Source organism: Limanda limanda, chromosome 10 (genome assembly GCF_963576545.1).
Source record: "Limanda limanda chromosome 10, fLimLim1.1, whole genome shotgun sequence".
NCBI classification, from domain to species: domain Eukaryota; kingdom Metazoa; phylum Chordata; class Actinopteri; order Pleuronectiformes; family Pleuronectidae; genus Limanda; species Limanda limanda.
The window spans coordinates 19,733,470-19,877,648 of record NC_083645.1 but is presented as its reverse complement, the minus strand read 5'-3'; the positions used below and the strand labels follow the sequence as shown (position 1 = coordinate 19,877,648).

Genomic DNA, 144,179 nt, shown 5'->3' with positions numbered 1-144,179 from the left:
TGTCACAAAGTCTAAATATAGCTTGTTTTTATCCTTCCCCTTTTCTTCTTACTTTCAGTGCTCCGTCTGATTCGGTCTATGTGTCTTTATGTCTGTCAGCCACTACATCTGCCAGTCTCTTTTCATCTCTGCATATCTGTCAAATCAAAGGCAAACACATTATGTATGAACATTGGCTCTAATTGATGGAAGATGGGGTATAAACGCACACACACCATAAAGCCATAGTATTGCAGACCCACACAATAATGACATGATACACAACTCAGTGATTAATAGAAGAAAAAAAGTCTGATCAAGTCAAGCATGTGCAGGTGTATGTTTGTTATTGTTCCTGTTTTTTGAGAGTGTCTGAGGGGGCATCTGTTTCCAAATGTGTTCGCCATCTGCAAGAGCCATTATAATCTTTTTTTTAAATGATGAGGAAGTGTAAAAAGTAGATTTAGACTCTCGAGCAGTTGTCAATAAAATATACTTTTTATTTGTAGCATAAAAATAATATATTGTATCCTGTAGGTAAGGTCTAATAAACAACACAGAATTCTATTCATATTTTTAACAAACTTTGCCAATGCAATTGAACTGGCACATATGTGTCACTGTGACCATGTGGCTTTTGAGGGACAACCGCACATTTTAACAACAGTATGACTTATCATTTTTAATTGTGTAAATAATAGACATACTCCACTGTGTCGGAATCTGTTCCCCCGATGTAAAAATTAATTTTAATTATTAATATCAATCTGTAGTGTGACTAAATATTCTACCACATTGTACTCAGAGGTAATATATTAGCATATCTCCAAGCCAATACATTTGATCATTTATTGAATTTTAATTAGTTACAGATGGATTTTTTTTTTTTTAAACCTTTGGTCCCATGGTTAACATTTGATTATTTCCCAAAGCCTCTGTTGGTTTAGATGAAGTAAGAGACAGTTTAAACTAGAGCTAAAATTATTAATTTTCGGTTGACCGATTTTCTTTAATTAAGTACCAAATATAATCACTGTTTCATTAACAAAATATGTATCTGGTTCCTAATACAATAATCTTATGTTTTACTTCATTCTGAAAGGCTTTAAATGTTATGATCTTATTTATGGCACATTTGGCTCTTGGAAACGGTGACTGAACCAAATATTTAGTGCATTCAATGATAGCGAAAGTACCCCGGTATTGCAGTGCTAGTTATAAAATACAAAGAAATTACAATTTTTCAAGTGACAGCAGGGAGCAGATTAAATTCATAGACATGCGGATAATTTCATCATAAATTGTGATTTATTCAAGCAGAGAAAATGGCCTAAAAGCTACGTGTAATAGCGGGGAGAAGTTTTCAAAGTAATAAAAAGAGGAATCCTCACAATGATAGAAATGAAACAGTTTTGTCATTTCTAGAAAGCCATGGGAGAATAACATGAATTAACAAACTTCACGTCTCACGCTCCCAGTAGACTTGTACGCTAGCGTCACATTTTTCACTCTACATATCATGTAAATGTGATAGATGGCCCTGGAGAGCGAGGTGAGGGAATAAGGAGAAACAGAGACATACAGCATGTTGAAATTAAGATGAAAATTGGGACGAAACGCAGAAATGGGGTGGGTGGATTGGACATGGTGGTGATAGAATTCCACTGGGCAACCTTCTAATTAGTTCTGCTAGCCTGAGGCGGTGAATTGCCACTGGCCTTGTAGCATACAGAGTTCCTGCAAGACCTCGAACAGAATGATTGACCGCTCTGGCAAAGAAACTGATGATAGCTATCATAAGCATAGCACTTGCATTTAATTACCCGGGGGTTTACAATGCATGATAAATACCCACATGCATAAAGATCGATAATTGACATTCACAGTTTGGAATATTAACTATCAGACCTCCTTGCGAGCTTTTGTTTGATTCAGCCTCACTAGGACACGTTTTTTTTTCCTCCTGCAGCTTTGACAATGCCTCTTCTGCACGGATCACTTACTCATTTCCATCTGTATATATATCAAGAGAATTTAGTGCAATTGCTACTCTGGAAATGTATGTATGTACTACTAATGTTGTGGTCTCACAATGTCACAAAAATGGATGTTTTACTTGTATGTGGTGATTTAGCTTCATGAGCAAGTAATCATTTCATTTCACGTTGGGAAGGAAAACAGGAATGTGACAACTGACTTCCTTTGTGCTGCCCCTTAATTGGCCAGCAAGGGAAATCAGCCATTGAAATGGTGTCACAGTGAATGTGTGCTATCCCAATGAGCAAGTGATGAGGGGAACTTGTCAGGGGCCGGCATAAGCAGCATCTTTAAAAAGCGACTGTTTTTTTTTCTGCTGCAGGAACAACTATGCAATTAAATGGATAGCATTCAGAGAAAGGGTGAAAGAATATCATGCTTCACTATGCCTAACATCTAATTATCACAGGATGGGAATCGGGGATCATGATATAATGAAAATATTGGTGTGATGGGTGATGCTAATTTTGTTACTGTCACTGGTTTCTCCCTTTTCAGTCAATACCACAATAATAACATCTGAGCAGAAATGAACCAGCACAATAATTTTGATCATGAATACAATCAGAGAGGCCTAAGTGTTAGTTATCTTTAATGTGGATCTAACACACATGTTGTAAATGTCAAAGTTAGTTGGTTTAATTATCCAGATGATGTGAATATACCCAGCATCACCCCAGACTCTTCCTCTCATTTGATACGGCCTCATTAATTCAGATTATATTCACACCTCTCAGTGTTGTTTTCACACGTTCTTCTTCTCCTTTTCTCTTTTACTGACGGTCACACTATGGACAGAAAAACTTCAAGGGATTGACAGTAGAATTGTGTAAGCACAGGCTTCCTTATTTTGAAATAGGAGTTGGTTTTTCTGAGCAGTTTTTTCTTTTATGTTATTCCTGAATCCGTGTTACAATGTGGGTTTCATTAAATATGCAAATAAAAGACTTACATTACATTAATCAATTTGTTAATTTATATATTGGATACCAATGCAAAATAGGTATGTAGTGCTTTTTTGCTTTAAGGAATAAAATATTTCCCTTATATGCTTCAAAGAATTAAATCCACTTTTGACCTTGTGCTTCAACGACTGCATTCTGAAGCCAACTGGGCATGGACATACACGTTAGGTTATAAAATCACACAAATGTAATATCTGTTAATTCAGACAAATAACAGCAACGGTTTTCATAAAGTCCACTGATTTGGTCAAAATATTTTCTCCCGGATACATTGACAAAGATTCCAAGACTTGCAGAAGTAAAATAGACTCTATGCATTGGGATTAGACTGAGTAGAGTGGGACTGGTCCAGCTAAAGTCTCAGATACAGACCTGGTTCTTCCCTTATAGGTTATAGAGTTCTGATATTACAAAATATAGTCAAGCACTTCAGGACAAACATTTTCCGGTGTGACAATTTTAATCCAAGTTTAGGTTTTAAGAAGAACATTTTTGCCAACACACCCACACACCGTTTTCATTGGCACTGTGCACACACCATTCCTAATCACTTGTAGTGAGTCTGAAGTTCAGCGGCCTAATGTGTCTTTATTAAGGGTAATTAAGTTGTAGTGATAGCTGAGGTAAATGTGGGGGATCCAGACCTGATTGTCCACTAGTCTCTGTGTGAAGAGTTGATTATTTTGGGCACAGCACTGGATGAGGAGACACTGCACAAAACACACTAATCAGCTCTGCCCATATTCTCTAACTTTACTCTCATTAAAGTTGGCAAGTGACATTTAACTACACCAGGGACCTCCCAATGCAAATAAATGGCAACTTTAGCATTAGAATTATAATGGCCTTCTTATTCTACTTTTAATGACCCAATCTAGTTTTGAAAGTCACCTCCTCAGGAAGAGGTAGGCTCGCTCGCTCCCTACAAACCTTCTTATTGGATAATAGGGAGCAAACGATGTCAACTTAGCTGTAGCAGGATTCTCAGCGGCAAGTAGAGGGAGAGGCTAAAAGCTCAATCACTTACTTCAACTCCTCCACTCTTCCAAACGGGATGTTCGTGGACCCATTTGGATATTTTCAAGCTACATTTCATACCGGGGTCTTTCTAATCCCCAGGCCCCTAATGAGGAGGTAATGAAAAGTTAATCCACATAGCTCAAACTCCACCTAGCCTGTAGCTAATGCTGCTTTTAACTCTGGCTCTCATTAACTTTTAAAACATGAGCCATTAACAACAGGTTGGTAGACTAACCATCGGCTGGCCTCCGCAGCACTCTGCTATCCAACCGCTCCCTTTGCTTGAACTTTAAATCGCAATTAGGCGAGTAGGAGAAATTCTTGCTACACACCGACCCTCTAATTAAGTCTGGATTTTCTGGAGCTCAGCTGTCACTGTATTGATTCCTCCTCAGGATTCCTCTGCTCACAGAGTGGTCAGGTTGGACACTAAGCCCAAGAGGTGATGTCTGTTTTTTTTTAAATTGTTGCTGAGGATGCACCTGAGCACAGTGAAACTAAACAGTTGACTGTGAACTGTTTATTTCATAAATCATAAATTACGGTATTTTTAGAATCTGGAATTTCAAATACTTCTGTATTACCTGCAGGTTTTTTTCTACTTTTTCACAGTAGCAAAACAGATTGATTTGTTGTGTACGCACTCCATTTTCATTAAGGAAATTATGAATGATTTAAGAGGATGATTAAAAATGAATCACATTCAACACACGTCATAAGCTTTAAGGGAGGTCTGGTTGTCTGAAATAGACACTGCCACCTCCCACCTCTCCAAAGAATCCAATGTTGCCTCCAATAAGGGCTGCGGCTGTTGTCTCCCCGCCTATTTATGACAAGACTGGGTCGTAAAACATGTCTGACTGAACCAACGATAAATAGTGATTTGATTACAGACGGTTAATGCAAGGGCAAACAAGTGAGTAAATTTTGAATTCCTGGAGCTTTCTTGACAGCTCTCAACGGATTACCAATTCATCATTCTTGTGCTGTGGTGACACACAGTTCTACAGCACTGTTGCTCTGGAGAATGAGAATGAGGTTAATGAATGTGGATCAGGCTAATTCATCTGTCCTCTGCCAGGCCACAGACCTATAAAACACACACATAAACCGATCTGCATGGGTGAGATGGTTTGTTGCAAAAAGTAAATGTTCATGTTCCTCATGGGACCTTGAGCCAGAAGAAACATGATGTTGTCCAGATGTTGAAAGAGTTGTTTAATAAATGTCATGTCCAAATGTTTACTTTCATATTAACAAAGAAGGAAAGTAGAATAAATCATTCATGGTAGAAACTTTGAAAAAAGAAATGTTAATATTTCTATGTATAAAAATATAAAAATATAAAAATATAAAAATATAAAAATATAAAAATATAAAAATATAAAAATATAAAAATATAAAAATATAAAAATATAAATCCACAGAGTCCATAAACTGTCCACAACCAAGTTTTTTGGAAAATAAATTGCTGACTGTTGACACATTTATAAGGTTGTTTGTGATTCTGTCTCCTCTCATCCTGTCAGTTTTTCACTCTCTGTCCACACTAATATGGATATTTTCTTCTGTGTTTGGGCCTCTTGTCCACACATATTTGACAATTTAAGTCTTTAATACAAGGATTTGTACAAACGTCTTCCAAAGTGCTGAGTCTTTAAAAGTCTGGTTCCTGTGTATCTGTGTGTACAACAAAAAAAACAAAGACGTCACAGCTTACATTGAACATGTCCACAGTTACTTTGTGTGTTGAGCATGCACCGGAAACAACAATAGCAATGGCGGATAAATACTGCTTGATAGAATATGGTCATTAGAATAAACAAACGTTTTGATGCCGATTTTTTACAAAATGGACGGGCAAATATAAACAAGGCCAAAATGAGTCACAAACCCTGTCTTCTGAACCATTGTACCAGCCTTTCTCTGTCTCTGTTCAAACTGTTACAGCACAATTTGGAAAATGTGAAAAGTATGAAGTAAAACCTGTCCGTTGAAACATTGTGCGTTTAAGGTAGCAAAACACAGATTTATATTCTGATGTCCCCAGGCTGTTTCAGAAACCTAAATCGCTTAGTGAATCACTGAAGTTCACTTCCCTCCCATCCCCTCCCAAAAAATTAATCTTCCTCTTCCTCATCTTCTTCCTCCTCTATCTGTTGCCTCACTACAGTATTCCTGGTCCCATTACAGTGCAGACATCGGTCTGGATGTGGAGAGATGGTATTTGAAGCATTCCCTCATGATTTAAGACAGATTCAGCGACTAATTTATGGACCTGCTTTGTAATTGCACAAGCACGCTTGCGCATACAAAATCCACCAATGAGTAATAACCAGTGTGCACTGCCACGCTGCTCGTACCAGACAGTCAATTTCACATAGTTAGAAATCAATTTATGGATATCTACTTTCACTGCGTATATGGTGATGACTTGTGTGCCCGGAGGATCAATTCAATCTCTGTATCAACCCTTTCTAATGAGAATAAAACACAAACTCTGGCACCTGTTTAACCGTTTTATTTGGTTGAGCTCTACAGTTACAAATTAAGTTATTAAACAAGGGATTAATTTAATTCATTAATAATTAATTGTAACATTAATCATCACAAAATGAAACTCAATACTTATAATAAAGATTACAGCCTCGGGCCTGTTTGATATACAGTTGTCAAACAATATCAAACTTGTTCTTAATATGAACTTTGATCTCATACTTTATATGGCATTCATTTATTTTAATTCCGTGATTACTTAATCCAACACATCAAATAGCAATGATAAATGGCAAGTAGAAGCATAATGTATGAGAAGCTATCTTTCAATTGACAGCATATGGTGCAGTGGTAGCTTGTGCTAATAACTGAAGATTTATTTTACACTTTAGTCGAAGTCTTAGGGAAGAAACTTCCAGTTGGGCTGAGAATCAAGTTTCACAGAACCTCAATTTCACACGGATATCAGCCGAGTCTTGAGAGACGACACCGAGAGACATGATTCAGCAGAATCTGCCTCTGACGCTTGGGAAAGGGGTTGGACGTCGACCAAAACCATCAGCCGCATTGCAATATGTGAACCACAAGATTTGAACCGGGTCATGAATGAGAACACTATATCAGATAGAACAATAAATCATTAGGCAGCATGTGGGAACCACACGTTTACATTAATGTATGACGATAAAGTAGTGTTGGCAGAACAGCCTGAGTGGAAGGTGGCATACAAACCACCGAGGTCTTTAAAGGCTCTGAAACAGCCCTAAAGCAAACTCTCACTTTTTTCTGAGGAGGAGGAGGAGGAGGAGGAGGAGGAGGAGGAGGAGGAGGAGGAGGAGGAGGAGGAGGAGGAGGAGGAGGAGGAGGAAGAGAAGGAGGAGGAAAGCCACTCATCTGTGTGGTCCTGCAAAACAAAAGCAGTTTGCGAACACAAGCAACAGGCACGTCTTCAGATTGTTTAGGTTTGGGGCTAAATAATGTCAATGTTAGAGGTCATGCACATTTTCTAACCAGCTGTCGGTAGAGTAACCACAGTGCTGCAGAGTAAACAGCCCTCATTGGAGAGGCTCCATCTCTATGGTTAGTGTGGAGGCTGAGGGGAAGGAATTACCAAAGGGCTAATAGAACCGAGTTTGCCTCACTCTCCATGATTAATTAATTATCATTTTCTGCTTGATGGCTCTCTGAGGGCCACGGTACTTTGCTGCTGATGCACTGTCAGCATTTGAGGCTTATTACTGTGCTAACCCATGTAAACCATATAGTACACTCTCCCGGTTACTTCAAATTACAGAGTCATAATTTCATAGCGAAAATGTAATTGGCACATTCATTACACTCTATATTAAGACAATGCATGGAACATATGCAATTACAGCAGCTGTGGCCACGTTATGGTGAGACGGTTATTAAATGAGAATAGTTCTGTACTTGAGTTCTATTTGATCGTTTTCTCAGTTTTCATTGCTCGGTCTTTTCACTCTTTCCATTTGTGGATTCCATCATTTATTGTTAATGTCTTGACAGTGTCTCTCCAAAGGCAGGGCTTAGGAGTATTCCCACAACTGTGCGTCAAGTAGAGCAATTAATTTAGTGAAAAATAATTTTGAGTGAGAACAGATAAAACATCGACAGGGATTTAACTTCCAAACTGTAATTAGGAAAAGAAAAAACTAAACAATTGAGATTAAATTGTTTTGTGCTTAGCCTTAGCAGCTGGAAAACATTTGCTTTTGAATAAATAATTACTTGGTATTCTGTTGATATTATGAATAAACAGATTTAGAGACATTGACAGCTCTTGCATCACTCCTTTGATAATTTCAAAATATAGATATCAGATACAGGACAAGACGGTTTGACTGAATCAAGGCCGTTTATAGTTTTATACGATGTTTGTCGGCACACATCTTGTTGCTGCAGAGCAGTGCAATGAAGCCCTCATTGAGCCCTTGGCACATCTAACAGACCAGATGAAATATTGGGAAACTTTCTACTGACCAGATGAAAGCTGTGCATGCATTCGTTCATGCATCCCCATTGGGGGCACTTTAGCACATAAAAGCCATTCTTCTAACAACCTAATTTGGGTCGTTTCACTGGTCCAGTCATTTAAACAAACTAACAGGCCCACTGAGGTCTGGAGAGAAGAGCTTCACCGTTTCACAAGATATAAAATCCTTCCACTAACTGGAAGCCTATGCAGTCTTTATCACCAAATCTCACTGTTGTTACAGCGTCTATTTGTTTTTGATGGCGCACTGATCGTGTATCATGTTCTTGATGAGATCTACGGGTATATTGGGAAATGTGTTACTAAAACTAACCTGTAAGAGGTAGCTTTCATATATATAATTAATAAAACAGGCCTTATTGGTTTAGACAATTAGCATATCAGAAAAGAGCCCCTAAAGTTTTGTGACAAACCAACTGTTACCACTTAACTAGAAGTAAGAGAGACGCATGAGTCAGCCTCTTGTATCAAGTATTTATTTTCCAACGATTTCTTGTCATTATACGTCGAGACAAATGTGTGTTCTTCCATTACGGCAAACAAACATCCCTGAAGGAACTTAATATTACAGTAAACAATGTGCGTGAGGTGGACTACATATCAGTTATCAACAGAGGAAATTGTCTCCACAGCGCAGATAACCCTTCCTAGGAGTGCTACCTAGTGTTGCCTGTAATAAAAATTACATGCAGATGTTGTGTTGTTTTGGGTTCTGAAAAAATTAAAAGTACATAGTTCACAGTTTGAGTTGATCACATTTTTGATGTCCCTAAGGTAAATATATATCAGAACAATAATGTGCAGTATCATTTGTAATTCATATAAAACAACGGAGAACTGAGAGAAGTCTGTAATGTCTGGTCACTATAAATACACACATGTTGAAGAGTGCATATAGAGCTCCTATATCTTCCTCAGCCATTGTCCTATAGCTAGTCTTATGGTCACCACCAAATTGACACCAATTAATCTGAAAGGAGCTGACAGCTAGCTGGGGCTTCAACTGACTATCCTAAAGGTGTGAATTTTTCTATGCTAATTGTGTTAATTTAGGGCTTTCCCTTAGTTCCTGGAGGGTCCATGTTGAATTTGCAGCTGCGAGGCAGCGGGGGGTTCTCTCATCAGGGTGTAGCAATAAATGGTATATTTATCGTTTACAGTACACCTCATCCTGTTCTTTGTTGGTCCATTTGTTCTTCTTAAAGGGATAGGTCACCCAAAATCTAAATTCACTCTCTTTTTACTCACCACTATGCCAATGGGGGAGGTGGGTGAAGTGTTTGAGTCCACAAACACTCAGGGGTAAATAGTATTGTAGCCAAATAACTTCCACGTGTGATGACACAACATCCAAGTGTTTTTTTCTCGTTTTTTTTCTGTATGAAGTATTGATCCCCCATTTCTTCGATTGTATTGTATTTGGCTGAGATGGTTATTACCCCTGAAATTCCAAAAGTGTTGGACTCATCACTTCACCCACCCCTCTATCGGCAAATTGATTAGTAGTTATTGAATGGATTTAAATTTTTAAAGGTGAACTATCGCTTCAATATTTTTAGAAAGATTAAAAAATAACAACAAATGTTCCTGATCAGCAAAAATATGAGAGAATATGTCTCTATCGTCCTCTCCCCCTGTCCCTGTCGCTCTGCTGCTCATGTGAATACATTGCCTGGCTTTGCCTTACTGGTATTGATCAACATTTGCAAAAAAAACGGTTGAAATCGAATGAATATTTTGGACAATAACCCACAATAACACTGACTGTACCTTTTAAAGATTAGAACCAGGCAGTGACATTTTTAATGTGGATTTAAGACTTGCAAACAATGCAAAACGCATGATGAGAAAAAGTAAAGGTAAGAGCTGGTAGGGAGCTTCCACCTCAGAGAATCAAGGCAGCAGGTGAGGCTGTGTTAATTGACTGCTGAATGGAAAAAAAAAACACTGTAATGAGTGCAATATAATTACCTGCTGACATAAGCAAGGAGTGAGAGGGTGAAGATGCGGTTGAGGTGCGCTAAGAGCTCCAGTCTCATAGGATACCAACTATATGAAGAGGTAGGCATTTTGCACAGCTGGAGGACTATTGAAGCAGCACAGCAAGAAAAGTCTTACCCTGGTATCTTGTTATATAATTAGCAATGTGTTCAATCTGTGAAATCGTACTATGACTCTCAATGATAGAAACTACTCAACAATGGTCTAATTGTGAAATAAGGCGAAAAAAGGTATGATTATACATTCAATGTGCTTAACAGAGGCATGGAAATACAAAGATAGTCATTTAGACATGAAAATTCTATTTAACAGACATAAGTGCTATAAGAATAGAATAGAATATTTTTTATTGTCATTGCACAGTGTACAACACAGTTTTACAAATCATCAAGGTGCAATATATACATAACAAAAAATAGATAACTAGAATAAACAAAAAATAATTTAAAAAAAGTGTATATATGAGTTAGAAAAAGAAGTGAAATTGAAATATAAAAACAGTCCAGCAGATATTTGAGCTAAGATTTATTGAAAATGTACCAACTACAACTTAGTACAGATACAGGTACTTTGATAAAGTGCCTGTGAGTCTGACTTAATTCTTCCTAATATATGATAAGCAACAAATAAGAGTCCCTGTATTTCTCTCATCTCCATTACTTGGGGTAATACTGATAATAATCCAGATATCAGCTGGATGAATGTAGAAAATAGAAACGGATATCCATCAAGACAAAATTCTGTCCTGACAGCCAAACAGTCAGCCTCGGGCCAACCACAGTACTGAGTCTACATTTTAGAGGAGGAAAATTCAAAGCCTTGATATGTTAGTGCTGAACTTCAGCACAGATAAGTGATTATTGACTGGGAGGGTGTTGTCTTCTGCATAAAACTAACGTGATGTCAATTAGCCATTAATACAAATGTCTTGCCCTTTTCTGTAAATGTCTGATTTGACTCAGCAGTTAATATGCAGGCCCTATGTGCATGCACACAGGGAGGGTGTTGAGGACTGTGGCTCGTTCTGCATGAAATTAACAGCAAACGGAAGCTGTGCTGGAGGAATACTACCCGAGATGTATGAATCTGCCTCTTTTCTGAGTCAATCTGCTGCAATTTCACATTTCCTATGTGACAGCTATGCCAAATACAAAAACTCCAACCTGCCAGTAATGTCAGACATAACCTGAGTCTATTTTAAAAGTTGTTGTGGGAGTGTTGTGTTTCAAATAGGTCGTCAAAACCTTGTCATTTGCAGCTCTCACAGTGTAAAATGCTATTCCCATGCTGGATAGCACTGTATGGAGGACAGGTTGCAGCTGGGCCCATAAAGAGCAGCACAATGGCGTGGAACAATGATGAAGCCAAGTCTCAGCCCGTTGGGGAATGTCATGGCTTCCATGTCATTGCACAAAGCCGCTGGTCCATTCAGCCTTTATGACACCTGGAAGGGCAATCAGCCTTCACTCACAAACACAAGCTGGACTCGAAAAAACAAGTCCTCATAAAAAGTGCAGACTACTTCTTCAAACCTACTGTGAGCGGGTCAAGCAAAGGCTGTGTGGTTTTTAATAATCTCTATGTAGTATTTTCACATGTATATTTTCAACCAGGGCCTTTTAAAACAATAACAGCCTACATGGCAAATATTTACCAACATAAGGTCACGCTTGGGACAGTTGCTATCAGCACATGGTAATGCACCAGTCCAAATAAAGGTCAAGCTTTTGAATGAATGCATGAATTAGCACCACTATTGTGTGTCTCCTGCAAACTGGGTGGACATTTGGTCTGTGTGTTATTTTACTGAAAGACATTTAGCAAGATACCATTATTAGTCTTTTCTGATAATGACGCCAATTAATTCTGGTAGATTAGCCTTTATTTAGGCGGATTAACCTTCATTGTACATTTGATTAATTCCAAGCTCATGTCTTTTTGTTTTTGCACAATCAAGCTGTCAATGTCTGCCAACTGATTATGACCTATTGGCAATACCCACAAAACAATGATGTTTTCTTGACAACAAAGTAGGAAATAACTGTAGGACCCACTCGAGGATCCGAGTGCTTTTCCAACTGAAATGCTGTAAAGTGGCGGAACTGACAGAAAACACAGCCTGTGTAAGATGAGCTTGCTTCCCACGGGCCTCGGCTCATGTCATCCAGTGAACTGTTTACATTCACAGAACTCCAGAAGCTTGTATCGCCTTTCTCACCTTATCAGGGACCTAGCACAACAAACCACAATTTGACAATAATCAGAGGCACGAACAGTGTGAGAAACCAGTGGAAACAATAAACCCTGCTTGTTACGTGTGGCCAGGAGGTGGGGCTCTGTGTGAGAATGTGTGTGTGTGTTTGTGCCTCTCTCCACCTTTCTCTCTCTCTCCACGCAGCCAGTCCTCAGGTGAGACTCATCACCTCGTCAGCTGGAGCTGACTTAAGGAGGCTGTGAATTTCTTTCTCGCTCGCTATTCTTCCATGCAGGTGAACGGGTGAGGAGACCGAGGCTCCGGTTTCCCCCATGCCAGAAGTCCTTTTGATACTTTTGTTATGTTGGTAGTTGGTTCGGGGGTTCCCGGTAGTCCTGTTTTCGGATAACCTTTTTCTTTCATTTAGGTAGTGGGTTATTTAGGCAGACTTAGTTCGGGGGTGAACACTGACTTCGACGGCCGATGGCTGGCTCAGTGTTCCCCTCTCTTTTGTTTGTTTTGGCCGGGAACCTCCAACCCTTTTGGTTTGTTGCCTTTCTAAATATTTGTTTGTTTCAACCAATAAACATTTGTTATTATTTAGTGGCAACAGTTGTTTCTGATTCGTTTATTTGATGTGTTCCGGGCCTCACGAGCCATTTCTTATAGGTCCGTAACATATTTGGGGGCTCATCCGGGATCACATGTTGGGTCTTCAGTGTTTCTGTTGATTCCAACTGTGAGTGCCGTGTCTATTGTGATAGGCCGTGTCTAGTTGATTTTGTGGTGTGACTTGGTCGTCACTGACAGAGTTTGTTGGCTTGGACTTCCTAGTGTGGTTGCCAGTGTTTTTTCGGCCGGCACGTTTGTGCACCATGGTTTTCTTTTTGGTGCTGCTGTGTTTTGCCCTCTTGGGTGGTATTTTTGAGGGAGTAGGTTGGTGAGCGGTCTGTTTTTTTTGTTTTTTTTCCTCTCGCCCTGGTCTGATCAGTGTGGCCAGTCTCGTCATGGCGTTTAGTGCTGAGGAGTTTGTTGCTCATCCGACGATGGAGCAGTTCTGTTCTTGCACTAAAGAGCAGTTAATTTCTCTGGCCAGTTTTCTTAAAGTTACGGTGACTAAGCAGATGAAGAAGCAGGCTATAAGAACTGAGCTGCTGTCTGTGTTATATAAAGAGGGTCTTTTGAGTGAAGCGGTCATGAAGGGGGTGGAGTCACGGTCAGATGTGGATGAAGCGGCTCGTCTCAGGGGATTGGAGCTGCAGATTGAGTTGCGCCGTCTGGATCTGAGGGAGAAGGAGCTGTTGGGTGAACTGGAGGTGCGGAAGCTGGAGGAAGAGACAAAGAGGCAGGTGCATCTGAAGGAGCTGGAGTTACAGCATGCACCTCCTTCTCCTCCCCCTCCTGCCGCCAGTAGTTTTGATATAGGTAGATGCATCCGTTTCGTTCCGTCTTTTAATGATAAAGATGTTGACAAATATTTCACCCTGTTTGAACGTGTAGCTGAGACCCTGGAGTGGCCTAGGCAGTTTTGGCCGTTGCTTTTACAATGTGTGTTCACGGGAAAGGCCCAGGATGCCTACGCGTCTTTGGAGTCTGGTTTGAGCCTGAATTATGATCATGTCAAAGAGGCGGTGCTGAGGGCCTACGAGTTAGTGCCCGAGGCATATCGCCAGAGGTACCGTCGTCTCAAGAAGTCGTATGAGAAGACATACGTGGAGTTTGGTCATGAGAAGGGAGTGTTATTTGATCGTTGGTGTCGCTCTATGAAGGTTTCTGATTTCGCTGGCTTGCGTGAGTTGATGTTGCTGGAAGACTTTAAGAATTGTTTGCCTGAACGAATTGTGACACACATTAACGACCGTAACGTGCTAGAAATTTCTAGGGCTGCGGTACTTGCTGATGAATACGTTTTGACTCATAGGGACAGTTATGATAAGCCACAGTCCTCCCTGGGTCGCAGCTTCTCTGCGCCCAGGCCCCCTGTGACGCGTAGGGAGAGTGGAGGGGGTAAGGAGAGTGACAGGGTTTGTTCCTTTTGCAAGAAGCGTGGCCATACAGTTAATTACTGTTTTGCTTTGAACAAAAGGGACAAGCCTCCTAAAGCTGTTAATTTGTTAAAAACCGAAAGCTCATTGAGTCAGTCTCCTAGTGCTCCCAGTTCATCTCTCTCACGCTCTCATCCCGGACGAGCCCCCAAATATGTTACGGACCTATAAGAAATGGCTCGTGAGGCCCGGAACACATCAAATAAACGAATCAGAAACAACTGTTGCCACTAAATAATAACAAATGTTTATTGGTTGAAACAAACAAATATTTAGAAAGGCAACAAACCAAAAGGGTTGGAGGTTCCCGGCCAAAACAAACAAAAGAGAGGGGAACACTGAGCCAGCCATCGGCCGTCGAAGTCAGTGTTCACCCCCGAACTAAGTCTGCCTAAATAACCCACTACCTAAATGAAAGAAAAAGGTTATCCGAAAACAGGACTACCGGGAACCCCCGAACCAACTACCAACATAACAAAAGTATCAAAAGGACTTCTGGCATGGGGGAAACCGGAGCCTCGGTCTCCTCACCCGTTCACCTGCATGGAAGAATAGCGAGCGAGAAAGAAATTCACAGCCTCCTTAAGTCAGCTCCAGCTGACGAGGTGATGAGTCTCACCTGAGGACTGGCTACTTTGAAGTTTATGTGGGTTCCGCGAGTTCGCCAACTGTTGTGTATACGGACCACAATCCTTTAGTTTTTGTGAATCAGATGCGGAACACTAACCAGAGGTTAATGCGCTGGGCGCTCTTCCTGCAGTCCTTTAACGTGATCATTCGGCATGTGAAGGGGCGGGACAACGTCCTGGCCGACACGTTGTCACGGTGTTAGGTCTTGTGAATGTGTTGTTTTTTTTTCCTTCCTCCCTGGTCTTCACGTTTGCCCCCGGCTATTCACAAGCTCTGGGTGGGGGTGTTACGTGTGGCCAGGAGGTGGGGCTCTGTGTGAGAATGTGTGTGTGTGTTTGTGCCTCTCTCCACCTTTCTCTCTCTCTCCACGCAGCCAGTCCTCAGGTGAGACTCATCACCTCGTCAGCTGGAGCTGACTTAAGGAGGCTGTGAATTTCTTTCTCGCTCGCTATTCTTCCATGCAGGTGAACGGGTGAGGAGACCGAGGCTCCGGTTTCCCCCATGCCAGAAGTCCTTTTGATACTTTTGTTATGTTGGTAGTTGGTTCGGGGGTTCCCGGTAGTCCTGTTTTCGGATAACCTTTTTCTTTCATTTAGGTAGTGGGTTATTTAGGCTGACTTAGTTCGGGGGTGAACACTGACTTCGACGGCCGATGGCTGGCTCAGTGTTCCCCTCTCTTTTGTTTGTTTTGGCCGGGAACCTCCAACCCTTTTGGTTTGTTGCCTTTCTAAATATTTGTTTGTTTCAACCAATAAACATTTGTTATTATTTAGTGGCAACAGTTGTTTCTGATTCGTTTATTTGATGTGTTCCGGGCCTCACGAGCCATTTCTTATAGGTCCGTAACACTGCTCATAAGGACATAGTTTCTTTCAAAGTAAAGGGATGCACTCTGCTGTTTCGGTTATTAAATTTGGAATCCTATAATGTGGAACACAACATGATATTAATTCAGTGATAGGTTATGATGCACGCACCAACAGAAGGCACAGTCACAAGACGAGACCCGAGTAAGGGCATGACTCCTCATCCATCCCCATTACTCATAGTCTTTTTCTGCAGAGGCCGAGGTATGATGAAGGCCTGTCTTCAGGGAAAGTGCTGTTTTACATCAATGCATCAGTAACTCCAAATTGCAAGTGGATCGGTCATATCCCCTTTGGTAGGAGGGTGAATAACTCCGAATCACATGAGTCACTCAGGGTTTTAGGACAAACTCTTTGTCATGTGGCTCATATCACATTTCTCCCCTTTTGTCCTTTTTTGACTTTAACATTGTCTTATTATTGTATCATGTGATCAGGTTAGAGTGAGGGTATCTGAAGTGGTATCCTACATGTGAGGGTGTATGTGTTGTCGAACAGAGGCACAGCGAGTATGATTAGGGGAGTTAGGGAAGAGAATATGAAAAGGGCCATAAAATTAGATGGGACAATGTCTTTCAGTGATTTCAAATTCAATACAACAAATTTAAACCGCAAACTGCAGATAATCTGTAAAGTTGGAATAATAGCAATGTGCTAATATATCCTAGTACCTGAAAACAATGTTTTGATTTGTGTGTGACTAGGTGAATGTAATTTAAAGCTCTTTGAGTGTCCGTTTAGACAAACAAGCGCTATTAAATTTACTATATATTAGCATGCTAATGAGCTAGCTCTAGACCAGTCACCTAATACATTCCAATACCGAGTGACTGTAACCTCTAGCCTATGCCAAAGAATTAGAGCTGCTCAGATCCCAATACGATTATTTCTTGTCTTGTAAAGGTAACAACAGAGCTTTATAGTTCTCACCTATACTATCATGGTAGTCTTCAGTAACTCAACTTTTGCACTCATTGCTGACAAATATCTTGCACAGTTGTGAGTGGATCAAGCTTTAATTCGATACACCTTCTTTCGGCCTAGAGATTTCAGTCTACATTATATAGACATGTAGTGCACCCAGGTGAGAAATAAAATGAATCATGAGCCGTAACACTGGGTAAGTATTGCCCTGTGTAGAAGGAATAATTTAAACTCCACTTGTTCATCACAGCAGGCTGCCGAAGACCCTCTGATTTTTACACAAATATCCCTTTCATGCTGTCAGGCTCCTGTGCCAGAAAGTACTGAAACGTAAGGCACGCCTCTGTAAGGGTTCCTGCTTGTGTTGATGCAGCAGCTGGGCAGAATTCCGGGGCAGGCTCTAGATCTACACGGTGTAAATTAGGGGTTATCACTGGTGAACTACAAAAATAAAAATCCACATAGAAAAGGCTGTACAGTACAGTGTGATGACTTGGTGATTCTGTGGACCAGGGAAAATACTCAGCGTCTATGGAACAGCGTGGCTTGTTCGTGTTTGTGCCTTCTGAGCAATGATTCCAACCATAAAAACTCCTCCAGATTTATTAAATGGCCAGAAAAACACAGCATGTTTTCATCACACAAAATGTAGAGTGCAAAATATACTTGCATATGCATATTTATTTTTTCATAGTTCATAGATATGGTGTAGTTACCTGGTTATGTACCAGGTGACTTCAACCACAAGTGGCTTAACTGGAAGCAAAATGTAATTGTAAGTTATCCTAGTGAAGTGCCTATTGTTAACCAGCTTGGAATGGGCTGTTTGCTTGGCAAGTGCTATTGCTGGTTTCGGCTGTCTTTCTGAAACTGCACTAACAGACTGCTGGAGTTAGTAGAACCCTGAACTGGAGAAACAAAGTTATATAAGTATTCAAAGTTAATTTCAAATTAACATATTTCATGTCTAAATCCTTCCTTTGGCCCTTAACAATACACATGCAAAGTGTCAAGCTGATGAGATGAACTGTTCTCAAGATATGCAGCCCACATTGTTCTCAATGTTGAAACCTTCCAGTTCCCACTCAGAGATTTGGGATTGGTCTCCTGAAATGATCCGTAATCTGCATATCTTAAAAGTAAACATATGCATGAAAAATAAGCCACTACACCAGTAAGCAGTTTGACATACAGCTTTAAAAAAGTAAAGGTGGGGAGATAAGAGCGCTGAATGGGTGGTGAATGTAGGCGAGAGATAAATATTACAATGTAGTGCAATCTAATACAACACCAACACAAATGTTTCTTCTATTTGCTTTTAAAAATCCAGGCTCCATGACTCAATTTCAACACACTGTGAGCATATGCTTTAAAAAGCAGTGCTTATTTCAGAGATGTTGCATGAGATGACATTACAATATTCTGAGGATGCTTTTATTCGTCTGCCTGAAGTGTTTTGAATAATTACAACTGTGGTGAGAGATTCAATTGCTATTTCCTGTTAGATTTTTTGCCATGATGGCTTGCTTTAATCTCAAATTAATAGCCAATGTTTTTAAAAGCAACTTAACACCACATTGCAGGTTGAACATGTCCCCTTATCAGTTTTTAAAACCCAAACTGAAAAGCTAGAATGATACTCTGTAAAGCTCAGACTTTCACCAAGGCCCAACAGTCCTATTTAATTCAATCAAGTCACACATTCAGTCGGAGATGTTAGTCCCCCAAACACAGCAGGTGTTTTGAATCAACATTTATGCATTATTTCATTATTATTTATTTTTGTGTCAATTTTTGAAACTGGCAAAAAAAAGAAGTCAGAGTTAGTAGAAAGTGATAAAATGTTATAAAACATTTCTGAATCTGTTTGTCCAGATCGGTCCCAAAATGTAACAGATTTATTTTAGTCCCATCCTTCCACTAAACTGCAAAGTTTATTATAGTTTTATAGTGTTTATAGTTTATTAACAACAAACAAACCAACAGACAGGGGCAAAAGAATCCGACCGAATCAGGCAGAGGTCATGAATTACATATCATGAAGGGTGTAAAAAGGGATTAGGATCAATTAATAGTGCTCAAGTGACTGCACATATATTTTCCAACTCATAAAAGTAGATTTGTTTTGGCTTTAGCTGCTACAAGAGTGATAGAATTACTACATTTCTTGTTAATTATTAGAAACTCACTTTAAATCAATAATAGTTTTGTTTGGCTGACACATAGTGTAGTTCTCGTGTTTCTGTCAAAGTTGTTTAGTGTTGGAGGAACATAACCTTCACATTCTGCTGAGTTTTTGCACCCGTGTGGAGCAAATTGCATGCGACTCTGTTGAGAGATGCACAAGGCGTCGCTCAAACTATATGTTAACAATAGAAGGTATTTTCATTCCTGTCAGGTCTGGGTGTAATTGCTTTCTTTTTAGTGGTCGGAATTTGACACCCCATTTTCAACAATGACAGTATTATAATTGCTTTGAGAAGTCATGGCTGAGCTTTTGAATGATATCAAAATACCAGCACCCTCCTCATCCACCTCACTCTACTCAGCTTCCTGTCGATCTGCAATGAAGTGCTATTACTGACGCCTTTCGTTCACCCAACCATGAGGCCTATTTGGATTTGCTCCACCACTGTCAGTCCACCACAGGTTTTTTTTTCAGCATGGCACCATATGAACAAGGTCCTCTGTTTTACTTGTGTATTCAAAGAGACACATTAAGTGGGGTTAGATGCACTTAAATTTTTCAAACGACATTATTTCATGCTTGATTTGCCACATATACAAACAAGTCCTGTGTGTAAAACCAGGGATATATAAGCTCATAGACATCTCAATTAATATAGTTGCTCTGATCCTAAGAAATTAAAATTGGGCACATTCATTTTTCATGTGCTCTGCTTAATCATCGAAAATGTCTATCAATCTGCGAATGCAAATTATTAATCATTTGTAAATTTATTGCTTCATTTTTAAATGACAAATTGTTTCACTGTCATTTTTACTTTGCATATTTAATACTACAAAATTTACTGTATTATCCAAATCTATGCTCTCATTACAATTAATCACAGAATAACTAAAAATGAACTCCGGTTGACACCGTTCACTTTGTTCTGAAAACATCACAGAGGGGAACAGTCCCTGTTTTCGCTGAAGGGCTGGCAGTGGCAAATGTAATTAGATGGGTAGAATTCCTCCAGGTGGTTAATGGCTGTTCGCAAGGTCAGCACAGCCATGTTTAGGATGCCATTCAGGCGTGAAGAGGAGGAGCCGAGCTTGGTTGACTGGCGGTGTTAGCATCGCCGTCCCCTCAGGTGACTCACATGAGATCCACCCGCACCCCGGCTCAATGCTGTAAAGTTTGACAGCGAATCACGGGAGAGCGTTGTCTGTCCAGATGCATTATAGGTCCAGGGTTTGTGTTTTTGGAAAGAGAGGCTGTGCTGCTGCTTTCCCTAACACGCTCTCATGCGATATATGATCAATTCCATGAGATTACAGATGCATCCTGGCATATACAACCAAGCAGTGTGATTAACCTTGAAGACCTGGGGCTCAGGAGCGTGAAGAGCAAACAGTGTCAAAACGTAAATGAAAAAGACCTGTTGGAGGAGAGGAAGAGGGCCAGGCCTGCACGATGGGAAGGGAGGGAAATCTAAAGTGAATCCTTAAGTAGTTTGTTTGGTTCTGCTTTGTGGCTGATACTCTGGAGAGAGGCTTCCCATCTGTCCTGCTCTCACCTTGGCCAGTGTCTGCCAGCTTGGTCCGCTTGTCACATTTGAGTAGTTGCTATGGGACTAGTCCACTGAGGCCCTGTCATAGACCACAGAGAGCAAGGCCCTATCATCAATCACACAGATGAGCAACACACTCCGCGGGAACCTCCCACTAATGATGGCCAGAGATCTAAATTCTTTTGACATGGATTTCTATGCAGGGAATGGCTTGGGTGACTGTAATCATTTCACAAACAGGCAACTTGATTGTACATTGCTGACTGCCAAGAGTGCCTTTGGCAAAATATCACATATACAGTAACATGCTGTACATCGAGAACCTATAGTGAGAATAATAAAACAAGAACCAATCAGTCTATGCTATGGTATGACAGTAAAATTGCATTGTGTTGTGATTTGCGATGTGTGGTATGGACTAAATCAAATTCATGATATTACATTTGTATTCTGATACTGTTCGCATGAATTACAATCATACCCTCAAATTGATGATGAGTTATTGGGACTAGAGATGTTTCCGAAACACCATTTTTTCCCGGCCATTACTTCTACTAAGGAGGCTATGAGGAATTTTCTTTTGTTAAAGTTCCCTTAATTGAAAGTGCAGACTTGCTTGTCTCCAACGCAACAAAGATACCACTTAGACTAGACCTCAGATAAATCATGAAACTTTTGACAGATTAAAAGTGGCTGCCGTGCAGAATTGCATTCATGAGCTAGGTCATCTGAAAATCAAACAGATAAGACACATCATGTACAAGGTCTGATCAAAAGGTTGAAAGAAATATGCATGTCGCATTTTTGAGCAGTAACTCCAGAGAGTCATATTACATAATTAACGTCACACGCACTACATTGTGCGATCTTTTGATTTTTCTTTGCCTTCATGATTTCACCAAGCATCTCAACCTTAAGCAGAGAGCGAAGATCAAATTCTGTAATGACAGAATGGATCAACAGCTACGACCCACAGCACCTTTGAAACAGAAGAGCCTACAGTCTCCTAAACCCGAGAAGGTGTCATGTCAGAAGGACAACCAAGAGCATGCCGGTTTTTTTCTCCACCATTTGCAGGAGTGGGCACAAGACATTCATCCTCCATCATTAGACGGACTCCTGCTGCATCATTCATAGGTGAACAGCCTGAACAATGTTGCAATGTGGTGCTTCATCATGACACAAACCTGCTCACAGCACATTGAAAACAATCACCTTTTTTTGGCCCCACCAGTCCAACTCGCTAGATTTTGGCTCCCTGCATCTTCATCGCTTTCTGAAAATGAAATTCAAGCTGAAGTGTCCCGGTTTTGACGTAGTGGAGGAGATCCAGCTCACTTCACAGATAGTGCCTGTCGGGTTTTTAGATTGGGACCTCCAGAGACTTACTGGAAGCGTTGTATCGCTGCACAAGGTGACTACTTAAAAGGGCTGGTAGCCAGATTTAAGTTAGGAACTGTCTTTATTTATTATAGGTGAATCGTGACCAACATCCATCAAAGCTTAGCAACAGGGGTCAATGACAAACACACCCATGACATACACAAATCGATTAATCTCAGATTTGACTCGAAAAATATATTTAGAGGGTTTTCTCCTCCCTCCACATTTCTGTGTAGCATCTAATGATTGAAAAGGTATGGCCAGAGTTCTCCACTGCCGAGGAGAGAAGGGAAGACAAACCATTATAATCCTTGAGGCAAATTTTTGATTTGGGATTTTTAAAAGATATTTGACTTGACTTGTTTGCCACTTCATATTTTAGGACAGGACAAATAGTCCAGCATCATAACATAAACTAATTTTGATGAATTTAGAGAATATATACACGTCTATTGTCAATTACAGAGAATTGCTTGATTTGTTCTTTTTAGCCTTAAGACTAAGGCTAAGTTGCCAAGTTGTTGTAAGTTCATGGACAAGGTGTCTCTCAGAGTTAGTGAGTCCTATGTTGTTTGTTTGTAAGTCCACTTTAAACTGCAGGAGGCTTTAAATGCTGGTAGTACATGTATTGCTGCCATGGACAAAATCAATTTGGCAAGAATTACAGCTGTCACAGACGAGGATGTAATCACAACATTCAGGGAACAGAAACATTTGGTCCTTTTATCTTTAAAATACTGACTTAATTGAAAAAAAGACAATAAGCAAGTCTAAAAGTGGTCATTAACGTTAATGTCCCTTCGTTTATCATGGATATTACATTTTTATTTCTGTTTTGCTGTAATTGGTTTAACACTGCCCAGTCTCAAGGGGCAAGCAATGGCATTAGGCTTTTGTGCCATAGAGAGCGATTTATGGGATTTGGAAATCAAGCTGCCAGCCTTGCAGATTAAGACATTTTATATTCAAGTAAAATGACAGTGTCTGTATCTCACACAATCGGAACATACTGTCCTCTATTACAGCACTGTACCCTGAATAAATTGTTTATTTAAATGAAAAGATTTTCCCATTTTATTTGAAATTTGATTCAGGGTCTGCTCCAATTTGTGGTTACTATGGTCTAGGTACTAATAAGAGAGCAGAGGCCATGAACTAATGTAACAGCATTCTACCAAGAGACTAATGGAACTCATGCTGAATCACCTATGAACATGGTGAGATAATTGCCATTTCAGAGACCCAAAGAGCACGCAGTGATAATAAAGTCAAGGGAGCAGGAGGTCTGCCTCTTTCTGGTAATTGAAGAGTGGAATGCCATGTGACTTGGCCACACGTCAGGTAAAGAAACCCAAAGTTTTATTCGCAGGCACCATTATGGGAAAGTGTGAGCTTGCTTAGTTTAATCGGAGGTCAATTATAATGGAGTCGTGCTTAGGTTGTCACCAAAGTGCATAATCAAGGGGTACTGCCGGGCTAACCGCTAATCCATAGCTGTGCACTTAAGCGTGCCAGGCTTGTAGCCATGGAGCTATTCAACGTGCCTATAGTCTGGATCCAAACCAAGAGCCTCTGGGGCTTCACACTGAGAGGGTGTGGATCTGTGTTAAGTGTGATACTCCAATCGTCATAGACCATTTGTCAGTCGTGTAGCTATAAACACAGTATAAGCCTTCAATACAAGTGAATGTCAGCATAGGATTGTCTTGAAAGCCACCTTTAATCAGCACGCCATGCTGAGAAGTAAGTCGGCTTTGAGGATATTAACTTCGCTCACAAACAGGTCAAGCCTCTCATATGAGGACTTTGACATTTATGAATGTAATACTAGGTCTGACAGTACTTTTCTTTCAGCAGTGATATGCAGGATCCACTTAGTGCCCAAAGAATATTAGATGGGCGAAGGTGCGGAATGATTTGGAACGAGCTTTTTGAGTTTCACTTGCAAATGGGAAGAGAAGAATTAACATCTCTGGTGTCATAAGCCAAATGTCTGAGTAAAGGTTTGATGTGAATACTTAGAAAGTACAATCAACACTTTGAAGGAACCATGTAATAAGTCAACTTTACATTTTCCATTTATAAAACAAGGCTTTAGGGGTGAAACATACTGTACATTGACCCATTATTAAAACTATCATTTAAACATTTTAGATGGCTTATAATTGACCATTACTTTAAACCTTTTGATTTTTGTATGAGGGATAAACTGTTTGTCTTAAAATAAAAATATTCAACATGGTGTCATGAAACAGTTTCATAAGATATCTTACGAAAAGTTATGTACAAATTTTAGTAAAGAATCCTACGAAAATATACATTGCTACAAACGACCAGTGTGCCTGCGCAGACCATTGCAGCGATATATTCAAGCAGGATGGTGGAGATTGCCTTATTCTTGGTGGAAAATTTTATATTTTAAGAATGTTTGTGTATAAAAATGGGTTATATGTGTTTCAGTTTCAATATTTCCTTTCAGTGAACCTATACAATGTTTGGTTAGTTAGTTATTAAGAAGATTTTGCACGTTTCTGTCGTATCTGGGCTGGTTGCTATGGACGCTTTGTATTATAAATATTACACCACCTCTAGTCACCCCTCTTGGACAAATAACTAGATTCAAAAGCATGTTTAATCTAAAAACACTTTTAAGAATCTTTTAATATTCCGCTGTACTCTTTACATTTCTTATGTTCCTCCCCTCAACTATCTGCATTATCTACAGAGAGAACTCTCTGATCTGTTTCCATGTTCAATCTCCACCCTACAGACTAGATTACCACTGTGAGCCCAGAGCCAAATCAGAGCAGCACATCTGCCCACACAGGTCCACAGCAAGGTCTAGTACCCGGTAGCTCACTGCCAAATTTCCAACTGTGATACACAACTTTCTGCTTCCTACAGCCTGGGACACAACTTAAATCAACTCCAGCAGAAAACCTAGATGTTTTGCCTGTCATTTTATTTTTAGAAGAAATATGGACTGTCAGCTGAGGCTGAACACCCTCCTGATGTGCAACATGCCTCTCCTAAATTCTTACATAAAGACAGTCTATATGGGTCAGAACTACGCTGGAGATGAGCCACGAACAGCTTAAACAGGGCAAAGAAAAGAGAAACCATTCACAGAATCAACAAGCCGATAGTCCCAGGGAACATAAAAACAAATGAGAATGTAAATATAGCACTTAGGGAACTTCAATGTGTCCCAAAACAAATGAAATTGAGTAAGTGCTACATGATATTTGGATGTGATAAGTTGCGTAACAAAAGCTTCAGAGCAGCTTTCCCAAGTTATTTCCCCACAAGCATGTGTGTATGTGGATTTATGACAACATCTGTGTGCAAGTTTGCAGATGTGGCTTAGCTCTTTCAAGTGTGTGTGCTTGTGTGTGGTAAACAGCCTATGGTGGTGTCTGAATAAATGTTAACTGGATACAGGCTATGTGGGTTACCAAACATGACTAACACTAGCCAGGCATATTGCATTATCCAGGGCTGTGTAGCTAGAGGTTTGTGCCTATTAACATTGTATTAGTCATTGTTTTGTGCTTGGGTTTTGTCCAAACACACAACTTTTTGTTACAAGGCTTTAAACTCATGAGAAAGTATTGTTCTGGAAATGTTGATTCCCTTTGCTGCTTTCACTGCAGACACATCCTGACCTATTTTATTCCATGTCAACAGCATTGCTGCTCACCTCAATGAGGAGGATTCTAGTCTGTCATGAGATGGAATTAGATTCTTGTCACACAGACACACAATTACTGTGATTCTCCCTAAACATAAAAGGCACTCTGACTTGAATTATAAAGAAAAAAAGAAATCATGACTTTTGTATTGCCAGGATGAGGCAGACAGAAAGAATAGGACTTCATCAGAATAACATGAATAGATGAATAAACAGCCCTTGTATCTGATGCACTGAAATACAACAGCTGTAGACTACTTAATCTCACACATCTTGTGTTTCTTGATCCAATACTGAAGGTCGTGGTTCAGAAATCTAAAGTTTATAAGTTGATGTGATGTGAATGAGAGTTCAGTTGGACGAATGCCACAACTGATAGTGACGTGCCATGTTTAGCAGGGAAGACGATGTCTAACGCTGTTTGATTAGTTGGAGCTAAGGAAACATTTGCATCTGAACAGTGGTGCTACAGAATGTTCTCACAAACTATCTTCAACAAGTCACCAGCAAAGTTTGATTTAGTCCTTTCATCGAGTTATTTGCCGAACCAATATTAATAAGTGGCCACTTATATGACGTACGGCCGCCAACTTTTGTTATTTTAACCAGCGAGAGCAATGTGAAGTACCAGCTAAAAATGAGAAGCACTAATTGGATAATTCAGAGTTGGATTAGTGGTATTTTATTTTTTCTCTTTACAAGGAATACATTCTAATTCTAAATGTCATAAAACAAAACATGTTCAGCAAGAAGTCAACATGAGATCAAATTATTTTTTTCCAATGACTAACAATATTAGTGCTGTGACAGGGTCATTGTTGACGTATCTTCCTTTTTAGGAGAAAAAGAGTAGAAGCAGTGTGGCTGATTTTTCTTGCTATTTATTTGACCTTGTGCTCTATCAGTACAAGAGTAGTTTTTGTTTACCTCTACCACACAGGCTGTTCATTTTTCTCAGTTCAACTTATCCACCAAATGAGCAATAAATCACCTGTTTAGATATTTTTGGAACGATAATCAAAAATTAAACACCAATGCTGAGCATCAGCCTCCTGTCTCCCTCCTTAGGTTTCTTCACCACTTGCTCTGTGCTGTTAATATCCCTAATCCATGGATCCAGGATCACTGGCTTCTACAGGCCTCACTACAGAACCCTATCAGATTAGCTGAACTATCTCTTGACCAATATGGGGTCTCAGTATCTCCAAAACCTATAATGAGAAAACCGAGATTGAATTTGAAACTCAGTATGACCGAAAGGATTAGTGTGCAGCCCGAGACTCCTCATACCTCAGAGATGTCAGTTGGATTTCAGCTGGAGGGGGTTTTGGAGGTGGGTTTTGGAGGATGACCTACATTTCTCCTAAACCGCTTGCAACACAGGGACTTAGGACATGGGCAATGTCTAATAATGTTTCTGCCTCCAGAAATGGAACTGGTGCACAAGGAAGTTTACGTCAGCACTAATTTACAAGGCAACAGGGGGAAATACGGTTTCTGTTTGCATGGGTCAAATGCAACAGCAACTATCAAGTGATTGTGTTTATCAGTTTTGAGACTTATTTATTTCCAGTTCAATTTTGAACCCTATTTGTCCATGAAGGGCAGTTGTCAAGGTCATGTAGAGACGTGAAATTAAATGATAGTACATCTGTAAAGCAGCACAACTTCATTTTACAAAATGACTAAATGTGTAAAAAGGCCAATAGACAATTCTATAATAAGCATAGCGGTTCGATAAATGTAATTACACACAGTTCCAGTCCACTTCTACGCATATGGCTGAGATGACAAACCTGAGGCCATGTGCCAGTCACTGTTTAGGTCTGTATGTATATTTAGTGGACTAAAGATAAGCATACAGTGAAACACACACACAAACACACACACACACACAAACACACACACACACACACACAGAAGTACTCAGAAACAAACTCATTCACTACTTCTCAATCTGGCCTTGAGCGGTGTCAACCCTGCAGCATAACATGTTGATGAAGTAGAGGAACGGCGCTATCACATGGTGTCTCTCCTTGTGAGAGAAAGAATTGCCAAAATATGAAAAATAACAATCTTCCCATGAATAATAGACACATGTGCTTATGCATGTGCTTGAGTTTATGTGCGCGTGTGCACACACACGCGCACATAAACTCAAGCATACCTCCTTTTTTAAATAAATAATCAAGTAGTTAGAGTCGCCTAGCAACCACATCAGTACCTGCTTTGTTTTAATACTCTGAATGATTGGCTCAAGGCCCACAGCACAGAGTCGGATGCGAAGGTTCAAGTTAAACTGATTCATTTTTTTCTTTTTCCATTAACTTCCTATTTCGTATTAATTTATTTCTATAGGTGAAGGAAGACAAACACATAACGAGTGATTTGACGTAAACAGAGGTTATCTAACATCACATGTGTGCATGTATCTAATCCAATGTCACAGCGATCTAATTTTATAAATTGACAAGTTCATTTTTTTTGAATAACTGATTATTAAAAGCCTAATTTTGCTATGTTTTTTAGTGCACCTTGTTGTCACCCTGTACTTCAGTATTATCGTTGTATAAAAACGCTGTAAGATAAAGATGCATCAATGCGATGATAGAGTTTTTTTTTTGCATTAACTAACAAATTGTATCCTCTGGTCTTCAAACGAGTTGACCAAATGCATGAAAGACTGATACGAGAGTGTGTACTCTGTGTTCTGAAAGCCTGCAAAAAAAAAAAATGCAGTATCATTCTCCTATTGGTTGTTTTTCCAGTGTGAACAGCGGCATGAAGGTGGACCTTTGGCAGTCTCTCAAATCCAGTCTGTGCCCTTGAAAATCAAGAATGGCCTGTTCACACAGCAACTTATCTCCCAAAGTGAAGCTGACGTCTAATCAACACCTGCAACCCGTTCCTTTGCCGTGTGTCCAAGTGAGACTTCAAAAGCTGAGCCAAGCCACACGCTTCCCGCTGCGCGCCAGACAGTCGTAGCGGCGGAGAGGAGAGAGAGATTTCTTATCAAAGCCGCCCAGAAACCGATGTTATTTTCCGCCATATGCATTGGATAGTACCTGTGATGTGTTGTTGAAGCCTCGTGTCCCTTTGAATTTTGAGGTGGCTCGTCTTACAGCCTATTCTCCACCGCTGATTGTGCCTCACGCTGTTAGATTACACAGCTCTGCAGTGAGGTTTCAGAGCCTTTTTCTCCTGATGCTGCCTTTTGTATACCCGAAGCAGAGAACCAGGGCTTGTTCTATGTCGGATTTAACACGTTGCAGCTTCCCAACGACCATCGTGTCACCTGATTTTCCTCCGGCTAAATACTCGTAATGGTTGTGTCACAGATTGCCTGACGGAATGATCTGTTTGTGTGGATTGCATTGTTGTCTCAAAAGGAAAAATGCCTGCGCTGTCATATCAGCAGGTTTCGTTATCTGACTTAAGATTGCATCGTAGGTGTTGGACATCATATCGCTCGGGCCTGCGCCGTTAATGGGCTACACCTTCCTTTGTCCACAGTCAACAGTGGAGATGAAAACACTCTTTGTCGAATAGGTTCAGTGTTAAGATGGTGAAAGGAGCTTATCAGGCTGGTGCTGCTTGCTTGTAATAATCAATTACAGGTGACTATGAGTGACCTTGCAATGTATTGAATGTGCAGAAATACAATGAGAGGATTTGAATTGCACACACTGGTGTAATGCTGCCAAGGATTGTCGCCACGCCGTGCTGGAAACAGACCGAATAAGGCTGTGTGGATCTATTTTTCTCCTCCCCCAAACCTAATATCTTCCTGAAATGCATCGTCTCCCCTGGCCTTATCTCCCTCTCTGCTCTCTCTGCTGTAATTGTCAATGAGAAGCTTTTGGTGTATAGCTGTTCCACCAGTAATAGCATGCAGAACGTGTATCCATCAATCTGTTCAGTTCTCCCTGAGCAGTTCCTTCACCGAAATCCGTTTAGGGCTTTTCTTATTGAGTGGAGTGTAGTGAAGTCCTTCTGGGGCTTCGGCTCTCTAACCTAGTTCTCCCTCTGTGTCTTTTCAATGAATCCATTCCCACCAGTGAATACACATGCTCGCTACATGGGAACAGCAGAAAGGCCAATGATGATGGAGACTGTGATTAATTAAGTGTGAATATGTGTTCATAATCTTTTCATGCAGGAGGTTTCCTAACTTGTATCTTGCATAAATCTAGTGACTGTAAACTGTTGGTTCTCTTAGTGTTTTTAATACTTGCATTTCACCAAATTAAGTGGCTGCGTTATATATACACAATTATATATATATGTAGATTTGGGGTGCATAATTAATCAAGCAGCACTCTCCATACACTTCTGACAGTAATGAGCTGTTGGCCGCAGAAAGTGCATTTTAACACGGCAGAGTTTATGTGTTTACTTCAGGATTCTGATACCACCGCTCCTCAAAGGGTTCTTTTCTCTCCTTTCGAGTCCCCCCCCCCCCCACAGATGAAGGTAGCTGTAATTGGGAAGCGATGTTTGTTGTCATAGTTGTGTAGTCATGATACATTTTACACAACAAATGCATTTTGAAACAGAGGAAGACATTGCTGGCTGTTCGGTGCTGTTCTTAGTGTGTTGCCATAATTGGTGTGTCGCTGACTATCACAGCTTTGAACACGGAGCACGCTGAGAGCAATTTTAAATACGCTTCACACGAGACGGTAGAATGCTGGGAGTTGATGTTGTATTACTATCCAAATGTGCAATCTGCTTTCATCATAACCTCTTAAGTATGTATGATATGTACAGGAGGGTTCTTTGCTGTGCTGCTCGCTCTTGAGCAACCTACCTGCAGCTCTTTTATGTAACCAACGTGCTCTAATACTGTCATTCACCACTAGCTTTATTTTAAATATTCATTATCAATTGTCCCCCAGTAACGTGCAGCTAAGGTCTTTAAAAATTCATCATCACCATTTCAGCACAGATTTCAACCGCATGTGAAGGTTCATAGGAGAATCATAAATGTGAATGAATACGACAGAAGAATTGTGATTGTGAAGATTCAGAACGGTCACATGTTTAGAGTTTAACTTACAAATACATTTTTGTAAAACTAAATTATTTCATTATAGGAAACAGTTTTTTTTTTCTCTTCCTCATATACACGAAGCAGTAATGATGTCGATTTTGTACTAGCAAGGTAGGAATGTTGGTGAAGGAGCTTATTAAAATAGCTCCACCACTGAGGAAGAATAATTGTATATCTTGCTGCTATGGGAGACTTTGATCCAATTAAGTGTGATGTCAGCAGTCGGAGGTAGGCTGAGTCACATGCTCTATCTGGAAATCCAGTCACCCTCTAAAATTGAAGTGAATAAAAAAATGTGTCCCACTGTCTGCATTTGTCCCAGAGTATAAGATCAAAAGAAAAATTGTAGATGCACATCCCAGTGTCTGAATAATAATAGTTCCCTTTAAGACTTTAGCAGATAAATATTTTGCAAAAAAGGTAATGCATGTGTTTAAACTAGAGAGGGATAACAGGAACATCAATAAAACCTTGAATAATTCATTCATCTAACTTCAATACTTCAGTTCTCCATAAAGTCAAAGAGACGTTTTAACTCATGTTATTATTACTCACTATTAAGCCATTTGCAGACATGAACTCAATATATTGCAAATTCAAAATGTGCCTCTCAAAGCTTCTTCCAAGTTGACTTCTTTGACCGTGTTATAGTTATTTGTACCGTTGTTTTAGTTTTCCATCAACCACGTGTTAGAAGCATCATCAGTGTTAATTGAGGATACCTTCAGGAGATTGGAGTGGAGTTCAGTGCATGACTGAAAACAGCTTTGTTGATATTGATGTTTGAACTTGAGCATTGAAATCAGCTGAGGCTATAAAGCAAATCAGACTTCTACCAACAAAATGGTGATTCATGATGAAAATAGTGGCCTGAAGGGGTGGGGGGGGGGGGGGGGGGGGATTTTAAATTGCAGCCAGATTCACCAACAAAATTGATAGTGTTCTTTCAGGTGATGTGGGGAGAGATCCAAGAGCAGAATCAAACTTTTAAAAAAAATACACCAAACAAACCGTTCCATGTCTGTAGATGGTAATAAATATTCTCACGCTAAATTGTGATGTGAAGTGTTTATTGCCCTGTTTAGAGTTATTGATCAACACAACTGCTGTTCTCATGCAGTTGTCCTGTGTTGTGCCAAGGGGCTTAACGCTGCAGAACCATCGAAAAGCTCCTGCAACGTAGGACCGGTGGATTTGATCAATCCCAAATGCTCCAGTCTTGCAGCAGCCCCTACTGCTTGACTCTCCTTCCCTGTGTGTGAGTTAATGTTCCTCCAGTGTTCCTCTGTGAGCACCGGGCCCTATAGTGCGCGCTGCTTCCTTGCTGTCTCTCCATTAGGCGCCTAACAGAGCGTTGGGCTGCGGCTGCTCTCTCCCTCAATGCCTCCATCTCCCTGTCGCCCTTCAGGTCTCATCGCCTTCGCAATGGAGGATCCATCCGCCATGATCCCAGGACACATACTGTCCTCCATTACCCATCCTCACAGCCCACTGCATCCAGATCCTACAACCCACATACGTTCACCAGCACATAGCATGTGTGTGCATTTGTGTGCGTCTGTGTGCATGTTACTCTTGTAGGCTTAACCAAGGACAGTAAGTTATATCTAGTTACATGACCCTGACACACACATACACACACAGACAGAGAGCGCATTGTTGGATTTTAGAGAAAAAGCGACAATGGCTTAAAAGAGAGTTTCATGGTGTTTTTCCAGACCTTTCAAAAACTGCTGACTGCTCAGTTTGAATAACAGTTTCAAAAGGAATAATACTGAATATTAAGTCTGACCAATTTGCAAAGGCAGTCAAACGTTGTTTTGACTAATTCCCAGCACTTTATAAAAACAGAGTTTACAGTATTTCAAAGTTAAAAAGAACAACCACAGTTGTATCAGTTATTTTGAACCTGAGATTTTAATGATATATTAAATGTTTTCTAATTCTCAGCTCACTAGATGTTTCACATTAATTAGTCTCCATCTTTACCAGCCATTACCGCCTGGTCACATAGGCATCAAGATCACACACATGCAGATTTGGTTGTTTTCTTTAATCAGTAAATTACTCTCTTATTACATCACTACTCGTGGGTTGGACATCAGCCTTCTTCAAATTCTGCCTTCATCTTGATCTCAATGTATCAATACCTATATCTATACCTTTCAAACACACGCACAAGTGAAATCAATACCAGCCACACTATCATGGTGGTAATTTATTGAAGTGCAGATTACTTAACCTGCTCTAGTTCCTGCTGAAAACGTAGTGGTTTTTCTGATTGTTCACTTATCTGGTGAATATGATTTACCTTTGGTTTATATTTAGTTCAATTTGTATGTATTTAAGTTTGTTTACTATGGAAATAAGTAACAATACATGAGCCATATTTCTGCATTCGATTGGAAAATGTGCCAACTCTACAAGGCTGCTATCATTCAAATCAAATCACTGTCTTCGCCTGGAGTCACAAACACCCCCAAAACTTAGATAACAGATTGTTTTATCCATAGGATCCAATTAAAAGCTGTGAAATCATTGAAAGTAATTTGGTGTCTTGGATGCTTATCTCCACTGAGTGCATGAGTGATTACACTTGCCAGTGAACTCTAGAAAATAATACAGATGAGAAAAGCCAGAAGTATAACATACTCCCAGTAAAAGGGCATGATTGCATTTTCTGATTAAATTGCAAATGTAAGTGGAAACTCAATGTACAGTTGGTCCCATTCACACTAAATTACTTTTGCTGTAGAGAATGCTGTTCCATGACTATAGTATCAGGGCTATTTAGTCATCTTAACTGCATGGGTATGGCAAGGAGGGTCTGTCTGTGGGTTAATCAGCTGAATACTTTGATCTGGACTGAAAAATAAAAAACAGGGAAGATGTCACAATGATTTTATTTGTACAGACATTCATGATCGCAGATAGTAAATCCACCAGTTCAGGGTTTTCACATGTAAGTTACACTGATCCATGCTGCTAAGGCAATGTCTCAATTTGCAAGTATGCCACCACCAGTGCACTGTAAGTACCCAAATGGTGGAATCAAAATGCACCAAAAGATCAACATCAAATGCAGTACACTTTGGTATCCTGAATGGTTGTGTATGTGGTGGCCGAGAAAGGAGGACACATTGTCATGGGAAGGAAAAATTGCACAAGAAATCATTCATGGCATTTACTGTGTTGAAATACCTTATTTCTGTTGAAACTGATCTTTATAACTTTACACTATTTCCAAGTCTTGGGGGAAACACTGCATTTCAGATTCCAACAAGGAAGACTATTTGAGTAAAACTTCAGAAAATAATTTTGACTTTCCCAAAACGGCTTAGAGTTAGGTTTGGTTTTTGTTTATAGTTTTTGTCAAAGAAATGACAGACAGAGACAAATAATGGTTTTCTTTCTGATAGACAGACTCTAGGTTAATAGTCTGTCTTTCTGAGGACTTAGGGTTTTTTTAGAGGATGCAAAAAGCTAACAACATCATGCCTCAAGGCAACATGGTGGCTCCCACTTGACTTTAGTGTTATGAAGGGTATAAAGTGCAACGTAATAGTTTCCTCCTCCCTCGCTCTATCAACTTCTTTGGGAAATTTAAGAAGAAATAAACCATGCTTGAAAAACTAGAAAAATCTACATTCAAATATAAAAGTAAGAATCTATCACTCATAATAACAGACATATTTGTCAGGTACCTAAAATATATTCTTGAGCAAGATCACGAGTCATAATAAAATAATGTATAATATACATCAATTATTTAATCTGTTTCAGAGGCTATGCCATGTATTTTAACAACTTTACAATATATTAATTTGACTTAATAGCATTAATCCCATGCCAGAATATTTTTCATGTTGATGAATCAAACACACATTTGAGAAGAAAGCATATATCTTCAAAGCTTCGTAATGATGCATGCAAAACCTTTACGTATTGGTGTGTCTATCATATCAGCCTCACAACATCACTTAGTGTAAAATAGATCATTCAGATGTGGCACACAGCTTATTTGATGATGAAACATAAAATCCAAACCTGGCAGCTCTGTAACTGTAAACAGCAATCCTCGTGCTCAGAGGCTGGGACCAAATGGAGACATAAATTGAAAAGTAAGAGTAGCTTTTGAGAGAGGAGGCGGCTGTGGAGGAAAATGTGAGTGTCACATAGGATGGGAGGTGGAATGGAAGACAGGTGGGTGTGGAGAAGAGTCACACAGCCATGAGGAATTACATAATGGCTGGGGATGGGGAGGAGAAGGCCTCAGCGGGTGGGGACGCTTCCTGTGAATTACCAGCTATGAAGTGCTCCAGTTGCACCATGCTAATGAAAGGCTTGATCAGACAACAATGCGGGAGTCAAGTGCGAGTCATTTTCTAGGCCATGATTTCTGCAAACCTATTCCTTTTCTTTTCATTTAAAACTGATGACAGAAAAATCTCCACGAGAAAAGCCTAAGCTCAGTTTAATAAAGCTTGTTCACCCATAATATGAAATGGAGGCTAAAAGGATCCATCAGGTTAAGAACAGTGTTCATCTCTTCTTTTAATACACGCATATAGTGCCGATAAAGTGCTTCTTGCTTTATGTGAGTGGCTACAACGTTGGTGGAAGATCATGGACATAAAACACAGACCAAGACTAAAGGAAATCAATACCAGTGATGGAGACCGTTTACTGTTTCATTATTCCAGATTCATGACCTACCAGCGCCCCATGCTGTTGTTGCCCCCCGGCTAAAGCTCATTGTCACTCGCGTTTGCTCATTAAGTGCCAATCACGCAGCACTCCGGGCTATAATTTCGCCAGCATTGGTGGCACTGCAGATGTCGCATAATGATCCCCTGCCTACTTCCTGCATAATTCAATGTAGGTGCAGTTGACAGAGTTTACCCTTGACAATGAACTACAGTATGTCAATGTGTGGGAACTGGGAGGTGAAATTGGTCAGGAGCAATTTTCATTGTTCTGTGCAGAGTGTTGCAGTTTTCTTTGTGGACTGAGCGAACGGGTACACGATTCATATGTCGTGTCTAATTTAGCAAGTTTTGTAAATGTGGTTTAGCCTGAAAGGAAATGAATTATCTGTCTGCTGGTTTGCATTCCACGTGCACTGATGAACACCATTACATGTCCTGAAAACGTATCGGTGTAAATGTTCTGCCTTGGTGACATCCAATCTCGTTAGAGGCCCACTTCTAATATAACTCATCACATAAAAGACTCAGGTCTAATGTGCATGGTGTCAGAGTAAACATATGTTTATCCCTGATATCACAGCAAGAGGAGAGTTGGTATTGCTTCCTCTTAATGTAACATTTACAGTACAAAGACCTACAAAGAGTCATCTGTAATAAACACAGATGCAGTTAGATCTGAGGAGCAAATCGCAATTCAGACGCCAAGCCCTGGCCAAAACAAATCAGGCTTCACAAAGGATCTTTGTGTGAACAGGTCAAAAGGGGCATTACATTCCAACTGTAAACATGTAAAAAAATATATATATATTTCAAGGTGTCTATGGACGACAGCGATTAAATATGAAGACGTGCGCCTGCATGCCAGTGAATGAAATAGAAAGTGTCATGTGTCAGTGGCCCTGATCCTGACTTCCATTGACACCTTGTCATAGTTCAGGCGTTTGTGAGGCAAATAAATCATTCAAAGCCCAGCGAGATGGCAACCTGAGACAATTTGTCCCTCTGAAAACACGATTGTAGAATGAGTGGCCGTGTGCACATGCAGAGAGAACAATATGTAATGGAGAACGGTGCTTGTAACATTTTAATCGAGACAAAAAACAAAAACAAAATCATGATAGTGATACCTCCAGGCGGCAAAAACAATTATAGAGTAATTGTAGTAAGGCCAAAGTTTGAACACATTACTAAGTCAATATCATTGCATATCTGGAGAGAGCATACTGAGTTAAATCCAGTTAGTTTAAAATGTGCAGCAGCTGATGTTTGAGTGGTTATTTTTCAGCCTGGTGCTCTTTGACAAAGATTTAATTACCTTGTAGCCACCCTGTAACATTAAACTAACGTTGTCACTGTTGTTTGGCTGCACTTTTCAAATTATCAGGTACCGGTGGAAAGCATCTGTCTTGCTGCCTGACTCAGTTTCCGTCAATATAGCAACACTTTTTGTGTTTCCTCCACTTTTCGTGAAATGATGTCCAACGCACAAATACTCACAAACATATAGCTGACCCCACCTGTTGGCAAGGAAGGTCCAGATTACGCTGTGCTAGCTTCAGAATTATCCAGGGAACAAAGGCTTGAGCAGAATTGTGGGCTCATCTCAATCATCTTTACTGCTATGAAACTAGAGATGTTGCCGGTAAAATCTTGTCACAGTATGAACTTAATGAACTGAAACTATTAGCTGGAAATGTTATTAGATTAACCTCTGATAAACAATTTATCGTTTTTACAAATTGCTCCCAGCGGGTTTCAGCTTTTTCGCACGTGTGAATTCTGCTGCAAGTTCTTTTTTATTTATGACTTTACATTGTGGAACGCACAAAGCGAGCAATCTGTTGAATTATGGCATCACATTATATAAAAAAAAATTAACTATCTACGCCTGCCACGCGAGAAAATGCCATCACCCTTGCATCACTGTGCAAATGTGAAACCTCTCACTTTTCTATACGTTAATGTTGCCAAATATATATATTTAATACAAAGCTGTGTGAGTGTGGTTTAACGTTACATGTGTGTGAAGCTGACGATTTGACCTAAGAGTGGCACTAAATTGAAGCTCATGAAGAGTCTAATAGAGTTGTGCTAAGTGCTTTACAAAAAAAGCCAGTTATCAGTCTTCACTCCCGCTGCCAAAACAACCTCATTAAAGGCCAAAGCTTGTGTGAAATAGAGCGACCATTATGTATTGTAACCCTGGTTCCACAAACAGAGGGAGAGCCCTTTAACTAGATTTTCTCTCTCTCCATTATTTGCTGCTGACATAATGGAAAGATATCAGAGAATCACGGTCTCTACATTAGGAAAGATGAAGTCTTGCAATGATTAGTTTGCAAGCACATAGAAATTTCCATTTACAAATCCCGATCGCAAAAGCCTGTCTTCATTGAACAATGGCTATAATTTATAACTACTGGATCTTGGATTATTAAGCATCTTTAACCCAGGCTGCCAAACATAAATCATCATGCATATCACACACTTTTACACATATCACGTATTTTCTTGAATCTCAGAGACTAACAGGGTCAAGCTTTCCTGAGATGTAGATCTTAACATATATAATTTATCCACCCAGAGGGGTCAATACTCTTCCGCTTTCCAGTCCAACTAATTCCCTGGGCTTTGTTTATTGCTTGTTGCATTTTGCTATCGTTAAAAAAAAAGGGGAACACCATTTCAAAGTTTAACAAGTCTTCTCCAAGCATTTAACACACCGCCATTAGGTGTTACAGCTACAGAAAATGGCCCTGGTGAATTTACCGATTCATTTGTCTACAAGCAAAGAAGCAAGGACGCAGAAGTGCTTTGAAATGCCACATTCATTGTTAGGAATGAAAGCTCCCAGGCTGTCCATGATTATCTATACCTGCTCTCAGGTAATTACAATGTATATAATGTTGTTGCCAATGATATTTATTTGACTTACATTAGACACTTTTTTTGTTCCATTAACAATAACCGAAACATGTTTTACGGTTATCAAATTCAAATTCTAAATGTAAGATTACACTTGACTATGATTCTATATTTTGCTGCATTTCAGAGGGAATTACCTTGTGTCTTATTTCCTTGCAAACAATGCCTTGCTTTAGCTTTAACAGATTGCATGAAGTGGCCAACTACATAACTTATTTATGAATAAACTTTATTAATAGCTTATACTGACAGAGTTTCTCTTTGCTCTTAAAACAGCTATAGTTCCCTATGGTGTGGATTCTACAAGAGGTTGTAAACATTTCTTTGAGATTTTGCTCCGTGCTGACATAATTTTATCACATAGCCTGTCAGCTGCAAACTCATTCACTCTCCTGTTTTATCACCAGGGATGACACTGAAGTACTTCACCTTGTTGTCATGTTGATAAGACCGGAATGAGATGACTTTTTCCTTGGACATGTTGCATTGTCACGCTGGAAGTAGCCCTTAGAAGATGGAGAACTCTAGATATAAAGAAATACTCACGGTCAGGAACTATACTATGTCTGTGATGTAAACAAGCAATGACTGATTGGGATAATGGGGCACAAAGTGGACTAGGAACGCATTCCTCACACACACACTATATCAGCAGCCTGTACTGTTGACACACTCCAGGTTGTGTCCATGCATTCGTGCTGTCTACGCTTAGTTTTGAGACGAACATCTGCATACCTCAGCAGAAATCCAGATTAATCTGACCTGGCTACGTCCGTCAACTCTTCAACCGTCCAGTTGTTGGGGAGCCTGTCTCACTGCGGCTCACAGGAGTGTAACCCGTCGTGGTCATTTCAGTTTCATCCGATGGTGGTGAAGAGTAGTTATCTGAGTTACTGTAGCCTGTCTGTCAGCTCCGGCCAGTCCGGCCCCTCTCCTCTGACCTCTCTCATCAGCAGAGCGGTTCCATCAGCAGAACTGCCGCTCACTGGATGCCTTTGTTTTTCTCACCATTCCGTGTAGAATCTAGAGACGGTTGTGTGCGCAAACAAGATCAGCAGATCCAGAAACACTCAACCAGCCAAGCACCAAAAACATCATGCCACATTCAAAGTCACTGAGGTCAAAATTTGTCCCCACTCTGATATTTGAGGTTAACATTAACTGAAGCTCCTCATTCAATGCACTGCAGCCACATGATTGGCTGATGGGATATTTGCATAGATTATCAGGTGCTGGGTGTTTCTTATAGAGTACTTTGTGAGAGTATAATTATAATTGGTTCAACTTTCCGTATTAATTGATAAACTCTTAATCCCGCACAGTCAAAACTTTGTAGAAGACGGTCTACGACTGATCAGAGGTTAATGTGTGTACCAATACAAACCTGCCCCGGGGGAAGGGAATAATAAATGAAAGGCTTGAACACAATGGTAATTTCCTGCGAGCTACAAAACTGCTGTGAAAAGCCTTTTCTAGGTTGCTGCTTGAGAGGCAGTCACATGTGAAGAGTCAAAGCTGCTCAAAGTGACTAGCAGCACTGAGGGCTAAAAATCCCATTTCCATCTGGATTTGATTTAAAATGTAAACACACATTGTTGCGCCAGAGAAATCGCAGCAATGTTAGAACTCATGACGCGTCTACAGGCATTATCTAATCCCTACGACATGCAGCTTGTTCCTGGAGTCCTTTCTCTCTCTGAGTCTTGCTCTCTTTCTCTTTGCCCCTTTCTCTCCTCTTATATTTCCCCCACTCAGATAAACCTTAACTGACCTTGATTTGAAAATATGTTTTCATATGTCACGCAGGAAAATAAATAAATAATAGTTATTAATGAAGGGGTTACAGAAAACCGTCTATATCCCCATTCTTCTCTCCCCTGGGATCTGGCTCACCCTCAAGGCTGTTTTTGGTGATTAGGTCCTTGGTGTTCTCAGCTGAATGGCTCTTTTATCAACCACGGTGGCTTGTTTCTCCTCCTTGCCTCTCAGCTCAGAGTGAGAGGGGCCTGGATTCAACCCTCTTTACACCCCCTCCCCTTCCTTGAATCATTTCCCCCCCTTTCCTGCTGTCCTGGAGAGACCGTCGTCCACTCTGTGTGTACAGATGACCTCCGTGATCATCAGCACAGCAAAAAAATGATTCCACTCCCCTACAATTCTCCAGAGATGCCCAACAACCCCTTGTCTTAACAGTGACACATGGCTCTTTAAGTTCTTCTCACTTACACTGATGCAAGCCACAGGGCCAATAATGAATGACGAGACATGAGCGATCATGTATGTGGACAGAGACCATGACAGCACACACAGTGAGAGTAAAGGCTCTGACAGCCTCAAAGGCCAGGCAAGGCAGTTACTGTATGTGTCGCTGATATGAAGGAGGACAGCGGAGGTAAATGTCGTGTGTACGCCATCGGCCAAACATGAGTCATAACATTCTTAGCGGACTGCTTAGCCTGGTAACTGCATAAACTGCATGTTTCAGACAGCGTCGAAAACAACTCGTGCCGATTAATGTGTACACGCAGAAACAAAACAGCAGAGGAGAAATGTGCATTTTGTGGGAGAAAAGCCTATTAATATGCATCCACAATAATGTGATCTTTTAGAGAAATGCGCTAATTAGATGCCAATTATCAATGCAGTCTCATCTGTATACTAATATGCATTTTGGCAAAAAACCTGTTAACACTGAGGATGGTAATTTCAACTAATAAGCACCTCAATATATTTAGTGTGGAAATCTAGCACTTCTTCAAGAGTACTTTGAATTATTGATCAAATGGAGGTTCCACTTGATGAGGGAGAGAGGGAATGAAGGGGATATGAACTTATGCTAATTTACATCGCTAATGTACAGTGCAACATACTGTACAATAGCTTACTCTCAGATTGTTTTCCAAAACCTGTTGATAAAAACCTGTTTATGAGACTTGCAGATTAGCCTTGCATTATCCTTCTTGAGACGAGAACAGCTTGAAGAGAGACGTAATTAAGTGCTCCATTTTTCTCTCCTATTTGCAGCTCATTCCAGGCCTAATTGTGGCTAATTAGGAAGAGATGTGGGTATTGATAAGTAGTGAGGTGACACACCTTTTCAAGGCTGCTATCACAACAGCAGCTCGTCACAACTGTGAACGTGTCAGAAGTTTTCTTAAAATAAAGTTAGTGTGGCAATATCCTTTAAGTAATTGTTCTACAGTAAATGCTTGCCCACTGTAATAACTGTAGAATAATGATAGTATCAGCTTTTTGACTGGTTCCTTATAAACCTTGCTTTTATCACGCACTTCTGCAGCCACCAGGTAAGATTTACAGCACAAAGGAACAATGACGTGCTAAGGACAATCAAAACAGGAAGAGACACACAACATAAGTGGTGCCTCATCTAAATCCCCCCACATTGAGCATCAGGCCAGCACAGTGACGCACCAATATCCCATCATGGTGTGGATAGAACCCTTTGTTCAGCATGTTTGGTACTTCGGCAAACAAATAATCGCAGAGGAGCAGTTCAAGGTATTTTTTGAGAAATGTAGCAGTAGACCAAAAAGATTTTTCTAGTTTGTGTCTCGATCCATGAGAGGAAATTATGTATATATATATATATATATACAGAGAGTATATAATGGTCCATTGTTATAACATGGCTTAGTGTCCCCTTCATCGTGTCTGCAATCCTCTGATCTGAGCATCTGAGAATGAACCGATGGATGACAGTGGCCAAGAAAAGCATTGAGCAAAGCAAGGTCATTTAAACCATTATGCTGGGAGGTGCACTCTGTTGCTATGAATTAACTCAGTACTTCTACTCACAATAATATGGTGTGGTGGTAACAGGTATGGCAGCTCCACCAGGCACTTACCACCATCAAGTGCTGATTGAAGGATGTAAGAAATGTTCATCACCGGCCGGTACGCCTCTGTAGTTGTGCAAATGGTAGTGTTTTTAAATATTCATACACATGCTCTTATTCGTATAGTTGATTTGTCAGCGACCTTTAGAACCATTGCAAACTGTATTTATGAAATAGCTCTAGTTGACATACACATTGAAGAGTTTCATCACTCAATGAGATTTTCTATGTTGCTGTTTTGCTTGCAAAATCCCGAGCTTAGGCCTGTCTGCTTCGCACAGCACAATTAATGTTTGATCCGACTTTTAATTTGCATGTAGAAGTAAGAGAGTGGGCTTGAAACGCAGCCTCGTCTAAGTACATCACTGAGGAGCCATTTTTGTTTTTTGGAACAGGATCATTTCAGACTTGGAGTATTCTCACGACCCCATTCTTATGTATTTCGGGAAAGCAGTTTGCCACCAGTCTACAATTACTACAACCATCTCCTTCCTGCGAGTAGCCATGATGGTGATAGGAAATGTGTTTAGTATAGCAATTGTGAAACAGTTATAAAAGTGTGAATCAAATGTAATACAAACTGCAATTTGCTGTTCAAGGTACAGACTTTACTACAATAAGAAATCCCAAAACTGCAGCGTCTTGAGGGAGACAAAGGACGACAGCTTCATCCCAGACCCACAGAAGGTCATGTTGTCAAGTGGAATGAGCTTTCCCTGCTAAATAATTCAAGAGCTGTAAATGTTTGTTTTCATTTGTAAATAAACAGTGGGAATCAAAAACTCAACTTCTGTTGACATAGGACATAAATAAAAAAGGATATAAAAGACTTTCATTTGCAGGCTCTAAGAACCTGGTTTATTTTAAAGGTGGGACCCCTTGAAGCCAGTGTATTGACCTGTTGGCTCAGGAATTACATCAGAAATTGGCTCCTGGTCATCATTGATTGGTAGAAGATGATGCCATGTGTCTATGAGAACATGTTTGAACATGTTTGGAATGTCCTGTTTGTTTGACCTGTGGTGATGCTGGTTGTAGTTTTCTTTCTGAAACGGTAACTGCTGCTGCACTAAACAGCCGTTCAGCTGTTAATTCAAAGTAAGGTGAAGTTCGACTCTGTACTCAGAGCCACAAAATGGAGAATCAGTTGTCCTTGTCATGAATGTGCCCATGGTCATGATCATCCTGTGGTCATGATTGTAAATTAGACCAAATATGACACTGCACTTCCTTTGGCAGCTAACAAAACACATGTCAAGTGTGAAGCTGATAAGACGAGTGGTTCTTGTAACATGCGAGTTAGAAACAGTCAGACAGAAAATACAATACATATAGAGCACAACATGCACATTGTTAATTGTTCCATCTCTAGAACTGCTTAGCAAGCTAGCTCCTATGCTAAAAAACAGGCTAATCCGCATTTGGCCAGCAATTTAACGAAAAGTATTTTGCTAGGTATGCAGCCTAATTTTCACTAAATAAATCACTTCACTAAACTGTACCTACCTTTAGAATTTCACAGTCTCGCAGATCATAAAATAGAAAGAAAAAACGGATCCCTGGCAGCTGCAGAGCTTCTCTGTGTGGATTGACATGTCCCTGCAGTGGGTGCAGATGCACCAGTGTAATAGTGCCCATCTGGGACATCAGGACTCGGGTCAACCTCCAATAACCTCATGACGTCAAGCATCCGGTCTGTTAGTCTTGTCGGGTCATGACCTTTTCCAGCAGTTAGTCCTTGTAGGGAGCCGTCAGGGAACAGATTTTTGCCTACAACATAAATCATTTGTTTTATTAAAACTTTAGCTGAGGAAAAATAAAGCCACAAAAGATGATATACATCTGATAAATCTTTCTATGGAGGAGTGATGACATAAAATAAATCAGAATTTCAGCTGTTTTTTTCTTGCTGCTCCTTCAGCCTCCTCTGGTCATCAGGGTCAATCTCGTCACTGACCCCAACTCCTCTCTCTGTCTCCCTCTTGAGCTTCCACCTCCCCTCCCACTTCCTCTGCTCTGACCTCTCCCTGCACTCTGGCTTTTTCCTACTTCAGAAGTGTTGAAGCTCAAGTTGATTCCTGCAATAAAACCATATGAAGAACTGTTGCTATAAAACCCAAACCTCATACTCTCTTAGCAATGCATAAATTAAACTTTCTAATTGAGCAGACTAATGCAGTGATCTGCCTCACAGCTACATCACAACAATTTGACAGTAGAGTAAACAGCCTTGCTGATTTATTTATTATTTATGACAGACTGCAACGTTATGCCATTTCTATCTCAAGGAGTTTTGTAGATTTTCTAAATGGTGAAAATCAGAGTAGTCTCATCAGGTCAGCATTGAAGTACGTTAATTAGTCTTATGCCACGTACTTCATCCAGTCAAATATGCCTTAAAGTAAACAGCCTTGTAAACCTATCTCAGCTAGCTTGTAAATTACGCTGTGCAGTCTATATTATGTGCAGTGGAGCCTGTATTGTGTTTTGTTGTTGTTGTTGTATTGTTTAATTCCAAGAAATGCACTTATGGATCTGTCAATGAGGGGGGAAAGAGGGTCAAGGCACAATTTGTAAAAGTAGAATTCACTCCAGAACCCAAGAGGCAAAAACTACTGATTCTTGCATTGCAAGTTCAGCATTTAACTTGAAATGAGCCATTACTCAAGACTTTAGGCTGACAAATAAACTCAAGTCCAAAGGCCACCTCAAATTAAAACTAACTCAATGTTAATTATCACTCAAAATTATACAGTGCAGATGTAATTCGACTTCTAACTAACCTGACACCAGCTAAAAAGTGACCTCCAATGTTTCCGTCTCTCACCCTGCTGCAGTAATGCAGATGTGTTTTCCAGGGTGTGTCAGTGGTGTCCCAGCAGCAGTGTCCTTGACCTTCTGCAGAGGACACCCCCGACCGCACTAACTGACCCTTATCAGTACTTATCAGTACCTCTTTTTCTTTGGTTTTGTCAAAGGTGGAACAGACTTGACACTTTCCACCAGCGAGGGCAGCGAAACACTTCCTGGTGTTCAGTCACTCTTTCTGACAGTAGTTGTGTTGTCGTGTCACGCAGAAGGAACCGTCTTTATAATAAGGACACAAGGTGAAACGCTGAGATGATGTTTGCATCCAGCTCAGCTCCTCTGTTTATTTGCTCATAATTACCAGCCTGGCCCTGCAGCCTGTTGATTTCTCCGCGCTTGAAGTGCCACAAGCACATTTCATGCAATTTTCTCCTGAATAATTTCTAATTGATTGGGAATGAGGGGCAACACAGGTTGATGTATTGTTGGAATGTGGAAAACTTTTAGGCGGTGAATTTATAGGCTTCTCAGTTATGCAGTAAATGTCTTCCATTTTTCATTTTGTCAATTCAATTCATGCCAGTAGCAGAACAGTTGTGCACATTCCCCCAGTCAGGAGGTTAGCATAACGCTGGTGCTATCTGTCACTTAAGACCCTGGCTGAAAATGGGAGGATGGAGAAGCAAGGGATCAGTGTTTACCCACCTGGCCAATTAGAAAACAGAGAAACCTTCAAGATGGAGTCAGCCTCCAGGAGCAGGTACTAGTCACTGTTATGGCACTCAGCAGTTGCTAGGCAACACCATCTATCTGTTATTGAGCAAACTTGTTGTGGGTATGGCTATTATAAATCACTGGTGATCTCTGCACCTCAGATAAGGTGGTGCACTGTTGTTGAGTAAATGAGGTTGGAATTATTCTTTTAAGAACGTCTGAAATTGATCTTACTCAGAGTGATCAAGAAATATAAATGTATTTTCAATCAGAACAAACGGGATAATGTGAGCCCCTACATAAAAGAGCAAGCTATGGGAAAACAGCACGTTTTAAGGAAGCACAGATTTATCAGCGGCTTCTAAATTGTCCAGCGCTCCCGATTTAGGAGATTAATCTCATGTGAAATCCCAGGTAACAATGCATGTGTTGTAGTTTTCTGAAGGAAAGATGAGCTATGGGTTTCTGTAAGGATTTGATGTATGCACCGCTTGGCAGGGGATGCGGCGTAAGCAGAAATGATGAGAGCATTGACACATTGGTATACATCACATGGAAGGCTGGAACAGCCCACAGATTTATTTCAAATTAAATACCCACTTTATATTTATTTCAACAAATATTCTACATGAAGAAAACAAACCCATCCACTGATATTCAGTACATTTGCCTTTTTTTTTTATTCATCATACTGGGTTTGTATGCACATAAGAGTACACTGCGAGAGGTGGGTCTTTAGTTCCTAAATCTGAATCTCTTTGCTCTTTAAAATCACTATTATCTGAATATTACCATGGAAACAGAAGAAAGAATGTCATAAAGCATTTAATTCCTAAATACCTCAGCTTTAAAAACATGTCACTTTATCATGTTTATTTTAGACAAGATGTGGTACGAGCCTCTAAACTGAATAGTGGAGTCTTCTATAATATTAATATGAATGCAAACACAGGGTTTAATGATGTCCCTGTAAGGCTGCTGACAATGCGTCTTTGCCCACAGAAATAAATAAAGTTATTGCAGGCATATATTAGCGACACTTAAAATTCTGGATTCATGCAAAAATTTTAATATCAGAGTCGGGCCGCACGATGCATTGTACAGAGAGAGAGAGAGGGAGAGAGAGAGAGAGAGAGATAGAGGGAGAGAGAGATGACGGCAACTAGCCAAAGCATGTCTATTAGTACCACATTTTCCCCAGATCCACAGCATGAAAGGTACACTCCCTAACCAATGATTTTTCCCTGTATATGTAATTATTTCATTAAATATTATATCAGTCCTGCAGCCCACAGCTGCTTGCTTCAAAGGAAGTTTGGTATCATGGCCTAAAGCCTGACACACACACACACACACACACACACGCACACACACACCAACACACCAACATCTCTCTCCTTTTTCCTCACTCCGTCTTGTTCTCTCTCTCTCTCTCTCTCTCTCTCTCTCTCTCTCTCTCTCTCTCTCTCTCTCTCTCTCTCTCTCTCTCTCTCTCTCTCTCTCTCTCTCTCTCTCACTCAGGCACAGTCCAGCAGTGCCAGTTTTGCCCCGGGCTGACTGATCACAGGAAGGAGCAAAATTTTTGAATTCAGGGGAGGATTGAGTCACCCAGTCCCAGCATCAGGCTTTGGGTTACAAAGCTTCGCTGTTTCTCATTGCTGCAGACCGCTATGATTCAAATGGAATTTTAATGGCCCGCTCTGCTAAAACTGTATCATTGTCTTTTCCTATTTGACTCAGGATTTGTCTCCTCCCTGATAACGCTCCGTGTGATCATTTTGCTATTTGCTTACTCGTTTCATGCCAGGTATGTTGGTGGTCCACTCCACAGAATTTAATTTGGATCCAGAAATCTTATTGTTCCTCTTGGCTTTCGACCCATTAAAATGGAAAGCAATACCTACCGTATTTGCAAATTCCACCTACCCGGCTGCACACACAGAAAGTTAAACAATTCAAACCAAGAGGGTTTTTCTTCATTGCAAGGCTTCGCTTTTATTACATTTTTAACTTCCATCATGTTTTTAACTTTATAACAAAAATGACATACATTTTTCAATTCAATGGACAGCATAAGGTTGAGATTATCATTTATTACATCATATCATGTTCATCCCCCAAAACATAGCTTTAATGCTAAGTTAAAAGATTCATCCTTCAAACAAATGTAACATTGCAGCAATTCTTCCTAAAATATGTAAAATACATATTTTTGATATTTTGGGTTATTGGCTTTAGATTAGTCATATCCTTGACCCATATGGTGGCATATTATGGTGCCAATATGATTTAAACTATACCTGAAAACTTCAACCGTAACCTTTAGAAACAGAAAGAAATTACAATTCTGTATTATGCAGGTATTGACATTCTCAACCAGCTGCCTGGCATGGATGAGTTGTAATACCTTGAGGAGCTCACCTATTTATATTCATAGTCGTTCCCATACAGGAGGGGGCAGTGCAGTGAACCTCTCTGACTTCAGCCAGCGGAGGGATTCAGAGAGAGAGAACAGTAGATGGATAAAGTGAAAGTTAAAACCCAGGGCTTTATGCACACAGATACCGTAATCCTGACAAAATCTCCCGCTACTACCCTTCACATGCAACTTACGGACATGACCTTCAGTTGTACTTTCGGTCACACAGTCTACGCTGGATGTGTTGAATGAGCAACTTGATCAATAGGTAAAAAGTCAATTCCAAAGGTGTAAAAACGCTGAGAAACGCCTGAGTATGCGACAGCAGATGTAGCTGACTGGGGTTATACTATCCAGAACTAAACACAGACGCCAGTTGATTCCCTCACAGTGAATTCTTCTGTCTGCTTGTTTATGATGTTTAAATGCAAAGTTTGCGGGAGTCTTGCAAATGTGTTTTACGTGTGTCATGCAAATAGTTGTATGTTGCATGGAAATCCTTTTTCCTCCTCTCCCTCTCTCCAGCACACACAGAGGGTTAGATTCCACACAAATTTTACTGCTGCTTTAAACTGGGATGGTGAGGCGACGTGTCTCTCAATGAAGTGTTTTTATACAAACGCACACTAACACTTTCCTGACAGGAATTCACATTAGCCAGCTTATCAAACGTTTTCTAAACATCCAACCAACGGCTACAAAAAAAAGGGCTAATAGAGAGCCATTTAATCACAGATACAAACAAATTAACCTTTAAATACCAGTAGGGGCATTTTAAGTGCTCGTACATCTATTAGAGCTCTGGTCTCTCGCTGTCTCACACTCAATCAACCCCCCACCCCAAATACCCCGCTGCATTTGGCTGCAGCTGAGAGGCGAGGTGAGTCTGTATGTGGGACATCACAGAGCTCATTAATGTGACTGTGCAATCAAATCAGGTCAGATGGGTGCATCTGTGCCTAGAGGAAGGATTTGATAGCCAGCTTAGAAATGCCTTATAATAAGTTAATTAGACATTCACTTAATGGTCCTGCAGCTATCCTATCACAAGAGATAGTTCTTCGATAGGGTTTGGGTCTTGAAAATTGAGTGTCACAGACTAGTGCCTTATCAGTGCGGAGGAGTAATAGGAGACTCCTCATTAGGATTAGAAACAGCCGTCTTCCTGAGCTGGCATCTGACCATGTGAGGATGGAAAACATCAACAACCATAAATAAACCAATGCCACAAATTTGGCAAAGGTTGAGATATTAAAACAGTTTCTTGGTGTCAGCGCTACTCGGACTCTTCTGATATTTGACCTGTTTATGTGAGTGGGGACATGTTTTGAAGTTCTGAAATATACTACAAGCTACTATAAATTCTGGATTTACTATAACATCTCATCATTTTGTAAGGTAATCTGAAAATAACAAGTGGAAAGTATTTTGTATTGTTTTTTCTAATTTGTTTTCTACTAAGAGATGAATCGTTTTATTGGTATGGCGATCATATGCTTTGCAGGTTTTTCCCCCTTCCTTTAGTGTGTCATCAATCTTTTAATGCATATAAACATCTGTTAAGTTACAAAGAGCAAAGTCTCTGTCTCCCACAGAAAACACTGCTCCTGAAACAACTTGTTTTTGTTCCTGTTTTTGTTTGTTTAATTTTCAGTAAAGTGTCTATGTCACTGTGGAACATGTAACATCTAACATGCCCACCTTCTGGCTAGCTTGGCTGGAAATAGTACATCAGAGCTAACACCAGTGTTACCGTGGTTACAACCGTGTTAACACCTGATCAGGAAGCATCTGAGGAAGCGGTGCCATATTTCCGGCACAACAGTTTTTTCGGGGTGTTTTTTGAGAGAGAGCTAAAAAATACTATATTTGTATTTTGAACAGAATATAAAACCGTATTCTAGTCGGCACTTTAAAATCATGGTGTGGGATTGTTTATTACTGCCCATTTTCTGAATAGTAAAATTCAACACTACTGTATTGTAATAATCTGATTTGAACATGAAGAGGAACCATAAAATACAGGACTGGAAACAGATATGGCTTTTAAATGAACTTTAAATTGATTGACAGATCAGTTAATGCAGGAAGCTAATATGTTTTCTCATTAATATATAGTATTTCTGCTGCATAGTTATAAACACTGATGCTCAGCAGTCTGAAAGTACTGACAACAACAAAATGCTCTAATCTTCAAATAATCTATATATAGCTTTGATATGTCTAAGTGACTGTGTCTGTGCATTTGTCAAGTTAACGCTCTGAAAATAAAATGAATTCACTGAATACCTATAAAGGGCAGGTTGCGGTACAGTGAACTACCTGCAACTTAGGTGTGCTGGAAACTACACATTGTGTTTGACTAGGTGTGTTTGCCTTTTGAAGACCTGTCAAGGTTGTTCCTTTTGTCTCTCACCAAGTGCATTCTGGGACAGGGTCGGGTCTCCCGTGACAATAAAAAGAAAGAGTGGCTATAGAAAAATGGATGGATGGATATAGAACAGTAACATTTGTCTGTGTCTCTCTTTTCTTCTCTATTCAGGGTTCACCAGTATTATCATTCTCTCAGAGAGCTCTTACTGTCACAAGGGTCCTAAACTCTGATACACCGGCAGTTCACAGGGGACCAACCCCTCTTCCCTGAGCTTTAGTTTCAGTCATCTAGGTCTGATCCCTCATGGTTGCTGTCTCATGGGTAAAAAAGCCCAGACAAAGTGGTGTCTCTGGAATTACAGGAAATCAAGGGTAACAAGATAACTTTGAAGAAATAAGAGCTGGTGGCTCAGTCATTGAAATAGTAATTAAGTTGCAAAGTACATATACTATACGGTTAAAGGACTTTCCAGCCTTTATGTTTTTCGACTAGGGAATAATCAATACATCAGCAGAATAAATAAGGACTTTTTGTTGCCCTCTAAGCTCCTATCCAATGTCCAATTGTGTTCCATATTCTTCTGTACGACGGTAACAAAATACCTGAATAGTAAACGACTTAAATTAACAGCAGGCTACATGCTACTCTTAAATGTAATTAGAATAGCAATCAGTAGAACGCTTAGCTCTGCCAAGGCCCGACCATCCCCTTGAACACAATCAAGCTGCACCAAATTACACACACTCACATATCTGTCCTCTAGATGTACAAGATTTATTTTCATCTAGAATCTTGGATTATTCATTTTAGGATCTGAGTGAAACTGTCAAGTATAAAATTCATGTTGCCGCTTTAAAGAAAGTTAAAAAATAATAAACACATGATTATAAGTTTTTCTCTGACCCACACTGTGTTCTTTCCAACAAGTTTTGTGGTTATCCATCTTGTAGTTTTTCGGTAATGCCGCTAACGAACAGACAAACACATTCACGCAGATGAAGACATAACCTCCTTGGGGGAGGTTATAAATTTGCTTGGCTACTTTCACTAAATCAATTTGGCCCTTTACAACAAACACTGACAGCGTAACTTTGTCTAAACATTGTTTCTCGTAGCCAAACTACATGACTGGTAATCTCTCTTTATAAAGTATGAGAGCGGACCCCAGCTCTGCAGCCATATTATTATTAGCTCTGCTTTGACAGTAGACATGTGCAGTGGGGGACAAATGAGGATTAAAGAGGACATGTTTAGATTCAGTTGTCACCCTCTGCAGTGGTGTCAGGACATGATGGAGAGATGGTTGTTGTATTACAGCCCAATGTCTTGGCTACCAAGGGTGTTTTGTGACATCAGTCTTGTTGCTATCGAGTTGAGTGAGAACGTCCTTGACCTCGTTCCAAGGTGTAGTGTTGGAAAGGAGAAAACAATGTGGCAGGAAGTTGGGAAGTACAGCACTGGACCTGTGAGGGGCAGAGGGTTTTGTCATTTTTTCCATGTACTGGAACAACCTATTATATTCAACATTGCTCAAATTACTCCTGGAAAATTATTAGCTGCTGTATCTCCTATAGGTGGTATTTGACACGTATTTTTTGTATCTGCTATCTTCTTCCCCAGGGCTACAGCTCACTCTGTAGAGAAAATGTTCAGCTCACATGAGACCAGGGGCAAGGTCACTGGAGATCACAAACCCACCTGTTCCACTTTTTTGTTTCCCTTTCCTTGAGGTGGGTAAGGGGGGGCTGTGCCTTTTGGCAAACGGCTGAGAAACGCTTTGGTTAGAACAGATGTGTCATTTGCTGAAAAATACATTAAAATGTATACTACACCGTTTTTTGCAGATACTCTGAAAATATTTGTCACTGTCAGCTTTTAAGGAACACAGTCACCAAGAAGGTCTAAGAAGTTATTAAATCTAGTGATGCAGTTGCCAATTTACGGAACACTGCTGCAAGCAACTGTGTTTTCAGCTTTGCTCCATTTCTGTGTTCAGACTGCGAGCAATCACTTTGCTGTGCTGCAGTCAGTCGGTGATTTGAGTTCGCTGATTGATAGCTTTAGTGTCAACGCTTTTGCAGCAGTAGGTGGGACACGGTGTACCACAAATCCAGCTTGTGATTGGCCGATGATGAAAGATATGGCTTGTTCAGTTACCGCTAATGTTTCTGCAACGATATGAAGAGAAAAAATTTGATTCTGGTTTATGTCTTTTTTTAAACATTCAGTGTAAAAGGCAAATAAAGAGTTTCATCTCTGTCTTCAAAAGTAATGAATTGCCAGTTTTACATAGTTAAAAGGTTGTTGTGAATTTACATACATTTGGGAAACGTCTTGTGTACGAAGCAGTGCATTGTGGGCCTCGTTAGAAGATTATCATAATTTCAGTTTATTGTTTGTTCATTTAGGGAATTAATTTCAGTGATCAATTGAGGTGTAGAGCTAAACATTGCTTTTCTCTTTGGCAATCACCAATGTAAATTGAGGCTCTCATTAAGAACAGCATTGCAATCGCTTGGTAGTGTTACACTTTGATTTACTCTCATCAATAAATAAAATACAATCACTGCTGTTTGATTATACGGTGTTCATTATTCTCAGGTGATGAGATGAGGTTGTTAAGAAGGTAATGTATGATTCGCTGTGAAACATAATTCAGAAGGGACGAGGTGTTCTTCACGGTCGGCATCGTGAAGTTGTTGTTTGCTGTATATACACCACGCACCAACACGACAAGGATGGCTTTGACAATAGTGGAGTAAAAAATTATTCTTGAAATGTTTTGCCCAGTGGTCTTTTCAAAAAGGCCATTTCGAGAACATAAAGAGCCGGAGGGAACATTTCTTGGAGGCAGAGTTTCTTGTGTGTTGTATCAATTTCTTCTGGCGTGCTGTTGTTAACTTCTCAAGTGGTGCATAAAGCCCCCAAAAATATTTCCTCTAGGAGCCAACCTCGAGGGTTTTTAACATTGTGCTGTAAGTGGGACTTTATAGTTGTTGCCATGACATAGAATGACCTTCTTGATGCTTTTTGTACATTTAGTCGGTAATACTGTATTTGCCTACATTCATACGTTTCTCACAACGTTGCAGTCATAGATGATCCTTAAAAATAAAATGCCACGTGGTTATTCTGATGCAAAAACAAAATATTAGCAGTCCACAAGAAACCAAATTAAGTTTTTATTTACGAGAGCACACAATTTAATATACATGTATCACCTTCATTTCACCAATAGATGAGCTTCCCAGGGAGAAAAAAATGGGTCTTGATTTGCTTTTTAATCATCTTCAAGAGTCAAACCTCTCAAGCACATCTGTCATATACTAATTAGTGGAGGTAGCTGCTGAATGGATTGCTGTGTCTTCCATACAGGATATTATGTAATTAGAGGATGACATTCACAGACAAGTAAACAATAAACACACAAATATGATTTAAATTCCCTCGACACTATAGGTGCCGCTATGCGTCCTTCTTTCCTTCTTTCTTCCTTCATTCCCTCCCGTCTCCACTGAAGGAAGCTGGGTTTCTCTCCCACGTCACATTTTAGACTGAAATGTCGCTGTTGAGAGAATCTGGTGTTTCTTTCAGTGGCTTCAGACATTGGTCTGTGCATTTTATTGATGGTATCAAGCTTTGGTTAACAAAGTTATGCATTATTGATGGACAATGACCAATAATGGTAAAAATAACACACTGTTGTGTTTGTCATCTTTTAGCTCTTTTAATTAGTAAAGACTGAATTGCAGCAAAGATCCATCACTGTGGCAGCTCCAGCCACAGATTCTGTTTATTAACAGATTGATGTGAAATTATTTTTACTAGCAAAGTATCGCTGATGCAATCTCCTTGAAGCATTACGCGTTTCTTTTGGTTGAGGGGGACTTTTTGGGCTCAGGTGGAAGCATATAGCTGACAAATACATCCGCTTTTCATTTTCAAACAACTTTTTTCCATCGACTGAATAGCAATGCTTCAAGGTCAAGGAAAGATTTAAGCAGACTTTATAGGAGGTAGAAAATCAGAGCCACTGTGTTCTACTTCAAGGAAAACATGGTGGAAAGCAAGAGCAATAAATACAGAGGTTTTTTTCTGCCCTCTAAGAAGACTAGGTCTAAAGTATGTTTGCATTCAGAGTTTTTATTACATTGCGAGTCTTCTGAGTCATCTCCATTTCCTCCCACTACTTTTTTGGCAAATGCGAGTAAGTTAACAGTAAATTAAACTGCAGCTTTCCGTGTTTTCTACTCCTGTGAATACACTACACGTTGTTGTGCTGCTGTTTGCGTCATGTTCTTGCAAACTCTAAAACTGTGACCTTATTTTGTTATGTCACCAATATTTGTTAGATTGAAATCTGGCATTCACTGAATTTGTTTTAAAGGTGTGACAGCTGGAAAAAAAAAAAAGCAGACTCCGACAAAGCACTTATCTCTATAGTTCTTTTGTATTCCTGTAAATTGTGCATTGGTTCATTGCATCACTCCTGTGTGTGGGAAAGAGAGAGAGAGAGATTAACTTTTAACTGTACTCCCTAAGTCCCTGTTAAATTATTTCCTATCTGTCAATAACCAGTTTTAGTACACATCGCTATCAGACCATTCGACCTGCAGTCCTGAAATTGTTAGAAATCCTCCAGATAGTTTGCTCATGATCAACGACCGCAAGTTTGGAACACATGAGCAGAGACAATCTGGGGTTGAGGTGATGAGACATTGTGAGTGAATTGAAACATCTGATGAACAGCTATGTCAGCATCTCTGAGTAACCTTGAACCTCATTTTAAGTATGAAGCAGAATTTATCTTTAGAACATTCACTTCCCTCCCATAGAAATATGTGGTCTCTCGATCACTCATTATCTTTGCTTATTCATTCATGTTCCCTTCCTTTGTACCAGGATTTCAACAGATATGGTCCGGAATTCTCTGAAAGAATTCAGTGTCCTTCAATATTAAGTTGCGTTTCAAAATTTAAAACTTTGAAACCACAAAAAAACTACATTAAAATCTCCAGCATAGACCTGAATTGAGCTCATGTCCTACTCCTACAAGTTGGACTGCCTGACACAGTCTCCCTCTTAGCATCGAGACCTAAACAGCTTTGATCTGTTGCCACACTTTTAACTTTGATTGAAATTACGCTGATAGATAAATCTGCTTTAACAGAAAATAAAATAAAAACATGACAGAACTGAGAGCAGCAACTTAATGTTTAAAATACTCTCATATTTGTTTAAAATGCAGATTATCAAACTTCCAAAAGTCGAATGCTTGTAAGAGGAAACGTATACAATAGTATTTTGTTTTGTACTTGTTTATGGATTATTTGATAGGGACAGCTATCTGATGCAAGTATCAGTGTTTATTTGTATCATATGCAAACAAGCAAGCAACAAAACTTTTTAATGTTTAACTAGAGATGCGACACAAGGTATCGGTGGCATTGTGTTGCCACAGCAGCTCTACCTTTGTCCGCTTTGGTCGCTCGGAGGTGCAAAGAACAAATATTTCCATGTTTATCCATTTATTACAAGGACTTACATCATCATTATGTCCATTTGGTCGGGAAATCCAAGAAGAGCGGTTCAAACAGGGCCGGGTCTAGGCAGGGGTAAGAGGGGGCCTGGCCCCCTCAAATAAATGTTGTGCCCCCTCAAACTAAATCCCAATTTATAATAATAATAATATAATAAAGCACAATGCCCCCTCAAGATTTGTGGCTGCCCCCTCATACATGCCTGTCTAGACCCGGCCCTGGGTTCAAAAGTGAAAAGTGGAGCCATGGGAGGACAACTGCAGTGCTTAGCTTCAAACTGTCATACAGCTAAAATCAAGGTGAACTCCAATTCAACAGGGGATCATTCCAGCCCCTCATCTCTCCTGTGCAAACTCTTGCTCCAGATGACGTCATTGGTGCAAGATGGCAGCGTTCGTATCTGGGATGTTTTCGTCAAGAATCAGAGAAAATCATCTCAGTGTTTATAAAACCAGTTTAGTTCCCACATAATGAACGGTAAAGCAATGAACCAAAAACAATTGGATGAAATCAGAATCTCTTATACCACAGTAAGTCATCATGGAAGTATAGCAAAGCAAAAGCATGAAGGCCAAAGTTCAGCCTGATGCGGTTGCACATAAAAATAAACACAAGTTTTGTGAATAGCACTGTTTGGGGTAAATTTCCATGACTGAGTGTTAGAGTGGGTATAACACAATGCAATTTACTTCAAACTGTCGGTGTGGACATTACACATGAGCATAATTCATTTTGATGTCGGGAAACACATGCACTTCACAGTGAAGGAAAACCAAGCTTCCAAGGAAAGTGCACGACAGGAGATGTTTATTGTATCTCGTGGTATGGGGGAGGTATGAGGGAGTTTCATTTCAACCACAGCATAACATTTTCAAACTATGACAGACAAAAACAGTAATTTACATCAGTATTGGTTGTGTAGGTGTTCTGCCATCTATAATGAGCAAAGCAGTCAGCAGGCATTTGTAGAAAAGAATAGAGAAAAATAATACTGAAGAGCCGGCCAATGCGAGGTTAAACGTGGCAAAAGAGTGGACTTGCCCATTATTTATTATTGGCTCTGCTGTGCTAAAATTGCTGGAAAATGAGTTTTTGTTACACACTGTGATATAGTACAAGATTGGTAAGTGGCAACCAAACATCAGACTGTCAGTTTCTTTTTTTTCTGGAAGGAGGGAAAAAGATCACTGACAATAATAACCCTAGAAGACACAGCTCCTCCCATCAGTCATTACATTCTATCGATTCATAACAGACGGTATGAACAGCTTCAAATGAAAATTGCCTCGGCAATTGATCCATAAACCTGTCGTCTGCTGCATACTGAGCATCAGTACAATGGAATACAATGAGATATGTTTAAACATATAGGTTTTCCCCACATCACTGAAGAATGCTTGTGAGTCAACATGCATTATTAAGGTTCCTATCATGGGAAAAGTCAGGAAACACTAAATGGTTGTTGCTTGGAGAATTCTAGTGATATGTAGACTAAAGGTTAAATAAATAAACACCAGAATAATAAGACAATCATCAATTTTAATAATGAAAATAATGACATCTCCGGGCCTATATAAGCCATGGCATTTAGCATAGAAAGGATAACTATGTCCAAAAATGTCCAGGTCTGGATAATAGTGTCATGTCTGTTCCATCAGCACCTTTGTTTAGGAACTGCAGAGTATGACCAACCACTGACATTCACCAAAACACAGAGGGTGTTTTCACCCCTGTCCATTCGATTGTTGATTTGTTTCGTTGTTTGTGTGTTTCCAGCAAGATTACGCAGATATTACACATTTCAGTAAAATTCAGTTGAATGATTGGATATGGACTAAGAGAGGAACCATTCTATTTTATCTCTGGACAAAGTGGGGGATCCCGAAATGTTTATTCACTTCATTTAACATTGCGGAATGTTAAAGATCTTAATGGGAAAAAAACATTAATATCTTTAAGTGTGTGCAATTTGGGGCAACTTGATTAAATGTAAGGGCACTGTTGGGCATGAGGCAGCAGAAGAGAGCAGGAAACAGGAAATGGGAGCAGTCACGTATTTGTGCAGCAGTTATCAGCAGTTTTTGGAGTGTAGCACTTGTCAATTTCTGTTTGTGTGGTTCTGAGAAGCTATCAGAAAGACAAAAACAGGGAAAGCGATATTAAGGTGGCAAATACGGGTCCCGAGGAATAGTGTGATTAGTGCATTAAGCATGCATTACAGCTCCTCCAAGCTGTCTCTGCAGAGGCAGGGCGTCGAGATAAATGGCTTTAATATCCTTGTGTTGTGATAGGAGAGCAACAGTTGTTTCCCATTGATGGCTTTAGGGTACGACAGTCGTAGACACCGACCTTTGGAAAGCAGTATGACAACCCCCTGTCCTTTCAACCAAGGGGCTTGTGACCCATTGAGACCCTGGGGACAATGAACCAGCAGCATCAGTGGGAAAAGCCCATGTATGTTGGACGGACAAAGGCTGGCTAATGCACTGTTTTCTCTCTTCATACCCTGGTGGGGGTAAATCTGACCTTTTGCCTCTTGTTTCTCCATGGTGAAAGCAGCAGCAGCAAGACGCTGACCTCTAGAAACTTGTTTTCTATGCCCTCCTCCCTTGATAGCGTGGAAAAATGTCAATTTACAAAGACCGACATATCAAGTGCAGATGATACAAGGTATTTTTTTTCACTCGTTTGTTGTTAATATGCATAATTCAGCTGAGGAAATGCCAACACTGTGCTATTTCGTTTTTTGATATGCTTTATGAAATCAGGCCATTACTCTTCAAAGTGCCGTGATGAGGCCCATCATGATGTTTCCTTTGTTCGCAAAGAGTCCAACATGTGTAAAGGAAATGGAATGCATTGATTCCGCACGCCGCCGTTTGTTCTTTAATTCTTTTTGTCGAGCCTTTATATGTAGACATAATCAACCTGGATAAGAACTCTGGCTCTCTGATTTTAAAAATAAACCTGCTCTTTGAAGCCCAATTTACATTGCTGCTGGGTAACTGCCATGTTGCTCGCACCATCAAATGATGAATGGACTAACGACTCAAGAAAGACCCAACCAATTAAAAATAGACACACAATTGAAGTAAGTAAAAAATAACATTTAACACAGTGTCACTTGGGGTTTTGTTTTCATCCTCAAAATAGCTCAGATTTATCCTAATTAGCTGATGAAAAACCTTTGAAATAATGTGCAAAGGTGTGATTTCAAACGTGTGATAATTCATTAAATTTATATTCAATACTATATAGAGATTTAGCAAAAGTATTAATAGAAAAATCCAAATGGTTCCAACCTTCACTTTTCCATCGTCTGTCTGAAGATATTGACAGTTGGGGCGAAAAAAGCACAAAGTAATCTCAGTCATCTTCTACTTTCTTATATATTCTCTCTCTATTCCACTTTTTCTTTCACAAAAGAGAGATTTGAGTTGTTCAGGTGATAGCTTGAGTGATGGCCATCTTGGGAAATGAAATATTTGCTGAAACTCTGTGCCCTTGAAAGTTAATTCAGCAGAATGTGCCTGAAAAACTGTGGAGAAGAAGAGTAATGGGTTTTCTTTCTTTGTCAACCTTTGTCTTGTTCTGTTCACTTTGCTGTATCATCCTTGACGTACATACTCCATTTGTTTTTTTAAAAGCAGAGGCTAAACTAATGAATATGTCCCCAATAGGACATGGTGAAGGTTTGCTAAATTCAAGCATCTGCATCTTGAAACAACTCTAAGACAGTGGCCATCACCTTGTGTTCCATGTTGTGCTGATATTTATGAGATTATTGAAGAGTTTACAAATATTGACACACTGATAAGTAGTCAAATACTTAATCCAACCAAAAAAGCTAAAATCAAGCAAATATATCTATTGTTTAGGGAATTTTTTAGACAAATATCAAATATTTTTTAGTTACAACTTCTCAGTGGTAATGACTTGTTGTTTATATTCTCTGATGGGATAATAATTCTAATTTCTTTGATTTCTTCTGATGTGGTTGTTGGACAAAATAAGCAATTCATTGACATTCTCTTGAGTTTTATAAAATTGAAATGTGCATTTTTCTAACATATAATAAAACAACAAATTAATCATTGTTGTCCATTGGCTCTGGTGCATTTGGTATTTTGGTCCCTATTGATTGAATTAATGCCAATGTGGGAGGAAACACACAGTAGGAGGTGTAAAGGAATAATCAAGATCCACAGCACACTTTGAAGACAAAGGTGATGATGATTTGCACTTGACCCATTGCATTTTTCCTGTGAATGTGGCATTTCCGAACAATCCACCCATGACCCATTACAAAGTCCACTACGCATTTGTGGGTATGTTCGCTGTTTGATCTTTCAAATCAAACCCCTCAAGCATGGAGAAAAAAGGATAGCATTTTTCATGGCCGACACGTCTTTTGATACGGATGAGTGTCAGCGTGTGCAGAGTGGGGCTCAGGAGGCGGCAGTGACACCATCCTGCGTGACAGCGATTCATGCAAATAACAACCACATTATGTGCACGACCATCAACCCGCAGACATTTAACATCCCAGGCAGGTGAAAAAATAGCACTCCTCTCTATCCTGAGGAGTCGTAGCCTTGAAGTAGCTGCCACACTGAGGTCATTCTATTTGACTATTTAATCTGACTTTTTTACAGAAGCCATCTTCCATGGGAGCACTGGGCTATGGGGCATCATCCAATCAGCTGAGAAAATCCCTGTATGTATCTTGCCCTCCTTCGAGGTCGGTGTGACACCAGGACCAAGACACGCACTTAAAGAAACGTCTCTTCTCTGACCGTGCTCACACCGGCCAGCATATTTCATAAACTCTCTCAGTCGAAATATGCCGACGCTGAAGCTACAGAGAACAAGAACAGCATTTCTTCTTGCATCTCCACCAGACAAAGGTCAATACTCCTCTGACTCGAATGTGATTTAATGATGCCCAATTAAACGTTCAGTGCACATTGTATATACACCGATGTCAATATGTGCATGTGTCTCTATAGGTTTCGGTGTAGAGATGTACAGTTGTGCTCAAAAGGCTGAGGTTACAGTGATGTATGTGGTCAGGGTTAGTTTAATAGGAAGGATGTTGTCCAAGCTTCTGCTTGATTTAAAAAAAAGTATAAATAAATGAAAACTTAAGAGGAGAAAGTGTTTCCACCACAGCAGAGCGGATTTTTTAAACTGCCATCAATGGGGCTGTTGAGAAGCACAAGAGCAATCTGACAAGAATCCGTAAACCCATCTCTCTGAAATAGAGCACAGAGAATGTCTCATCCACAGGTACAAGTGCTTGTTTTGACGGTTTTATAGGACTACATGATAATATATATATCAACCACTTATCAGCTAAACATTCTAACGGTATGAAGGAAAAGCAAAACGCTTAGATTTACTGTAGTTGGACCGCAATGATGTTTCACTTCAGGCCCACTTTCCCCTTCCAGAGAGCCAATTGCAGACTGCAGACACAAGTAATTGGCCGAAAGTGTCAGCGGTACATCTAAACCACCTCTTTGTTTACACTTCTCTCTTGGCTTTACAGTTCCTACAGATGCAACAGGGCTGCGGTGTTGTAGGCAGTAATTGCAGGAGGTGAGAAGGCCACGGCTCTCTGCGAGGCACCTAGGTGGCTTAGAGGTGACTGCACTGCCTGCAGTTTGAAGTGCGGTCTGTTTGAAAGGGAAGTTGACCTAGACAAGACAGGAGCTTCTCTTTGCCTTGTGGGAAGCAACAGGGGGGGGAGCAAAGGGCGCCTCTGTCTGCCCACATCACATTACTTAGACCTAATGGCAAATTGTCACTATGGAAAACACCTCGGCCACAGAGAGATTGTTCAGGGACAGAGGCATAAGCGACCTCTCCAAGGTTGGACAGTCATTGCCAAAGGGGGGGGTTTGAGTTGGCTCCACTGGTGCTATAGTTCCTGGTCTTCGGGCTAAAAGATGTTGTGTCGTGATGTGTTTCTTTTTTTCCCCAGTAAAAAAAGGTGTCAAGAAAATGCCTCAAGTGTTGCGGCCTAAATTGCTTTAGGTGATAAGTCCACTATACGTCTAAACATGCGTATTTGATGTATGAGTATTCATGACTTTATTCACAACACATTACTTGATAAGTCAGCATGATCACCATCCAGAGACAATAACATTTAATTCCACACGATGCATGATATTAGCTTGAATTTGATGCGTCATTATTATTATATTTATGAAAAAAATAGTGCCACCATAAGAATTATAGACATTTCATTTAATTTGAATTATGCTCCGATGAAGGTTTGATACAAATAGCCAGAGAAGCAATGTAAATTGCAGCTGGGATTCAAAACAGGTAGCTTGTATTATACCAGTTCACAAAGGAGGTGACTATGTTATCATCATTTGTTTAGTAGTTTCATTTTACAGTCTTTCAGATTCCATACTAGTATGTTCATGGCTGCCATCACTCGTCATTGAGGAGATATGCACGCATTGTCATACTGCTTTAAATCACAGTCGCCAACAATGTCTCAGTTTCTGTTCAAGACTTTTCAAAACATAAATCACAACGCTATGGCTCATTATGATGAGTTTGAGTTCCCTCTGTCTTTGAAGTGCACAGTATTCACGCAGACATGTGTCACAACTGGAAAAAAAATGATGACTGGAGACCTCCCTGTTCTCTCCTGATAGCTCATGTCTCTGCCAAATTCCTCATCTCTCTCCACTCCTCAGTTTGGTAAATCAAATTGAGTTCTCAGTCATCTACCCCCCCCCCCCCCCCTCTCTCTATCTCTGAATCCCCGACTCTGCTGCAGTGTAATTCTCACCCGGTAAAACACCAACAGATTCACAGTGGCCAGGACTCCTGAGCCATTTCCTCTGGACCAGATGAACTGTTCTGCTAATTAACTGTAACACACATTACAAAGTCATTTCCATTCCGCTGCTTTGTTTGTAATTGAGGGCAGTTACATCTGCATTAGGTTAGAGACAAATCTGGTTTCGCTGTAGTGCAGATGTAACACCCCAACATCTGTTTGTAGTACAACTGTGACCAAATACTTCCACAATTAACCACATATTTCTAAGGGAAGAACTTAAAGTGCTGCTGTTAGTTTTCAGAATGCTTCCAGATACATCTTAATTTGTTGCTCTCTGTCCTTTTTTAAATCTGTACAGATTCAAAGAGACACAATATTGTTATCCAACACAATGCAAGTGGGATGAATTTGCAAAAATGAATATTATTCAATAACAACAACTGACTTAGGGATGGTTATCCCTCCCATCTCATGGGAGTAATTAGCCTTTAGCATTTTATATTTTGAAAGCAGCTGTCATGTCCTCATTATCCCTCCCTGGTTTTCTCACTCCCTCAATCAAAGTGGGACTCTAATATCTCTGCTGTCACTCAGAGAATCACGCTGCTGTGCCACGTCACGTGTGTACATGTACACAACACACCCACAACAGTCCGGTCTTCTGCTGACAGCTTGTTCTCAGTCAGATTAAACAGCTGCTTGAGACTCTGCTTGCATGAAGGTAATATATCAATTTATCAGAGTGTGAAAATCACAGGCAGGATTAGCATCACTCTGATCACCAATTAGACTTTTATATTGGACACACTAGTGATAGAAATGTACGCAGCTCTTTCAGTTGAGCATTGATATACATAGATTATTCATGTTTGAATTCCTTGTTTCAACTTCCTACAGCAGGGAGAACTTTTATTCATAGTCAGAATAAAGGTAGACGGTTTTTTTGAGCACATTACACACTCTAGCCAGACTTGGTTAATTAAACTTGTTCTGGAGGAAATCGAGCGGGAGAATCGCTGCAGGTGGTCCACACATGTATTATGTCCTCAAATAACTGACTTTATTCCTTTAAATTATTAAATTAATATCCTGTTCAGCCCCTTTGTCCTTGTCTCCTGCTTTCTCATACAGTTTTGACATTGCTTTCAATGCTAACAACCAAAGGATGGAAGTTTTATCAAAATATTCATATAACCCTCTTCAATATTGATTGAGTATAAAACCCTTATCCAAATGGCTAGAGGCAATAGGTAGATAGGCAATGTTATATTAGTAGGGACAACTTCTAATAATTAATTCTTATAACTCAATACATTTTTCAAGCATTCATTTGAAAAAAAATCTTAACTCCTCAAATGTGAGAGCTTGCAGCTTTTCTTTGTCTCATGTGACAGCAGAGACAACAACAGTTTAACCCATAGACCTACTGTGTGTACTAATACGCTACAATGGTTTGCAGGATAGATCTTCTGTATAAATGCCAATGCAGACTAATGCAGACTTTTAAAAAACTATAGTTACACCATTAAACGTTTCAAGTTTAGTTGTGTAACTAACTGGTTGCTGCAGTCTACCACAGCTTCAGCTAATGACCGAACGACTCTTTTCAGAGCAACAACACAACACTGTAGACACTGCAGCAGTAACAGTCTGTCACAGAGTAACCACACCGACCACTGGGCTCACAAAACTCGGCTGATGCAACAACGTAAACTGCAGCTTACGAAAAACAATGTCACGTAGAGATGAATCCATAATAGACCTGATGTTCAGTGAGCATCACAAGCAGCACAGCCGAGGCAGACAGAAACAGGCCAAGATGAACATCCAGCCTCTAAATACTGCACAATAAACAAACTGTGGTGTCTCACTGCACAGGCTGATTAAGGTGTTACCTTTAGAGGAGTCTCTTCCTTGACCTTCTGTGTGTGCAAACTGATACATCCAATCCTCAAATTGAATCGATCCCACCAGGTTGGAGTCCACAGGCAGCGGTGACAATACAGAGTCAGTCAGCTCCGGGGCCAGTGATGTGAATGTTCAGTCGGAGTCGAAGCTCCATGTGGAGACTTGAATCTCTGGGTGCAGTTAGTCTGGAGGGCAGCGGTGCAACATGTCACTGCAGAGATGTCTTCCTCCTGATCAGAGTCCAGCAGGTTCGAACGGCCCTGTTCTCTCAGACTGCACAGGCTAATAATAGCTCTTCCTTGTCGCGCTCCATTAATAAATTCGGAAGTGGATAAATACTGTGATTCTTTATAATCATTTCCAGGTCAACAGACAAATTAGCCATCACCATTTCCAAAGTAGATCCACACTGAAAACTCCAAGCGTGTGTGGGCTACGTGGAGCCGCTGCTGCTGCTGCTGGCCTGCCCTGCTCCCGCTCATCTTTGCTTTATCTGCCCCACAAGAGCTGCCATTTACAAGGCTTGCCAAGCAAACACTCCACTTCCGCTGCTGATGACAGCCCTGATGCCGGCGCTGGGACTAATGTGTCTGCTCCAGCACCAACCACTATCTTTGCGCCTGATGCCTCATTGTTGCTCCTCCCGGGCAGCGGGGCTAACTGATGACAGCACCTGTTGCTGATGGTCCCACTTGTGAGTCCCACAGTGTTTACACGGTCAGGCAAAGCGGACGTTTTTCATTCGACCTCGAACTAAAGCGGAGTTGGCAATTTAACAGGTTTCGGTTGAAAGCTAAACGGTCTAATAACAGACCGGGGGAACTTATTCGCAACGTTTAAAGCGAATTAACATCATTGCAGGGCATGAGTTTGTGAAGCATAGGCAACAAGCTCTAATGAAATGTGTCACCTGCTCACACTGAACTGTGAAGGTGACATTCAAACTCTTTAAAATCCAACTGGACTCATTATTTGATCAGTGACATTGTCCTGGTTCTCAGGATAGTGCCAAGTTGTCAAAGCTAGAAAACAGCTACTCTATGTGATGATGTGGTGCATACTGTAGTGGCCACCTTAGATACACCCTTACCATGTATTTTAATTGTGTATAAAGTTTACAACATTTCACTTTTGTCTTTGTTGCCTTTTCTTTTCTTTTTCTTTTTTCTGCATATAAGTGTCAGAATGGTGCATTGAACTGAAGCACTGTTCCATGCATGTCATGAATAAATAATATAAGTACTTTATTAATCCCAGAGGGGCAATTCTCTACACAGTTTATATGGAGAGGTGTCTCTCAGAGAATCATCATTATTTCATTAATATTATTCAACAATAACGTGTTGTACTCAGTAGATGCAGCTCTCATGAGTCTCAGCATCAGTTAGATAAGACTTATGGGAAATGTTTACAGTTGACTGAAGGTTTACACTTGGTTTACAACGGGTTTACATTTGGCTGAAGTTACTCCTGTTGTCAGTTTATAGTGATTACACTGGTAAACTGGAATTCCTTAGCTCTCTACAAACCTAGAGCCAGATTTAATTACCCAGGATTTGGTTACACCGTTGTGTTGTGGTGTATCATGGAAACGAGAATTTCTTGTGTAGGTTTCTGCTCACTTCACTTTCTGTATTTTTCTGCAACCAGTGAATGTTTGAAAAATGTAAAAGAAATCGTTCTTTTTGTCTTTTCCCTGTATCTACAAAATCCAAAATGGTTAAATCCTCGAGGGGCTGAGCCATATAGATCTCCTTTGAAAATTAGACTGTGATGGTTCTTACCTAAGACAGAGGTGTGCCTCGTGGGAATACACGATACAAGATAAAGCTATCATTAGCATCTCCCTGGTATAAGCCGTGACCAAGGATACAGTGCCTGTGAAAACAATACTTCCTGTGACATTCCACTGTTTGATTCTCTGCAGTAACCTTGGAAATTGCCTCAATCACAGGGAATTAATTCCAGTCATGCCACCCCCCCCCCCCACTCCCCCTCCCCTGAGCTGTATCGGGCCCATGCATCGTTCCTCTGGCCCTGGTTCACCCTGAATTCCAGCCAAGCCCAATGATTTTCAGGTCCCCAGACCCCTATTGGTATCTGTCTGCCTCCACTCTCAAAATGGGCCACCCTTTTGTCTGCACACATTGTTTAAGCTGCCAGGTCGTGGCAGAGTGGGACCGTTTTTTATTTCTATACTCATGGAAGATGTCAAAGTGCAAAGGATCTCCTTGTTGAAAAATGTGAAACCATTATAAGTTGTGGTGGAGAATTGCAAGTCCAAGGGTGCACATCCCAGCCTCAAATAAGTAAAATATTTAGAAATGCCAAAAGAAACCAAGTAAATACAGCCTTTTGTGCATAATCATTATTGAAAAGTTTTTATTGTAAGCAGCATAGCAGAGATGTATTCATGCACAAATACAAAACTGCTCCACTGACAGCGCCTGTTGCTGATGGTCCGACAAAGTTTTTTGTTCTGCCATTACAGCAACAAACCAACATGTTCCTGTTATTGATTTGTTCCTTGTGACATTTTAACCAACATCGGTTTGAAAATATTAAGGAGAAATTATGACAAATTAAATTACATTACATTACATTACATTACATTTCATTTAGCTGACGCTTTTATCCAAAGCGACTTACAATAAGTGCATTCAACCCCGAGGGTACAAACCAAGAACAACAAGAATCAAGACAGTACAATTTCTTCGAAATAAAGCAAAGCTACAAAGTATAAGTAAGTGCCATTTTAGTGCTACCAAAGTGTTAGTTTCAAAAAGTGGTTAGTTTTTTTTTTAGTTTTTTTATTCAAGGTACAGTCGGAAGAGATGTGTTTTTAGTTTTCGGCGGAAGATGTGTAAACTTTCAGATGTCCGGATGTCGAGTGGGAGCTCATTCCACCATTTAGGAGCTAGGACAGCAAACAGTCGTGTTTAGCTCGCAGTGAAGGAGCAACGAGACGTTTAGCTGAAGCAGAGCGGAGTAAACGTGCTGGTGTGTAATGTTTGACCATGTCCTGGATGTAAACTGGACCTGATCTGTTTACAGCATGGTATGCGAGTACTATGTGTCATAATCTACACATTTCTTGGCATTTTTAATATATCCTGATCCTACGAAGCAAATACAAAACTCTGCTGGAGCTCTAGGAACAACAAACTGGTCCTTGGCTGTTTTCTAATTGACACACTGCCAGACCAGTCACAAGGAACAGATTTTGACCCACTACTGTAACTTGGCACCACATCATTTTCAGCTTCGAATAGGATTAATTTGGGTCAAAAGACAACAGACAAAAGTGTACTGGCTGTCACATGTGTCCTGTAAAACTGGTGGTGATTGTACAGCAGTTGTGCATCAGTGCTTTACTGGGTGAATGTACATTCCATCCGGCTGAGAGCCTCTTTTCTAAGGAGCTTGGGCTTTGATAAGAGCTCTCACTCTCAATTCAGAATTCAGTAGGCAACAGCAGTTACTTACTCCTATTGTGCTGAGTGCAGCCATATACCACTAAGCCTACCTATTCAAAAGAGCATGTAGTGGTGCCATCCTAAATATAGGCTGCTCTGCTGCCGGGCAGGTTGCCTCATTCCCACTGTGTCAGCTCGGTAATGCACAATTAACAAGAGTTGGACAAGACCTTTAAAATACAGTGGTAGGTTTAACAGCACTCTTATTTTCTGTCATGTTAGAATGGCTGAAAAGAAGCTGGATTTTCATAGGGTTTCTGCCATGATCCTTACAATACTCTGATGGGAATGTTTCATTGAATCATAATGACACTCTTGATAGCAGTCACCTCACAACAGGCAGCCGTTCAAAATTCAAATCAACCAGCTCGTGCCGTCATATTTTTTAGGTTTGCATGTTCTCTCTATCTACATGTCGGTTTCCAACAGTTCAAAGGCTGCAAAATGTAGGTCAGGTAAACTGGAGACTAAAATGTCTGTATGGAGAGATTAATATACACAATAATGTGTGAGTTGCTAAACATAAATATAAAAACGGTTGTGTGGACATTTGACATCATGATTCGATATTTTTATCTCTAAACATTTTAATCAACATCATTGCAATTTGCTCAATACGCTAATTGACATGTAATTGACATATATATATATATATATGATGTATTAATTAAATAATAAAGCCTTTTGCACATGAGTGAACTATTCTTAGAATAAAATGTGGCTGTGATCAATTCTGACATATACTTGTCTTGAGAGAACAGAATGTGAAATCACTGAGACCAGCACATACCTGGTCTGAAGTTAGTAGCTCAGTATTTAGAGTTATTTTAAGGGAGCATTATTAATATAATAATATGTGCCTTTATATACACTTGTCTTGTTGCGTGCACTTATGGTCTGGACACATATTCGAGTAACCATTTCCTCTGCAGTTAAGTGTCCTTTATACCTGGCAAATCCGCTGTTTGAATAGCACCGAGGTTCAAGTGCACCTGGCTCCAGCTCTCATGACCCTGAGCAGAAGCATTTACAATGGATGGAAAGATAATTGTCATGTGAATCAAATATGCTTTGAATGTGTATATGCTCCAGATATGAGTTCAAGGGAGGTTTTATTTTTGAGTTTAGCTCTTTAATGTTTCCCTGACAGTCCGTAGTTGGTGGCCAGCTGCGAAAATGTGCAGAATGTATATCCTGTATGGCTTTTTGTCAGGGGAAATTATGTGTGTATGCTCATGTAAAGGAATGGTGACTGTGGGGAGATGGGGGTTGAGTCTACGGTGGGACGTTGTCTTGGACCACAGGCATCTGTCTGGGAGTGTCTGTAATTGGCTGCAGTGTGGCATTGTCTCATTAATATGGAGCCCAGGGGAAGGAGACAGCCAACTTCCTCCCTCTATGTTTGGTTGTTTGACTGCATCTCCATTGATGCTAAATGCAGTGCTCCCAGGGCACCCCATGCCTGTTGCCTGCTTCGTTAAAACCAAGAAAATTAATATTAATGTTATAAAGACTGGAAGCTGCTGTAGCAGAAGGGGGTCGTCAGTCTAAAGGCTGCTCCTACAGATCTCTGGGTGTATATAATAGGGTCTATTTGGAAGGGCCCAATCCGATCTGTTGCAGAAGGACATGCTCTATCAACATGGAAAGTGCTGTTGACACCTTATTTTCCTGTCTACTGGGCATCGTGGCAAACAGTGACTGAAAAAAATGTCCATTTAGAAATACAGTATATCACTTTAACATAGCAGGTATAGTCCAATGTCTCAATTCTGAGTGGCCACATACACACTACAAGATATTATGAGAGTGTAAATATATATTTATGGAACTCACTGGTGCAGTAAATTGACAAAATGTGTGCATGGGTAGCTGGAGCCGCTCGCTCCAACCTTGATCTTTGGAAGGCAGTAAAGTGCCTGTAACCATCACAGTAACATTTATGACAGCGAACACAGACTGTTTTCAATTTACTTGACACCAGTAACACCAGCAGCAGACGTGTCAATTCATCCATAGATGCCACTGACAGCAGCATCGTGTGTTTTTTCTCCAGCTGAAGAACTTGCTATAGGACACAGATGAGAACTGTCTGAAGACACAGTGTTTCTGATTAATTTCTTAGCTCAATTTGAGATTAAAGAATCACAATGTGCAAACAAATTAGATATTTAAATAATTTTAAAGTATTTGGACAAAAGAGGACAGCTTTTCCCCCCTTTTTCCAGGCTACATCAGACTTCTAGATGGGTTGTCTAGTGGAATTCATGCTGCTCAGACTAACTGGTGCTGTCCCCTTATGAAACATAATTCAAATCCGCTTGGATCAGATCATTTTTTTGGATCCATTCAAAAGTCCACACACTTATAGATATTAGTCACCTAAATATGTCTGAGTTTTCTAGGGAAATTGGTGAAAATGTCAAAAGACACTCCCCATCTCATGATGTTCAATAAACAAATTCCTGGATCAGGCTCCTTTATCCAGATCTGCACCAAAATGTGATGCTTTCTTTCTTGGCCCAAATAAATTAGTTCTATAGTTTTTGCATAAACCGGCTGATAAACAAGTCAATCAACAAGTTAACGAACTGGGTTGAATAAATTATCTCCTTGGTGGAGGTACCTACTGCCAATGCCAAATTACAAGCTAAGGATGTCTCAAATCTACTCTTCCATTTATATTTTTGTTCAAAGGGCCATATAAACTAAAAGTCTGTGTAGGGACATGATTAGAACAGAGTACACAGCTTCATACTCTGCAGAAAAATCATGTTGCTCATTGTGCCAGTGGTAGAATAGGGGCGAAGCCAATGTTGAATATGGTGTTGTTACATAATCAACTATAAACACCACATTAAGGTTGAGTGAAAAGCCCACTTCAAACTACTAATGTGTCAGTCCCTCCACCAGACTGCTATGTTAGCAATGAGCTGATGAATAATTAATAGTAGAATACATAGAATTCTCACTGGGGAGCTGCTCTGTATCCTCAGCGCAGACAACCGCAGAGGGACAGTCAAGGTCAAGCAAAATGGGTTTCCTTGCCAGGCATGTAAGGATAAAGACACTGGAAAATGCCTATAATTGGTTTAAAACACTGCAATGTGGAAGGCTCCCCCCCAGCCCTGCGGTCATATCAGCCCTTTTTCTCCAGTTGAATTTCAGCAGCATTAATACAACTTCAATTAACCATCAGGGGTCCATCTTCCAGCTCACCTTCCTAATCTAGTTTGATGGAAGCAGTTACAGAATCAGCAGAGCCAATTTATACGGCTCCCACCTTCGTAGTGCGTGAGAGTATCGGAGGCTTGTAGTTACACCAGTGAAACCCTCTCTCTGTTTCTGTCTCACACTTTTTTTTATGAAACCCTGTTTCTCTACAGCTTCCTCAGTAACTGTCCCTATGTGGACCTGATGTCACACTGGTTAATAGGAGCTGACCCCCGATGGTTAAATTATTTAGGTACTTTGGAGAGAGAAACCCAACAACCCTGCCTAATTGATACACCCACACACAGACTCACACAGACACACACAGACACACACACACCGCTGTTTAAGGGTGCACATATTCCCAACATTGCAGAGGCCTATTGGGCCCATTGCCATTCTTCTCCCGGCAGATTGGAGGTTTTAATGAGCAGCCACTCTATCGCTCCAACCTCGTCTTTAACACAGCTCTCCACATGGACCACAGGGTCTGACAGAACCCCTATTATGTTTCCTCAGTAAATTAGAGACATTTTCTCTTCACTTCCTTACAGTTCGTTTTGACTAATCACTTACAGCAACGACCAAACGTTGTTATCCTACTTTACTGCGGTGCACGTTGTTAACCAGCCTGTTTGGAATGGGCTGTTTGTTTGGCTTGTGGTAATGCTGGTTACAGATTTCTCTCTGAAACAGAAAGTAAAGGCCGGCTGCTGGACTCAGTAAGCAGAGCCCTGAGGCTGCACCACTGCTGCTGCACACAGAGCATTTCACCTGTTTATTCAGAGTTTGTTGAAGCTCAACTTAATACGTGCAACCGCAAACTGAAGATTGCCTTGATGAGTCCTACCTGCGATGATCCCCTTTTTATTCAGTTTATTAATATTGATCGTATCCCTATCCGAGTCACACCAAATTCGACAAGGCCGACAAAACCCATTAAATCATTGTGGGTTTTTCGACAGGACCCCAGCACGTGAAACATTGTGTGGTAATTTTTCTTTTAATAAATGTCTTAATTCTGCTGTGAGAAACCAGCAGTGTTGCAAAGAGGCTAGTGTCGAAGTTGGCATCCGTGTTGGAGCCTGAATGTGCTGAGTAGAATAATCATCTCATCAATTTTGTTTGCCTCAGACAACAGGGTGTAATTCTACCCCGTCTTTTCCCTCCGGGCGTATCCACAGAACATTTGAAGGACTTGAAAAGAGCAGTGACCAGACAGGAAAGTGAGCATGATGCCATTTGTGAGCTCCATGGTGCGTAGGTAATAACATAACAGCATAATTGCTACACTTTCTTGAAAATAATCTTTAAGGCACAATCGCTTACAAAGATCATACCTCGGGCAAAATACAGTGTAGACGTTGTAGTTTGGGTGTTGTGACGGCTGTCATAGTTTTCATTCGTTGTTTGGTTTTAGCAAAATGAGTCAGGTGGATTTTTAAAGGTCATTTCATGGACCAGGGATGTGTTCTCTCCTATACAGACGTTCATGATGAAGACAGTTTGGAGTTGTGCAATAGAGTGCATACATTCGCCAACACCCAGCAGTCCCTCTACGAAACTACCATTTGAATTCATTGGATCCGTACCAAATGGCGCACGCTCATAAATATCAGCCCCTAAACATGTCTGATTTTTATCATCTAGAGCCGTTAATTATTCTCGAGAAATCAACGGAAATGGTGAAAAACACTGAACCATGCAATGTTAAAGAAAGTGAATAAATCTTCCCTGTGATAAAGATCCACACCACATTCCTCCATGGCTGCCCTATCTCCTCCAGGTATTTCTGCGTCATACTGCAAACAAACAACTGCAGACAGAAGCACAACCTCCTTGGCAGCGGTAATTAAACGAGAAAATAAATAAGACAAACGTATCCCTGTGCTGCTGTCGTCAATAAAAGGAACATCTGCATCCGTCAGACTTCAGGTATGGAATATACCTGTGTGCAGTCACGCTGTTAATCACTTGACGATGTTTCTAATCTCATATCCATTATTCCTTTATAAGATCAATAAAGCATTTAACTCTTCAGTGTGAAGTAAGACTCATTTAGACTTGTTTTCCATATTTATCTGCCTCAATTATACATTTTGACCCAAATCTCATCAGTTGAGCAGTTTGTGTGTGACCTGCCAGTTTAGTCAAAATTGTCACCTTGCAGATAAAATGAAAATGTCTCATTAGAGTGAGAGTATCAGCGCGTGTCAGGAAGACGGACGAAGCGCAATTTTCCACAAACCTCTTCACAGGATGTCACAATGTGTGAGCTCACTCGTGAGCCATTCATCTATTAACTCAAATGAGCAGCTGCAATACCACTGATATACTGTACGGATAGAAGGGAATCAATTCATGGGGATGAGGAAACAATAATAAAGCCCTTTATAATGATGCACCGTTTGTATAATGTTAAAAGCTGTTTATATACGAATAATTCATTTGATAATAACTACCGGTGATTTACATTGCATTAGGCGGTGCTAAAGGCTGATTGGGTGTTATTCATGGTCCCGACGCTTCACTGAGAGATGCTGTTAATTCATTGTTATCATGCGTAATGGTCGTGTTTTTGCTTTAGTCAATTCATCTTAATTTTTCTAATGGAAACACCTCCTGTCAATACATGCTCAGGGAAGTGAAGGAGGTCTCGCAGCTGTCACTTTGTCAAGCAAGGTAAGGGTGATTTAATGCTGCCTCCATATGCTTAATCATGTAAAACACACAAACATGCTGGTGATTTGTTGGCTGCCAGTCTTCCCCACATCCAGGGTGAGTCAGTGGATTGATCAAACCAGCTGGATGTTCCAGCTCCACTTCCACTTGAAAGCCATTAATCCAGCCCTGTCTTTGTGCTTTTGCTTTGTGTTTATTTTATTTATTTTTTTGACGTGGAAGAAAGAAAAAAAAAATCCCTATCTATTTCATTTGCGGGCAGTTTCAATAACACTATATATTTCTGACATTTTCACTGAGTGCTCCTGCTGACAGGGTCATTTTAAAGCGATACATGCTTGGTGCTTGTCTGTGCTTGTCTGTAAACATTTTTAATGAAGTGTATACATCATTATAAATACTCTGTTTGTTGCGTATGTGCCTCCTTGTACAATAAATATAGAGTCAGAGAAAAGTGAAACAAATAAACTTCCCTGAAAGTCAAGCTATTAGGAACATAATACAGTAAATGTTACCAAAATAAACCCAATTTAAACAAAGCGCAGGTACAGAAATGTATGTATTTTTTTTACATTTTTTAATATGGTGAAAATACCCGATTGAGTTTAGTTTTATACTTTAGGTTCCTGGCAAGTTTGAGTATCAATGATTTATGCATCTATGCACATTTTGTTGTGAAGGGTCAGATTCAAGAGCTAGGTTTATTATTATTATATAATAGTACACATCGCAAGTTACTCGACATAGATGGAATTTTTAAAAGGAAAACATCTATAAAACAAAATATCATCTGTAGATATTAAAACTGTAAGGTCTGCATATACGTTTGTAGCCTACCAAAGTTTGTGCATAAACATACAGAAATTGACTTCTTCCCAAAAATGAAGCCAAGGTTATGACCCCGGCCTTTTCTGCATTAGCATATGGGCCATGGACCAATCTGAAAAAGTCCGATTACGCGTCCAAAAATTATCACACCGACATTTCTTCAAGTGTTCGTTTATCCGGTAAGTTTGGATTTAATTTGTGATTCGATGCTATACAAATGGGTTGAAATGTCACAATTGACAGCAGAGACGGACTTGCGGCTTAAATTTTATAGTTGGAACGAAAACCCTACATATGCCTTTCAGCAAAGGGATCCTTTGGTCATGGACTTAAAGTAATGCAGTGCCCACAGTTATAGATTTCTGTGAGGGGTCAGGAATGCATAGCTTTGTGCCACAATCAATTGTTGACGCCTTATCCAATGCTAATCTATTCATTTCATGACTGCAAGGGGAGTTTTTATGGATGTTTAATCCAGGATCGGAGAAGGTTAAACTTTTTGGGTGTGTGAGTCGGACAAATATCAAACAAATGAAATGTCAGAGTTGGTACCCCTGAACAAATGAAATGTCAGGGACAATACCTTGGCCCAGGCACTCAGTCACCTGCCTCATCATCTCCAGGCACTCGCATTTGTAGTCAGACATAAGAGGGCATGCCAAACAGGCTTTCTTCCACTGAGCTGACCTATTAGCACCCTATTATTTGAACTGCTGAAAGGAAAGTGCTCTGGGTCTCTTCACCCCACCACAGAAAGTTAAGGTCACAAAGTAAAAATTCTCTGGTACTTTTCTCCGTCCTTTTGGCTCCTGACTCTGCTTCCTCCTGTTTCCTCTGCCTGGCACTGAGCCTCGCTTCCCCCCAGTGTGGACATACCCTCATGCACCGAATCTGACTATCAAAACAACAGTCATTAGGCAAATTTGCTTTGGTGCAGGATTACGTTAATTATCATGGAATTATCACTTCATTAAAGCAGACAGAGATAAATTATCTCTGATGAAATGGATGCAAAATGAGGAAATAATGATCAGCCTCCCCTCTTCAAAAAAAGGGGAAAGAAAATGTTAAAAATGAAGATGCTACTCGTCAAAGGAAACTCATTGTGCTCCGGAGACTTTATCCCTAAGAGGCATCGCAGTACAGCACAACCTGACAAAGCAAGTGGGTTTCCACAGAGCAAAGTAAGGACCACCCACCCCTTTGCCCAACGCAGTCCAATTTTCCTCCCCAAGCCTCAACAGAGCCTGTATTCTTCCATGCAAATTGCAAGTGCCATTAATCATGCCAAACCCTGATTTTAATGAATGCCTGCATACCCCCAGTTACGCTCTTTGTTTCTGGGCAAAGGCTTTGGTGCTGCAGCAGAACCACTGTGAGATTTTTAACACTGTAATAATGTTTTTTTTTTTGTTTACCTCATTTGTATTTTGATGGTCACATGCTTTGGTGTGTGGACCTACACTGCAATCATCATGGAAATCATGGTTATCGAGACGACGCTGCCCAATCAGGATCATATTGTGCATTCGCCTACAACAGAAATGATTAAAAAGCTGAAAACCCCTTTTTCTGCAGTCGTTGCTTATGTTGCAGAAGATTTCTGGTGAAGAATACACAGAGGCTGCAAGAGAGTCTGTTTATTCCGTCATCTGTATCCCTACTTATAATGTTCGACAGACAATACTGTTGCCGGTGCTGACGTGAATACTGTAGGTGCATGTTTCCTTGAGTATTTGGAGTGCTCATCCTTGTATTGTGTGTGTTTGTGTGTGTGTGTGTTCATTTCCTGGAAATCATTACTTGAAGTGTGTGTATGTAGGCATGCCCTTTTGACTTGATAACGACACAAGTGGAAATTGGTATTTCCCATATTGCAGCCAACTTCGGTCAAAACAAGTTATACACCATTGTTCTCTCAGAGGCCAACACTTATTTGTGAGGGCATCAGTATCTGGCACATTTGCACTGATACCATTGTTCACTCCTGCCACCGTGCTCAATCCACTCCATTGAGTTAATCACTGAGCCGCCCTTCTTCTCCACAGTGCAAGAGAGGACCGGGAAACATACAGTTAAAACCTTGATGCTGCAATTTTAATAACCCATTTCTCGCTTGATGTAATGAAAATATTGGCATCTTATTTCTGTCACACCATTAGCTCTTCACCCCGGATCTTTTTAAGGTGCCAGAAGAATTAAAAAATACGTTCCCCAGAGTGATCAGGTTTTATATTAGTTGTCTTTGCTTGGTGTATTTTTTTTCAACCTGCCAACAGTGAAGTAAATGAGTGCAGCACAAGGACATTGGTCTCTGCTTGATTGAAATCATCAGAATAATCATATTTCTATGGCAACACCCACTGGATAGCAATATGCAGTATTGTGTTCCTCCTCTGGTTATGAGAGAATACTGTGGGAGATTAAACTCTAGCTTTTATCTGTTGTTTAATTTATTCACACACTCAATCATTGTTTTGTGGGGGGGCTAAAACAACTTTGGAAGGTTTGATGATCTATGTGTTGCGTATTCCTGAGGCCTAAGACTGTAATCTGTGATGTTACTTGACTGACAGATAGTTGCTCAACAAACTGAAAAAGCTTTTGTCTGAATAGAGCACAACATTTTACTGATATGAGGCGGCAAACAACAATTCCTGTCTGCCTCAATTACTGTCTCTAAATGCTTTGGAAAAAAAAAAAACCCCGTTTAGAATCATCTTCCTGTCAAGCAAACGGCAGAAAATCTGTCTTTGACAAAGTTGTTGTAACTTTTACAAGTGCATGTGTTACACACAGTGACTCCTGCAGGTTATCTGCATTCTTACAAATACAAAAAACTAATAATCAGTAATTTTCACACTATGGTCAGTGAGTGAAGGATGATCACTGACAATAAACAGTTTTGGCCAATCCCCACTGCTGTCACCAACCAGAATGGCACTTAGTAGAGTCAGTCCCTTTATGAACCTACATTTCAAGTCACTAGAGCCAGATTTGTATTTGGATCTTCACCAAGATCCATGTGTTATTCTCAGAGAAATCAATTTAAATGCAGAAAAACACCCCATCACGCAATATTATAGAAATTGATAAAACATCCTGGATTAGGATACTTCCCTGACCAAACCACATGCTTCCACCGAGTATAGTTGTAATCTGTCCAGCTGTTTTTTGCATAATCCTGCTAACAAACAAACGCAGAGGAAAACATAGACTTCTTGCTTGAGGTAATAACCTTCCCTTTACCACTGCATTTGCCAGCTCATGCTGATCTGGGAACATGATGAACTGCACCACTGAAGCTGTAATACAGACAATCCCACAAGGAGCCTTCCGTAATGGTGGCACTCTGTTCCATAAAAATGCTAGTTTGCTTTGGAAATTGAGGTGCAGGTTCATTAGAGACCATCTTGTTCAATTTGACAATAGGCTCCCAGGAATCAGTGTGGTTTCTAACACACACAGTTTGTCACTGTGCATCGGAGGTAGGTTTTATCCCCCCCTCTCCTGCCATGTTGGTGGTATCAGCCAGGCCTTCCATTGTTTAATTGTTTTGGGGGGGAAACCTCAGACCAGGCTACTTATTCTTCATGAGGTCACATTGAATGGAGACACTGAGTCTCCAGGGATGTTTGGGACTTCTGAAAGCGTAGCATTGCTGCACTGAGCTGCAGTGGCTGTTTGAGTCTAAATACAACTTTACCAAGAGGAGAAAAGATTTTTACACTTCAATTTGATTATAATCCTCTGCACTGAATGTAGTGTTAACATAAACATATACAATGCCACCTGAGAACAGTATTCAATGCATATAGAGAAATCAAGTGTGGCCACAAGGTAAATGTTGGTAAATCAGCCTTTGTAGGCTGCACCAGGATTTTACAGATACAACACTCAACATGGAGACATGTACACTGGTTTGTGTGTTGATGCGCCCCAGTGTCGAGTAACAAATTACATAAACCGCCCACAAGAAATCTGTGAAGATGTATTTGGGATGATGCAGCCACTAGCCACCGTGGACCGAGCGCCCTCCTTCTCTTCTAGCGCTTTATTCCAGACACTATTTCATGTTCTTTTTTTGTGCAGAAATGTGTCTGGAACAATTTCTACAACTTTGGCCCAAACAGAAACCATGTCCAATTCCTTCCACCAGCTGCACAAGAAGCTACACACACCTGCAGTCAGAGCTGCAGGCGATCCATTCACTTTTGTTCAGAGATTTAAATAACATAAGGAACAATAAGTAGCGTGCACTCTACACAACGTTCCAATTTCAGCTCTTTCAGTAATCTCGTATTCTTCTTGCAGAATAGTGAGAACCATTCAACCCTTTCTTTGTCACAGGCTTTAACAAGGACTACAAAAGCACCTATTTACGACAGCATTGTGTGAAAATTATGCATGAGTTTATCGGGTGACATCTTATTTGTACATCATTCATATTTAAATTGCGATCCTAATTTAACTGAATTGGTTTGATAATGTTATGAATAATATATGTAAGCATACATGTATCGTAAGTTCAACACAGAATTTAAGATGCTCCCTCATCTCCACATTATGTAAACTGACATGTGATTGAATACTTGCTGGAGGGAACAATTAATTTTAATTGATCAGTATTGGTATTATAAATCAAACTGGCTGGTTAGAACCTATTGGACAACTTAATGAGGACAATGGGCTTTAGAGTAAAACTGGAATTTGCAGCAGAACATTTATTCTGAAAGAAATATAGTTGCATTCAAATGATGCTTTATTTCAATTTAGTTAAATGCAAATAGTTCACTGACAAAATATTTAATTTGTTTTCCTTACAAAAGGAGCTCTTGCAATGTAATAAAAGCAAATGACTAAATACATTTTAAAAAACATTTTAAGGGTTAGTTTGTGGCCTTAAATGGTCGATCATAAGTACAAAAAAGTTAATTTGATTTATTAAGTTTATTAATATTCAATAAAAACAGTGTCCGTCCCTGATCGTATTTAAAGTGTGTTTTTGCCAAATCTGAGCAAGGACACATTTTGATATACACTCTATGTATTATTATAACTTAAAACTCTAATATGTCAAATATGTAAGATTCTGACAGTATAAATGCCATAATATGAACTATTCAGTTCAGGATGTTGATGAGAGAAAACTAGAAGAAACTAGAGTGATGGTTTTAAAGTGTTTGTCTTTATTCACCATTTGCTGAGTTCTACCACAAACTTTCTTTCGCAGCTGCATTCCTTGTTACACAAACCCAAAAAAGCATTATTCTCTCCTTTCAACCCATATCAAAAAAGAGGGCCGGAAGGAACTGAACTCTGTAAACTGCAGCTTGCCTAAACCACTATGATAAATGGAAGCTGAAAAGCACAAAAGGTTCAAATCAATGTGTCATTAAATGCATTGTAGATTATCAATTCATCAGAGTTGCAGTTGCAAAGAAGAAACTGTGTCGCAGTGTCGGAAAACTCAAGTCATATTTTGCTTAAATATCTTCAAACTACACGAACGCTTGTAGATGAAAAAATCACACGAGGCAGAACAGCGAGAAACACTTCAGAAAACAAAGACCCCTGACTGCCTCAAAGGTTTTTGAAGATATTGCATATTTTAGAGTCCTACTCTCTTGTCTGCGCCCGTACCTCGAGAACTGACATTTGAATTGACATGCTCCTTTGGTTTTAGCTTTTCGCAGCACATTTTGGTCTCACTTTGGACTACAATCCATCTCTCTGAATTACTGTAGCAGAGGAACAATTGACCCAATCTTTTTAGTTCCCTGTGTATTGCTGCAAAGGGCTTCTTTCCTCTGAGACAGGGTATTATATATGAAATGGATTCAAAAATAGATTAAAAATGGCTCCTAAAACTCCCAAGACATTTGTGTGACTTATTCAACCCACAGTCCAACACTATTCAGCTGTTTTCTGTCACTGTTTTCTTACAAAAGGTCAGAGAGGTCAGACAACGTACCTGTGCCAGGGTGAAATAAATCATTGGCAAACAGAGACTTTGGGTCAAATAATCACCCCGCCGATAATGCATGTCTATAGAGAGAGCCAGTGGGATTCATTGCTGTGCTGCCGCTGACAATAATGGAGGCTTTCAAAGGCCACAGTCTTTAATTTCTAGTCCCTGCTATCAGCGTTTTTACCCTCCAGAGAGGGGGAGGTCAACTGCCCCTGTTCCCCAGCCCCAGAGCCAGCATCCTGGGCATTCAGGGCTGAGAGAGGTGGCAGAGGTCACCCTATGATTGCTGCTGGAGATGGCAGGGAGAAGGGTCCCGGGGCTCATTGGACCCCTCTCAGACAAAGAGGCTTCACAGAGCAGCTCCCAGGTCAGTTTTATCAGGGCATCACTAATGGTTATGATATGATCTGTCTAGCATCACTTCCAATTAAAGCTAGCTGGGGGAATGTGGCAGCCGCTGCTTCCCATCTCACTCGGGACTCTGTGGTGTTCTGTGAATGCAGACTATTGTTTGAGCCCCTCATTTCAGCAGTGATCAAAGTTCCATTGTGACTACCACAAAGAGAAGCGGCCACTGGCCAGGCCTATTAGATAAGTAGTTGTGGTGGGGAGATAGAGAGGGTAATCAGTCTTCCTGCTGATAGCAATGACCAGCCCTGCTTCTCATTGTGACAAGGACTAACCTCTTCAATACAATATATAACAAAAGGTTATTCTTCTTGTTTAGATAGACTTGCCTTTTGGCCAAGCAAAACACATCCCTGAGAGTCTTCATAATTTCTACAAACTTCCTGTGGCCTTGTGGAGCTAATATCCCATTCGAAGCCCTCACCTCTTTCAAACCACTAGGACTGCGGCAAAGCTTTAAGAGTGGCAGAGTCTGAACCTGTCATCCATGGGACACCAGGGACCAGGACAGATGTGGTGTGAGGAGCGTTAAATATTCGGTCTATGGTGAGGACAGGCTGAGGTGAAACCAGCTCTGGGCTTTGTTGGATTTCTCTCCAACAGAGATGTTAATCGTTTTGCTTTTAGGTGTGAGTCTGTGGAACAAAGCATTATCTTTATGGTAACTGGTTTTAAAGAGAACAGAGACACTAGCGCATGATAGAAGAAACTGCCCGCAGGCCAAAAAATAAGAGCTCTATTCTTTGAAGATACTTTGAATTGAGTTGAGTTTTAGTGAGACTTCGGAAAACAGCAAAAGTAAAAGAACAAAATCCACTTCTCGACCTTGTGAATCTCGTGTGTTGATCACCACACTTGCTCATTTGTGGAGACAAATCGGGGAAGAGGTGTGAACCAAATATGCTAGATTCAGTATCATTTACAAGCCTGAAATAAAAATGATTTGGCAAAGTGCATGCGTGGAGAAGGCAGATAAAATCTTCTACTGTAGATAGTGTATTTGTGGGTGCAGTCATTGAAATAAACAACCGTTGGACTTTCCAGCAAATAACAGACAAAACGGAATTGGCCCATTATCATGTAGCTACAGGCAAATACTCAGAATGCAAATTACCTAAAAATCTTCAATTTAAGAGCACATCCCTTGAATTTATTATTTCATCTTTTCAAGGAAACAAAACCTTGCTTTATCTGTAAGACATCTCGGCTGTCACGTAATCCAGTGGGGAGCCTCCACCAGAGGTTCTTGAATGGAGTAGTTGGTCATAATGAGGCAGGAGCAGCTGCAGGTCCTTCTGAGAGAATGAGGTCACTAGAGCGACAAAGATCAGTGCGTGTGATTGGGGGCTGGTGGAGGGGGGGGCTCCCTCAAAAGAACAGGCAATGGACTATTTTGTATTGAAGGAATGCAAGGCTGCAGGCCTTCCTGCTCTTTTTCAAAGCACATCTGTGTCAGAAATAAATCATTTTAATTGTTCTCTCCAAATCCTCCCCCTCCCCATTTTGCAAAATGATAATTGAAACATTAATAGGCTGTTAATAGGAAGTGTGTCCTGGTAACCTTTGTTATAAATCTTGCTGTAATGAAGAATATTCTCCATGACTATTGTGAATCAGGAGTAATCACACATGCCTGGGCAAGCACCAGTCCGGAGGATTCACAAATACGGCTCGTGAATTCCAAGTTGGGTTTGACTCCGGGGGAAGCGGCTGCTTTGGAAGACAACACTTTTGAACACACAAGTTTGACAGAGTAACTGGAAAATTCCGCCACCAAGTCAGTTTTTCAGGTTAATGATAATGAAACTGCTCTTTAAATGCTTACTTTGCCCTTCAGTTGGAGGTAGGCCAGTACCATTGGCTCAGGCAAGTTTGCTACGGAGACCCAGGGGTCTAAACACTACTGAAAGGGCATGAGTAATTCATACGAGTGGGGCAGAGCTGGAATAGCAGTATTGCCCAAGAGAAGAGAACTTAGCTGGAAGAAACCAGATCCTCCTTATAGACTAATGGATGTGTTAGCAAGTGTGCTTTAAGCCCAGCTTTCATGTTGGCTCCACCAGAGGGTAAAGAAGGAATGTCAAATTAATTATAGAAATGAAGCCAACCTCCTTTTCTTATCATGGAGGGCAGCTGTGTGGCAGCAGTGTTGTGTCTTTTTCACTTCTTCTTCATCTTCTTCTTCTTCTTCTGTGTCTACAGCGATGGAATGTATCCTGTTCTACATCTATCCTCTGCTGCTCCTCATCAATCCATACAAACTTACTCAAGAGAAAGATCTCCTGTGTACAGGGGAGTTGGAAAGTGGAGCTGTTATCGAGTGAAAATGTCATAGAAATTGTTGCAGACGAGCAGAGAGAGAATCAAGCCCTATCTTCCCTTTCAACGTGTTTCACAGCTTCCACTCAAAGTTGACTAATCGATCAATATTTCAAGCGGAATCTGTTGTAATGACATCACACGGTTGCCTGTAAAACGGCATCAACCATTAGCCTTATGTGAGTCTCGAATCTCTGACAAGTTACATGGTCCTGTAGCATTTAGCCTTAGTCTTTTTAGGAGAATTCTGCAAAGTTAAATATCCCACAAATGCAACGTTTGACCAACTCTAAGATGCTCTCGCCTCACATGTTGAAAGATTCCCCAAGGTCTGCTTGGGAAATAATGGGGAAGAGCAACAACAGATGCATGGAATATTAATGCAGAGTTGAAGCCAGCCTTGACTCAAACTGTTTATATCCATTATATCATGACAAATTGAATAGACATCACTCCATGTGTTATCATGCTGTTTTCGAGAACAGTCCTCAGCACATCATATTCGAGATGATAAATGTATTATGGCTAGGAGGAGTTTCTCATCCTTTGCCGACTTTCACATTATTCAAGTTAATTAATGGTCATTTGAATTCATTATTGTTTTTTTGTTGCCATTTCTGCTCTATTTACAGCGACAGTTGGGAAACACAGGGGAGAGGAGCGTCTGATTCCAGCCCGCAAGGGGACTTAGCCTTGATATGTGAACTGGCTCTTCAGGTGAGCAACTAGAGAGCCTTATCTTCTGTTTTACTTAAGCTTGTGCATTTTCTTGTGTGACTTATTACCAATTCTCTATATGCATCCACAGTCTCAGGCTGAATCCGAACCCGACAGTGCCTGAGAGATAAAGCCCAACCTGTACCCCACAGGCATTCTGTTTTGTGTCCAAACCCGAACTGAGCCCAGTGATCCAACTGGCAGTTTTTGTTCTCTTGGCTCATATAGCCCCATCTGTGATTTGGACACTACTCCATGACTCCATGTGTTAGTTTCTATGTGTTTTGATTCAACCCACTCAATGGACTGAGGTTACAGGAGACCTGTCACTGTCAGTGACAGTCTGGTCATTTACCGTTTGGACCCATGAATGACAGCTTACCCTCTTCTTTGTGCAGTGTACTCCAAATACGCCCGAGTGTGCAAGAGCTGTACATGACTCAGCAGGTGTGGAAGTAACAAGACAATATATGAATGCTAGTTAGCTCAGCTTGCTAACTCCCACTTTCCAACAGTAATATAGTGGACTAGTGGCAGAAACTTGGACTATGGGCAGAAAAGGTCTCTGGTTCGTCTCTGGTAGACTCCACGGAGAAACAACAAAAAAACAAACCTGGATTGATCTGTCCAAAAATCCAAGAGGATTCTCCCTACCCTGTCTAGTGCCCCTGAGCAATGCACCTTACTCCCCCAACATCTGCTCCCCGGGCGCCGTACACGGCTGCCCACTGCTCTGTGTGTCCTGCACCAGATGGGTTAAAAGCAGAGGTTACATTTCCCTCCTTGCATGAGTGTTATTGTGCATGTCTGTGCATGTGTTTGGGACAAATAAATGTATCTTAATCTTATCTTAAATTCTGGTTGTTGACAGATTGCAAACGTGATAAGTTTATGGAAAAAGTGGCAACATTATCCATAGATCCCTTATCTATACTTTTACTTTGGGGGTTGGGGATGGACTGGGGCTGATCCCAGCTGTCATGGGGCAAGAGGTGGAGCACACAATCTAAACTTTGTACAAATCTGTGCAGCTAAGATACAGACACATGTCAAATCTGCCTTTAAAAAAGGTCAAAAGTGTTGATTTGAATTTCAGGTTTGCATCTGTGCCCACGTGAGGCACAGAACAAATACAGTTTTCCTAGTCTGTACAAAATATTTATATTAATAACATCTGTCTTCATTTTTCGTTACAATACCAGAGTTGGCCACATGGGGCATATATCCAAGTCATCTCCTGGCCAGCGCTGTCATCGGAGGTTCTCCCCTGGAGGCCTGAACCTTAGACACTGTTTCCACTAAACGTTTGCACAATAGCTGCAGAACTGTTACAAACAGTCAATTTCTACATCACAATTTTCAAATCAAAATCAGCTGAGTAAAGACAAGGAATCAAAGCAGAGAACATTTAATAGTTTAATTATAAGCTGCTGTATACATTCAGTGATTATTCCGATTTTCATGTTGCCAGAAGCCATGGGTGAGACCAGCAAAACATTCAGCTACAAGATCTAGTTTGTTGTATGCAATTTGTCCATTTTCATTCATATTTTTCGACATTGTACATAGTTTACTGCAAAGCAACAAAAACCACATTGCTGATGTGCAACACGGTTCTTCCGAGACCTTAGTTCATTGGAACACGATTCGACCCAGTCTGTTGTGTGGTGCCTGTTGGAGGGGAGAGCCATGTTTGTACCACTCTGGTCGTAACCTTATCTTTGAGTTCATGTGAACACAGATGGCAAAGGGTGACAGCAGTGCTGAGCAAAGCTATTCTGCACATCAGAATGCCCTCAGTTGAAGCTGAAAAAGTCTTATTTTAACTTGATTGGGCCCAATAGGAAAGCCGACTCTTACCATAGGTAGACACCAGTTTACCAGCTTGGAGAACACTGGGAGCCGTTCTTTCTCCTCCTTAGATACTAAGATTATGCAACATCCTGCAATCTTTAAGGTTTTGTTTGCATCTTTTTTGGTTTCTTTTGCTATCTCACTCTAAGCTCATTGAACTGACACACTAATGTTGGTGCTGAAATCGCTTTTTTTGTTGAATTTTTTTTTTGTCTTTTTATACATTTTCTAGTAGCCCACACAGAAACTTGATGGCACAAGAACTGACCAATAAGAAACTCTTTACAACAAGGTAGACTGCAAGTCAACAGTTGCCAGGGGTCACACAATAAACAAAAAAATTATCCAAGTTCATTTGAAAATGAAAAATAAAATCAGATTCAATAAAAAAGCAAAAGACAAATGAACAAAAGCAAGTTAATCTTTCAAGTATAACTTACTCATAAAATAACTACACAGCATTAAATATTCTCATTATACATTTTTAAATTATTTATAAAATATATTTTGGCATATATGTTTTTTTTCATTTTTGTGTTTGTGTAACAAACGCTACTGTAGCTTCAGTTGAACACCAATGTTTATTTGTTTTTTCTCTTGAAACAAAACATTAAAGGGATTGTCACATAACAACAGGTTATTAAAAATGATAATAGTAAACCCTATACAGAGTTTCACATAGCAAGACATGAGTGACGATCCCTTCTATCCTAGCCCCATAATCAAAAGTCAAAAAAAGTACAAGACCAGAGCACAAAGTTCTAATTTGTGCTCCACTGGCTACAATCAAGGTTGGGCACAGGAGATTTCAAAAGCAGTAAGTCTTTTTTTCATACAACTCAATTTGAACACAAGGATCGGTCGGTCCAACTTCCAGTGTTCAGAGCGGCTGGGCAGATAGTGAGAGTTCATTTAGCTCCATCCATGATAAAATATAAATACTGTAAAGACCTCACAGTCTGATGACACTAGGATGTCCTCAGGGATACGGCGAGAAAGTTTCTCTTATTAGTCGGGGAGAGGGGCGAATGAAACGGAAAGGCCTCGCTCCCCTGCTCCTGAATGCACTGAGAATATTTTTAGCTGAATCCTGTGTTTGTCTGTTGTTGCTTATTACACTGACGGAGCTCACTATACAAAGGAACAAAGAACGATTTTGGCAGCTAGAACAAACTGCAAAACCAAAGAAGGCAAATATCAGTTTGTGATACAAAAGTAGTTCAAAAGGCATAACTGTACTTGTGAGTCGGCACCTCGGGTGTCCAAACGTGTAGTGTCCTGCTTTGGCGCAAAAGGGCTAAAGAGCTCCGCCGGGCCATGTCCATGCAGTCAACAGTAACCTGCCTGTCCACTCATTGCAGACTGATGGAAAGAAAACTGAACAAAAAGCAAACAAGGAAAACGTACTGCGACTACAACAAAGCCACATCCACTACCTCAGCTTGAGCACACATCAAGCTGCAGCATTCTACAGTTCATCATCGGCAGCCCGAGCTGGTTCTTCATTATCGTATACTGCAAATGGGCGTGTCTCTCTACTTCCACGGCCTGACGTCCTCTTGTGCACACACAGCTATTGCGGGGTATATATATGTGAGTTTACACTGTATGTGTGTATGCGTGTCGGTGTGTGTCATCGAGAAGCTCGCTAAAGCACTATGTCCTTCAGGCGCTTGCTGCTGGGGGATTCCTTGTCTCGGCCATCGTGGAGAAGCGTGTTGATCTCCCTGACCGCCGGCTCACTGTCCTTCCCCTCCGGCTGCCGCAGAAAGCTGTGGTTGGCGATTCGCTCTGCGTCGCGGCATTTGAGCGTGTTGTAGGCAGACGACGGTTTGGACAGCGGGCTCTTCAGGTGCACGGGGGAGGTGATGGGGCTGGCGGCCTCGCGCCCGTTGCCAGCTTCGCGGACAGCCCCTCCGTTCGCCTTGGGGCTGCACACCTGAGACTCCTGAGTCCGCTTTCCCTTTATCTCTCCCCGCTCCACGTCCTCGGGTCCATCCTTGCCGAAGGTGGCAAAAGTCCTCTTGATGGTGCCGTCTTCGTAGTGGGGCACGTCCACCGTGGTGGCCTCGATAGACAGAGCGATGACATTGCGGCCGTGCTCGGGCGACTTGGCTCGCGGTGGGATTTGGACACGGGGCATCCAGCAGCGGTCAGAGTGGCCGAGGATGCGACACTCGTCCTGGCAGTGGAAGACCTCGCTGGGATCTGTGGGCGACAAAGAGAACACACGATTGTTAGCCCGGTCTGATTTTCAACTTTTATGAAAACTCATTTGCACACAGATCTGACGATGCTAATTCTCCCACATGGTGTTCATTTGACTTTAGTATGCCAAATCTGTCATGAAATAAGAAGAGAAAACAATGCAGCATTTAGAGTTAATTAAAACAGCCCAATTTAAACATTACTGAAGGATTCGCTCTCGCTTGAATTGCATTTCCCGTCGTCTGCTGGAGACTGCAGTCCTGCGCTGAAAGAGAGAGCTGGATGTTTGGGCCACTTCTAATATGCCAATTAAATTATGTATTGTTAAATCAAAAGTCCATTTGCAGCTCTTGTATAATTGGGTTTTCCGTAGCAACACTAGATGAAAGGCAGGTTTAAACAGTGCAATCAGATATCTCACAGAGAGACACCAGGCGAGTTGCGGTGTTGTCTGCCTGGTGCGTCTCTCTCCCCCGTTTCTCTCTCCGTCATCTGGCACTGAGTTATAAATAAGTAATGATGTTTAATGCCGAACTGAAAAAGAGATTTGTCTGAGACTCTTAGTTGTGTCGGAGGAGAGAGGACAGTCAAGACAATTTCTCACTGTCAAAAATGTTTTCCTGATTCCTAATAATTCACAAATGCCATTTAATTCCAGCTCGAGAAATCTCTCAAATCGTTAAAACATGATTCCACTTGTATTCCACTGGTCTTAAAAAAGGTTGATAACAACAACAAAGATTTATAAAAACACACTTTGAAAAAAGATTCAGCCTTGGAAAACGTAATTTGTTTTCGAAAGTCTCTCTATGCCACTGTGCCGTTTTTCCACCAGCTCCAGTCTTGAGAAAGAACTTGTCACACACACACATACGCAATGACACATTTTTTGTGTTCCCCTACTGGTTGTTTCACTTCTAGCGAGAGTCATCCTCCATTCCACACGCCCAAGGTGACAAGAGAGGATTGTGAGAGGGATTGCCATCGACCCAAATGCATACGCTTACATCTGGCAATCGCAGCTTGACAGATCACCTAATTAAAATCACTAATGATCTGTTTTTCTCTCTTCTTTTACTGCACTCGTGAGAGGCACCTCTGCTTAGGCCCTGGGGATCGATATTTAAAGATTGGAGACAGGCTTTTCAGGACCAGATATGCCAGAGCTGTCTCTCATAAAGTATAATCTGATGAGGCTGACAGATAACATGGTGACTAAATGACTGAACGAGTGAGTAAAGGGTATCATGGGCTGTCTGAACCCAAATAAGGGAAGTGGAGTTGTGGGGGAATCATGGCGCTGGAAGGCAGGCGACATTAACCACAGCACCAACAGTGTCCACGTGAATGTCTCACAGTGACACAGAGGCGGAAACAGACTTCCTTTCATCACATGTGTCGAAATGCACATGCTGACACACACTAGGCATTCTCTATCTAATAGATGCAGCTTCAGGCGACACTCTCTACCTCACAATGGACAGCATTGATATAATTGTGTCTCAAAATGTAGTCGATGCTTAAGCAAGGTAGCATCTTACAATATTAGATAATATTAGCCACTTTACACGTATTGTAGCATATACGTACAGGCAGTTTTATATGATCAATATACAGTTTAAATCATATGATGAGAAAAAAATCAAGGAGGAGCCGACTGAGGAGTTTTTCCATGTGTTGCACTTGTGTATGAATGTGCATTTCCATGAAAGCTGATTGGTCTGAGGAACTGCACTGGCAGCAATCAAGCAGACAAAAGGCACGAAGCGTAAACAGAAGGGATCCAATCAAAGTGTAATAATGTAATCACAACAGAAAGTCTTTACCAGGTACCAGGAACATAAAAAGAAAAAAAACATGCCCACACACTGGATTAGATTGTCCACTGCAATGGTATTTTTTAAAGCTCTTTTAAAATCCCATGTTCCTTTCCTAATCCTATGTAATGGATTTATCATCGTCTGTGTTTTGTGAATCTAACCATTTTTGAAGCCTTTTCTTTGATAGATGATGGCGCTTTAAGAGTCAATATTTTAGTTTTAGCAGCAACGTAAAGTCTTTTCAGAGAGCTTAAATTTTACTACTTTCTTCAATTGGTAAACGTGTCTTTGATATGTGACATGAAAGCTGTAACATAAAATTCAAACGTGCATTTAATAATCTGAAATTTCTCCCCAAATCTAGTCTGACATGTTTGACAAAGTAGATCTTTTTCTCTCCTGATTAAAGATTTACCAGCAGCTCGGTAATGAATGCCATTTCCTCTAAATACTTTGGCTTTTTTCTATTGCCTGAAGCTCTTTCCAAACAGTGAAAAGCCTCCAGGCACAAAGAAATATACACAAGCCGCATGCTCACTGCTCAGCAGTGCATGCATATGCAGTGAATGCCATTTTCTCTCCTTTGCTTTAGGGGTAAATGGAAGAGCAACTGGGTTGTAAATGACATTGTTATGAAAGCCAAGTGCCATTAACCCTCACACATCCTGCCTCTGCTCTGAGCTTCATAAAACGCAGATGTTAGTCTAAAAGACCCACAAAAAATGGAGGAGGCAAAGTTTGAAAGAGAAAAGTGACAGGCCATCGACCTATGACAAAACACAATCTCGCCCTATTCTGAAAAACCAGCAAACTGCAATGAGGGTGAGAGATGAAATAATGGCTTTTCCAGCAGCAGCTCGGTTTCGGAAGTCAACAACTGGAGAATGAAATACAGTGAAAGCTCCTCCTGCCGTGAATGTGTGTTCAAAGTCGTCAGGGAAGTAAGCTTGCCAATCATCTATTAACAGACTTGAAGTACAGTATAGAGCAGGATGTCACTGGGAACATTTCCTATCTAGAATTTAATACCTATTAATTACTGAGGGAGCTCCATCGGGAGGTGGAGGCTGCCTTTGTGCTTTTTTTTTATTCCACATTTAAAATACAAACAGCCTCATGGCAGAGGAGGCAGCAAATCCACCTATCAAGTATCAGTGCTGCTTTCAAATCAGACATACAGCACTTTAATACTGAATCTAGGTCCAAGCACTTGCAAAGGCACTAGAGAGCACTCAAAATATCTATGTACTGATGTGCACGGCATTGGAAAATATTAAATATAGCCATTTCAAATACAAAGGCTTAATTCTCCAGATAGTGCTGCCCATGTTTTTCTGTTTGTAGTTACCTGGAATAGCATCACTTTGCATCAACGCGGGGAGAAGACCCTCCCGCTCGCTGCCATTTCATCACACACATCTGCAGCATGCCAGCAGCCAATTCAATCCTGTCTGTTTCTCTCAATCACACCAAGGCATCTTTACATCCAGTTACAGCAGACAGATCTGCGGCTCCAGCGCGGGGATCCTGCAACCCTGACAAGCTCATTGCTCATCTCGCCCTCATGCACTGCGCATAATGATCCCTTCATGTCATACAGCTGCGGTGTGCTATTTGTTTGTTGCTAATGTTGCACAAAAAGAAGAATCAGCAGAAGACTAAACTCTCCTGACACTAAAGGGAAGCAATGTGTTCACTGCAAGAGGCAACTCCCCAAAAAATTCTCCCTGAGCTTTTGCCGGCTATCTTGCGTCCTGCTTGGCGACGGAACAAGAGTCTGGCTTGGAGAGCACAGACGCTTTTCCCTCCAAAACTATGTGCACACAGCCTCAAGGTTGAAAACAATGATGCAATCCTGTAAAATCGGCGTAAGCAGCAACAAGAAACAGAAGGCCAGATTGGAGGACCAGAGACGGGGTTGAGTCAATGTGAACCCACATTCTGGTGACAACATCTTCATTGTGTGTTTCGTCGTCTAACTGGAGCCACGAGGCGATGGGGACTTGCGGCATGACACAATTCAGTCAGCTTGGTTTTACAGCGTGATGAACCCTTAAAGAATTTGGAACAACAGCGTGGCATGATAAATCATTTTACAAAGAATGTCTGCCACTTTTGGCTTAAACGACTTTTTTGTATTTCCTCTATACGCTGACATTTTCTTTGTCGCGGTAACAATAAATGTCCTGATTCTGCTTGTCATATGAAAATAGATACTCCTGAGCAGACATCCAGGCAGCTTAGAGCAGACAATACTGTGATGTTGCTGTTTTCAAAGAAAATAATTTAAAGCAATTTAAGACGGGGGGGATATATTTTATTTGTGGCCTGCATACACTTTACCGCTCTGCTTTGATTTCCCTTGCTTTCCTGTTTTGTTCCTCTGTGATATTAAAATGCTGTGACAAAGCTATATAATATCGCCTGTCTGTGGTCTGAAAAGATAATTATTCTGCGGCGGTGATTGAAAACCCCCACAACGACTCTGTCATTGTGTCTCTTTTCAGTTTTTTGCGCGAGAGGGCGAGAATAAAAATGCAAAAGAATTCAATCAACAGAAAGTTAAATCGATGTGGCTGCCGACCCTTCCTGAGGACAACGCCCGCTGCCGCGTCTGAGTGCTGCACAGGAGGTTTTCATTTGCTGCCTAAACGTCGTCCATTTCTCTGCTCTCATCTTGGTATTCCAGTGTATCCATGACAGTGAGATGGCTGTTTTCTAATTGCTCTCCATATTAATTTTCCATCCTGGCAGTCACATGGCAAAGATTGATTAAATTTAAATTGTTACTACAGAGTCGGGATGGAGCCTGTGATGCAGAAGCTAATGGAAGTATCACAGGGGAGGGGAAAGTGGAAATATGGCAGCGGCAGAAAAGAGGGGTGACTGTCAGCGGTTGCGGTCGGTGGAGTCCAAAGTGCGGCCTTGGACCTGGCTGACCCTAACACTGGGGATGGCGCTTAACATCTAGTCTGCCCTAACTACTACCGAGGAGGGGTCTGCACGGCCAGCTGAGGCTGAGGTCTGGCCAAGCGGCCTCCTACACTACTCACCGGGGAGAGTCCGAGCACGGCTGTCATCCCGGCCAGCCAATTCAGTCCACGGGCCATAAATCAGCCCGGAGGCCTGGCTCCTGCGGGAGCAGCAAGATGGAGTGTGATGGTCTTGTTTTTACAAACAGTAGAGGGGCACCCTTGCTGCACCACGCAAGCCATCATTCTCTACCCAGCACCGAGTCCCCGCCTCCTCCCCACAGCATCTGGTTCAGTCACATCAAGCTTTGCCCCCCCGACGCAGCCAGATTCATCCCATCGCAGCTCCCCCACACAAGCCCATCCTTTCTGCTTCTCCTCTCTCTGTCCTCCTCTTTCATCTCATCAGGACCGCTGTCTCGCGTACATTGGCGTAATTAAATAAATCCTTCGCTCTGAAAATCTCCTGCTCTCATTTCTGTGCCGATCTGACCGGAATTCCTTCCACTCTCACAGTCAAATATTAATTGTCGGGGAAATGAGAGTCGCTGGGCCCGCCTTGTTAGCGCTGTCATACGGGTGGTGGAGCAGGGGGTTCACGTAGGAGTTCTGTTTCTGAGCATTAGTGCCAGTCAATTCATCAAGAGGAAACTCACTGTCTAATCCGCCCAGCTCCACAGAGAGCTCCTGGTGGTCTGTCACCTGTCCCAGTGTCCTCCTGACAGCTGATACAAAATGTCTCACACTCACTGATCTTTAAGCACTTGTCAATACTTGTTCAAAAAGCTAACAAACCAAATTATGAAAATGTTTGCTTCCACTGTGTCTGCTCCCTCCCACACTGCTCCCCCGACCAGCCCCAGCCGGTGCATTCTGCAGCGGGTCCCGGTTTAAAGAATGAATTTCCAAACTGGTGTTGACAAACAATGCAGCGGCTTCTAAATTGGTACAAACAACATCTGTTTAACAGCTGTGTAACAGCAGCGGGTGGAGAGAAGAAAAAAAAGAAGCAATTGCATCGCCGTTTTTATAAATCACGGTGTCATCGCAGAGCAATGTTTGTGTTGAAAAAGCAGGACCAGTAGCCAATGGACTGCTTGATGTAGTGGAAATGATCTGAGCTGCTCGTCGTGATGACACACGTGGGTGGGCTGGTTTCAAGGCCCCGACAACAAATGGTGTTGAGCTGAGAGGATGGTCTCACCTCCCTGTGCCCTGCTCCCACCAGCACAGGCTCCTGGAGGTCGCAGTGTGTGAGGAACGCTTTGCTAAGGCTGCACAACGTTACCCTCGGCTCCCATTGTGAATTGTACAACACTTAGCAGGGCAGGATTTACCCTGGTCGGATCTACTGTGATCTGTGGGTTTTTAGATTAGCCAAAAATCACGATTCATACATTACATGAGCCAGGGGCTGTTTAACTCTCGAAGCAGGCACTCTAAACCGGATTTAACCCACACCTAAGCCTTGCTGCATGCGGCTGAACTCGGCTAAACAGAAAAGTAGAGGTTGCAAACTGGTTTCCAAGACAAACAGCGACCAAAACAACACATGCACGAATGTGTCCCACGAAAAGCCACACCGCCTCCGGGGCTGAGGAGGTGTCATGTCAGACAGAACAGTACCACACTGTTTAACCACACTGTCAATCCAGCAACATGCAGAGACGTGGTAGAGAAAAAGGCGTCCTTCATGTGCAGTTATACTGGACCTTGAAATACTTGATGCAAGATAAACCGCAGGACAGGTTTTATTCGCTGTACTTAAAAAGTTATTTATTTGCCTGTAGAAAAATGGGCTAAAACATGTCACAGATGCATAAACCACCAACATGCACACACATCTAATAAGCGCAGATTGCAAAGGAAGTCGTATCATGTCTGTGCTTCCCTCTGCTGCGAGATAATGGTGCCAAACGTATCGCTGTCATATGAACAAGAAATCATCTTAATAACTTTGTGGTAATAAATTAGATAAATACGTGGCCACATATAACGTTTCTAAGAAAAACTAATCAGGGGTGTAATTCAGAGATGATATTCATCAGAGGAAAATTTGGGTTAGTAGTAAAGTGATAATTGTTTTAAAATATGAAGGATACAGAGGATGGGGAAAAAAAATGCAATTAAAGAGGAAATTAAACTGCAGCTCTGACTTATATTTCTTCATAATTTGATATATTTCCAGTTAAAAGGGAAACTGTGGTGAAACATCGTGTAGAGATAAATAATTCAGGAGTGACCAAAGGCAAATGAGAGAGAATGGTAAACTCATTTGTTTGGATGGGTATTGTTTGGTGCAACAAACTTGAAACACAAGCCATGAATAACTAACACAATATCTTTTAAACCTTTTTTTTTTTTGGGTAAAAAAAGCAGTCGTACAGTAACTCTTGGCCTTCAGAACATTTCCCAGAAATCCTCAGGCTGGAATTAGGTAATAGATAATAGAGATTTGATATAATACAATAATAAGGAGTGCCTCGAGGCAAATATCTATTTATGTGAGAAGTAAAAAAAACAAAATTTCTGATTTGAAGGCACTATACTTTCCAGATACAAACCCTGTACTTAACGACCAGTGTAAATACGAGTTAATTAGCTAAGCCCTTAAGAAAATGTCCGTATTAGTGAGGAAGATTAAATGAGTGAACATAAACTAATTAAATTACAGCAAATTTGGCACAGGTACAACCCCGGCTTTGTGTTTGTGCACGTCGGTTATAGTGTCGCGTAGCACGGTGATGAGATGCACTTCAATATAATGACAAAGCAAATGCCACCCTTGTCAATTCTCAGCATCCAAATTACCCTTCTAATGATGGGCTTCAAATTAACCTGTGTTCTGGCGCTCCGGGCCCGCGGCACCAGTACAATGCACTCCCAAATATCATCGCAGCACGCCGCTGCTGCCCTGGTTGCAGATCTGCCCGCTCTGCCACCGGAGCCAAAACGACCGGCCGCCCCCCCGCCCGTGCGCCTGCCACTGTCTACTTGGCTCGTTTCCTCCACAATGCATCGGCAGAGGACATCTTTAAATACACTGGAACAAGTGCCGTATTTCTGTGTTTAAGCTTGACCGAGCTAGCAAGCTAATTTGCTCGGAAACCCTCGAGTCTGGCAGAAGCAAGGGGGACAGACACTTAAATTACATCTGTGAATGGGGTTGGGGGGGGGGAGAGATGAAGGCTGTATGATGGAGAGGATGAGCGCTGGCAGGGGGATAGCAGCGATACGGACTCTGATCATTGATTTCACAAGTGAGGGGAAAAAACAGAGGTTATATCTGCCGAGTCCCTCAGGTCAGTTTTTTTTATCTCTTTCTGACAATTATATATTCCCAAACTGAATCTATTTGTCTTTTATCTGAGGCAACGAATCCCTATTAAACAAGTCTAAGGGTTTTTAGATATTCAAATGCACATTGGGAGAAAATACAAACTACAAAAGTCAGGCAAATATAAAACTGGATTGATGGAAAACTGTGGCACTGAGCTTTTCCTTAGTAAACAAGACATCTACATCAAATAAAGAGATTTTCTACTTTTGAATCCACATATTTGTCTCAACTAATTAAGTGTTGGATTAATGATTTACTGGATTTGAACAATGTTTTATGTAAACATATTATTCCAGCGCCTGTCAACGGTCAAGGTCCCAAAAACTGGGGACAGCTCACAGGGAGAATATCCAAATATCTTAGGATTTTTCCTTTCTCACTGCGAGTGTCTGCTTTGCCTCAGAAGAGTGGCCCTACATTATTAATATAATGTGGCTTCTCATTGAGTCATGTTCACTTTGTGTCAGCCAGGACCATGTGTTTTTATATTCTATTTTATCTTACTGCAGAAGCAACAGCATGGTTCAGACTCTCTTCTCCTTTTTCAAGCTTTTTCTTCTTTTCTTAAAAAGAAGAGAAAAAAAAATCCACTTGTCCCTTTTCCCGACCGTTTTAACAGCCTCCGAAAGTAGGACAGTGTCGCATGCCGAGTGTGGTAGTATGTAGCGTGATGGGCAGGTTTACTTCAGCGTGAAGAAACACATACAGTATGAGTGGGGGGGGGGCCTCCCTGGACCCCGCTGAACCGGATTGGCGGCGTCACTCAGGGACAAGCGGCGCATAAACGAAATAAGGGAAACGCAGCGAGAGCTCTGCCGCGTGGAGATGCATTAGATTTACACCTGCTGGGCTGAGGAAAAAAAAACAAGAGGGAGTCCTTTTCCCGACACTTTCTATTTCTCTGTCACAAAGGCCCTTCTGCTCGGCATCGCAGAGGCACGCTGACGCTCTCCCAGGTTCTCCATTATTAACCACAGCCAGGTCTGCACCGCGATGCCACTTAATCTCACAGAAAGTCCCGGTGTGTCCGCGCGGCACCAGCCACCCACCAGCCAGCGCCGGGCTGTGTGGAAGATTGTCAGCAGTGAGTCAGTCCATGAGAAGAGAGCTGCGGCTTGAACCAAAGACCCACTGAGACGGAGGTGGGAGCCCAGGACTAAAGAAAAGAGAAGGAACTAATAGCCACATCTTTTCTGATTTGAGGAACATGAATATAGCATACATAAGGAGGATGGCAGGGGTCTGACACAGTGGTAGTAATTGGATTTCTCAGGGCCGGGTGCCCACTCATGATAACATGCTGAGCTGTGACATAAAAAAGTCCTTATGTGTGGCGAGGGAGCAAGGTGCCGCAGAGTGGAAGTGACAGTTGTCAAAGATCCAATTCCATCGCTCCTCTCCGATCCCCGAGTTCCCTTTTCTCAGGAGGCAGCCGGAGAACAACGTGCCCGACGGTAAAGCCAAACACCGAGCTTGACATTCAGTTGCGAAAATCCGAGCCAGTTAAACGTACCAAGAGAGCTGCAAGAGGACGCAGGCAGCAGCGGGGGGGTGGTGGGGGAGCTGGCATTAATGTGGATAGAGGAGGTCGTGACCTGATTGCTGGCTTTATTTATTTTCCTTGATGCTAACGCGAGCTGAATACAGAAGGAGCGCAGGGTTTTTCTAAGACGTGCTGGAGAGACCACACAAAGGAGTTTGAGACCCCCACTGCAGACCTTAATAGACGATTGGGTGGGGGTGGTGGGTGGGGGGGTAGTGCAGTGTCTGGCCCAAAGTTCCCTCCCCGTCCTCCGCGTGCATGTGCCGGCGTCATATTTAATGAGGATTGCACGGGAACAAGGCACATCATTAAAAGGAGCCATTCCGGGGACTTTCCTGTCTGACATTAAACTCAGCGGCAGACCTCTCTCGTTACTTTCTTCTTCTAACTTTAAGGACGTGGGAGACAGAGGTGTTTGAAAAGTGACATTTGGTTGGAGAGAGATCCACCCACTGAGCGAGTTCTGTCCCTCAGTTAATTATACATAGAAGGAACAGTGGTGGAGCCTCCTGGAGTATTTCCGAGTACAAGTAGAGTAAAGTCACAGTTTCTTATGTAGTTACATGGCTCTCACTAACCTAATTGTACATAATATATTGATTTGATATGATAGGTAAGTAGGTCCATGACCAGGAAGATGTGTGGTAGCCTACAGGAAAGATGTTGAGGCACTGACCTACTAAACGGAGGGCATTTGTGAATAATGTTTTCATTGTTGATGAATTAAGTTTAATTTGATTATCCGCCACAATGTAGACACTGCATCCTGTCCGGCTCTTGACCTTTGTCTCACATGAGCGGACAGACGACAGAGCATCCACACAGCAGTAATTCAGACGGACAAGTGGTGCTTGGATGTTTATTCAGAAAAGATGACCCTATTAAAAGAACTAAGAAAATTAGTTTTTTATAATCTGAACTTGTGTGCGTGTTAATTCATCGAATAAGGAATAAACAGAATGCAGAGGTTTGGCAGACCGACAGGATGTCCAATATGAAGACGTTGGAAAGACAAAATGCCAGCGGGGTCTGTGGGAGCTCGGTGGCCAGGAGAAGGTCAGGAGGAGGCTCCCTGGGTCCACACCAACCTCAGCAGGTCCCTTCTCTCTGTTACCCCGCTTCCACTCTCATTAATATTTGATAATCTGGGTCACCAGCAGCCACCACGCGCCTCCCACTATTGAGACCTTTCTCAAAATGCTGAATTACAACACAGTGGGCTCATCCCCTGCAAGGTCATCCAGGGGACAGCGAGGAGCACCGACACTAATTGGTGAATGAGAGATAGTAATGATAGACGTGGTTGGGATGACTTCTCCTTAACCTCGGTTTAACTTCGACTCCCGAGCACAAATCCAAAGAGCACATTTTGCCGAGCACCGTTTCACTCGTGTGCGCAGCGAGAGAAACCCTGCATTCCAACGGGCGATAAAAATGTTGCAGAATAAATCATTCTCGCTGAATATACATGAGCGGAGCAGAATATGGAAATATTACAGCAGTAAGCCTGAGGTAGTAACCTTTTGTTGCCACAACTGAGGAGGACGACATAACTTTACATATTTCTGTTACATATTCCATCTGAGTTACAGTGTTGTCAGGAGAGGAAAAAAGGTGATGAGGACTCAGATAAAAACCCAGGATGGAGATGGCAAAGGCATCGGGGGACACGGAGGAATGAAAGAAAAAGCAGAACGTAGCGAGTCTCAAATGGATTCAAGCGGAAGGAGGTGCAGTGTTTTCCCACAGAGAGGAAGTAATAAGGGTTAAACAAAAAAAATGCACATTGCTGCAACACAGGAGATCCCCCCTCCCCAACCTCCCCTCCTCTCTCTCTCTCTCCCTCCCGTACCCCAGCTGCAGTGATAAATGTCTCTTTGTATTCCGGACAGAAAACTGCAGGGCTACAATATACTTGTCAGAAGACAGCTGATTCTCCCCTTAAACAGAGCCGAGTATATTCTTAATCTTTCCTTTCACGGAGGCAGCAGATAAAACAAATGCCTCATGCCAAGACACATACAGGCGAGAAAGTCTCCCCCCCCAGTCACTGCGCATTTGTGTGGCGTGCAGCTACCGATCCACCCCAGTGTTCACCAGGTTATATATATATTAGGGCTGGGCAAGTTAACTCGTTTCAATCGAGTTAATTTAATAACTCAAGTGATGAGTTAACTCGATTAATTATTTTATCTTGCATTAACTCAGGTTTGATTATTTATTGTTTTATTGTGAAAGTCAGGCTTTTATTTTGTGAAAGTCTGTTGCTGACTGCTGCAGAACAGGAAAAAAGAAAATAATTGGCGGATAAACAATCGAGTTAACTCATCACTTGAGTTAACTCGATTAAAACGAGTTAACTTGCCCAGCCCTAATATATATATATCTGCAGCAGGTGTAGATGCAGCGTTTGCAACCGCATGCTGTTTGTACTTTTTTTGCTAAATTTCACAGCATCCTTAATCCCTGCAGCAAAGCCACGGTTCCACTATGAGGGCTCCTAAATGGAGTCAGTGCTACAGGTAATGGAGCTGATTATAGCTATCTGGGCTCCGGGCCAGCTGCCAGACTGGCCTGCCTGGAGGGAGCGCAGGCCGCCTGGTGTCTGATATCCTGGGATCCCTGTAATACAAGCCTTGCTTTGGCAGAACCTCGGTGGCTATAGCCTGCCCACTTCTTCCAGCCACACACACACACACACACTGAGGGTCCTTTGAATTAGTCTGTGTGTAAAGTGTGTCCTCATCAGGTTGTTTACTCCACACGGTATCAGTCTATAGTCGTGACATCTCAACAACACGTCCGCAGTAAGTCTGGCAGTTTTTCCTCTGACCTTCACCGTCTGTCTCCGTCATCCTGTGATGAGATGACTTCCTCCTTCTCTTCTCGTCTTTCTGGGGCTCGACCTGAGACGACTGAGGTTCTGGTTTTCCTCAGGTTTACGTCTTTAAATTCACACGGAGCACCGGCAACAGATGTGCAACAACCCAGCGAGCGACGGTGTGGATCCGATTCTTTCAAGAAAAAATAAATAATTTGCCTCGGTTCACTGTCCCCTGGTTCTGTCACCATGTGTTTGCGTGACTGTGCAGGTGCACTGGTTCGTAGGTGGGAGGGAGGTTAATGAAGTAAAAAAGCACAGCGGAGGAGTTTACATTGTGTGTTTATAAAAATGACTCTTAAAATGTCATTCCCGTTCAAATATGAATCCATGGCAGCAAATCCACTTTAAACTGGAGCTAGAAAAACGTCCATGGAATATTAAACACTGGGAGGTTGATGTAGGTGACGTGAGAACAAATCAGATTTCAAATGTATCAAATTAATAAGCATTTACTTCCAATTTGTAAGTAAGATTGCGCAAAAAGTACTAGTTTGGTTAACACAAAAATAAGAAGAGGGATGTGGTCTGGGTCAGTGAAGAACACATGAATTCTTAATCCTAAATAAAATTATGTGTTTAGTAAAAATATAACGAATAAAAATGGAGATGTAGTGAATGTAAATGTAGTTTCTGAAGGGGACTGTCACTGATTTACTTTTGCTGACAAACATTTCTCAAGCAGGCCCATTAGGTGCATGTGATTTCAGCATAAAGGAGCCACAGCCCCTCCTCTGATGCAGCCCTCTCTTTAACCCCCATTCTTAGTGCTGCTGGCTTTGTGTTGCAGAGGAGAAGAGGTTGTGCCCACGCAATGACCTCAAAGAATTAAAAAGACAATGGTGAGGTTAAGAAATAGGGCTGCGGCCTCAGCTCCTCACACAAGAGCTGGAATCAATCGCAGCCACAAAAGGACCTCGGACCCATAGGATTCCTCTCTTTATCTTCCTCCCTCTCTTTTTCCTCTCCTCCTCTGTTTAACCTTTACAGACACGGCTGCAGCCCCCCACACACACACACACTCAATACACTGTAGACACATTCAGACACATTTCAAATTCAGGTACTCTCGCCTCTCCCTTTTCTGTTTAATACACACTCAGCCCCCATCAACTTCAGCATATTACCTGTTCTTAATCTCCCTCCCTCTGCCTGGGATCATCCTGATCCCCCTGTTTTCCCATCTGCTGCCGACCGGGGCCCAGTTTGGCTAGGTGTTCAACAAACAACTGTGATTCACTTGGTTTCTGCGGAGATTATTAACACACCTAGCATGCCACAGCATCATGAATAAGCAATGGAGAGCCGGAGCCCTAGTTTCTCGCTGTCTCTGTGTTTCCTCCCTCCCTCTCTCTCTCTCTCTCTGTCTCTCTCTCGCCCTGCCGCGTTGTGAACTGAATGCCAGGATTGTCTAGAAAATGAGCTGTCAGTGGAGGGCCTGCAATGAGATACATCAGGCTCATTGTGAGTCCTAGAAAATAATGAACTATTCCCATTTCTCTCTCTGATATGTTCAATACGCTTTCCATGACAAGTGCAGAGAGATAAGAAGTCCCCTCTTGAGCTGATTAAATACACTGGGTATATTCAGGAGAGCTTTGGCGGAATGAGGGTTCAGGCGATGCCATTGCACTTATTATAACACTGCTATATGTTTTCAGTCTGGGCTGCAGATGAAGATCTTGTGCAATGCGTTTTTTTGTTTGTGTTGTGCAGTTCAAGAAGATCAGCTAGAGGCAATGCTTGTAAAAACTTAGCAGAGAATCAAAACATGTCAAGTTGGTTTAAGTCTTTCCTCACATCTCTGAACTTATTCCCTCTCGGAGTTAACTGAAGAACTAAAGAGGAAAGCTCGCGCAGGATTTTGAGAGAATTTAGTTAGTTTACTTGTGGAAGTGCTCCACAGGGCTCAGGTGCTGGAGGAGGGTTGACTGCTGGTCTCTGCTCACAGAGCGTACAGATGTGGGTCACTTCAGGTAACGGTGCATGGGTTCTTGTGGCCCAAACAAAATGGATTTGAGCTTTAAGTTGCCCAAAAAAATAAAAATACAAATACAACTGCCAATAATGCTTCTCTCTCACTGTGAAGCTGCAGTGACCCATGTGGTAAATGGCGAATATGGCCCAAACAGCACAAAACAAATTTGGGCCACCTTTTGCACATTTAGTTGACATGTGCTTTTTCTATGGTTTACTTGTTGTTCAGATCTGACAAACAGGAGCAGACTGTTTAAGTGTCATCATTCCATGTGGGCCAGATGTGGGATGTAAGCCAAAACTGGCCAATTTCCAGTTACATCATAAAACCCTGTTTTGGTCGTGAAAGGCTATTAGAAAAATAAATGCTAAATCAAATATTCAATTGTTGATCCATGTGGTGACACCTCACGGGAGCAGCCAGAAGACAACAACTACTTATGGAAGTGTGGCAAACACCTCTGACAATTTTGAAATTTAGAGCAAAGTGAAATATACTGAAATCAAACCTTCACATTGACTGATAATGGTCTTGTCAGCTTTACCAGGGACAAAATAAGTATTGGTCATTTCTGTTTTTGTTGTAAATTTCAAATAAACAGACCTAAAGATATTGAGTCTCATAATGAGCACGATAAAAAAAGGGAGTCCAGCTTGAAATGGCATTTTGTGTCTTTCTCTTTCCACAACTCGACATCTCCATGGCAAAATCTGCATCTTGGTTTCTTCATCACAGACTTCACTACACCTGCTCGCATTCTCTGGTATGTTTGAGCATACTGTGTGTTTGTGTGTTTGTCTGTGTGTGTGTGCGTGTGTGTGTGTGTGCACTCTATCTTCCTTAATGCTTGTATTGCACTGAGCTCTTTGTCACTGTCAGCCATTTTACCTCCACCACGGGTTCCACATTAGATTAGGCAAATCCAAATCAAAATGGATGATCCCAGTATAGAGTTTGTATGTTGATCTAATCATAAAAATATCATATCCCGACACGTGTTGTTGCCAGTTCGAATCGCGGGAAGAGTTTTGATACTTAATTCAATCAAATGTTGTTTGAGAATCAGTCAAATCCTCTGGCACATTCACAGTTATCTGCGAGTGAGAGGGGAACAAAATCCCTCCTACCTGTCAGAGCCGAGAGATTGTTTCCTCTTTTCCTCTTTTTATTTCCCCTCGCTAAGACTGCTTACTAGATTCTCAGCTCATCTCTCCATCTCTGTCTCCCTCACACACACATGCACACACACACAGACTCCCCCTCTCGTGTTGTCAGCACAGCCCTATTCCTGTTGCCTTCCTGATTCTGACACCTGTCAGCATTTTCCTCAGTAGATCACAGAGCTGCAAACTAGAAATATTTCCGTGTTGAATTTAGGGCAAGTTTTTGCAGCAGGAACGTGTGAGGTGCCTTTACTCTTTCTCTAATTCAACAGGGGAAGGGTAGGCTACTGCTTGACTGGCACAAAGTTGGGAGATGGGGGGTTGGAGATGTTTGTTGTCAGTGGATGGAAACAGAAGAGACAGACAGAAAGACAGGAGGAGAGGGAAAGAGAAAGAGAGGGAGAGGAGGGGAGGCTCAAATCAATTAGGAGCAGCGAAACCCTCTGGATCTGCTGATGGAAGAAGGGAATATGGAGAAGTGTGCGGCCCAGAGTGGGGGCTTCCATTCCTAGACTCCAGCTTTAGGCACACGCCCACAGGGACCTAAGAGATAGATGAGAGATATTCTCCAGAGGTGGAGGCCGAGGAATATGTCAGAAATAAAAGAGGCCCGCTCTGGCTAATTGAGCAGTCTTGGATCCCTTTGAGTGGAATACGCCAAGAGAACGGAATTCAGTTTATTTTTGATGAACACTCACACATTGACCGGGAAATCATTCAAAGCCCAAGACCACAAACCTCTAAACCCACAAATCGGACAGTGTGCAACCACATCATGCTCTCCCTTTCCCTCCCGCGGAGATAACCCGAGAGATTTAACAACGACATGAATCTTAATCCCTAAAAGCCATGGCTCATCCATATCCAGGAGGAATTAAAGTGTGAGCTATGACAATCAAAGGAAGTCGGTAAAAAAAAAAAATAGATTTAGCTCTCTTTGTCACCAGCCCCCTCAGAGTCTGTTCCCTTGCTTCTCCCTTGACACTAATGGTTCTACGGAGCCAAAGCTAGCATGTCGCACATTTCAACCAAATCCCCCTAACTTCACAGACATGCCTATAAAGATAAAGGAGGAATCATTTTAAACAGCTCTTCTTTTCAGTACATAGTCATGGGCGATATCATCCGTTTTTCATTCTCATGGTGGCTACAGTGCGAGGGTGCCATTACATGTTAAAGATGGGCCTTTATAGATCTTAAGAGATTTAATGTAATTTGTTCTTCAGATACATCCCTAATCTAATCCACTGGGCGAGGATATATCAGGTCAGGCTTTCAAAAAGAGCACACACGGCTCTTTAGATTCTTGGAGGGGATTCAACAAAGAGGCATTCGCTCAGATTTAACGCTGAAATCTCTTCACGAGCACTTCGCCGAAAGTTACCTTGGTCGTGGCTGGTGCGGGAATAATGAATAGCGTTGTCGAAACCGCATCAGTCAAGGGGAAAAGAAAGCATAAGCGTATAGTGGACGACAGCCAAATATCAAAGTCCTGTACTGACACAGAGAGGACGACGGCGGGTGAGTTAGCACCTGAATGGATTCCCACATGAAAGGCCACAGTGATGACGTGGACGTGGGGGTCTTTGTGTGGAGGTAACGACTCGTCTCCAGGGCAAACAACACCGGTACGTGGCACTGGGAACTGTAAACATTTGCACTGTAAAAGCCTGAGAGCTTACACCTCCCTTCTTCCCCCTTCCAGCTTCCCTTTGTACTCAGCACTTATCAACACAACCGGACAGAACAATAATGACACACACACACACACACATACATACTCGGCTCGTGTGTGCCGTCGTCCTTTGGCAATTGCAGTCTCTCAACTTGTTTTCTGCCTCCGCTGGCAGGAGAGACGCACTATAGAACAGAGTTGGTCCCGGAAGACATCTGAGCAGCGGGGTGTTGAGTGAACAAGCTTATTTGTTTTCTGACAATCGTCTCCATTCACTCACGAGCAGCTGATAGTGTCCGTTTTCGCCAATTAAGACCGATGAGCTCAAAGTAAGAACCGCAGCGTCGCATGACCGCAACCGCTGCGGTTCTCATATTTTACAACCCTAAACTGTTCTATTTCTGCCGCTGTGCACTCAGCTTCCACTGAGGGAAATGAAGAGGAGGCTACTGTTCTCTTGAGGAGACACAGAACAAAAAATCTGACGATGTAAAAACCCTCCTACGGCAGGAGAGACGGACTCAGCTGCGCCTGGTTGCTGAATCCGCCGGCCCACCATGCCTTCTAACCATGTAATTAGACCGCTGAGACGGTAATAGAGGGGCGATTTCATTTGCTATGTCATTACATTTCTGCCCGTGTAAGGATCTTTGGTCAATTCATTTAATAATTATAAACCCTCATTACTCTCTGGTGTGACCACTGCTGATGACTTTCAAAACAAAGGGAGGAAAGGTTCGACTGAGGCCATTTTGTGAAGTCTGGAGTGAGGGAGAGCGGCCGGGCCAAAAGTGAGAGTGCAGCTGACCCCGATATGAAAAATAGAAGCAGAGAAAGGGAAAGCCAATAACAAACCGTCTAATTGTAATTCCGAACAGATACTTTGTTATCAGCTTCTCGTTCTGGTCAAAACAATGGGCAGTGCTGTGTAATAGCCTCTTGCTGTGTTTACCAGCAGTGTGGAGCCGCATTACACATTCAGGAGGCATGCATCCATTTTGCTGAAACAGATACAATCATCGGTGTTGTTAATGAAAAAAAAAGGAACTGCCTGAGAGAGCTCTCCCCACTTGTAATATTCTCCATGTACATCATTTCTAATTGTCTCCAATAATGAGATCTCACAACTGGACGACCTGTCGGCGTGCATCTCCTTTTTGTAAGAGGAACTTTTGCAGGTTGTGAAGTAATTACGGCTGGCAAACCGATAGTCAGCAGATTCACTCTTCATTACCGTCTGATGCCACCGAGGGAAAACAACCAGTGCAACCTGATTCTAAGTGTCACCATACTCCAGGGTGCTATATAAATATATACGGCTGCTTTCAGACGTGCACTGGACTCCAGAATAGCTCCTGAACGCAAATGTCACAGTCGGTTCCTCACATGTTCCAGAGGGTTTTCCTGCCATGTGAGAATAAAGGGGAATCGTGTCTCGATGATTCACCGTAAGTGAGTGGGCAACATGCGACAGGCACAAAACTGAGGGAAGAATACAAATATCTCAGGATGAAAAGAGAAACTATTCACATAGAAGATGCCATTAAAGGCATGGCAGCGGTGTTGATGTGCTGTTAACAAACACACTGCAGCGGAATCTGTATGTAAAGTCCGTGCTCTATCTCGATCCCACCGCTTGCCTGAATCCATGGAGATTATCCCTGGCAGTGTGAATGTGTCTGACCTGGAGACACCTGCAGCGTTCTTCATATGTAAAAGGAAAAATAGCTCATGTGATATCTGTATTTCTCACAAAGGTAAAGCCCAGGAAATAGAGATTTTTTTTCGATACCGATACAAATATAGGGGAGAAAGAAATGTACCAAAACGATTTGTTCTCATGCGTACAATGTAAACATTAATAAGGTTTTGATATCTGCAATACGCATGCTTGTGGAAGTCTCATATCGGCCTATTGTTATCGGGGCCATGCAGGAAGTATGCATGACTCCATCGTGAAAAGTGCACATTGTCTAATATTATTGCTTCTGGGTCCAACATCATCAACAGCAAAACTGCTCCCACTGAAGCATTTGCTCAGTTAAATACAACCGAGACCAGGATGAGCCGACACGTGACTATTACTGATTCTTCAACCACACCCACACACTTCACAGCCCACTGATAAAAATAGATAGATAAATAATTTAGGGGGGGAAAAAAAATCACATCATCTTCATTCCTTTATGCATTTTCATAAAGTAGGGTTCCTTTTCGTTATCTCCCGCTCATTAAAATGGATTCTCTATACGAGCTGAGGAGGAAGAAAGCAGTGAGTGAGTGAGTGAGGGAGCAGACTGGCTCACTAGGGCAGTGCTAGGAGAAGAAGGGAAGGAAGCAGAATTGTGTGGATGTGAACTGAGGGAAGAAAAACTAAATTTGGCACAAGTTCCCAAACTGGAGCACAACAAAAAAAAAACGTATAGTTCCGACACAGCGAGTCGGATCTGTACGTGTTGTCCTCGAGAGTGCGCTTTAAAAATAAAATGTCCGGTGTTTCCTGCTCACCCAGATTAAAATGAATGTGAGTCATCCTTTAAAAAAGAAAAAAAAAAAAACGCCTGCGATTTTTCACACACGCTGACTCTCGTGCTCGGCTGAGCCGCTGCACCTGTAAATGCGGTGTTTCCTTTGAGCTCAGTAAATACCCTCAGGTGCATATAGTAACATCCTGCTCTGCTCCAGACAGCTTTATCCTACGTTCTCCGCTCTCTCTCTCTCTCTCTTACTGACCCACTGTCTCCCTCCGTCTGAGTGGCAGTAGTTAAGAATGAACATGACCCTGACACTGACTTCTGCCAACCGAGTGGATGTCTTTTTAAACGGTGAGTCAGAAATGAAACATCAACATTAATTCCCTGCTAAATGATCCCTCTGAATAATGGATGAGGCTACGTGGAATATGTAGATTTCCACCTTCTACCTTTGTGAGCCTAATTGCTGCCATTCAAGCACATCTGAAGTCAGGCCCGGCTTCACCAGCTGACATGGCTGCTATCAGTCAATAACATTGCCTGAGCCGGTATCAAAGGGGAGCCTTTGCTGTCAGAGATCCCTCACATTTGCTGCTCTAGTAGGACATCAAAAGATGAAAAAAGAAACGGTGTTGTTATTCATACTCGCACTTCTGAAGACGGCAATGGGCATAATGCACCTTAAAAGATGCTCTGGAGGCTCGAAAACAGACTCAAGTGCACACAGAAATACACGTTGGTCTTATCTGGAAATTGGCAAAAACATACTCCAAAGGATTTTTGCAAAACTCTGAAACCCCCACGGTGCACTCACAAACACAAACACACACACTCACACACACTGAGGCACGGAGTTTCTTACCTTGGTCGGGCAGCTGGCAAACGTTGGGGGGGACAGTCATGTTCAGCACGTCATTGACCGCCGTGTCAACATAGTGTCCTCTCTGGACATCGTGTTCACTGTCGGTCTGGTCGCTCTCCTCATGACCGCTGTCCTTCAGACTGTTCCCCTCCAGGTCCTTGAATGTCGACGTGCTACATGGGGGCCAGGAGGGGGGAGAAAGGGAGAATGTTGATTAACTGTCATGTCACCTTCTCTCAAAGGCTCTCCTCCTCCGTCCTCCTGTCTCTGATGGTTTGTGACGAGCCGTCCCGTCTTTTACGTCTGTCCCCCTTTTTTTACGTCCTTCCTCTGAATTCCGTGCCCTTTTTACGCAAGTCAGTTCCATGAATTCCAAACAGACGAATGGTAATTTCTTTTAGGGATAAATCTTTTGCAAAACGTGTGGTGCTTTGCAAAGATCAAAAAAAGCCCCCACTCCAGCCTCGCTTGAAGTAACCATGAAATAAGAGGAAGGTTTAAAATCTGTTGAGAGGCTTTTTTTGGGATTACATGGAGGGGTTTTTTTTTTTTTTTTTACCTTTACAGATACTAGCACAGCAGTTACAGCCCCTGTTTCAGACAGGGGACATTTTGGATGGATGCTCTGACTTCAAGGACATCGGACTGAACAAACAGGAGGCACTCACTCGCTAGAATCAAACAAATACTGCAGTAATCAGGAATTCCTGGAAGGAAGATGGATGCAGGAAACGCTGGGAGCATACAAACTGAGCATCTGTCTTGTTTGGGGCTCACAGTCAATAAAGAGGGTGGGGTGGCGTGGTGCACAATCAACAGCTGCACAGTAACAGCATGATTTCCCTTCATTTGATTTCTATCCCACTGGAACAAATTCTGCTTTACAAACAACACTAAATAGGGGTGAATATATGAGCATGTGTTCTTGCGTGAGGGAAAAATATATGAATGAGTTTTTTGAGAGGGGAGAGAGAGAGGGAGGTTAGAGAAGAATAGGCCGTAAACAAATGTGTGCAAACTAAAAGAAAGGTACAGGAGGAGGAGGAGAGGGACAGGACAAGGAGGCTGCATTCCCCAGCCCCAGCCTCACATTCCCCCCCCGCCTGGGAGAGAGGAGTGCAGTGGAGGTAATGCCGGCTCTCTGATGTTATCACTGTAATTGCACCTGTCCCAGACCAGAGGCTTACTGGCTCCTGAGGGGATGTCTTTGTAGTGTGCTGCGGAGGCCCACACTTGAATGCTCTTTGTTTACATTAATGCAAGGGAATCTTTTGGGTGGGAAATTGCCATAATGGCTTTTCAAAAGGGACGGCCTCAAACAAAAGGAAGCCAGGAATGTTCCGCGGCTGCGGGTAAAATGGGAGAAATTGTAGTTTTTGAAGACAGCCTGGTGACAAAACCCCTCCGCGGCTGCAGGGTATTATTGTGTGACCCCCTATCCCGACCCCCCAATCCTGCATTCCTGCAAACCTATCTAATATCTTTGTTCAGGTGGACTGAATAACAATGCACAATGGAAATGTTTATTCTTCACTACTCACCCAACGAAGAGAAAGGACCTAATGTCTTGGCAAACAGTGGAGAACTGCCTTGAATGGAAGTGAATCATTAAGTGCACGAGCCACATGTGTTGCCAATGAGGAGAGTAATAAGGTTATTCTGTAAAAACGCTGCTCGCAGATTCCAGCGCTCTGTGTAATCTCATAATCTGAAAGTAGGAGTTTGTGGCTCTTTTCAACAAGTGTCTCCTAAACGTATTGTGCAGATTAATATTTATCCCCAAAATCTTATCCTCCCCCATTGCAATTACACTGAATGAAAAAACATGCGGGAAGACATTTAGCTGCAGCCGTAGCTGTGCACTCATTAGATAAAGCAATTACAGATAACAATGGTAACGAGGTGCTGGTAACAATTCCTAATCAAGACATACCTTTTAATGAGGTGGGCTCTGCTGTTCACGTAACTGGCGTCGATGGAATAATTCTCCGTCTGTAAGAGAGCGATGCGGGGGGGGAGGGAAGGGTAAATGGGTGGCATGGGGGTGGGAGGGTTGTGGTTGAGGGATGATGGGGTGCAACAGCGAGAGAGAGAGAGAGAGAGAGAGAGGTACTTTTAATAATGGAAGCAACCAAAATAATGTTACCAGTAATTGGCTTTCAGTAGAAATGTTATTTTACACAAAGGCCCCGGTGAGCAGCCTCGGATTTTTATACGGCTGTTTCCTATTCTCTCTTCTCAAAGCACACACACACACACACACAGAGAGGCTGACTGGGAGCTAAGAGCTGTGGAGAGTGCTGCAGTGAGCGCAGCCTCTCTTCTCCTCCTCAGCCGCCACCGCTCTACACCCCTTGCCCCCCCCCACAACCCAACCCACCCTCCCACCCCACCTCAGCCCACCATCTTTAAAAATGTCGTCATTAGGGAGGACAGACTCTCGTGCAGACAGAGGGGGGAGAAGAAAAGTTTCCCTTTTTCTTCCCTTCTCTGAACTCTTCACTTTGACCATGTTTGAGAAGACATTAATGTAGAAATATGAAATAAATAACTGCGAGAGAAGTAGATGAAATTAAGAGTGTACCGGGGGAATCTTAACTCCGCAATTTGCAGATGAAAAGGCTTTTTTCCGGAATATGCATACGATAGATCTCTGACCCACATTAGAGAACACAGTTCAAAGGCATCCTACATTCGTTTTTTTTTTAAACATTTATTTAGCGGCGGGGGGGGGGGTGCCTGATGGGCAACAGCACGCGGACAGAGGAGGCAGTGTACACAGAGCAGGTCGCCGCTCCTGCATCTGCCAAGCATCAACTCGCACCAGGTAAGATGTCAGGAGGCCAAAGGGTATCAGAGCCTCTCAGAGGACTCGCCCACTCCTGTGGAAAGACAGGATACGACCCTTTCCACAAAGTTGGATAAGATGCAGGTGTTTTCGGGGGGAGAAAGAAAGCAGAGCCTTCACTTTAAATTCCACGGTGCAGATAGTGAATCCTGATAACGGCCGCGAGTCGCTGGTTTACTCTCCGAGGGAAGTCTACAGTACAGATATCCAAACAATGTGGGAAAAGTCAAACCCCCGAGATCAGAAAGGTTAATGTAGGCACAAAAGAGAGCAGTGGCTGATTATCAAGTGGGCTCCATATTCAAGGGAGCAGTGGTCCTGCACAGCAGCGTCGTACAAACAGAGCTGGATCAGAACTCACGGTGCGACTCTGCGCTCACTTTCCTTATTGGACTTTAACTGGGTTGAATATGTTGAACTTTTTCAGCATAGCCACAAAGCCAAAGAGTCTAAAACAGCCTGGATGCAGCTGCAGGAGAAATGTCAAACATTAGTCCCAGTCGTCTTAGATCGCTGCTGAAATAAATACATAAATAAATAAAAATCATCCTGGCAGATTACAGCTGCCAGTGTCTGGTGTTTACCTTTGGCAAATAGCGCCCCTGACCTGTTTGCAGTCTATGAAAAATGTAAAAGCTTGTTAATGCTACTAAATGCATGTCCTTGTTTGTCTGGATTCTAGGTATTGATGCTATTACCTCTTGGCTCCTAAGACAACATATGTGCTGTGCAGCATTATTATCTGACTGATGCTGACGCCGTCCTTGTCAGAGGTGCATTTAGCTTTCAATATTCTGCAAAGTGCACAAGTACAGAAGCTGCTGTTCTCCATCTCACCTCATTTGCTCTTAATTATATTTTTGCAGGACGATTAAGTAATGATATGCAACAATGCAAGGCCAGGCCTCTGATTGGGGTTTTGCTGAATTGTGATGCAATGTCTTTGTGCCGAAGGTGAGCATCATTCCATCTCCTTTTTTATCATTTACCCCTAATTAAACTTTCACTCATTACTACAGTGAAGATAATTTATAAAAAAGGATTTAATTAACATTTTATTATTAGCCCTTAATTTGGAGCACATGTTTGTTCTCTTGTATTACCCCTGACTCCTTTTGTTCCTGTTCAGCTTGACTCCATTAAATATCAAAGGTAAAGGCAGTGGCAACCCACTGAAACTCAGTTTAATCATGAATTAAAAATATGGAATTTATTATTTAGATATTAATATAGAACATACATTGTTTCAGTCGTATTTTATATTCCTTATTTCAGAAAGAAGTCTGTGATTTTATCAAAAGACTCAATTTTGTATCTATCCATTTGTCTGCCCGCCCACCTGCCATCTATCTATAAGTCTGTTTGCATGAATAGTGCATCATGTACTTTATGTGCAAATACTATATGTTCCACCTGTGCTCCACTTTGGTTCCAGAGAACATGAATTTAACTGCCTCATCTTCTACAGTGGCTGCGCATCCGGTGAGAGCCTATTGAAAATGCAAGGCATGAGTAACAAGGGAAAAACTTCATTTAAAAGACAAGATAGAACATTTCTTGTGAATGTCACTCTGGCTGCCGCCTGTAATTGGTTTGGATGGCAGATTCTTTGTGAGCACGGGCAGAAAAAGGACAGAAGTATGACCCTGCTCTCAAGCTGTTCCAGTCCCGAAATGGAACTGTACTTTCCAAAATGCAATTCTCTCTCAGGAGTTTTACATGGAGCCCTCTTAAGTGTGTAGCCGGTTCATCCAAAGGAGATAATATTCCACCATTCAGTGTTTTTGCAGACCCGTCTCTTCCCCTCCAGCTCATATTCAACACAGCAGCTTTTCATTGATCCAAGGACTCAGTGGAGATAACCACATTTGGTAGATTCCGGAATTGTCAGTGGGATAAAACAAATACTCCAACACTTCGGGGCATAACCTGAGGCACCGATTATTCAGTCAACAGTGCCTGTTCTGTTGAGGAATGGGATGCATTAGCCCATGCAGGCTTCCTGTAAAGAAATGTAATGTCTTCCCCCCACATTTCTGATTGACCTCAAATTGGAGGACATGTCAATATATCTTGCGGGAGGTCAAGTTTCAGTGCAAGATGATGAGGACTGCTTAACTACAGCGAAGATGCCACAAATGGCTACTTAATCAGGTTGGACAATGTGTTGTTGTGATCTGAGTGGCCCCAGTTTGGCGGCCAGAGCAACTCTATCCCCATAATTATTGTTCCGTTTCATCTGGGGGACTGGAGGGAGGAATGCAGTCCCTGGTGCCGCCTGGTGACTGATAGGTAGTGTCGAGATGAGTGGGGAGGGAAGTGGAAAGAGAGTGGCGAGAGAGAGAGGGCGAAGATGGGAGGAAATGGGTGAGACTTGACCTTCGGGAGACGTGCGGTCAAGCTGCTGAAGCCCAGTAGCTTTCCCCTTTTTCACCCTGCGCTTCTTTCTCTTCAGTAAAACCCGAGGCACGGGGACGACGGGCTCGCCTCTCTGCCACTGAGAGGAAAAGCAATCTCCTCGCCTAGTTGCTGCCGTAAGATTTGATTTGCCTTCCTCCCAGCGTGACAATTGGTTCTGTAGTCTGGATGCAAGTGTATTCATTGTGTGGGGGCATGGGGAGCGGCGGAGAGAAGAGGAGTGGGGGGTGGGGGAGTGGAGACACCAGTTGTTACACCAGTAAACACCCGACAAGTTCAGCAGATGTCACACAGATAGGAGAGAAAGAGAGAGAGAGAGAAAAAAAAACGTCATACAGCTGCCCTACTGTATGCATCATCGTGGCTGACAATGCACAGTACATTTTAAAAAAAGGATGCAAGTCAGGGAAATATGGACAGTTGCATTCACGTGCACTATTAACATGCAATTTAGAGAAAGGGATGCAAAAGTCGATCTGTTCTTCCTCAGAAGATGTTATTTTAAACTGACATAAAAAAACTAAAATGACGCTTGAACATAAATGCGTTACATAAACTCTATTTACTGAATATGAGCGAAATTGCTCAGAAATAAGATGTGCTCATGCAGGGGGTGGGGGGGGGGGGCGGGATGCACAAGACTGCATCTAGAATCATCATGAAAACTCGATTACACCAGCGAGTGTTTCATGTCTGTCATGGATGCAGCTCTTTAAAGTCATCAATTTAACTGACAGAAAACATCCATCCGTGGTTGTTGTGGACACAAAATGCTCTTACTGCCACAGTGGAAATGCAGAGTTTGACCGTACAGAACAACAGACGAGACCGAATCAATTAAAACTGTCGGATCGAATTTTGCTGCCTGGTTCTGTGTTTGTGCAGTCGGAGGTTGTGCCTCGATTTATTTGTTAAGCAGCTTCCTCATGGACTCCCCTCGGTCCCGGAAGGAAATGTTACACATATTGTGCCTTGTTATTGATATCCCATTGTTAAAAGGGAGGAGGGGGGGTTGGAGGAAAGAGATCCAGAGGGTTTACAGGACAAATCAACACAATTAAAAAATGAAAAGGGAAGATATGGTTGTGAAAAGAATAGAGATGTTTCTGGGTTTTTTTAAACAGACGAAGGATGAAAATGGCTGTTAATACATCCACGTACTCCCCAACTTCCATGTGATTTTGCAGTGAGGATGCAGAGGAGTGTATGAGTGTGTGAGTGTGTGTGTGTGTGTGTGTGTGTGTGTGTGTGTGTGTGTGTGTGTGTGTGTGTGTGTGTGTGTGTGTGTGTGTGTGTGTGTGTGTGTGTGTGTGTGTGTGAAGCGGCGGCTTTCTCATCCTATCCTCTGTGTCTATGAAAAGAAATGCTTCACTCTGAGCCTCTTGCACATTTACATTCTTGCACACACAGACTCTCTCTCTTTCTGCTTCCCTACAAAGGCACTGCTCCAACAATCCCTGACTTGCTCGGCTGTGCAGGCTGTGCTGGCGCCCGACCACCGCCACCGCCTCTGGGTCGACACCCAGCAGCTCACATTCAGTCTGTATGACTCCCATGACGAAGACATAGACCACCAAAGCTCACCCTCGGAGTGGGTTTATATTCTGTTCACCGTGTGAGGAGGAATAAAACTACTCTTCGGCCCCTGAGCTGCCATAACCCTCCTCCACCTCCACTTCTCTGCCCTCTACCTCAGCGACCATCATCACCAGCTTCTTCCCGATTATCGAATTTCCCATAGATCCTCTGCCATCTGCTAGATTATAGATTTCCCTCTTCCTTTAGAGAGGGCACGGCCCCTAAGGGAGGATCAGTGGTAAAAAGGGTGAAAGAGTGCCTGAGGCACAGCCATGGTTGTGGATGAGATTACATTTTCTATTTCTGCCTGCTAAAGGGGGCCCGCCGTGATGAATACACAGACTTGTTACCATTTAATATCAACTGGCTCCCCGGCAAACTCAAATTATACACAATCAATTGTGACAGAGGGGTACATGTGTGACAAATAACCTGCCACATTCTCTGCATCATTTCACTTCATCACCCATCAATTCCACCCAAACCCGGTAGCCCATCTGGAAATCAATCATGTTATGAAAGTGAGTGATTCTGTGGAGAGAAGGCTTTTAAAAGCTTCCACGCGCCGCTGCGGCTCCTGCGTTGCTGTAGTCTCTGTGGCCGGACAAGAAAAATAAACCGGGTGAATTAAGAGCTATTATGAGGTCACTAGCGTCCTTGTGTTGAGTATTGTTTCAACAAATTAAGTAACAGCTTCTCTGAAAGACAATGAAGCCGATACGTAAACACACCGCCACTTCCTGCTGGCATTTCCTCCTCCTTTTTCTTGCCTTCCTGTGTGAAATCGAACAAATACTCGTCCACTTGACCCAAAACAATCACCCCCTGTTCACAGAGGAGCCGAGGAAAACAGACAACGCACTACAGCCATAGATCGCTCCACCTGCATCACCCCCCGCGTAGGAAACTGCAGATCATGCAGCTGTCTTTTATTCTGAAAACAGAGACAATCGTCCAGACATGTCTCCATGTCACTCAGGCCGACAGGCTCCACAGAAGTCCAGTTAGTAGATATGTGATTAATTATACATACATTGATAGAAACAACATTCATTATTCATGAGCTACTCAACGTCAAAGCTATTTCCCTCCCTTTCAGCATGATGAAAAGATTTTAAATAATAGACCCCCTCTGCAGACGCCTGCATTCCAGCGGAGTCGGCTGATGCTAAAGAGGCTTAAGTCAGAGCTGTTGTCTAACCAGGGAATCACTGCTCAGGCCCAACATGTCTCAAACTGTCGCTGGTTGTGGGGCTTCCTGGCCTGGTGTTTTTGTTTTGTCTTTGTCTTTAGAGACACGGCTGGTGCTTTTAATCCTTTTAGACGGAGTTATAGTGTCCACTCGGGATGAATAAGGTCTCCAGCGTCACCCGGCCCATTAGGGCTGGGTAGGGTTTCGTTTAACACCTGTTCAGCGTCCAGGCCTGTGTGTGTTTTCAGACTGATTCTATCTGTGCGAGTCAAAAAGAGAACCTGAGAACCTCGGTGAGATTAGGATTCGTGGTTTTACATAATAAAAAGGGGGGGAGGGAGGGAGGAAAGAGACTTCACTACGTTCGCTGTTTCCTTAAAGAAATCGGCTTAGTTTTCTTAAAGCCTGTGGAGCCCAATCAAACCGAGTAGCAGGAACTTCCCCTCTGGACGAGTCTTGAGGGATTTTCTTTAATTTGGATGTCAGACCGAAAAGTTTTCAAACGCCTATCATCCAAAAATCCGTTATCCGTGTGTGTGACGCCACATGAGAGAGGTAGATGGGACTCTTCTTGTTTTCTTTTGACAGACAAGAAAACATCGTGGGTTAAAATCTAATCCGGAAAGATTTGGTGGTTTCCAGGGGCCTCTGGGAATAAGCATTACAAACAAACAATGTTTGAGCAGCCATTTAATTTTTATAAGAGAATTACTAGATAGCATTTCCCCCTCTTTGCTCGTGCCCTATATTAGCCCATGTAGAGAGGGAAGAGGGGCACGCTAAATTAGCACACACGGAATTCCCAAAGGTTTCTTCCCACCTCCCCTGGGCTGGGCCTTAAAAATAAACATTCAGAAACACTGCAGATTATGTAAACACATTTCCCCCTTAAACGCTTGCATGAGAGCAGCGGCTGAATAAACAGCATTACTTTTTGAAATCAGTTAACTTAAAAAAAAAACTGTTTCTGATGAACCCGGCGACTTGGACGTGCGAGTCTGGGAGGAGGAGAGCTGATTTGCTTGCACGCCACAACATGGTGGAGCACGGCTCGGCACATTTTCTCTCAGCGGCTTAAAGGTGGCTGCCAGTCACGTCTGTGCAGCGGTAGTCTCTCTGTCTCCCTCACTTTCTCCCTCCCTCGTGCTTTTTTCTCTCTCACAGACTGTGACAAGGCATCTTTCCAGACATTTTAGCCGGATGGAGATTTGCAGCAGTTCATTACAGACTGGGAGGCTCTGTGAGCGGATGCAGTCACTCGGAGATGGATTGAGTGGGTCTGTTTATTGACATGCCTTAATCTGACACTGGGTAAAGGGAATGAGTCACCGCCTCCAGACACACTACCACATCACAGCCACTCCAGCAAATAGGGAGGCAGCACCCAGATACGAGTGGAACTTCATCAGCGCTCATTAATCCAACTACCCCAGGCCACTCGCTCAAACAAACCATGTTTACTCGGTGTGTTGGCTGGATGGAGGGGTGATGGAGCTTTTCAAAGGGCATGTGTGCAGGTGCTCGGATCCGCAACACACACACACACACACAAATGTGCATACCCTTGCCACACAAACACACACACACGTACAAATGTTCTTCGACTCCAGCTCATCAAAAACCCACCTGCCCGTCTCACCCACATCCACCTTAACACAATATCTGTGTCAACCAGCTGCTAAAACAAAGTTGATACACTTTGTCTGGCAAAACAGAGCCCGAGCTCCGAGCAGGGGTGAGCGATCGGGCTCGGTGCCAGGTTGCGTATCAGGGGAACGGGCCTTTTATTAAACAGATGGGCAGACAAGATCTTGTATACTATCACGTCACACGGCCGCTACTCCTATCAGTGACCGGGGCTATGGGGTTACCGTTTTTGATCCTGTTTACCAGCGTTTCAATTTGGTCTTTCCAGGCAGCTGTCAGCGCGGGGATTGACAGCTGCGTATTAGCTGTTTGCACATCACCAGCGCATCTGTAAATCCAGCTTGTTAACAGGAGTGTGACAGGCTGCCATCGGGGCATGGGCAGAGCAAAACAACCTCCGACGCGAATGTTTGTTTCCCGTTACTCTGCTCTTTAGCCCAGTGTCTCTGAGATGTGAAAATATGCGTCGCTTTTACTGTTTATTTTTTAAATCCAATCCTCAGCAAAGACAAGGAATACGTATGAAATGTATTAACCAGCTACAAACAAGCCATAGGGACTAAAGACTGTATGAGTGAGAAAACGAATAACGACTGAAATTTACAGTGAAGCCCACGTGTTCATGCATCACACACACACAAACACACACACACACACACACACACACACACACACACGTACAGTGTCTCTGAGATGTGAAAATATGCGTTGCTTTTACTGTATATTTTTTAAATCCAATCCTCAGCAAAGACAAGGAATACGTATGAAATATATTAACCAGCTACAAACAAGCTATAGGGACTAAAGACTGTGTGAGTGAGAAAACGAATAACGAGTGAAATGTAAAGTGTAGCCCAAGTGTTATGCAAACACACAAACACACACACACGTACAGTGTCTCTGAGATGTGAAAATATGCGTCGCTTTTTAATGTATATTTTTTAAATCTACTCCACAGCAAAGACAAGGAATACGTATGAAATATATTTACCAGCTACAAACAAGCTATAGGGACTAAAGACTGTGTATGAGTCAGAAAGCGAATAGCGACTGAAATTTACAGTGAAGCCCACGTGTTCATGCACACACACACACACAAAAACACATACAGTGTCTCTGAGATGTGAAAATATGCGTCGCTTTTACTGTATATTTTTTTAAATCTACTCCTCAGCAAGGACAAGGAATACGTATGAAATATATTAACCAGCTACAAACAAGCCATAGGGACTAAAGACTGTGTATGAGTCAGAAAGCGAATAGCGACTAAAATTTACAGTGTAGCCCACGTGTTCATGCACACACACACACGTACACACACACACACACGTACAGTGGCAGTAGGGCAGAAAGTCGGAGAGGGGCCGGCTGTCGTCTCCATCCGGCACTGGGAGTCTAGCAGCTTGGGAGCGGAGCCAGTGGAGAGGAGGCCAGATGCAGCGGGCTTGACCCACTCTTTCGTAAGGGGTGGGGTGGGGTGGGGGGGGGGGGGGGCTTCAGCGGCTGAAACACACAGGGATTAGCCACACTGCCTTCATTTAATTTAATTTGTATTAGGGCCATCTTTGGGGGCAAACATCGTTTTTCACCGCGGGGGGATATACAGGGTCATGGAAAACAGCAACAGACGGAGGAACTCTGCGTCCTCCTCCCCCCCCCCCCCCCCCCCCCGCAGTGGATCCACAGGGGAAGGCACGGCGCTGTACTCTCAGACCTCAGGTACACACACACACACACGTACACACACGTACACACACCCTCCAGCACAGAGCTTGTTTGCCCCTAATTAAGTCTATATTATGAAGTCCAATCTATCCGACTGAAACACAGCTTACTCCCTGCATCCACCTTTCCACAGCTTGATTTCCTGAAGTGAAGACCTTCAATCCTTTTGTTCTGCCACCATAAACAACACACAACGCAATTTTCTGTGCTTATCGGAGCTCTGCTATGTGCACTTGTTGTGTCTGTGATTGTTTGTGTAGATGTGTGTTGCCCACTAAGCTCTTATCTACAAGAACATATCTTAGGGCTGGATGTTTATCTGCACTGATGCAGATTGGAGGAGTTCTCTTTGTCTCAGCGCAGTGGTACATAATATTATTTCTCTTTTTGTTTTTTCAGCATTTATTTTTCCTGAGCTGATGTAGTTTGATATCCTATGGTGGAGAAATCCTTTTAGTTACCCCCGGGCATCTAATGTGCTTTTAGTTGTAATCTGGGAATTTAATAAATGAAAAGGAGAAGAAAAAGCTGTACACAATCAAATACAACCCTTTGTATTCTGTGGAACATGACTTACACTATTAAGCGGAGTAGGAAAACAACTGCAGTGAGTGAGTACATGCCTGCTCACAATTTACAATAGCTCTGTGGAAAAAATATGGCTGCAATCAGACATCGAGTCGGCCGAGGCCTGTGGTCATATAAAGCCTCCGTTCTGTTGTGTGCAGGTGACATAGGAAAGAAAGCTAATGTACCGTGCTCCGGGAAAAGTTGTTTTATTATATACACATATCCCCAAAAAATAAAGGAAAAAAAATGTGCGAGCAGCAAAAGCACTGCTTTGTCTCTGCTAGACAGAGACGACTGTTCTGCTGGAGCCTGTTCAAGACTATCAGCTGCTCGCAGTCTTTTTTCCTCCTCCTCTCCTCTCTCCCTCAGCTCCTATCAAAAGATGTTACTGTGTAAAATGTCAAAGAAAAAAGAGGCAAGAGAAGTAATCTCCGTCTCCTTTTTGATCGCAAGTGGAATAATTGGAAACCTCTTAGGCTCATTACATGAGTTGCCCGCCAGCCAAAAGACAGCTCCAACTGCCCCTCTTCATTCATGTCGGCGCTTTGAAAAAATATTGCTTCCTCTAGTAACAACTCTTTATGAGATGCAATGACTAGAGGTCCTGGTACCTACATTAACGGGTAATCCCACAATGCCTTTGAAAATATATCTTTCAACTACCACTGTCAAACATCAATTCAGAGCAATGGGAAGGGAAACAGCAACAATCTGCCTCTGTAATAACGTCATTATGCATATTGCACGGCACTTCTCACCCTTGCTCTTTTTTGACAATGCTGTTCCTCTCAATTACATTGGGCATTGCATACATGCAGCAAGTTCATTTGGATCCCCATTACTAACAGCCTGCTGCTCATTGTTATAACAACTATGCGTGTAATTATTGTGACTCTAATTACTCTAACTGTATTACTCAAATTGCCCTTATTCTGGGTTTAGATCACCCGCGCTGATGGTCGCCAAGACATGTCTATGAAGAATGGCACCAATGTCCCTTCAGATAAATCCCACATAATTAGCCGTGTGCCTTACAGGGCCTGTGTGATGGTAATAATTAGAGCTACTGTAGCAAAGGTCATGCAAAACAATTTAGCGAGGATGCAGGCTGCATGGGTAATGGGGATAATGGGGGAGGGACACGAGGAGGGGGGGGGGAGCTGGGATGAACATGGAGCCTCCTCTCCCATCCCTCGGAGGCGGAGGGCAGACGGTTGTCTCCTCACTTCAACCGATGCTCTCTCAATAATAGAAAATGAAAAAAACAATTTTAACAGCGAGCCGACTTGAGGCGAACAGAGTATGAATATATTCCCGGATCAGATTGGAGGAAAGTGCAACCGGGTGGATCTGTGAACTGGCATCAGCAGAAATCTGTTCCCTGCTTTTGAGGTGTGATCGTCGCCCAGATCACCGTCTCATTCACATGTTCATTAGCTCCAGTTCAATGTGCTTAATTTTACCCGTAGTTATCGTTATTAATTGTGTGTTTTTGCATGAGAGAGCTACAGAGAGAGGGACATGGAGTGCTGCTCCACCCAAGTGCACGGGTTAATGAGCCGAGTCAAAAATGATGACAACAAGGTAAACAAGAAGTCACACCGAGGTCCTTCTATTTCTGCAACTCCTCCTCCCCCCCCTGGAGGCCCGGCTCTCTCTCTGTAACTCCCAGGCTGCTCCTGAGACGAGACCTGGAGGTTCACAGGCTGGATCCACCAGGAATTCAACCAGCTCCCTCACCTCGCCACTATCACACCCCGGTGAGATAAGCAACAGCCTCACGCTCAAATATAGCATCTGAAACAACACTTATGCTTATGTGTGCTAGATTGGTGCCTATTCCCTCTTGCAACACTGACACCCCACCCCAACCAACTCCTAACAACACGTCATTAGCAGCGACTGACACAAACAGCCTAAAACTGTTAGGATCATCCTTTTCTATAAAACATGTCATATACATTTTTTTATTATTATTATAGAATTTTTTTTATTTTCTTGCCCTTTGGCAGCTTATAGTTTATAGACTTTTTCCGTAAAGCGAAAGAGGAATACATTCCAACTTTCACTTTTAAGAACACAAGATTGGTAACACTTATGTCAGAGCCAGGAAGAAATGAGACGGTTACCTTAGCAGCTAGCCTTGCTCTATCTATAGGTTAATAAGTCCAATGTAATCTACATACCAGCAGCTGATAAGTTATCAACAAGTTATATTTATATACCTGTACAAAATCAGGTTTATAAATTGTGGTTTATGTGGCAGAGCCAATTTCCTTGGATAGTAAGGATAAGAGAAGATTTCAATGTCCTTATATTTATGTACAAACAATGTTCTACTTGCTACTGAAATCTTCCTGTGCCATTGCACTTACTTTTTTACATTTCTATATAAACCAATTCATTGAAAAGTGTATATAATGTACATACTCAGCTTTTTTTTATCACATTTTAAATTGTTATTTGATTGCCTTTTTATATTTTTGATTCTCTTGTTCACCTCATTCTGAGCTGACTGTTGCTGTAACAACTGATTTTTCCCAGTTTTTGGATCAGTAGTTTTATCTTATCCAATCTTATCTTACCTCTGTTAATGAGGTTAAGTTCTTCCTTGTATTTATATAAAGAAAAAAAATGCTCCAGCGGATTTCTATGAAAGCTGGTGGAAGCATGCGGAGTGGGTCAGGAAAGCACAGGCAACACTTTTCAATAATAATTGATGGATCTTGATGGGAAAAAAATGTGTGTGTGCAATTTGGTGCTGATCCAAATAAAACTCTGGATCTAGTAAATTTAAATGTGGTTTTATAAGGGGACTGTTGGGAGGGAGTAGACTAATTTAAAAAAAGATAATTGGGAGAACTTAGAAAAACCTGAGGTGATAATTAGTAAAGAACCCCTGGCACTAGACACTTGAATGGCTGCAATCAGTAAAAATATCAGTTTTTTAAAAAAGCCTGAAACAAGCACTGCATCAGGATGTGATGTTGGACGTCAGCTGCTTCATTCAGTCAGATTTTACTTAATCGTGAAATTCACTGGGATGAGAGCAGAAGCATATGCTAAGATCCATATTCCTGCGAGGATTTCAAAACCGTAAATTGTAATTATCATTGATCTCAGTCGTCAGATGCCCTAATCTCTATGACTCATGTCCACAGCGGCCGCGTCGGGCGACGATGAACTGTCCTCCCCCACATCTGAAGTCCCAAACAAGTGTTGAGGGAAGCAGTGATAAGCAGGTCCTTATCCTTTTAAAGACACTCCCGTAATCCAACAGCGGTGGGAGGAGGGAGGGGGCTTCAGCTTTCAGGGACTTAGTCTGGATTATAGCTAGTCCTCCAAATTAAACCAAAAGTCAGCTTTCTGCAGTTGCTCATGCAAGCTGGCGACTGGCTCGTTACCAGCGCTGCTAACAAGGCGAGCGATGGAGGTCTATAATTAGAAAAACGCTCTCACTCACAGGCCACAAGGCAAACAAATGCAGTTTACACATTAGCACAACCGGGCTTGTTCCCACCTGAACTGCATATTTTTCGGTTCTTCTCTGTCACCTCGCAGCTCACCTCCTCTGAAATTACACTCGAAATGTTTTCCATGCTGTGTCGCCGACTTTTGCTGCCAACTAGCTTAGCCACGGACGAGCTTCTGAGCCGGGGCAAGGCCGCTCTGTCCCCACTGATGCTGCTTCCCACAGCAAAACAAGGCCAAATCGGAGGCTTAGAGGCTAAAATGATCATTACTGGGTCGTGAACAAATGAAAAGTCAGAACACCACTCCCATGACTGTCCCCACCCCCCATCACTCTTGGTATTTCATTTGCCATCCTATCACACAAACAGGGGCAGGCACAAATTAACATTTAGGATGGACGATATTTTGTTCTGACAATAAATAAAAAAATCAAAGGCAAAGCAGAAACCATATTCTCTTTTGTTCCCTAGAAAATATAATTTAATCAAGGAAAATATCCATTTCTGCAACTTTAATTTTAAGAATTCGGGGAATTTTTTATTGAGTATAAAACTGGGTCGTCTGGAGGAAGCCTGGTGTGGTTCGGTCCAAATGTAAAAAAAATAAAATAAAAATCAGCATACCCTCTTGCAACATGTTTCATTAAGTGAGTAATTAAGTAACTCACTGCTGCCAGCCAAGTAATCCTCAAGTGGACACATCACAGTTATGTTACACTCATAAAGAAATCAAATAACCACTTTTTCAAGTATAATAAAATATTTCTGCACAGGTTAGACTGTTTCCACTCGTAGTTTAGAACAGTTTTTGATCACGTTGGGACGCTAACTGCTTCCCCTTGCTCTTGTTAAGTACTAAACATCACAGGGCAAACACAATCTCATCTAACACTCCTCAGGAAAGCAACTAGGTTAATTTCCCAAATGTCACATTTTCTCCTTGGATTTTTTTATGACTTTTATTGATAGCTCACAGAAATCAGCTTCGAAGGAACTTTTTTAACTCAGCAGTGCATTCTTGTTCCCATGTGTGAGCATACATGTCAATGCATTAGCAGTCCTTACAACCTGCTTTAACGTTACAATACCCAAACTAGATAAGGCCTCTCCGTGGTGACCTTCCCCAGCGGAGCACTCAGCCCCTGTTATTAAAGCACAAAGATTATGAGCTGTCTTCGACATGCGGCCTCCCTCACTCAGCCCCCCCCACGCAACACTGGACTGGGAACAGCGCTAAAACATAGAACAGGTACAGAAGAGTAATCTTGAACTAAGGGGGTGGGGGTGGGGGGGGTTACAGGAGAAAGTGGTGCACTTGGAGCAGTCTGACAGAGGCCAAGTGCTTTTCATTCATTAACTTGGCCGCCTGAGCTGTGGTATGTCAAACAGTGGACGTGAGGGGAAAGTCAAACCTGACGTCCCATTGTGCGGCGCAGCCAGACACCGACCGAACCCCCGAATATTGTTTTCTGATGCCACGAGAGAGCACAAAGAAAGCAGGTGGAGCCGTTATCAATTCCCTTAACATGGAAATCATTACAATTATCATTAGTGGTATTTCTATTCCTCCGCATTCAGCGTAGAGTACATATCTAATCTGTCTCCTGGAACACATTCTGGTCTTTCCAACATGACCTGGTACCACTCCAGCAAATAGTTTTTCCTGTCGCTCCGGAAAGCAGATATGGACGTAAACAATATGCCTGGGACCTTTCTGAAAAAGCCCTAATCCCAGCAAAACAAACCTGAGCGTAACAGGGCCACCCGAATTGCTTTCAGGAGAACTAGATAATCAAAATGCAAAACAGCCTTTGATAGAAAAATGAGCCGACTTCCAGCAGCAAATCCTCTTCACCTAACATCAGCAAATTCTCTTTGCCGAACTTTTATTTGCATGCAGTGTTTGGGTTTTTTAATGTAATCACAGAGCGCACGGTGCTCCGTCAATGAGCTATTCTGATTTATGTCAGCCTGAATCGGGCTGAATGCTCGGAGCTTTGCAGACATCATGAATGAGAAAAGGAGCCACACACTGAACCCATTAGGGGTCCCACCATCTCCGCAGACAGGGGCACAATGGGTAGGGGAGCGGAGATAAAGGAGGGTGAAAGCAGGGGTGAAAGAGTGGTTGACGCTGATCGGCCGGTGAAAAACGGGGGGAACGGGGGGAAAAGAAAGGAAGAGGCCCGAGACGACGGCCACATAGGGCAGAGGGAACGTGAGGGCTCCGAGAGGCCTACACTCGGTCATAGCCCATTAGGCTGGCTGGGTGAAAATGCTACAGCTCATTACATGCTCTGCCTCTGTTCTGTGGATGAACAATGCACAATTACGCTACCCTGCTGCTCCTCCAGCCCGACTGCTGCATGCCTCTGAGGCGGCCGATATTGCTGCTATAGTGGCTCGCCTGCCAACAGCCACTGCATGCGCTCATCAAACACCCCATACACGGGCTTCCTAATGCAAATCCAGGTTTATGTCTTAGAAAACAAAAGCACTGTATGAATCTGCTGGAATGAAAGGAGGGGAGGAACAGAGGCAAAGGCTTCGGCAAACAACACCGAGGTATAATGCAGTACTTGTGTGTGTGTGATACAATGACGTTTGCTCCCTTTTGTCAGCTCTGCCTTCCTTAGATTTTTCTTCTCCACAGTTTTAAAGATGAAGACACAAAACATGGGAGAATTATTTTGTTTCCAGCTCAATTAAATTTCACTTAATGTTTCAATTTCTGTTAAACCAGGTACGGTGCTAACCTACAGGTCCAAATATAACCACAATTAAAACAGAGGAGTGTAAGCAGATGACACCGAGAGGGCCGTGACAATATCTGCAATGCAGTGACTAACTAACCCCCACCGCCCCCCTGCAAATTGGTTCACTTCAAGTCTTCCTCCTCCTCCACTCCACAATTATGCATGCAGGAGTTGACATTTAATCTGATGGGGGAAATGCTAACTAACATCCTCCTGCTTCTGCTTTGCTTTAGACACAAAAAAACAGGACACTTGGAAAGGTCATTCTTCCCTGGTGTCAGAGCCGGCTGCTTGGAAAAGTTTCCCATGCACAGAGAGTATTGTTATGTTCCATTGAGCCCCTCCCCCCCCTCCACTTCCCTGTCACTCAGAAACCACAGCATCAGCACTCGGGGAGTAAAGCCCTGGGAACTCTCTTAACAATGTGGCAACATGTCTACTAACCCAACTGAATTAGCCAGTGAAAATACAGAAAACATGTTGAATGCGGACATCCACGGATTCTAATTAATACTTTATTCTTCTCTGCACGTTGGGATGAAATTAGTTTTTGCCTCATTCAAATCATCGCTGTCATTACTGGAGAATTGAAATAACTTTTTTTCTTACTTTGTTTACTTTCGTAAGTTAGTATTTTTCCAGAGCGGATCAGACAGGGAACATTTAATTTCCCCAAAGACTGATTATGAGTCCCTTGTTCTTATTATCGGCGAGGAGAGACAAATCTATGTATATGCGTATATATCAAGGCTTTATTACACTGCGTGTCAGCACACATTATACAATAAGTCAGAGTGACAGAGGTGGGCACAAGCCTCTCGACAAACACTAAAGATATCCACTGAACTTCCTCTGCAAACAGCTTCCACTCTTGGCCATTAGCAGTCTCAGGGTTTTGTGTTTCTTTTAAATATGTGGACTGACCTTTTCTCCTCTTCTATATTAATGGTACTACAGGCATTTTTCACCAAAAGGCGTTAATGAGAGCGGGGGTTATTTTTTTAATATTCACCCTGGAGCTTTCTCTCGTCCTACGTTTTCTTATTTTCTCTGTTTTGCTTGTTTCCCTGAACATTAAGGATTTGATGCACAAACTTTGCATGAAATTGTGTGAACGGCTACACATGAAATTCGGGTTAATTTCCACACTTTAACTTCTTATTTGTTTGGGACTTGATGGTCCAGGGATTTCCATGGAACAAAACACAATGCGGCATTTTTGTGTGTTGGGGTTTGATTCGAGAAATAAAAGAACAACCCGGTGGGAAACTCATTTAAAGGGGTAATTACTGTACGGCCACGCTGATCGCTCGCAGGGTAACAAGGTGCATAATAACGTCCTCTCCTCCGGCGATAAACATCATCACTGCGTCCATTTCCTTCACTCCATTTAGCCTTCGCTCGTTTACGGCTGGACCATCAACCCAGAAGTTCAATGCCATTATTCTCCTTTCTTGCATTTAGGTACTTGTCCATTAAAATCTTTAACATAAATTGTGGGACGACTAATGCTATTATGTGACTACTTTTGGCTCCATGAAAAAAAAATCCCTTTCTTTTGATGCTTAATAGGTTTAAAAGAAAGTGAATTCTTTGCTCATGATAGAGCTTTTCAAGTACTTTTTTTCAGGGCTGCCAACTTGAAGCAGATAAATTCATCACAGAAGATGAATGATTACGCCGATTAGCACTTAGCGATTTTACTTTTTTATTTGAATGTATTTGTGTCCTTGTGTTGTAAACAGCCTTAAGTGTCTGTTTGCTGATGTCCTCCATGAGTTCAGCCATTTGACAATATCATTCTGCAAAACAGAAACCACTCTCCTCTGCTAATGCAGTTTACCATGTTCGCCTTTACATTGAAATAATCACAATATTTCCTTTTTCGGGGGAAGTTGCGCCAACAATAGAAGAGACATTATTGCTTTCCGTGGAGGTTGATAGGGTCCCTGCAATAAAATCTCTCCGTCATCCTAACACCACCTTTTAGAGAGAAAAATAACACGTTTCAGGTAGCCGCGATACAGGTTGAGAAAAATCATTGGCACTCTATAAATAGACCTCTCTCCCCTCGTCTCTGTCTCTCCTGGTTTTTCTCGGCCTTGCCATTTCTCCACAGCGCTCCTCAGCCTGTTTCTCTCCGCACCAGTCACATGTGGTTAGGGACACATACGGTGACATGTGTACATCAGGCGGCATCACTCATGTGTTTTGACTCTTAAGCTCTTTTGGCTAGGTGCTCTAATCCCGACGGGAGGCCTGGACGCTGGTGACCGGCTGCCCGGGGTTGTTATGTCATTTCATTGTACCTCGGCAACATCGAGAATGACGTGCCGGCGTGTCGCGGGTTGGGGTCAAGGCTATAAAAACCTAGCCGAGTGTAAAACTAGCACGGGTTCTGCATGAAGTGAAAACCATCTTGTTGAGTAATGCCACTAAATCAGCCCACAGCTTCACCAGTTTCCCGTGTAAAACACAATGGGAGGAGCCGGCTGAGGAATGTTATAAGAGGGGCGCTGAATACATCACTGTCTTACTGATAATTTATTTCTGACAGACAACATTTTTATTTCACCTTATAAGCAGTGACACTTGAAAAGCAGAGTATTTCTGAAGCCGCTGCCTTACAAATAACCTCTCTAAATAATTAACAGGTTCATCTGCCACTCAATCAGAGCGCAGCTGAAGCTTTTGTAGATGAAACAATTCCCTCTGAAATCCTCTGAGAGGAGGAGACTTTAAAGAATGCTCCGTACGCCTCCTCTTTCAACACATGGAAATAAAAATACCCAGGAACACGAGAGCTTTCAGATCAAGCAGGTATGTATACCGTCCCTTACTCCACCATATCTGTATATCTCTGGTTTTCTTTCCCACAATGAAAAGTCACTGACAAACTGTTCAGAGTTGAAGCAGCTCCTGTATATTTTCTATTTGGCCTTTTAATTAACAAGATATTTGTTTGGCTATATTTTGCATTGTTTGAAAATAGAATAAGATTTTTTTATGAATCTGTAAAAAGAGTTTATTCCCTTGTTGTTATAAGGGACTGGCTCAAAAAGCTTTCAAGTTAAAATAACAGAGAAATTTGACTTTTTTTAAGACTTTCAATTCTTCTTAAGTCCATATTATTATTATAAACTATAAATATGAGTATTATTTATTTCTAGTCACTTCCTAAACTTCATTGAAAACTGAGCATAACGTAAAAATGAATATAGAGCGAGGAACAGTCTCCAGCTGCAGAGACAGTTTCACTTCCACTCTGTGCTTCACTGCTTTGCACGTTGTCCTCTCCCAGTTACACTTTCCACCAGCAGCTGATGTTCTTCCTTTCACTCCCAGTCCGTTCAAGTCAACAAACACACACAAGCTAAATGATTCCTCCAGAAACAGTCTGTCTCTAAACCGGGACTGCAAAAAATAAAAGCTGGATCCCCACAGAAACTCTGTGCCAACAAAAGTTGAACAGCTGCGAACGTCGGGTGGAATATAATTTATTCAATCTACTGTAAAAACGCTCTGCACTGTTCCAAACTTTTTCATTAGCGCTCGAGCACTAAAATGACAGATGCTATTAAGGGAAATATTATTAGAAGCATTTATATCTCTCCATATCTTAAACACCAGGGAATGATGATGATGATGACAATATCATAACAACATTAACAAAGCACTTTGAATGCAGGATCACAACCGTGTTGATTATCGAATGTGTGAGATTGCGCCGCTCGTCTCTGCTGCTGTGAGATTCCTTGAGTTGGTCATAACGATGTAAATGATAATGTCACAGCCCATACTTCAAATAAATGTGACACGCCATAAGAAGTATTGCGGCTACATTTGTGTATTCATGAGTGCATGTGTGTGTATGGGGGGGGCTGGGGTGGGCAATTTCAACAGATGTATAGTGGTGCGCTGACAGCATGACATGTACTTTGCATGCTCAATATGACACGTCTGGACGCTCCCATGCATATTGTCCTGATGTGAAGTGATAGCGAGGGATGTGCAGCCACTCCCTGTTTGTCTCTCTCTCCTTCATCCACATCAAAACATCTTCTTCTCTAACAGGGAGAAGCAGCGAGGCCGGTGCACCCACATGCCTCCTCACTCGGGTGGCTTGATTTTTCCTTTTTCTCATTTAAGATGCTTTGATTGGCTGCGAGAGCCGAACAAACAAACACAAATACGTGCGTCTGAGCCCGACCCCGTGGCGCACACTTCAACTCGGTATCACAGAGACTTGTGTAGCCGCAGTATCTTCAAGGAAGCAGTGCAGAGAGAATCCAGGAGGACGACTGCATCAATTATCAATTAACTGCACTTGTCAAGCGCACTCTTCGCTGCATACTGAACACCGAGCGTTCTCCGGCGTGCAGCGCAAAGTCCTCTACCTCTTTTTTATCCTCATTCATTTATCACCTTGTTTCTGACTCATTTATCACCTTTTTCTGATTCATTCACCGCAGCGTAAAAAAGACAAAATATGCAATCTACCCGAATGAGCGTAATCAATACAGTAAGATAAGTTCTTTTTTTTCTGCTCTGCTCATTATCTGGAATCACAGGTGTGAGAAGCCTAAGTGCACATTACAAATTCAAAAACACATTCTAGCCAAAGGCCATTCCTTTACTGTATAATTGTTTCCCCCACCAAGTGATTCACTATAATTAAGCTGTGGAAGACAGCTCTATTCTCCTGTGAGCGTTCATATTAGTGCTACCACGGGCAGGTCTAACAAACATCTCACAGCTGATGCGTCTCAAAACAATGGACAGCGATGTTCGGGGGGGGGGGAGGTATATACGGGTGCACGTTCTCACAAGGGAGAATACAATACACACAATGCAATTGCAGGTATGAGGCCTTCGGGGAGACCTGTCACTGTTATCTTGGCCGAGTCTGCTGTGTGTGTGTTTGTGTGTCTGTGTGTGTTTGTGTGTTCCACGGTGCTTTGTCTGAAGCAGGAAAAGCTTGACTCCAGCTGCTCGTACATAAGCAGGAAGCTCGCTGCCCCACATAAACTAACAATGGAGGAAAACCTTACATGGATTATAAACATGAATTACAAAATAGTCACAAGTCCATATCCTCTTTCCCTCTGATAGCTAAACAAATCTGACCCCTTATCCACATTTTGATGGGGATGATAATTTTAAACTGCACGTTTGGAAGAATAAACAAACAGGGAGACATCATCGTGCCCTGGTGTAAAAACAAAAAAGCTCTTCCGCTGAGGATGAATGAATCATGGATAATTATGAGGTTGGCCTCAGGATGAAAACAATTTTTTTGGGGACAAAGCTGCCTCAGTAATCACAACAGTGCAGCCACTTGTGTGTCCTAGCCAGTCAATGGAATATGGGTTGAGGACTTGTGGAGTCAAGTGGTTTCAAGCCTAAGCTTGCTCATTGTAGCAAAGCAATTATCAGTCATTTCACCGCTGTTTGTTTGTGCTATAAATGGTATTGTAATTATACTGACAACATTTGCCAGTTAAGAGCAACGTTTGAATCTACTGTAGAGCTCGTCTCTCTTGCAAATGTCACAATGGGGAGGACAGCAAACCATGACAACCATCGCCGGGCTGAGGTTGGAGGGCGAAGCGTTCCGTGGCTCCTGCTACTTCTCACTTACTTTCTCGCGTTCTCACTCACTTATTTTCTCACTCACACGCTCTCTTCTCAGTCCAGGGAAAATATGCAAAGGCCGGGTCAAAGAGATGTTTGTCAACATCATGTGTAAGGCGGAGAGCGATGGAGGCTGCATGCTAAACAGGCCCCGGCCTCTATCAAACCAATCAAGTGCCTCTAAGAAGATGAGAAAACGTAGCCGGGGCTCAGACACCTGGCACTGAGACTCACTCGCCCTCGCTCACATCTTCCCTGCTTATCTCTCGATCTGCCCTCACGCAGCTCCATCAAGACAACTCCTAGCTTTGCATATGGAATCATCAGAATCAATCTTCAACCCGATTTGTCTCCCTCTCCGCTTTTTCATGAGCTGAAACAAATAAAGGCCCTCGTAATCCTGCGGCAAATGTGCCTTTATTGGATGGTTAAGCCACAGAGACAGGATGCTGCTCTGGCTTTTCTTACAAAGGTGCTTGATTTCATTCTGGAGCCAGACCCACATTTTTATTTATTTTGGCAGAGGAAAAGGGTGGTGGCGACCCGCATAGCACTACCTACCAGCAAATGCAATCACAGCATAAAGGTTCGGTGCATGAATCCCCTACCTCTGCCTCCACTGGCCGGATAACACCACCAGACAGCCCCCGACAACATTTCTCATTCTCTCCACCTGCGTTACTCACCCACACACTCAGTCGGAACCAGCTCCGACAGGCCCAGTAAATCAGCATGCCTGTAAGTAGGCCTCATTGACCCCTCAGGATCCACCGGTGCCTGGATCTCTCTGGATCATCCAGTCAATACATCAATATCCATCTTGTGTTCCTTGTTTTAAGACCCCGCTCCCAACCCCAGCACCCCCACCTGCTCCTCACTGAATGTCAAGCGGAGATTGGAGTCATCAATTACAAGTGTGCGCGCGTCTGTGTGTGTGTGTCCATGGAGCTTATTTGTTGCCGTCTATGGGAGCAAGCGTGATACACATTCGTAAATAAACACACACACACACACACACACACACACACACACACACACACACACACATACTGATACACATTTTTCCCTTGCACTCACACAAACATAAATGTCCCTCCCTCCCCTGGGATGGAGGAGAAGTGGGTCACGAAGAGAGAGAGAGGGGAAGGTTGCCCAAAGAATCCAATAGACCAGTTCATACACACAAAAATCTATAAACTAAAGATCAACTTGTCGGCATACACTCTGTCAGCTTGAATAGTTTTTTCGAGTCAGACCTTCACTGCTCTGCTGGAGCCTTGCATGGTATGTCAGGGTAATTCAATGTGTCTGTGCAGAGCGGCCATGCGGCAACGCTGCAGCCAAATGGACGACACAGAGATAAAGCATTTAAGCAATGAGTCTTTTTTTCTGCTAGCACCTGAAATGACGTGTGGTGGAGCAGATCAGTTGGGTCAATACACCTGGCAGGTGCTCAGACTCGTCTTCTGTTCTTTTTTTTTTTGGTAACAATAGCTCAGCTCACACAATAGAGACAGTAAACACACGGAGAAGGGAGAGGCCAAATAATCCACTTTGTCAGGCCTCCAAAAAATTCTGCTTGGCAAAGCGCTCGCACTCGCAGGTCAGCCTCAGTGTCTCTGCACCTTGAAATGCCTCGAAGGATTCTGCTCGGATTGACAACGTCACGAGCTTGGCTTTCAATCAGTAACAGTCAGGCGTCTCTCACCGACACTGTGATCTGTGGTATGATGGAATGCTAAATGTCACTAGACCTTGAGATGTGTTGAAAGGTGGCGTGTACCATCTTTACAACTCATGCTGAAGATTCAGCACCATTAAGCAGACCTATAAGTCATAAGTAATGAAAAGGAAACCTAACAAAGATGGTTATTTCTTGTCTTGGATTAAACCTCACATCAAGTCATATAAATCTTATAATCATTTAAATATTAGCACCAACCCCCCCCCCACCCACCCCCTAACACCGAGGGCTGCCCAGCCGAGGATTTAGAACAGAGCACAGGGGAGTGTATCTCACCTCTGGCAGTGGCATGCCGTTGATGATGAGGTCTGGCTGTTGCTGGCTCTGCCCAGTGAACGGGTGCTGATAGCCATGGTTGGGCGCTGCATTGCGTGAGTTCTGGTTCTCCACGTTGAGGAAGGTGCTCTCGGAGCGCCTGCAGCCCAGCGGCAGGCTCTGCTGGTGGTAGTCGAAGTAGTTGAGCGAGGAGGTGAGAGACGAGCAACTCACCACATTCATCTTGTCTGTCTCCTCGACGTCTCGTGGCACCAGGCGGATGTCGTTCTTGCTCAGCTTCTTCTTCTTGCTGGACTTCTTCTGGCTGCCATATGAGTACTCTGCCACCCTGCGCAAGTAGAAGAAACTGAACAGACTCAATAAAGCAGTGCTCTGCCTTCCCCTCCCCTGTCCACACGGTCAAAGTGCTTGCCCGCCATGCCAGCTAGGGCACTGCTCAACCGTGGGTGCCAGACAAAGGCGCATTGCCCGTGTCCAGGGGTGGAACAGCACACTAAGGTGACTCGCCCACTCTCAGCTTGCGATGGAGCCGTCAACCCTTATTTGTTTGCATTTGCATGCTCAACACACGACAAGACACGAACAGGCAGGCAAAATGCAAACATGCCAAAACCACAGAAGCAAAGCAAAAGGACACACTTGTACTCAGCAGCACTACCGGTATATGCAATCATATTCAAAGCACACAACCCACACTAATTCCATTTTTTTTTTCTTTCATTACCAAGCAGGCCTAGTTGCAAAACGAAGTGCAGGAGAGCTGCAGATTCAAATTCATTTAGCTGTTCTCAGTGGCTGCTGCAAACTTGATATGAGTATTTTGACTTTAATAAGAGCAAATGAGCAGCACAGCCACGTTTTATCAAAGGAGCCTCAGACTGGGGAAAATATCCATTATTCGCACAGCCTTGCAGTTTTCCACAGGACAACAGATGCTATGTGCTTTATAGTGATGACTAACCACAATCTTCAATGGACATATTCCATACAATTTGTGATGTTGTTAATTATCTGCATACTTCAAACCCTGTAAGAGTCCATTTTCAACCCCAGGGCTTCCAGCATATGGCTTATTTCCTGCTAATGCTCAGAAGGAAACTATAGTTACCCATGAAATTGCAATATCTGAAATGTGTCTGTTTTCTCTCTTGTCTTGTCTTGAAGCTCTGTGCTCCACCAACCCCCACTGGCCTCTGTGCCTCACTAAAATGCAGCTCTAATCCTCTGTCGCTTCTAAAATCACACTGGCTAAGGAGCACCATTGTAGTTTGTCTTTTTCATTTTTCTTTTAGATTGCATCTTGAAAACAGCTCCCGCCCCCATTCCGCTCCCCCTTGATTCAGAGGAAAGAAAATGGGCAGCTGCAAGTGCGGAAAATACTCAATTTCTTTTCCATTTATCATTTGAACACGTTGTCTCTCTACTTTGTGCCCAAATTGAAAATTGGGAGGGGGAAATCTTCAGAGTCAGACAGATTGACAGAGGACAAGCAATAAATTGGAGATAACTGCTCCTCGTACTCGAGGTGGTGACTGAGGAGCTGAACACAGCAGTGCTGATTAAAGCACCCAGCAGGCAGAGCGCCTCACACTAGGAGAGTAAAGTTCTGAGAGCAGTTTTGAATTTTGAATTTGTTGTTGTTGTTATCACTGTTTCTTCTCTAGAAAAAAACGCATATAAAAGACTTAAAAAAAAAAAAAATGATAAAATGGCTGTTTTGATGAAGATGTGAGCACACTGGTTTCCCATTCTATCAAATCAGGCTTCAATAACAAGACATATAGGGTGGTATGTATATGCTGAGAAGAGATGTGAGTCCCACTAAGGGGATGGTTCCTCTTAACCCAGAGCAGAATTTATTTCCAGTTCCAAGCTCTGTAATTAAGAAAATGTGAAAATCAGGGATTATTCAAAACAAATATTATTACTGGGGAATTACTCCAAGTCTTACTCCTAGTAAGACTTCTATTCATACTGAGTAATATTTGGGGAGTCTTAGAATATGTAGTGTTTCACCACTACATGTTGAAAAATGGCCCAACTTAACTTCAAATCAACAAAATTAGGTCTGGAGCAAAATATGATTATAGCTTCAGGTTAAATCTCAAATCCAATCTATATGTAAATTCATAGTGGTGATGTGGCACAGGGAAATCAAAGCCAGAGCTGATGTTCAGATTGATGAACAAAACAGACGGGCAAAGGTCCGGGATTATAATAATCTGCCAAAAAAAAGGCTAAATAGTGAATGACGGTGATGTGACCTTACATGATTTTATAAAACCAAAAAAAATGCAATTAATTATTTTATTATCTATATTATCCCATCTTATTATAATCGTATCATTCCAAGACAGAGGTAGATGTGAATGATCCCGGATGATTGTCCATGATCACACTAGATTAAAGCTGATAACAGGCAATCAGCCATGGTGGACGTTTAAATAATAAATGTCTGGGACTGCTATTGAACCAGTGGGACGTTAATTGTCCGGCAACACACCAGCAAATTGAACATGACAGTTGAACCGTCATATTTATGAGTCAATTGGCTACAATGGAAGGATTAAATCAATCAATCCCGTTTGCCTAACACGGAACAGTGGGCCTCAGCAGAACGTGTCTGATTTAAAGCAGGTGGGGGGGGGGGTTTATTTAGGTCTGTTTCACTCTCAGCTGCCGAAAAAAAAAAAAAATCTGCAGTCCTCACAGTCAGGCCTCTGCATGCTGCATGACAAAAAGCAATGCACTCACACCTCGGCGTTTTACGCACAATCACGGTCACAAGCACCACGGTCTGTTTCTCTCTCTCACACACACAGACACACAAACACACACACACACAAAAGAGTCGGTCAGTACCTGCAGTTGTACGTCCGGATCTCCTTGTTATCCCGCTTGCACTTCACCGCCACAAATATCATGGTGACAAACAGGATGGCAGCGATGGAGCCCAGAGCGATGATGAAGATGAGGGACAGGTTGACTGGTCCGATAGGCTCCTGTGCGTTCAGGTCTGGCGAGAGGTACACCACGATGTAGGCCGAGGCGGAGAGGGAGGGCTTGCCGTGGTCCCTCGCCACCACCGTGATCTCGTAGTTGGCCTTGGCGTTTTCCCCGAACATCTTGGTGGAGCGCACCTCGCCGTTCACCTGGTCGATCTCAAAGAAAGCCCGGTCCCCCTCGGAGATGGTGTAGGTCAGCCGCCCGTTCTCCCCCTCGTCGTAGTCGTCTGCCTTCACCTGGGTCACCATGTAGCCCACCCCGGCGTTTCTGGGGATGGAGACCTCCGCTGTGCCGTTAACCAGAGGGGGGTTTGTCATCACAGGTGTGTTGTCGTTGACATCCAGCACCACGATACGCACCGTGGCGTTGCTTGACAAAGAGGGGTTGCCGTTGTCCCTGGCCAAAACTTTGAAATCAAAAGTCCTGGTGTATTCATGGTCGAAGGATCTCATGGAGTAGATGCGGCCTGATGGGTTTATGCTGACATATGTGTTTACATCCATGTGCTTAATCTCACCGGGGACTATGGAGTATGAAACGGTGCCGTTCATCCCCAGGTCCGGGTCTTCTGCTGATACCGCGAGCAGACATGAACCAGGGAGGTTGTTTTCCATCACCATTTCCTGATAGTGAGGCTTGAGGAAGTGGGGAGGGTTGTCATTTTCATCCGTGACTTTGACCACCAGGGATTTCGTGGCGCGTAGAGGAGGGGTGCCACTGTCCTCGGCTTGGATGGTCAGGTTGTATGTGTCCTTTTGTTCCCTGTCCAGTCGGCCATCCACCAGTATCGTGGAGAAGCTTTCATATTCTTGCAGTCGGAACGGCACGTTGCCCTGAAGCCTGCACTGCACTTTCCCATTTGCCCCGGAATCCTTATCTGACACCCTCACCAGCGCAATGACATACCCACGCTGTGCGTTCTCGCTAACTTCCACCATCTCGGTGTTCAGGGAGAGCAAATTGATGACAGGTGGGTTATCGTTGGTATCCATCACGTTCACTGTGACTTTGCAGTGAGCCGGGATGGAGTTGGGACCTAAATCTTTGGCCTGAATGTCAATCTCGTAGATCTGCGTCGCCTCGTAATCCAAAATGCCGTTAACAGTGATGATCCCTGTTCTGGGGTCAATTTTAAACGCGTCCCTGGTTTTCTCGGTGACATAACTGTTGAAGGTGTACACAATCTCTCCATTAGGGCCCTCGTCAGGATCCGTGGCGTTCAAGTCTATGACTAACGTATTGATGGGGGAGTTCTCCATCACATTAACAGTGTACACTGACTCGTCAAAAACAGGATTGTTGTCATTAGAATCAATTACCTTGATATTCAACTGGACCGCACCTATCTTAGGAGGGTCTCCTCCATCTTCTGCGCTGATCTCATACTGGTAGTGTGCCTGTGTCTCCCTGTCTAATGATTTCTGCACGACAAGCTCTGCGATTTTGGACCCATCCCCTCTGGTCTTTATTTCCAGTCCGAACAGCTCATTCGGGGTGATGGAATATGATTGCACTCCAAAGATCCCCGAGTCCGGATCACTTGCCCCCTCTAGGGGAAACCTCGTACCAGGGGAGGCGTTCTCAGAAATCTCAATGTCAATGTGGCTCGTCGGGAATCTGGGCGCGTTGTCGTTCAAATCCTCAATTTCAACTTTGATGACACAGATCTCCATAGAGTTTGACATCACTTCGAGGGAAATGACACACTTTGGGTTCTGCCGACAAACTACGTCCCGGTCTATTTTCATTTGGGTTGTAAGGATTCCGGCTGGACTCAGTTCCACCCATCGCGGCTCTGAATTGGAAATAACCCTCAAGTACGGGGGCTGCGGTGCAATCTGAAATCCTTGCTTTAGCGCGTCCTTTGTCACGTTTCCAATCACTGACCCGGGCTTCATCTCCTCGTTTATTCCATACTTCAGGTTGATGACCGCCTCGGCCCCGACCCAAAGTAAAACGAACACGGCGATTGATTGAATTAAATCCATCTCCTTGGTTTGCATTGTACCTGTTGATCTTTCTTTTCTCCTCTGCCTAATAAAAAAAAAAAAAAAAAATACAAAAAATCTGGATAATTACGCACAGAGAATGCTCGTCAGAGAAAACAGCAAAAAATGTTCCAAATGAATCATCTCATTGAAACGTCCTCGGAAGTGTTTGGCTGACGGATGGCTCTCTTGTGCGCCAATTAAATCATGATGTGGACGCTGTAATTCTAACAAGTGCCTCAGCCTTATTGCACTCTTCTCAGGCGGAGCACATCCTCCGGTCTACTGCAGCGGGAGAAACATTGGGGACGAAGGATGTGTGAGAGCATGCTGAGTCTCCTCACCACACTGGCTTCACCGTGCAAATCCCTGCAACTCTCACCAAGCGGAAAACTGCTCTTACGCACGACTCGCGTGGCAAACTGTCCATTTTCAAGTGGCCTGAAAACGAAGGGGGAATTCAATCTAAATTCCTGCAAGTCCACACACAAAAAAAAAATACACAAAATCTCCCCTGGCAGATGTAGGGATGAGGTTTGAAAAGTCCGTTGTTAAATTCTCCGCCTTCGTGCCAGCAGATATTCAAGTCGCATTGTGGATAAACATCTTGCTCTGTGCGTAATGCTCACAGGCAGTGGGGAGATCTCCTACTCGGACGGCAGCTAGAGGCTTTCAAGCGGCTCATCGGATGTGAGAGGAGAACAACAAAAGTGAAAAAATCTAAAAAGGCTCTGCAGTCACAAAATTATTCAACAGCTCAAGTCCGGATATCTCTGCGTAAAAGGAGAGGAGAGCTGCCACTGCGGGAGTGTCTGGTGGAAGAATCACTGAAGTCCCGATTACCTTTTTTTGTTATTTCCAGCAGATTTTTAGTCTTGAGGCTTTTTACTTACTAAGTAATCTCCTCGTATCTCACTTGGAAACGACAGCAAACATCCTGGGTAATTAGTCCATGCAACACGCACACACACAGAAAAAAAAAAGAAAAATCCAATGCAAATGTTGCCAAAAGGATGCAGGAGCCTCTGTGTATATACAGGACGCTGGGCTCTCTCGATGGGCTGCAGCCGAGGGGGAAGGAGCCTAGGATCCAGCCTGTGGGTTTAAAAAGCGAATCGTCCACTCCACTCGCTTCTCTGCGTGGTTTCTCTCCAACCAGCTCCTCTCGCTGCACTGGTGCACACTGGAGGACGCGCGGCTCCCCAGTCTCAGGACCCGCAATCCCCGCAGCCAATCAGGGGGTCGCACAGGAGCTGCTGGGGGCGGGGCCACGCGCAGCAGCAGCACCACCACACAGACACACACACACACACACACACACACACACGGGCCAACTACCTGTTCCCCCTTGCAGATGGACGACTCCACGGGCAATTACTGCGTTACAAGTTGAAACACGGAGGCTCTGCAGGTTTGATGATCGTTAGAGGTAAAGAAGAGGAGGAAAAAGGAGGTCTGGTGGGGGGGGGGGGGGTGGGATGGGGGAGGATACCCATGGGTGTGCTTGAGTGGGTTCCCACCAGTGCCGCAGAGGGGGGGGGGGGAGGGAGAAGATTAATATCTCCCCCCAGCAGACGCAGAGAGGAGAGGGGAGAGATGCTAAGCATAACTTTTCACCTATGTCCCCCTTGTTTTCTCTTCTGCAGCGGTGGCCAATTAGATATATAACAAGTGACACACACGCACATCTCCACACCGGGGACCCTGCGTGGTGTGATCTCATATATATGGAGCTGTTTCATCCTCAGTGGCATGGCACAGTTTGGTGGAGCTGCCGTGCCAAACCGAGCAGCACCTCCTCTTAAAGCCCATTGCTCCATACGGGAAGCTGCAACCGTGCGCAATGTGTTGCATCAGAACAAGCCGGCCTGTAATGTGCACGTTGTGAACTTGGACCCCTGCTGAGAGAATTCCCAACACTGCAAACATCTTACATGATGGTTTCCGTGTAGCAGCATGCTGGGCGGAAATCTTCACATTGGCAAAAAATCAATATACAACATCACCCACGTTTTTATTCGCTGTCAAGAAAATTTAAAAAGAAATCCTAAAGGTTTAGAATTCTGAACAATTTCACAAAATATCCATCAAAATGACTTACATGACTACAGATGGTTTTCAAAATTGCTTTCATTTTATTTAAGGTCGCAACCAATCAGCATTTCTGGATGAGCATGTCACCGGCAGACGTCGGCCAATCAATGCAGAGCGTTGAGGAATAATTAATCCTAACGAACATTAATAATCTGCCCTCAGTGCAGCGCAGTGCTGTGTGTTTGTCAGCGGGAAGAGTCCATGTGTGTGTGGAGGGTTCATGATGAGGGGGGTGCACTGTGACCCGTCGCTGATCCTCATGAGGAAAACGCCACAAACAAATCAATTAGGAGATGATATTCAGTTGGTTCCCTTCTCCCATCGCAGCCTGTGATGGGAACAATCCACCGCAGTGACATGTCAGCCAGAACCAGTAAGAGCAGCCTCCGTGCCAATGGAAATAAAAGGAGGGATGAAAAGGATGTGAAGTTCCTCTAGTAACCCTGCGAGTATTAGAGGCTCTCATCTTGCATCCTCCCTTTAATCTCACTCTTCTGATCCACACACACACACAAACAGACACACGCACACACACACACACACACACACACACACACACGCCACCGCATCCTGCCGCCAGGGCCAGTCCGCTTTTAAAGTCACAAGGGTGACACCTAGCGTCCGCAGCCGCTCGATCCTGTTATTCAGGCCTGTCCACTTTCTTTTCCCCATTTTTACCCGGAGACTGTTGCACAGCAGTTAAAAAAAAAAAAACCGGCGTGAACGCTAGAATAACAATGCAACACGCCGGCAAATCAATTTCCTCTTTATATCGGTGTGGAAGTGGGCAGTTTGACCACAATTAATATGCTGTCCAAGGGGTGAATTACTTGTGAGCCATATCCAATCATTGTTAATCAATAAGCAGTGATTGAACTGTGTGTTGGAAAGGAGAGTAAGGTCATTGTTGTGTAATATGGCTCAGTCATTTAACCCATTGTATTTATGTTTGCATTCAGTACAAACCTGTGGTGGTCTCATAAACACTCAAGGATCAATAATTGCAGCTCCACTTGGCTTATTTGAGGATATTAAGTAGATTTAAAACACCAAACAGAATATGTGGAAATTATTATTTTTGTAACGCTATATTACAAACATGCAAGAGCAACTGTGTGTGGAGCAAAATAAATAATTCCCCCTAATAGTGAAGAATTACTCAGCACCCAGTCTGAAAATACAGCTTTAGAGCAGAATGATGGAGCCGCTCTCTCTCTCTGCACAGTCTTTGGTAAATGCTCTGGATGTGATGGTGCTGTGATGAAAATATTTTCAACTCTCTCGTAAAAACGCAATCACGTCTTTGACAAACAAGCGAGTATCAACAAAGCAACATGTTTGCTCTTCCTCAACACTTCTCAAGACATGTTGCCGTTGCACAAGGAAAGCGCCGGAAGATTCTTTAGGCTCATAAATTCTTAATGTCATCGAGTTAAACAACCGTAGGCGATGGCTGGGGACTTCATCTTCCTCAGGGCTTTCTGATGGCTGTATGTACGACATAGTGCAAAGTATGTTTTGAGTGTTTTTTTCATCAGCCTGAGATGATGCTTGTGTCCTGTTATGGTTTAATTTCTAACCGTTGACAGTGTAAGTTGCTGAGTGTAAGGTGCTTTTATTGTAACTTGGCGTTTGTGAACCTATCTACTATTTGCAGAAACCTCGTCTGTCTGTATGTGGAAGGCACATCTCGAAAATGGTTCATCTTACTTACTTAAAACTTTAACCGATTATTGTCAAGGACCCAAC

General features: G+C 42.3%; 1 protein-coding gene across 2 annotated transcripts; it reads right to left on the bottom strand.

Annotated features, from left to right (window-relative positions):
* Window positions 1-88,213: 88,213 nt before the first annotated feature.
* On the bottom strand, window positions 88,214-140,351 carry pcdh19 (protocadherin 19). 2 transcript variants are annotated; one of them, XM_061080004.1, is made up of 5 exons: window positions 138,205-140,351; window positions 135,343-135,688; window positions 111,415-111,473; window positions 109,482-109,654; window positions 88,214-88,773 (listed from the first exon to the last, which is right to left on the bottom strand). In XM_061080004.1, the coding sequence occupies exons 1-5, from the start codon at window positions 140,349-140,351 to the stop codon at window positions 88,214-88,216; spliced, it is 3,285 nt and encodes a 1,094-aa protein (XP_060935987.1). The 2 variants fall into 2 exon arrangements, with proteins under 2 accessions (XP_060935987.1, XP_060935986.1); XM_061080003.1 differs by having other exon boundaries at window positions 135,343-135,670.
* Window positions 140,352-144,179: the final 3,828 nt, after the last annotated feature.

Bases quoted from the DNA above. Each gene is read 5' to 3' on its own strand.
- pcdh19 (XM_061080004.1), bottom strand. From the start codon at position 140,351: ATGCAAACCAAGGAGATGGATTTAATTCAATCAATCGCCGTGTTCGTT. The intron at 111,474-135,342 runs GTGAGATACACT...GCTCTCTTACAG, and splicing joins ACGGCATGCCACTGCCAGAG to ACGGAGAATTATTCCATCGA. The intron at 109,655-111,414 runs GTATGTCTTGAT...GCCCCCATGTAG, and splicing joins AGAGCCCACCTCATTAAAAG to CACGTCGACATTCAAGGACC.